Source organism: Panthera tigris, chromosome E1, assembly GCF_018350195.1.
Source record: "Panthera tigris isolate Pti1 chromosome E1, P.tigris_Pti1_mat1.1, whole genome shotgun sequence".
Classification (NCBI taxonomy): domain Eukaryota; kingdom Metazoa; phylum Chordata; class Mammalia; order Carnivora; family Felidae; genus Panthera; species Panthera tigris.
In genome coordinates, this window is record NC_056673.1 from 41,841,602 (window position 1) to 41,979,375 (window position 137,774).

Below are 137,774 nucleotides of genomic sequence, written 5' to 3' on the forward strand. Positions count from 1 at the left end.
ATGGGCAATAACTTGATGTAATGAAGCGAACTAGTCTTTGACTGATGCTAGACCTGGGCTCAATGCTAACTCCAACTCTGTGACTTTGAGTATATCACCTACACTTTCCAAGACCCATCTCTAAAATGGAGAGGACACCTACCTCAGGGTTGTTCTGATGTGTACACGTGGCAGTGTGGGTACTAGCTCATAGTAGGGTGCAACACACACACACAAAATCTCTCTACTTTTGTTTAATTCCAGAGTAAGGTGTTCCCTTGGCTAGGCCACTTGTAGACAAGTCTGGCTTTCCCTCTGTCCCCTGAGAGGAATAAAATCTGATGTGGATATATGGGACATCTTAAATCAGTGTATTCTCTCTAGCTCCAATGCTCCTGCTTTAGCCCAAACTACCATCTTTTGTTGGTTTGACTGCAGCAGGCTTCCAACTGGCCTCCTGGCTTCTCCTTTGGCCTCCTTGTTTATTCTCAGCTCCTCTATGTTTTCATAACTATCGGGTACCCTTCTTTTGAATCCCTGAGCACATTGTTAATTATATATTTGGGATTCTTTGCTAATGACCAGATTAACAATAGATTGTGAGTTTCATTAGGGCAAGGTTTCTGCTCACAGCCTAGTGTAAGATGCATTCAGGAAACATGTGCTAAATAGATACAAGAACAAAGGATGTCGCCACTATGTCTCATTCATAGTACTCAGTGATTATTTGTTGAATAAGTGGGCAAAAGTTCCCGGCCCTCCAGGATTGCCACCACAAAGCCACCCCACTCATCTCTCTGCACCCTCCTACCACCCTGCAACACAAATTCTTCTTCCCATATTGAAGTTAAGACTCTACAAGCACTCCCACTAGACTGTTTAATTCAGGTCTGATTGTTTCCAGTTCCCTGGGGTCGGGAGAGGGGCTTCGTGTCCAAACAGTATTTCTGACAATGTGAATTAAAAATTCCCAATCAGCCAGTGAAAGCTGACAAAACATCTCTCACATTTTTTACAAAGTCACTGGGATAAACAGTGGGTATAACAGAAATGTGATGGAGGGATAGATATATTCATGCAAAAAACAAAAAACAAAACAAAACAAAAAAAAACTAGGGAAGAGGATTGTGTATGTGCATGCTGGGATTGGGGGTGGGGGAAAGGAATCTCCAGGCAAAGGGAATGAGAAAAGGCCTGGATTAAAGGCCATTTTGTCTATCTCTGCCCACGTGCCAGTGACAAACACATGACGTTAAGTTTTCCACAGGCACATAGCATAGAATCAAGTTTTCAATTGTTTTTGTTTTGTTTTGTTTTTCCCAGGCTCCATCCTTGAGGTAAATGTGACAAGATGCACAGCCCTTGGAAAGGAGCTAAGGTGTTGAGGACAACCGGAACGGACTGGGGTGTTGCCCACGGGAGCAGTACCCCTACCCCATCCCACCATCCTCATGACTTTAGCAACAACAGAGGCCAAGGACATGTGTGGGGAGGGGCAGGAGACCAGGATTAACCAAGCTTCCCTTGGTTCCCAGCCCACCCCCAGTTCCCTCTGGTCTTGTCTCCACCTTTTACTGCCCTAGTCCCCAGAGGGTTGTTGAGAAGCACTAAGGGCCAAATCCTTCTTTCTCGGGTTGAGAAAGATGCTGACATTGTGCTAGGTCAGAGAATAGATGAATGGGCGGGTCAGAGGCTCTGGGAGAGGAACACAGCCATTTGTCCCCCTGCCCCCCACTCCTCCCACTCCTGCCTGGGGTGACAACTGAGCTGTAAAGACATCTGAAGAACAACCCTTCCCCATCTCTATCCGCTCTCCCTCCTCCAGCTGCCTCCTCTTCTCTCTGCAGCGCCCCTCCCCCACCTCTCTAGAGGGCTCTCCCACCCCCCAGCTCCTCTGAAGCCCTGCCTGCACTTGCGCTCTGCCACGACCAGAGCCACAGTGGCCAGCATGGTGCCCAGGATACCCAGCGTGGTAGTCGTCTCAGCCAGGCAGAGCCGGGCCTCCGCGCTGTTCAGCACCACCCCTGACTGCCGAGGGCCAGCATGTGTCAGGTTGCCAAGGTCGGCCGCCCATAAAAGTACCACAGGTGGACCAAGCTTCCCAAAGGCCCACTGCAGGTCACAGTCGTGCAACCTGGTTTTTGGCCAGCAGCAGCTGCGTGCCCACCATCCAGATGTCCGCTGTCACCTTGAAACCAAAGTGCTACAGCCAGTCACCTATGAGAGGGGACGCCCAGCACCAACAAGGCCACAAAGGCCTCAGTCTCTAGCTCACTGATGTCATCCCCAGTCAGAGAGAGGACCTCCAGGCCTGGCATGGTGGCCAGGCCCCAGACAGCAGTTCCCAGACTGCAAGAGTCAGTGTAGACAGAAGAGGCCCCCGAGCCTGGCTGTGCCCAGCTTGGTCAGCCAGTCGTGACTCAGGTCCAACTGCTCTAGGTGCCCCAGGCCCCACAGGCTGCAGGGGTCCCGGGTGACAAGCAGGTTGTGAGAGCAGTCCAGGCGGCGTACAAAGCCCAGGCTGGCAAAGAAGTCCAGGGGCAGGCAGGCCAGCTGGTTGTGGCTGAGGCGCAGCCGCTCCAGGAAACCCAGGTGCCCCAGGGCTCCAGCAGCTGGATCCCACAGGACGCTGTGAGAAACAGCAGCACCCAGTCACCACAGGCTCTGGAAGGAGCCTCCTGGCAGGCGACTCAGATCATCGTGGCGCAGCTACGACACCCACTCTGCCAGGGAGCCTGGGACGGAGCCTCAGAGGGTAGAGGCCCCCGCAGTCCACAACACTGCCGGCGGCTGGACGGGTGCGTGGTGCTGGGCATGCTGCCGCCGGATTCCCAAGGAAGGCCGATGCCACCACCGTGGCCATGGCCACTGTGAGGAAGCGGCCACACCAGCCCCAGGCACTCGTGGATGCATCGATCTTCGTGCCTCACTCCTTCACCCAGGACTCTGGGGAAGCGTGGGCATGCTAGGGGGAGAAAAATAAAGGCACCATTCAGGGGTCTCACCGTTTGCCACGTGCCCCAACATGATCTTAAGGACACCTGCCTCCATCTCCCACAAATTTACGTGCTACCGAGGCTTCTGGCAAGAGCCGTCACAGCCTGAGACCCCAGCACCCTGATCCCCCACCCCAGCCACTTCTCATTCCCTTCTCCCTACTAGGATGAAAAGCAATCAGGGAAGATGGCCTTTTGAATCCCCGGCGCCCCTTCTTTACTCCCTCTCCATACCCACCCTCACCCCCACTTATTTCCCACACAGCCCAGGAGCTACTCTGCCTTCTCCTGCCCCTAAACATGCCCTTGGTCACTCAACCAGCTAACATTCGCAGAGTCGTTGTTCTGCAAGAGGACACAGCCTCGCCGAGATCCTGGCCCTATCTGACCACCTAGATGCTGGCCTAATCTGACCACCGAGGTCAGGGCCTCAGGCCATGGAAGTTCAACACACTCACCAGTGTTCCTGGCACCACCACCTGCCGAGTGCAGCCCCAGCCCAGGAATGACAGTGGAGAGATCTCAGCTCTAGTTACCTGCCCTCCTGCCCTCACCCCAGCCCCAAGCAGTAAACAGATAAGCTCTCAGGGTAGCCACAGCTCCGAGCGAGGATTGGGGGCGAAGAGGGGGGGCAGGTTGAGGAAATCTCCAAGGCCTTGTGGCCTTATATGCAGGGGAACAGGACTTTGCCCCGCTTTTCTAAGAACGCCACTCTCATCCCACCGTATGGCCTTCTCCCCGAGCCCCACACCCTGCTCTATCTCTTGTCCAGATGGCAGCTTGGAGGACCTTGGAGGCCTCAAGTCACCACATCACAGGTCCACAAGTCAGGAAAGAGCCAGGCATCTCCTCTTTCATTCTATATATACTATACTGTCTGCCTAAGACATCTGCCACCATCTATAATTCAGCTAGGTCTTGTCTAGACACAAAGGAAGATGTTCTCTCTTGTTCTCACTAGGCCAAAGGTTGAGATACCCGTTCTGGTCTTCGAGGAGCGTCCAGCATCACCTTCTGAAATAGAGAGGGATCTGGGGCCAGGTTGTCTGTACCCAGCTCTTCTGCCTTGCCCTAGGAGGCCAACCAAAAAAGTTATTTTCTAGGTTTCCTAGTGTGTGTGCTCACCACCCCCACCCGGCAAACTCTTAAGAGAATCATAATGGCCATATGGAAGAGCTGGTTACCAAGGGCCTGGCGTCTCATTAAAGGCTTCATTTAATCCTCAACTGAGACATTCATTTTACGAAGGAAACTAATGCTTGGCAAGGATACAGAAGTTGCCAAGTCATACCGCTAATTAGTGGCTGAGGTGCAATCTTCTACAACCTAGACCTGTCTGAATCCAGCCATGCTCCTGACCACTGAACTACAGTGCTCCAAAGACTGGGCCGCTGCCCTGCATGCCAGCCAAACACCCCTCGAAGAAGTTAAGGTCTACAGGTGAATAACACAGACGATCTTCAGAAAGGGAAGAAGAGCTGAGCCACCATCAACTTAGGATATGAATCTGACCCATCGGTTGATCAGATCTGAGCCCCTTTGAATTAATTCAAGAGATCTGGCTCAGAGAAATTATGGTGAAAATTTTGAAAACTGTCACTAATCTTTGAGGGGTGCCTGGCTGGCTCAGTTGGTAGAGTTTGAGCCCCACGTTTGGTGTAGAGATTACATAAATCCTTTTTAAAAAAATTAAAAGGGGATTCTCTCTGTCACTCTCTCGCACTCCCCCCCACCCCCGCTTGCATGTGATGTCTCAATATAATTTTTTTAATGTTTAATTTTTTTTTTTAATCTTTTTAACATTTATTCATTTTTGAGAGACAGAGAGAGACAGAGTACAAGCAGGGGAAGGACAGAGAGAGAGGGAGACATTCCACAGCAGGCTCCAGGCTTTGAGTTGTCAGCACAGAGACCGACATGGGGCTCGAACTCACGAACTGTGAGATCATGACCTGAGCCAAAGTCAGACACTTAACCAACTGAGCCACCCAGGCGCCCCTCAATATAATAAACATTAAAAATTTTTATAATAAGGGTGCCTGGGTGGCTCAGTTGGTTAAGCATCTGATTTCAGTTCAGGTCACGATCTCATGGTGAGTTCGGGCCCCGCATCAGGCTCTGTGCTGACTGCTCAGAACCTGAAGCCTGCTTTGGATTCTGTGTCTCCCTCGCTCTCTGCCCATCCCCGACTCCTGCTCTCTTTCTCTCTCAAAAATAAACATGAAAACAAATTTTAAATAAATTACAATAATCTCTGAGAAAATATTACAGACGGTTGCCAGAGACAAGCTCAGCAAAAGTTCCAATTTTCACAAGTCAGACAAGTGTTAACAATAGTTAAAATTCAGAGCGTGTTGTGTGACCGGTTACCTAAAACATGAGGACACTAGGTGCCCACATGAGTGCACCCAAAATAAGTTCCACTCAGACAACTTTAATTCCTTTTTTGATAGGGTTAACCAGATGACTATTGCAGACAAACATCTGGATCTTATTAAAGTCTCTCATCATATCCCTCGGGATAATGAAAACACAGAAGACAGTTTATACGAATTGGAACTAATACAACCCTGGGATGGATAACTGCTATATTACAGAGTTAAGATTTTTTAAAAACTTTAACAGGTTGGAAAAGCTGGCTGAAAAAAAAAAGCCATTTCACTGGAGAAAACAAGACAGCTCCCAGTCACATCTGTGTGCCCCTTACCCAGGGGCTGCGAGGAAAAGGAAACATCCTGAAGAGCAAGGGCTAGCATGCAGGAGACCTAAGCTCCAGCCACAGTTCTAGAAATGAGCTGCTGCTTAGGACAAAAGGGCAGAGTACCATGTGTTGCGTCTCAAAGCAACTGAGCTCCCCCATCAAGGAAAGTGTCCAAGTAGAAGGGTGCCTGGGGGGCTCAGTCGGTTGAGCGTCCGACTCATGATTTTGGCTCAGGTCATGATCTCACGGTTTGGAAGTTCGAGCCCCACGTCGGGCTCTACGCTAACGGTGCGGAGCCTGCCTGGGATTCTCCCTCCCTCCCTCTCTCTCTCCCCGCCCCTCCCCACTTGTGTGCACACATCTCTCAAAATAAACTTTAAAAAAACGTTAAAAAAAAAAAAAGTGTTCAAGTAGAGACAAGCTGTCAAGGATGCTATGGAGGAGGATATTTCAACTGGACTGTTCCATATGAACTCTAACATCCCTGGCGTCTCTAAGTGCTGAGCTTCTGATACTGCCTGGGCCATCCCTGGCACTGGAAGCATCCTCTATTTGCACAATATTCACACACTGACTTCTGGATTTACACGGCTGCAGATCCTTCCTATAGCCTGGACCTGAGGATGACAGCGGGACGCTTTCAGAAAGCCTAATCTGAACAAAAACCAAAGTGCATCTGATGACAGCCTCCATCTGTAGGGGTGAAGGGTCCCATTACTATAACCACTTCCTTGCAGATATTCTCAGCGGAACGCCCATCTCCCTCCATCGTACAGACCTGATGAACACCCTTGGTTGTACCCAGTACCCACCTAAGTCACTTGACGTGACGAACATGAAGTGACACAATGGGCATCTGGTTAAACCCTAAATGCACGAGTACGGACCTGAGCAATCATGGCATTACCCGTGTTTACTGAACTACTGGACACGTGCTCCTTCACCCTCACCTCCCTGCCAAATCTACGAACCCACCAGCAACTGTATTGTCTTCTCTTGCCTTCTTCATGGTGGGAGAAAGGCACCCTCCTGTCAGAGACCAAAACATCTTCTGTGGCCACGGTTCTCACCTCCCATCTTCGCGGAGTTTGCAATAAGACAGTAACTCCTAAACACCTGGCTCCAGCCCAGTCCTCCCCACTGGACGCCAGGCTTGTCATTCAGCTGCCCATCTGCCAGCTGCTCTTTAGTTTCATGGGCAAGACAAAAATGAGAAAAGACTTGATTTTTCCACGAGCCTCTTCCTCTCCCACCATTCACCATCCACACACAAGCCACTCTCCGTTCCTCTCCCCCTCACCACCTTGGCCTCAAACCATATCCATCAGCAAGCCCTGTCAGTCGTGAAGTCATCTGTCACCACCGCGTCTTACCTAGGTTTCTGCAACAGGCTCTTACTGCGGCGGTCTTTCTGCTTCCCTTTGCCACCTGACACCAGACTAAAGCCTTCAGCAGCTTAAAACCCCCTTAGAGCTCCCCATTGTGCCCAGGAGACTCCAATACCTACAATGGCAAGAAGGCCTTGGATGATCGAGCTCCTGCCAATTCCTCCTTCTTGCTCACTAGGCTTTAGCCAACCTATCTTCTAGCATTTCCTAAACACCCCACGTTCTTATCACCTTCAACTTAGTACTAGCTCTTCCCTCTCTCCAAGTACTCTTGGCTGGCACCTCATTCAGATTTCTACTTAAATGGCAGCTCAGAGACCATCCCAGAATATTCTCTTCAGAGCAGTACACGTACACCCCTATACTAGGCATGAGCAGCTGCTTGAAACTCCGATAGAGACCAGAAAAAAAGGGGCCGGATTAGAAAAAGTAGGGGCCAGCCACTATAGCCCCTCTGCTAAAACTAACTGCTGGAAGGGCACCTGGGTGGCTCGGTCAGTTAAGTGACCCTTGGTTTCAGCTCAGGTCATGGTCCCAGGGTGGTGGGATTGAGCCCTATGTTGGGCTCTGTGCTGAGCATAGAACCTGCTTAACATTCTCTCCCTCTCTCCCTCTCTTCAACTGACATTTGTGCTCTCTAAAATTAAAAAAAAAAAAAAATTAATTAGGGGTGCCTGGGTGGCTCGGTCAGTTAAGCAACCAACTCTTTTTTTTTTTTCTTCAATATATGAAGTTTATTGTCAAATTGGTTTCCATACAACACCCAGTCCTCATCCCAAAAGGTGCCCTCCTCAATACCCATCACCCACCCTCCCCTCCCTCCCACCCCCCATCAACCCTCAGTTTGTTCTCAGTTTTAAACAGTCTCTTATGCTTTGGCTCTCTCCCACTCTAACCTTTTTTTTTTTTTTCCTTCCCCTCCCCCATGGGTTTCTGTTAAGTTTCTCAGGATCCACATAAGAGTGAAACCATATGGTATGTGTCTTTCTCTGTATGGCTTATTTCACTTAGCATCACACTCTCCAGTTCCATCCACGTAAGCAACCAACTCTTAATTTCGGCTCGGGTCACGATATCCTCGTTCGTGAGATCAAGCCCCGCGTCAAGCTCTGCACTGACAGTATGGAGCCTGCTTGGGATACTCTCTCTTCCTCTCTGCCCCTTCCCCACTGGTGCTCCCTGGGTCTCTCTCAAAATAAATAAACTTAAAAAAAACAAAAAAACAAAAAACCAAAACTGTTGAAGTCAGCATCAGAAGGGTTAATTGGGAGAAAGGGAAGAGAAGTTAGTTGAGAGAGAAGTCACTAGAAATATACTTCCCCCTCACCTCTCTTTGCCTGTTTAGGAAGAGATTTAGTTCCACTTTAGACTTTTCAACAAAATTGAGAGTTGCAGGGAAAATGGGACAGGGAGGCCACAACCTGACCAGGGTTGGTCCCAGCTGCCAAAGTTTGCTCTCCATAAACCTGAGGGACAGCCCTGCTGCTTCCACCTCGCTCATCTCCCACGTCCTTTACTGGTCCCTTGTCCTCTTGCCATGCTTGACTTCAGGTGTTCCTCAAATCACGGTCAGTCCTGGATCACTTGTCAACATGACTCAGGCAACTCATCTAGTTATTGAACTGGTAACTTTCAAAGATCTACCTTCAGTCATACAATGGCTGGGTGCTGGGGAATAATACAAAAATGAGTTAGTCACTATTTCTGCCTTGGAGCCTCAAAATCCCATTAGACCACTCAAGAGAAACCTGAACAAGTTACTATAAGTAAGTCATATGTGCCACAGGAGTGCTACAAAACAATTCTAGGAATAACTTTCCACTAATTAAAAAGTCAAGGATGACTTCACAGGTGGCTTTGAAGCAAGGCATTGTAGGGTAAGACAGATGAGATAAGATAGGCTGGGAGTAATCTGAGAGATCACCTAGCCCCATACCTTTCCTATAGAACAATTCCTGAGATGCTAATATTACAGAGCAAGACAACCAACTGTCAAGTTTCTTCTGACATTGTGAAGCACCCCGCACTGTCAGAAACGCAAGGGGCAGGGAGAAAGAAGTGTCTTAGAATCCGGAGGGCATGAGAGACGTTAACAATGGGGGGGGGGGGCTGCTGGAGGGAAAATGTTTGCCTCATCTTCTAGTGTCCATATTATGAGCCACGTAAGGCTCTTAGAATATAAAAGAACAGGGGCGCCTGGGTGGCTCAGTCGGTTAAGCGTCCGACTTCAGCTCAGGTCACCATCTCGCGGTCTGTGAGTTCGAGCCCCGCGTCGGGCCCTGAGCTGATGGCTCAGAGCCTGGAGCCTGCTTCCGATTCTGTGTCTCCCTCTCTCTCTGCCCCTCCCCTGTTCGTGCTCTGTCTCTCTCTGTCTCAAAAATAAATAAACGTTAAAAAAAAAAAAAGAATATAAAAGAACAAACTCGTTTTGAAACTTGATTACCTAGCAGCAGTCTACGACCAGTGGATCAGCCCAACCTGTTAGGCTGTTTTCACCTGTTAAGTACTTGGGGCTGTTATGTCAAACCCCTTAAGTTTACACAGTACATGGTGGTGACTTCGAGGTTCTCAAAGGGGAATTCCCTGGCACGAGCAGACTCCAACAGCGATGAGAAAGCAAATCCATCACGCAGAGCAGACAATGGCCAATCCCAGTTCCCAAACTTGCCCCTGCCACTCTCCCCACTGCTCACCCTGCAACGTGGCAGGTCCTGGCCTTATACATTCTTACCACAGTATCCTATCAACGGACAGCCGAGTCTATCCAGGTGTAGGACTGAAAGCTCTACATCTTTTACTAACTACTAGGTCTTGTGGAAGAACAGATTGCGACACACACATTCTTAGCTTCAAAAACGTCAAGGAGCCTTTACCCTGAATCACTGGCTCCGGGCTGAAGCCCCTGACCTAATACTGAAGTGCCTGAGCAATTTTCAAAGCAGCCAAGAAGCTGCTCAGACTCTTAACAGCACAGACTCAGCATCAACTCACCACAGGAAGGCTACATATGCCCTACAGACAGTTCTACGCAGCAGTAAACTCAAAGGCATGTGGCAGTGGGAGGTCATCAGGTGCTGGGGTGGAGAGGTCCGTGTGCACTGGGGTTGGGGGGGGGCGGAGAATGCCACAAAACCAAGGAGACATTGCAAAACCACCTGTACATGTGCCATCAGAGACACGAGCCCCCCGCACTGTACTCTTCAACAGTTCAGTGTGCTTCCAACCTAGCAGGCAACCTCACCCAGTCCTGTGTTCCACCCTACACCTGGCGAACAAGTGAGCGACGCACAAGCCGTCAGTTTGGAAAGTCACAGAGCAGTGACAGGAGTCCACGAGTGGATAAAAGGCTGGGGTTTTGCTCCAGCTCCACCACGACAGGCAGCAGTCATTTAACCCCGCGGACCCCGCTCTCCTTTTGTAAAATGAGGGCTTTTCAAAATACAATCAAAGGAATTCCCTGGGACTCCAGAGCAGAGATACAGTAAGATCTGTGAGAGACAGAGGGCAGAGCTCTGAGACCCCTTCCCCACTTGCCTGACTGCTTTACGTATTAGCTTCACTTAAAACGCCATCTAAGAAAGACCTGAGGCGAACCTAGGTGGCTCAGTAGGTTAAGTGTCCGAAACCTTGATTTTGGCTGAGATCATGATCTCACGGTTCAGGAGTTCAAGCCCCGTGTTAGACTCTGTGCTGTCAGTGCAGAGCCTGCTTGAGATTCTCTCTCCCTCTCTCTCTGGCCCTCCCTCCTCACTCTCCCTCAAAATAAATAAACTTAAAAAAAAAGTTTTTTTTAATAAAAATCAAGACTTCGACAGCAAAGCTGGAGCCTCTGACAATCACCTAATCCAAACTCAACCCCAGACTCAACCATCCCAGGATCCAGCTAACATTTATATTAACATTTACAGAGCACCTTCTAGGTATCAAGCAGTTGAAGTAGCTTTAACTTCCACACCAATCCTAGGAAATGGGTAGGTGTTCCACACGTACAGTTGGGGAAGCTAAGGCTCAGACTCATTAACTGACTTACCCACAGTCTCAAAGTGAAGAATGGGAGGTGTGGGGATTTGAGCCCAACTATTCATGCGGCTAAAGCCCTTGTTCTTTCTTCTTCACCTCCCTGCCTTTCACTCGACCTTAATTCCACCTCTTGAAGTGCTTCCTACCAGAAACCGTTGCTACCTACTGTCTCCCATTCATAGACTTAAAAGGGAGGAAGTGATGGTGTGGGACATGTGACACGGAGCTTCCTCCCAGCCTTCCAGTTTCCATGATTCACACTACTTTAACGGCATCTCTTAGCATTTCTGGAGCGTACAAGGTCCCTCTCCTTTCTCCCTTTTACCTTCTCCAGAAGCTTATACTTCTGTGCAGACTAAATTGAAGGCCTGGTACTTTAAATCTAGCTCTGGCCAGGGGCGCCTGGGTGGTTGATTCAGTTAAGCATCTGATTCGGCTCAGGTCGTGATCTCACGGCTCGTGAGTTCAAGCCACCCATCGGGCTCTATGCTGACAGTTCAGAGCCTGGAGCCTGCTTTGGATTCTGTGTCCCTCTCTCCTCTGCTCCTCCCCCACTCACGTTCTGTCTCTCTCTCAAAAACAAACATTAAAAAAAATAATCTAGACCTTGCCAATGGCAAGTGGGTATGCAAGTACACGTATCAGTCTTCTCTTTTCTTCCAAACAGCCATAACAAACAGCCTTGCATACGTGCCCACCCCTCTGTGCCCCTACCCCACTCACACACACCTCCCAACCCAGGATCCCTTTCTTAAATTATATACTTTGCACTATATCACCGGGAGAGCTCCAGGAGATGGAAGGAGAGAGAATAAAGAGTAGGAAGCAGAGAATCTAAAGGGAAAGATTACCAAACACTTACTCCCCCCTCACACCGCTCCCCCCTGGGGTCTCTAAAGCACGTACAAACCTGAGACATGAGTGATGGTTAAAAAAATTTGGGTTTTATTGTTTTTGCTAAACAATACTAAAAAAAAAAAAAAAATTCATTTTGAAGGCAGGGCTTGAATTATTTAATTTTGATCCATTTATTTAATTAAAAAAAAAAAAAGGAAGGGGAAAGAGATCATGGCCAAAAAGATAGTAGTTACCCCCCACCCCACCCCCAAAGCTCTAGCCAGTCACATGAGCATCACCCACTTCCCACTCGGTGCCTGACATTCAGCTGGTGGCACACTCTGCCCCCCCGGGCTGCCCTGAAGGCATGGGGGCAACAGGTGCCAGTTTTAGCACTCAGCAGGTTAGTCAAACCAGACAAACTGGTGGGCTAAAGTCCAGAAATTCTCTCCAGGTTTTCTGCCCATTGGCTGAGCACATACAAACTATCATAAGCTTGTAAAATTTCAGGGGGGTGGGGAAGGGCATAAAAGCAGGAGGTTGGTGGGAGCAGAGAAACTACAGGTCACCCAAGCTTTCTCCTGGGCTACTGGCTCTGGATACAGACTCCGAGAGACTGGGAGAGGTGGGCTCCAGGTTTCTTAGGAAGAAAATCATCCTTCGAGGAGGAGCTGAGACGTGCCATGCAAAATAGTTCTTCCTGCAGAGGGCACAGGAGACAGGGCAGCTGACTCTCCCATCTAGGAGACAGGAGTGTGGTGAGGAAGTTCTTCTAGTACCATGAAGTAAGACAAAAGGCAGAGGGAGAATCCTGAGGTTTTGGCCAAACGTGAGACTGGTACACACACACAGTTAAAGACTAAAAAGCCATCAGGAACCCTCACAGCCGAATCCCACCTGCAAACACCGGCTCTAGAAAGTGCTGCAGAAGATTCTTGCTGTGAACCAAGTCAAGTTAGTTGCCTGGCTATAGGTGGTGGGGAGGGGAATACATTTTTATTTTCGAAGGGAGGAGGTGGGAAGAGCGGCCATGATCTAGTAAAAAGAGACCTGCAAGAAGCAGAAAATATTTAGAGAACATTTTAATATATATTTTCATATATATATTTAAAGTTAAGAAAAATAAAACTAATTCAAGCCATGCCCTGTGCAAAAAAAAGAAAAAAAAAAAGAAAAAGAAAACCAAAGACAAATTTAAAGTGAGACCTCTGTCTGCTGCTCTAGTCTCGACTTCAGTGTCACAGTCAACTTGTTACTTTTATTTTGGAAGAGATGTAAAAGTTTCTTTCAATCACTCAGAAGGCAAGTGAAGCCACTTATAAAAACAGAATGGCAGGGACAGACTAGGAAAGTCAAAGGTGAAAGGGCAGAGCAGGAAAGGAATTTTCAAAAATAAAATTAACAAGGTGACTGTTCCAGAAGGGGACTGTGAAAAGGACATGGTGGACCGAAGTCTGTTAGTCAAGTAATGATTCAACTTTTAAATTATTCTCTTGTTCTTTTTTGTTGGGTGTTTTGTTTGTTCAAGTCTAAGATTTGGAAATGCTGACCCTTTGTTAACAAGAGCCAACAGGAAATATAGGATCCCTTCCCTCCCCCGGCCTGCCTCCGCCGAAGCCACCACCATCGCCTCGCTGGCTGGATGCTGGAAGAGTCCTCCGTGTGTGTGGACTCAGGATGACAGGGCAGCCTCCTTCTGTGGTTGCTGGGCTTGTGAACGCTGCAGTATCTTTTGGCTTTCCACGTCTCTAAAATGTTTTTCAACCTGAAAGAGACCAGTTCAGCCTAGGTCAGAACAGGAGATGGGCACCGAGGCCTCCCCAACAGTTCACTCCAGGTCTCCACAGCCTCATGGACTATTCAGGCATCTCTGCCCTTGCTGTCTGCTGGTCTTGCCAGCCAAAGGTAGGCAGGGGCCTCTTGTTTCAACCACATTTGCTGCAGCTTTGGCCAAGACTATCTAGAGGAAAGTGAGTCCGTAAGCTCAAACACAGTATGAAAGGAGATTATTATGCCCCAAACTGCCTCGCCCCTCTTCATCTAAGAGCAGAATGAAAAGCTAATAGGGAATTAGCAGTCTTGGACTTTTTACATCCACGACATTGGTCCCTCAACCCTCAGAGCGTTTTTTTCCTAAATGCTACAACGCAACCTAGATAGTCATGTGACATATGCAGGGTCAGAGACCCAACAGCAACTGACTTCTACCAACCAGCTCCTCCTGAGAGGAACCCAGACTGGGATGAGAGGAACTGCTCAGGTGCAATACCACAGAATGGTCTGGCTAATTCCAAAAAGCCATACCAGGGAGGACACGGGGCTGGCTGCTTGCTTTACTGCATGCTGCCCAGCGGGTTCCATCCCCACAGAAGTGGCCAAACCGTAAGCTCCAGAGCACTGCAGTGCTGGGGGCAGGTGGCTAGGCAGGGCTGCTCTCAGGCTGGTAGGTAGGAGGCAGGGAGCTCAGCACAGTGTCCTGCCCTGATGCTGGGGAGGGGTGAAGGTCAAGGAATCATCCTCTCTCTAAAGGTTCATGGCTCCTTTACTTACTATTTTGCGTACATGGCTCAGTGCACTCCCCTCTTTGCCTTTACAGTTTTCCACTTGATATGGGGGTGTAATAACAACTTCTTCCATGACTACGATGTTTTTTTCTTGCCATTTACAGTCTTTAATGCTGGAAGGAGAAGAGAGCAGGTGAAAGTTGCCTCTTGCGGCATCCCACACCTCCTGCCTGATGAATAAGTAACTCCAGGAAACTGACCCCAAGTTCTCAGCTCACAACGCAGCCAACAACTAGATGCCAGCAGCCTACAGGGAAGAGTAGCCGCGACACATTTCCTGGGCACCAGTGGCTAGGAAAAGCAATGACCTGATGTGTACTTATTCTGAGAAGGGCCCAGAAGAGGCACTCTGAAGCATTAGGGACCTGGAAAACCCGAACAAACTTGGTGGCAGCCTCAGAAGTCCAAACCAAATTGAATTCAAATAAAGAGCTAGGCTCAGGCCACTAGATGCAACTTAAGTAGCAGCCTAGGGCAGGGGGTTGGCAAACTTTTTCTATGAAGAGTCAGACAGCAAATATTTTAGGCTCTGAAGCTCATACAACCTCTGTCACAACTACTGAACTCTGCTGCTGTACTACACAAGCAGCCACAGATAATACAATACATAAACAAAGGAACAGATGTGCCCACTACCTGGAGTTTGCCGGCCTTTGGCCTGGGGGGAAATGGCACCTTTAGAAAGACAGGAAAAGAAATCCCCCCATCTTCCTGTGATCTGTACTCTGCCACCCACCTCCTGAAACAGTAACTGCTCCTCAAACCGGCCCCTCTCAGTTATCAGACAGCTGGGCACTTGCCAGACTGGGAAAACCCATTCCAGTTCACACTCGGGGAAACACAGGGCAGCTGATATTCCTAAGAGTTCCTTCACATACCTGTAAATGTTCAGATACTCATACCATGGCCTCGAACAGCTCTGATGCCAGCTGCCATCTGTGCACCAGACCCAGGTGGTTAAATAGGGTAACAGAAGGCAGCAGGGGGGAGGGGGAGTGTCAAATGTTTCAGTGTTTCGGCAGCTAGGGAAGCTAGCGGAGAGTCAAATGACTTCTGCTGTGACAAAATGTCTTTTAGGAGGTGGTAATAAGGTGGCCTTCTGCTCTCCCTAACTCCCTATGTTTATCCCAGGGTACAATTAGAGACAGACTTGTAACTCCCTTAATAAAACCCCATCAGCTTCTGGAGAAAGGTATGACAAGGTCAAAATAATGAAAGAGAAAGAAGCCCCGTGTTCTAAATTATGGAATACCAGTTCTGAAAGGGACTCGGGATAATCTAATCCCAAACCAAGTTTTACACATGAAGAAACTGAAGCCCCAAAAAACCAACTTGTCCACGATTACACCATTCTCCTGTATGGAAGGGCAACAGACACCCACATCCCTGGACACCAAGGTGCTGCAGACACACTAACCAGCATCTCTGCTGACTTTCGGGAACACAACTACCCACACAGCACAGCCTGGCAGCGCTGCCCCCGGGGACAAGGGACCCCTATGCTCCCCCAACTCACGTCTTGTGTATGGTCTGGAAGAGCTGCTGGCCCTCTAGGGAAACACCAGCGCTGATTGCATAGGCCTGGCTCAGCTTCTCCTCCTTCTCTGTCCGTGCTTTGCTGGCAAGCTAGGGTGGGGGAGAGGAAAGAGACTCAGAAAAGCATTCACCTTCATTCTTCCCAACAGTCAGGACCTGTTGAGGAAAGGAGGCTGGAAGAGACTAGTTTGGTAGATTCGATTCTCTCAGAGTTCAAAAGCGAAACATACACATACATAATATGCCTGAGGGGTTATTGCCACTGCGGCAGACATTCCTTCCATCCAGTACTTACTAAGTGCCTACACATACCAGACATGCACTGTGCTGAACTAGAGGACAGCACTGCCGCCGGGACTGGACAGACTACGAACAGAAACAAAGTTAACTACAGATAGTGCCAAGGAGCTGGGAAGAAAATAAAGCAGGGCAACGTTACACAGCGGGACTGGGAAGTGACCGTCAGATAAAAGGTAATGCATACATCTCTATGAAAGGAGAGAATTAAGACCTTTTATCAGCCACTGCTAGTCTCAGTTTTAGAAATCAACATCTGCAACACCTTCAGAGACCAGAATATGAGGTTCAAAAGACTATCTTTCTGGTACCACACTATCTGTGCTCACATGGGGAGCCAAGACCCAAGTAAACCTAACCCAATACTGTCCACCTTCAACTTGAGCTACCGTCACCCTGCTCTTTAGAAAAAGGAATGGTCTACATTCTACCTTATGTCTTTCCTTAACTGCCCTCTAGTGGAATGCTCACAGACTGATCAAAAGAAATTCTAGTAAAATCTAGTACAGTAGTCACTCCCCACCCACCCCCGGCCCTGATCCAGAGTCAACCTCGGTCTGGAAGCAGATGATCCTCCTCCAGACGTATCATCAGGTCAACAGTAACCCAACGCTACACCACAGCTCCTACATCATTCACCTCACTTCATCTCTTCACGTAGGCATTTTATCACCTCACATCATCACAAGAAGGGTAACTAAGAACAGTACAATGAGGTATTTAGAGAGAGACAACCATATTCACGTAACTGTCAGGACAGCACACTATTATAATTTTTCCATTTTATAGCTATTGTTGTTGATCTTTACTGCGCCTAATTATAAATTAAACTATCATAGGTATGTACGTACAGGAAAAAAGCCAGTAGATACAGGGCTCCGTACTATGCATGGTTTCAGGCAGCCTCCAGGGTCTTGGAATGCACACCCTGCAGGTAAGGGGGGAATACCGCAGTCTACTAAAATCTAGGAAATCCCTCCCAACAGGGGTGGGTTGCCCCGTCAACGCCTACTGCCCCTCTAACACACTTCTAGTCCCCACCCTACACTACTGGTTGCTAGAGACTCCAGAAGGGCAAATTCGCTAGAGCATAAGACACAACAAATATGCTGGACAAGACGGTTAAAATGAAAGGCAGACAATGCATCCGAAAGTCAAACAAATGATTTAGAGATTTTTCAGACCCATGATCGTTAAGGGCTTAGTATACTGATGCTGCAGCTCACCAAACACAGACACACAAACACACACGTGAATACACATAATTTGTCCCCAAATACCAGCTCCTTAAGATAGAGATCATACCTCTTGCACATCCCCAAAGTACCTAGACATTTGGAATTCTTAAACATTTATATTCCGCCTAACAGTGACCCTTCAAACCACAGACCAAATTTAGTTGTACAAGCAAAGTGTCTAATCGCTTGTTAGCAACATGAAGCACTTTATTAAGGTGTGGGTTGGACTATGAAGAAGAGAAAAGGAGACCTTCAACTGGGTCATGGGGAGCCCTGCCTCTGGGCTTCAAAGATCTGAGCGGGGGAGGGGTGTGAGCACCGAAGAGAGAGGTCACGCGCAGGGTCATTTCAGTCTCCCTAGGGCAGAGAGGGAAGAAAGGCCAAAACTACAGCGATTGGAAGCTGGAGATCCTTTCTCACATGGTCCCCGGTACATGGAGAGAGAGAGATAAAGCAGGAGTAAATAAATAATCTTTCAAGCCTGGTCCTGCCAATCTGGCCCCACCAGGCCAGAAGTCTGCAGAGAAATCAATGCACAGGGCTGACAGTATCCCCTGGAGCCTGGGCAATCCCAGCTGCAGCAAGAAAGCACACTCGGTCTCTCTGCAGAAAGAGCTGCCGCCGGTGTGATTTAAGCAGCAACAGGCAAAACTTACTCAATCACCAAGAAAACCCTGATAACAAGGAGGTTCCTTGAGTCTCATTTTTCAAACACCCTGTACACACCTGAAGTCTCCAAAGACAGAAGGTAAAACCAGGGGGTAACAAAAGCTCCCCTGGATTAACCACACTCCTACGGGGCTCCTGGGAAGCACAAGTGACCAAGCAGATGTTTATCTTACCCCATGAACGAGCAGGAGGGTCTCACATTTTGACGTTTTTTTAAAAAAAATGTTTATCCCCGAAAACCAAAAACATCTCCCAGTGTCGGGTCTGACAAAGCTGCATCTATAAAGCTTGTGTTGACTAGACAATACGGATACCAGAGCAAAACATCCTTGTCATCCACCTAGTAGATTAAAAACCTAACATGACCCATTCAGTGGGAGGAACTGGCTCAGGGAAACCAGGCACCTATGCAGAACGGTTAAGAATGGATCGGACAAGTTAAGCTAGAAGAGGAGGTAGAAAGGCTGGGAGCCACTTTTGAATTTTTGCCAGAGGCATAATGAAATACATATAAATCTTAGCCAGAGTGATTCGTTTGGACAGCCTGAGTAATAGCAACACAATGACTAGAGAACAGTGATTTCAAAATACACTTCTAGCCCCCCAAAACACCTCTTCTAAAGGCTCTGCAAGCAAAGGAGAATAAACTGGGTAATTCTCCATTTCAAGTCACAGTGCAAACAGATCCCAAATGCTACATGATATACAAACCTCAGAAAAGTCAACAGAAATCAGAGTAAGCTGTTATTTCAATTTGCCCCAATATCCTCAACTACTCTACCTGGACCTGCAATTGTGCTTTGGGGGGTCTGGATGCACTGCAAACCCTGAATCCTCCAGCTGTCAGTTTATGAACTGTATTTTCACGGCAATCTGAAAAATGCTTAAATCTGACATTCAGCTATACAGATGTGCTTTCACCAGGAACTTGTACAAATGGGGTAAATCTCTCCTACGAAGGATCCAATCGGTTAGGCACAAGGAAGGTTACCCTCACAAAAGGAATCTAGAAGTCTTTCTTCTCTCAAAATTGGAGTTGAGAAGGGAAGAAGATTACTTTGCTCTTTTTAGGCAGGTTCCTTAAAACCCATGAAAAATGTAGATAAGTGTCCCTTTGTAAAGCAAATAACTATCACTCCACCCTCAAGTTAGCAGTTACACAGATGTAAATTTCCCCACATTTTTGTAAAGTAATGCATATGTATAAATGGTCCAGTTATTCCAAGATAGTAAGTTTACAGTTTTTGTCAAACCACTAGAGGGAACCAATGGAAGCTGCCCTCGGTAGAGGTGGAGAGTGTGCCTTCTCAGCTTGGGAAGGTTAGCAGGATCATGATTTTTTAAATTCAATGACCGTCACCACACTACATCTATTTTCAATGCAAACATGCTAGCTGCTGGCCTCTCTTCCAATCAAATCTGAAGCACAAACTGGTTAGAATCTCAGAGAATACTAAAGGGACCACTTTACAAACACTGGGTTCGGGCAAACTGAGAAGCAAAACCCCACAAATATGTGTCACTAACATGCACGTGGCTTAAATGAAATGACTGCACAAGACAACCTGTGCTAACACGCCTCTCCTTTTATTTTGTACGAGACCCGGTGAAAAAGTGATTCCCTGTCTACTAACCAGCACTTCCTCCTGTGGCCATTTTATACATAGCAACTTGACACGGGCTACAGAGAAAAGTACAGGAACTTGACACCGGAGCACATCAATATTAAAAGGCATCCAGTCACGCCTGCTGTTGGGTAACCCTTGAGTGAGTGAACGAATGAACACCAGTGACACACACCTCCTGCACTCAGTGACACGGGGAAAAGGAAGCAGCCACAACAACAAAATCCAAGCACCATGCACTTCATCTTGTTATTCAGTCACCAGCTGGGCCATCTTATTTCCACACACCCAGACCAGGAAAGCACAGGTGCTGTGGGGAACCCAGAGGGATTCCTACTGCAAGTATTTAACAGGCTGTGACAGCTGATACAACAAGGGAAGCAGAGTCCAAAGAGGAACATGCTGGATGTGACCTACTGACTCCGATGAGCCACTCTCAGTTTGTCTTCTCTGTGTATACGGGCTTTCCAACCAGCTGCCCTCACAGAGAGGTTAGGAAGCACCGCAGCTGCTGCCCGCACGGCCTGGTGGAGGCTCAGGGAAGACAGACTGCAGCGACCAAGGACAATTGTCACCAGGAGGGCCCACGCTTGTTTCCGTGGCTTCGACTCTGGGGTGCACTCTTAGAAAGCCCTCCTTCCTAGCTAGCAATAAGCGGGCTCGCAAAAATATTTCTTCCAACTATCAAATCAATATCCCCAAGTCTTCTTGTTCCCTAGCTGAAAGCTCCTGTCTGCTGGTTTCAATAAAATACAGTTCTTTACAAACAGTAAAGAAGAACCATACTTTGCATGGTTGGGAACTCCAAAAATAGAGTATCCCACTTGCCGTTGTGTCCTAGAATACATAATAATGAATCAAAACACTGAATCAAACAGGAACCGCAGAGCCCAAGAGGCCTGGCAGTGAATATTAAAATTCTAAGAACCAACTTGTTGAGAGCTTACTCCGCCCTAAGCGCCAAGCTACACACTTTACGTGTATTCAGCATTTAATCTGCACAACAAGCCTATGAAATAGGGACTAAAATTCCTCCTACTTAATAGATGGAGAAACTAATCACAGCTGTTAAGAAACTTGCCCAAGTCTACCAAGCCACAAGTGGGAGAGTGGATTGGAACCCAGTCTGACTCCAAAGCTTGCACTCTTAACCCTGTCACTATAAACAGTTCCACCTAAGGAAGTCTAAATGACTGCTGAAAATATCAATTTAAATGCAAAAGAAAGTATTTTCAGAAAGGAAAGAAGTTTTTTTCCACAAAGGGAAAATATTTTAAAACTTAGCTGCCACCTTCTCTCTTTGTCAGCGCATTCTGGCATTTCCATCAATGTCCCCAGTGCAGAACACAGCTGTCTGCTTTCTAGTAAAGGGTATCTCTTCTGAAAAGGGCCTCAGTCTCACCCTGAACTTCAAGGACAGCCTTTATTTCTTTTGTTAAAGGTAACTTGCAGGAATGCTTTTCAGAAAACAGACCTTATATAAGAAAGCAGTTCAGACCAATAATGACAGGTATTCCCTGGATCCATCTTTTTTTTTTTTTTTTTTTTTTTTTAAATATTTAAGTAATCTCTACACCCAATGTGGGGCTTGAACTCAAGACCCCAAGATCAAAAGCTGCATGCTCCTCTGACTGAGCAAGCCAGCCAGCCAGATGCCCCACGGACCCATCATTTTCTGACTGGGGTGAGACTAGGGAAGCTAAGTCAAGCAAGTCTCTTGTACTTGCATGTTAAGGTATGTCGAGTGCTTTGAACTACGAGGAAAAACAACGTGCAAACCCAGGGGCCACAGCCCCACCTAAAATCTCCAAGCTTCAACACCATCCTTGTCACCATGATGTAGCTGCTGCACAATACAGACCAGCCTTGAGTCACAGTCCCCTCCATAGGGAAAGCTTTTTCTTTCACTGGGTTAAAACAAAAACTAGTTGTCAGTAAGTCAAGAGTTCGTCAGCTATTTGTAAGTTATGTCACCAAACACAATTCATAGCTACGACAGAAAACTAAACCTCCAGGACACTGAGTAATTTCCTAGTCCTGAGACCCTGAAACCAGTACTGCCATGGAACTTGCACATGGCCCTGTCAGAGAGAAAACTGGCTGGGATATAGGCTGAAATTTGATCTCGACAACCCATCTCTGAGAATGTGCGCTCAAATCAGCCAGCTCACACATGGCAGTGGGGATTAAGGGAGACAGTCTGGGTGAAAGCACTAGGTGTAAAGCACTGTGCAAATATTAGCTGTTAACATCGTTATTATAACATCGTTACTGTTAGCACAGAGAAGGTGGCCCGTGGGTCATTTCAGAAAAATTCATACAATCCAACCTTCCTTTAGCCAATGGGCTCAGTGCTTCCCTTTCTGGTTTCTGTAAGAGCTGCTAGATAGGTTGTAAGTCCTAAAGAAGACATCTTTCAAAATATAACTGAAATAATCTATTGGAAATCCCTTTCCCCTTCACATGCCAAAATGGGTACACTATCTAGTGAGTAAAGAGGTGATCTTATTCATGATAGTGAAAGAGCCATGCACTGCTCTTCCCTGGGCTCTGAAAAGAGAGAAAGCAGAGGAAAATAGAAGAGCCACCCCCTTACGCCTAGATTCCAGCTCAAACCCCTGCCTACCACGCCCCAGCTGCACGAACCTGAGCAAGATGCATAACCTCTCCAGAGCCTCAGTTCGTTCATCTGGGGCCCATCCTGAAGGGTTACTGTTGGGAGTTCAGTAAGCATGGAAAGCACCTAACACCAATACGGCACACAACTCATCCCCTTACTCCCTGAGAACAACCAACCTCCGGGTTAGCTTACTAAAAGAAGTTTCCAAATTGCAGAGATGGACAAAGTGAGCACCTTCCAAATCCGCTGGATTCCATTTAACTCCCTTCCTTTTATCTATATTCTTCAAGACCCTACTCCATTGTTACATCAGAAAAGCCTTCCCTAAAATGTTTACTACTCTATGCCAAGGACTGGCAAACTATAGCCTGTGGGCCAAATTCAGCCCAACACCTGTTTTAGTTATGCTTTATTGGAAAGACCGTGCCCATCTGTTTACATATCATCTATGGCTGCTTTTGCTACAAAGGCAAAGTTGAGTAGTTGTGACAGAATGTACAGCCCACAAACCTAAAACATTTGCTATCTGGCCCTTCCAGGAGAGTCTGCTGCCCCCTGCTCTATGCTCGCACAGCACCTCGCTCACACCCCCACTAACACTGACCCTGCCACATTGTCAGCACTAGTTAAATGCAGCTCTCCCTCACCCTGCCAACAAACAGGAGATTCTTTTTTTTTTTAATTTATTTATTTTGAGAGAGAGCAAGAGAGGAGGAGGGGCAGAGAGAATCCCAAGCAGGCTCCATGCTGTCGGCGCAAAGCCTGACACAGGGCTCAATCTCATGAACTGTGAGATCATAACCTGAGCTGAAATCAAGAGTCAGATGCTTAACTGACTGAGCCACCCAGGCGCCCCCAAACAGGAGATTCTTGTGGGCAAAGGCAGTGTTAATCATCTTGACATTCCCAGCACCTGGAAGGAAGGGGGAGCAAGAGGAAAGGAGGATAAAAGGAACAGAAACCTTGACTATTAGAGATTCATAGAACTAACAGATCCAGGTTCCAGTTAAGTGACTAACACACGGTCACACAAATTACTAACGGCCCAGCTGCAAAAAGAACCCAGTTCTTTAAATTCCCCACATTCTACCACACATACTGCTAGCTTTTGACACAGCGTGCAGATCCTTTCATTTCCCACTTCAGGTGCAATTTGCTTCCCTCTCCAGGGTAGTGTCTGGTATTTACCTAAGCTGGTCTCAAAATTCCAATGCTAGAACTTGACTGCATCACCTTTCCCCCGGCCTTTTCCCCTCAAGCCTGTTCTGTAGCAGGAAGACCAAACCAGTTAGAATGCCCCTTTCTTAAAGCAGAAGAGATACCACCACTGACCCACCAGAAAAATCCTTATTGCCAATCATCTCTGTGTCAAAGAGTGCAGACATGCCTTCAATAACACAACTGTGGCACACCTCCGCTAGTCACTCGAGCACAGCAATTTGTCTTTTCAGGCGGACAGCGATTGTCCCCACACCCTGTAATGTCAAGAAAGCCCCCTTCCAAAGCGAAACCGTAACCTAACGAGGGCTCACAGAGTCCGCTGGCAGCCATGCACCCTAGCTTGAACGGAGTCATGAGCCCTCGCCCGGAGTACCGCATCCTCCACTAGGGGGGTCAGTGTGACCCCAAAGTTTAAATGCCACAGAACGTGACATCCCTCAACAGACTAGTGATCTCGGAAACGGCAGTCAATCGTTCTACCTCTCTGACTCCATCTGACACCCCTCGCTACTTACCGTGTCCCGTCACTCAGCAGTCACCCCCCACCTCTCCCTTCGTGACACTCTCATGAAGAACAGCTGTGTCTGCTCACAGCCAGGTGCAAAACTTACTGGTGGACTCTAACCTAGTACTGGGGCCTTGACAATATATCCTAATCAAGGAGCCAATAGGTTAGACGCGACTCCTAGAGGCTAGAAAAATTTTATCTGACAAAAAAAATCCCGCTTTCTCTAGAAAAGTTCTTTCCCTTCCCATTTACACATACTATGAACACCTTCTACCTCCTACCAATATACACATAACCTAAAATCAGGCCATCTGATTCTACTTGGTGTGAACTCCATACCCCGATACATTAGGGTCACAATATGGTCAAGGACCTGGCTAACAGGATAGGTCCGTGAACGCAGGCCACAATGCAGTAGCTATTAACTACCCCAGGAGTTTACTCACACTGAGAATTAACCCTCACATCACTGGAAAGTCTATGGTTATGCTAAATATTAGCTTTGAACTGGGAGAACTCAAAACAAAAAGAGTCAGGTCTTCCCTCCGTGTGACATCACACCTAAAGGTGAGCACTGAGGTCAGGTTAAAAAAAAAATTTTTTTTAATGTTTATTTATTTTTGAGAGAGAGACAGAGTACAAGCAGGAGAGGGGCAGAGAGAGAGATACACAGAATCGGAAAGTGGGAGAGGGGGGCAGAGAGAGAGAGAGAGAGAGAGAGAGAGAGAGAGAGGGAGGGAGGGAGGGATACACGGAATCAGATGCAGGATCCAGGCACTGAGCTGTCAGCACAGAGCCCAATGCGGGGCTCGAACTCACGAACCCTGAGATCATGACCTGAGCCGAAGTAGGACGCTTATCCAACTGAGCCATCCAAGGTCCCCGAGGTCAGTTTTTTTAAAAAGTCAACTTTGTGACTCTTCCATTTTCTCAGCCTTTCTTTCCAGACCTCCCCACAATCACCACCAATCTCCAAATACCCTTCTTATTCAAAGGCAGCCAACTCACTCTTCATTACCAAGGGCTAATGATAAGCCCTTTCAATCTCTTTCTTCTTTCTGGTTCCATCAGATAACTCACTGCTTGTTAGTAAAGTATAAATGGGTCATAAATGGATAAAAGAAGCTAAAAAATTAGTCAGTGGTCTGGTAAGGGAGGTGGACATCTTACCTGTGGATTTCAATTTTCGATGTTTTGTCACTTTCCCTGCCTCCCCCCACAACATACAACTATCTCAAGAAAGTCTTCTCCGACTCAGCAAAGTGAGAACTTACATCTCATTCAACGCAGACGATTTATCTAAACAAATACATACACACGTGCCTTGGCTGTGTCGGTGAGTTTTTTCCCAGGAATCTCAGAGGCTAAAAAAGCACAGCCTCCTTCGCTGTGTGACTGCTCACTCTAAACTCCAGTACTCAGCCAAGTGTTCACTTAACTATGCCACCTGATAACACTGCTCTGGAAGTTCAAGTTAATTCTGGTCACCAAGAAGACATCTCTTAAAAACACGTTTTAACTACATTACATATTAATGGTATTCAATACAATTTTGATTTTCCCCAGGCCTGGGTTGGCAAGTTTGGATATCTGAATGAATGTCAGACCAAATCCAGGCTAGAATGACATAGTAATGGCATTCATGTTCTTAGCTGCCTTCCCGCTGTCATACTGCCCCTTTTTCCCCATCTTGCCCCCATGCCGTAATTCAAGGAACATCAGTTGGCTACACACAGCTAATGCAAAAGAACAGAACTAACATTTGCCAATTCCAGTCAACGTGACCTAATCCCCATAACAACTCTACGAGATAGACACTAACATTATCCCATTTTTATCGTGAGAAAACTGATGCTCAGTAAGGTTAAGAGGCAAAGTGACTTTTAAAGACTTACCCATGTAGCCCGTTTTTTCTACTAGACCGCACTCTTCCTGACCACACAATGCAGAGGTTCTCTCTACGTAGAAACATTACTTAACATGGGACTTTGCAGTCAAAATATTAGACCCGAGTTCAAATCCCAGCTCCATCACGAGTTGCAGGACACTGAGCTAGTGACTCATTTTCTCTGAGCCCCCAGTTGACTCTTCTCTAAGATGGTGATGGTAGCCACACCGTAAGAACTATTGTTAGAATTAAATGAGATATCTACCAATTGCTAGTTCAGAGAATGGCACATAAAAACATGAGCTCCCACACTACTGGCCATATAACCTAGACAAGTCACTTAAACTAATAAGCCTGTTAAATGAAAAGGAAAAGAATATACTACAAAGATCACATGGTGGTGGTGAGAATGAAATGAGAGGTGTCAAAGCTCTTTGTAATCTGTAAAGCTCTAGAAAAATAAATGTGGTCCCCGACAGAGCTTACCACAACACCTACACGAAACAGATTTCAGGAAATGTTTTATAATGCTACATAAAAGAGACCCTTGTTAATGTTGACATGTCCCAAATCATCTCCTGAGAGCACTACTAATCCATGGGCAATCTTCATCCCCAGGGAACAAGATGCTGAGTCAATGCAAAAGAACTTGTTAAGAAACACCCAACTTCATTCTGCCACAGGGACCCTAGGGTTCTTCTCACCCTAAAGCAGTATTTAAGTTCCTCACGACAGAATAAACTAATAAGCCACATAGTGAGTAATCTGAACCTCACTTATGACTGGCTTTGATGCGCTTTTGTATTTTTGCTGAAACGCTTCTGTCTTAGAACACTTTAACAGTACAATAGTACCGTGGAGTAGGTCGAGTGATACTCATGAACTTCAGCAACCCCACTGTCCTCCTCCAAGCTGCCTCTCACATCCCACATCCCTGTAGACACAGGACTTCTTAGCCTGCAGTACACTGTCAACTGAAAACAAAACGGGCTCATCTCTAAGAACTGCTAGTTCATACCTTCTCTAGTTGGGCTGGAATTAAGTATTTTCTTTTATTGAAGGACCTTCTCTTCCAGTTCCTGCTGGGCCAGAGTAAACAAATATCCATTTTATATCAACAGGATTAAACAGAGGGCTTACTATGTCAGCAACATGAGCCAACATGTGATGGTATCTTCCACTGGAAGTGGTACACACAGGTGGTGCTTCCCCAGACTGTGAGCAGCAAGTTTTCTTCCAGGGATCTCTGAGCACTTTAGTTCTAACATGCTTAAACAACCCTCCATCTTTAGCAAAAAACCCAAGTCCATGCTCTTCCATGGGATGAGCTTTCCATGGCATTCAATCAATAGGTAAACAGCCGCCCAGATTAAGTTTTCAGTAACAGTGCAGCAGGCTCTTCTAATTCTAACTGAATCCAGGGAGGAATCGCAAAGCATCCTCAAACGCTGGGTTTCAGAAAGCCAATATAAGCTTACTCATAAACATCTCTGCAAGTGAAAGAGGGAATAAATGAAATCCAAAGATAGCCCTCCAACCTAATTTTAGTTGACTCCTCTCCCCAGAAAACAAACCCTTTTCAAGACTTGGCAAGCAGGCCACAAAGAAAAGTAAAAATTTCTGATATTCCCCAACCTATGACACAAACACTTTCTTGAAAGAGTGGGTAAACAACTAGTTTACAACAATGCTAATAAGCTAAAACTGAGCAGCAGAAAGCAAAACCCCAAAGATAATCTACAAAAGTAAATAACCAAGAACTATTTCTATTTGAGGTCAAACATAAGAGAGTGACCTTTTAACAGTCCCACCCATAACACTCCAAGCCCTCTCAGATAAATGGTGGCACTTACTGGTCACAAGAGCAGAAACTTATCATGTTTTACATTAGAGAAAATCATCCCTTTCAGATAACCTTTCCTCTACTACTCACTAAAGATTTAGTTATTTAGTGACAGACTTCTCCTACCCTATAAAAACTAACTCAGAGCCTATTTTCAACATATGAGGAATAAACTATTTCACTTGAATCTTTTAAAATCTCTTCAGCCAAAAGAAGACGATGCAAAAAACTCCTACACTCTAGAAGGTACCTAAGCCAGGGTTTCAAAAATCTAGAAGTTTCTTAAGAATGGAAATATTTTTTTATGTTTATTTATTCATTTTTAAGGAGAGAGAGAGAGAGAGAGAGAGAGAAAGAGAGAGAGACAATTCCAAGCAAGCTCCACACTATCAGTGCAGAGCCCAACGCAGGGCTCGAACCCACGAACCGAGAGATCATGACCTGAGCCAAAATCAGGAGTCGGACACTTAACTGACTGAGCCACCCAGGCACCCAAGACTGGGATGTTCTATATGCAATAGCCTTTAATGCGGAACCCAAGACCTTTCTGAATCTGTCCTCAGCCATCACTAAAAAAACGAGTGGCATTTCTCTGGAACCTGGAAAGGGAGCTCCCAATCTGAGGTAAGTATATTCTGCCAGCCTCAGTTACCCTCTATTGTTTCAGCTGCCTGAGTGTTTCCTTGCTTTGCTGAATTGTAGCCAACACACCACATTCCCAAGAGAGGTAAGAGAATATACATTATTACAAGACTCCTCTAGAGGGAAAAACTTCCACCATACGAATTCAAGAGACTAAAGGAAAGGCAGCTGCTATTAAAATCAAAGGTCTAACTTATTTATTCAAAGAATATTAAGCACCTATCCTGTGCAAGGCTCTGTATATTCAGCCATGAGCAAAACAGGTATGGTTCCCATCCTCACAGAACAAAGTTTGATGAGATAAAAAAGTAAACAAATGACACACAATTATAATTATACAAAGACTACGAACAGGTAACCTTAAAGTTCCAATTTGCCCAGGATACACTGATCTATGCTTGTCTCAGTGTAAAACAAAAGCACTCTGCTTTCCTTTCAAAAATGTCCCAAGTTGGACTATAAATGCTATGTCACCTGAACTCTGGAAGAGAAGGTACTGTAAAGAGAATGGGGGCAAATTCCTTTAGCCTCTGTGATCAGAGAAGACTTCTCAGAAGAGGTGCCATTTAACTAAGTCCTGAAGGATGAGGCTCCAGACACTCTGGAAGAAAGAGCATTCCAAATACAAGGATAGCAAAGACTACAAGGCATGGAGTGGTATTATTATTACGATACGTGAACTTTGGCTGATAGAAGTGAAGAGTCAAAAAAAGTGATTTGAGGGCTCCCAGATATCAGTACGTACATCCAAGATTAAAATATCCTAAGCCTCTAATTTTATCAGACCTCAAAATTCAAACATAAAGACAAAAATGAAGCTTGAAGGCAGTAGTCTTCAATTTTTTGTATGTCCTGAATTGAGAATCTCCAAAATACTCCATGTGTTCACCCAAAACCACATACACACATACACACAATTTCAGGAGGTTCACAGGCAACGCCCCTACCCAACCCCACAAACACCAAAAGTTCGCACATGGACTCCAGGTTTAAAAAAAAAACAAAAAAAAAAACCCTCTTTCACAAAGGACAAAAGCAAGCTTGCAACTTTATTTCTTTATTTGGGCATTAAAAGGTTTCTTAAAAATTTTTAAGGCATGCAGGAATAAAGAGAAAACTTAAATTGGTGTTTCTTCAAAAAGGTTATCAGAACAAACCGTTAAGTCAGTGAAAACGTGAAAAACAATGGACAACGTATGTACCACCAGGGGTCAATGAGTCTCAATTTTTCCCACCATTTTAAAGAGCCAGAACTGCCCTCAAGTCCTTACCTTACTAACATTGAGTGAAGCTAGGGGAGGAGGGGTTTCTGTTCGGTCATTAATTATTTCCACTTCTGAAACATACTGTAAGTTTATGAGCAAGATGTCTGCATGGTTGGGCTTTCCACTGGAAGAGGGACATTCTGGTGAGAAAATAAAGTTAAGGAAAATAGGGGCATGGAGAACACAACTCACACAAGGCTGGTGTAGAAGGTATGTCACGAGCAAGAGGGGGGCAGGGGAGCCTCGCAAGAATCACAGCTCTCCTCAGGAAATCTCTGCCTGTCACCTTCCACCCGCTCAAAACCCCAGAACCAAAAGATCTCAAGCTTTTCAAAGCCAAGTATTATCTAAAATTGGAAGCCTCAAAAAGGGTTTCTGTCACCTCTCTACTGGTCGTATGGAGGCATAATGCTGTGTTAATGCTGTATATATAGTTTTTCTTGAACCTAAGGAATCACACAGGAGAGGCAGTGCTTTCTGTTCCTGGTATAATAGTTCTTATATCTAGATACTGCTCTTTCCACTTTTTTAGATTTCAGATTTCCCATTCTGCAGAAGAGAAAACTACAGCACTGGGAATGAGGGTCACTCAAGGTGACCCAGCCAGTTAACGCATTTGTTTATATATCCATTCATTCATTCACTCACCCATCCTCCAACTATTTATCAAGAGCATATCACATGCCAATTAAAAGTAATTCCTCATTCCAAAACCCTTCCACTAATGTAAAAGGTCTCACAGGGTCTAGGTCTGAGTTTTTATATTTTACAAAAAAAAAAAAAAAAAAAAAGATGTTCAGAGGACATCTTCCTAAACTGGAAATCTACAACTAGTGGTTAAATAAATTAAAATACTTGCCACTCAAATGCAGCACTCAGTAGGAAACTTCCTTTTGAAAGATGCCATAAAGGATTACGCCTCAAAAAAAAAAAAAAAAAAAATCCAAATAAACCCACCTGTGGCTCAAAAAGAAGGGGAAAGGGTGGCACATTTATTACAACCAGGAAGTATTTTGTTTCCAAGACTGAGTTTCCTGGAGTAACTCAGAAATCATTTCCACCCCCAAAGAAGCAGGCCTTCTCTTCCATTCTGTTTAACACCGCCACTTCCAAAAGGGGAGGCAACTACTATGGAAAAGTCAGGACTCCATGTGCTGGGCTGAGCAAGAGAAGATTAACTTACTCTTTCACCTGTAACCCACACAACCCCACATAAGCCCCTAAAAAACGTGGTCTTCTCTCTGGACCAGGTTTCCAGTGCAAACATCCTCAAAACAGCAATCTTCAAATGACTGAGGAACCTAATTCAGTACTCCCCGCCCCCAACAGCACCACGCATACACACGCACCAGCAAAACAAGCCCCTATCCCCATTTCAAATACAAACTGTCCTGCAGTTACTCTCCCCCAAAGCAGGCAAGGCCCATTTGGTCACCACCCCACCGCCCTTCCTTGGACTAAATCCCACCAGGAGACACCCCCTCGTAAACTCCATAGCCTTGCCCCACTAGCAGATCCTTACTCTACACACCCCCTCCCCACATGATTCTACCCGCCCCCCTTCCATCCGGGCTCCAATCCACCAGCCCCCTCCCACGACCACCCTCTCTCCTGATGACTGTGTCCCCTCTCATAGCGTTTCCCCCCAAAAAGCATCCGCGTGTCAAGCCCCCCTCCACCCACTGACCCTCGCTCGGGGCCCAGCTCCCACAAGGGGTGGGAGACAGGGTCCCCAGAGCGGACCGAGGGATACACGAAGAGGGGGAGGGGAGCTCAGGGCCGTGCGCATGCGCTCCGGGCGCCGCGGTAGCCGGTCGCCCCTAGGCCCGGAGAGGGCCCCAGCCGCCGCCGTCGTCCCCCACCCCCCCACCACCGCACATACACGCCGGCCCGGCCTCGGGCTCCGCGCAGCGAAGGATACTTAAAGCCAGCATTTTGGACTGGTAGTCGAAGGCTACCACCTCGCCCTGCAGCCGCTGCTCCTGGCACGTCCGGCACGACACCTGGCTCCCAACGCTGAAGTACTCGCCCGGAGGAGCCGCCATCTTGGGAGAGCAGCCGCGGCCGGCGGCGGCGGCGGCAGCAGCGGGCGAAAGCCGGGCCCCCAGTGAGCGCCGCGACGCGACGCACGAGGCGTGCTGACGTCACACGCCAGGGCGTGGCCTGGCGCTGGGTGGGGCGGGAGCCTAGGTGGAAAAGGAAAGAAGAGGAAATAAAGGAGAATCTGAGTGTTTGTGCAAGTGCGCCCGCTTGGTAAAGTGCTTGCAGAGTCCATTTTAGAAGTTAAAGGTAAATAACCTACGTTGAATGAGAAGGGGAAGGTGGAGGGAGCTGCAGTCTCCATTATGTGCCCACGTTGACACAAGAGTTTAATGAATGAACTCTGTATTTTACATATGACGAATCCCAGACCCGGGGGATTTAAGGAAATTTGCTCAGAATGATTATACCCAGTCACAAAGTGGCAGTGGAAAGAACACTGGCTATAGGATTAGCTAAACTGGGATTGGGATCCCAGGTCTGCCACTTATTAAATTCTATGACCTTGAGAAAATTACTAAACCTGACCCCGTATCTTTATTTCTTCTGTATTATCACTTACTGATGATCCAACGATCTTTTGAGGTAGGAATCAACATCTTCCTTTTACAGATGAAGAAACTGAAGTCTTAGACTAAACTTGGCCAGGGTCGCACAACCAAAAAGAATTCGGTCTACCTGTTCCCCAAGATGGTTCTATTTGATGCTCTACTGTATTAGATAATACCTTCTAGAGTAGTTAGGTTAAGTGAGATAATGTGTACAAATGAATGGCATGTAGTAGGTCTTTAATAAATGATCCTCCATGATCACCCATCACCCTTGGAACTCAAGATGCTTCCCCATCTCCCTTCTTGCCCTCTCTAGAAAGCCACGCAAAGGGCAGGAATTACAAAGATGGCCTTGGGGCAGGAGTTTTGCCCCTCCCCCTACTAGTGTCCATTCTGATCTATGACAGTTTTAACACATAAGGTGTATTTCCCAGCCCTGTCATCACCAGATTCCATCCCTAACCCACCTACCTGCCTACATCCCACCCCCACCACCCCCATAGAAATTCTGGAGCCTCATGTATGAGTAACAATAGGTTGAACTTTCTCTAGGTGGAGGCAAAGACCAGCCCTGGCACTGCTTGAACACAGTTCAAAAGTGTTTCCTTGCCCTTCAAGAGACATCAACTTCCTGATGTTGGGCATATATTAGTCCAATCATTTAATAGGAATAAATATACTGATGCCTTTTAGTTGTGGTATTTCAGAGAACTTTCAACTCTGACCCCAAGTCACATGTAACTGCCGCTCCACTTTTTATATGGCATTGTGATTATAGTTTTCATATATATGACTGCCAGGTACTGTTAGGAAAAGCTTCCTGGAGAAAGTGAAAAAATCTGAGACCTGAAGGACACTCAAGATCTCTAAAAGGAGACAGAGCCTGTGGATTTCAAGGAACATAAAGTAGCTCAGAAATATTATGAAATGGAGTGGTGGGGGTAGGCTGGTAAAGGTTGTCTGGCTAGAACCTGAGCAAACTTTCAAAGACCTAGAAAATGTAGGCTTTCTCCTTGGGGCAAATGAAAAACAGCAAGGGAGTGAAGTAACGTTTATATCCAGCTTCCATTCCCCACACCTTTTTAATTAGTGAAATTAATTTCTCCCCCAAGAAGAACCATATGTACATTCTCATTTTCATTCACCCAGCAGAAAACTCTCCAAGAACAAAGTTGCTTGAGGTGGGAAGGAACTGGGGAGCCACTCAACAGTCTCCTCCCACCCCAACTCTGCCTCTAGGCAGGACCTCGCCTAGAATAGGTGAGGATTCTATTTCGTGTGTGTTCCTAGAGAGGATTATTCCAGATTTTGCCGTGGGTGTGTGCCCTTCCTCTTCCCATGCCAACCCAGCTACTACCTCATGGTTTACCTGCCCAGCGGGGTTTTGGAAGGCAAGGAGGGAGGTAAGGCAAGCTTAGAAGTGGAAGTGAGACTTGGACTGCTTGCTATGTGTAAGAATTCGCAAGCGTTTAGGTTAGACGCCTCAGAATCAAGAGGCTTATCTGTCAGCTTCCAAATCAATAGCGGACGAATTCGGGCGGGAGATTCTTGGGCTGGGGGAGAAAGGCAAGGGCCGATTAGCGGTGTCCGAAAATGTAGAGCCCCGCTTCAGCGCCGACCAGAGATGCCTGGCTCCTCGGAGGAGTCTCCGTAGCGCTCTCTCCAAGAAATCTCAGAATATCTTTGGAGGGCAGCGATACTGGAGAAAAGCGGTCTGGTCTGGAAGGAATCCTGACCTTGGAGATTACATATCCATCTTCGCAGCAGCAAAGCAAGAACCCTGGGCACGTCGCCCACCCGCAGGTTAGTCCTTCCCTTGACCCGGAACAGCAGCGGGAGCCGACTCTGCGCCCAATGCCCACGTGCCGGCAACAGCAGCCACGTGGGGCTTTGCGGAAACGCCTTCGCAAAGATTTGTCCCCTCCGCTGCCCAGTAGAAAGGAAGACCCGGGTGGAACACTAGAGGAAACGGTACCGGCTAGAGGCCGGGCTCGCGCGAGTCAGGGACTACCGGGGGAGGGGGGGGACGGGGGAGGGGCGGGGCTTGTGCCGGTCGCTGGCAGGGGGCGGGGCCTAGGGCTCCGAAAGGTGGGCTTTTGGACGGCAGCGGGGAGAGCAGCATCCTCGTCTCCGAGGCGTCTCCGAGGCGTCTCCGACACTCCTCGGCTTCCACCATAGAGCAAACCCCCGCCCGGCCGGTCCCTCGGTCGCCATGGAGTCCACGCTGGGCGCGGGCATCGCAATGGCCGAGGCGCTGCAGAACCAGCTGCCTTGGCTGGAAAACGTGTGGCTCTGGGTCACCTTTCTGGGCGATCCCAAGAGCCTCTTTCTGTTCTACTTCCCCGCGGCCTACTACGCCTCCCGCCGCGTGGGCATCGCAGTGCTCTGGATCAGCCTCATCACCGAGTGGCTCAACCTCGTCTTCAAGTGGTGAGACACCGAAGCCCTCGGCGTCCTGGTCCCCCACCCCCAACGGCCCTGAGTCCTGGGCAAGCCCTGATCTCCCTCAGCAGGTGCCTCAAAGGCTCGGACCTCCCCCACCACCCCGCCCCACTGAACCCATGGCCTTAAGATCTCTTCACCCCTACCCCCGGGTCCCTGACTTTTTCCTTTGAGCATCTTCATGCATTTTGGACTCAGACCTAAGAGTCCCCATCTTACTCATGAGACCAGTGTTTCTCAAACAGGCCTGATGGGAGAAATCACCTAAGGGGTGCAATGCAATATTTAAAACGCAAATACCTCATCCCACCGCAGACATACTGACTTAGAAATTTAAGGGAAGGGGTTGGGAATCTGTATTTTAAGAAGCATCTGTGGTGACTTAAGTAGCAAAAGGTCCTGCTTGTCAGCTCACTCTTTCATTCATCTATTCATTCATTTGACATAGTTGTTAAGAAGCATGCTTTGTGCCAGGCTTTACACTAGCAGCTAAGGACAGAGGGCTCAAAATTTAAGGTATGTTTCCCCAGACCCTGACCAGCAGCATAGGAAGCACTTTGAAAACTTGCTAGAAATGCAAGATCTCAGGCCCCGGGCCAGAGCTTCTGAATCAGAATCTGCATTTTAACAGGGACCTCAAGTGATTGCAGTGCATAGTAAGACTTGAAAAGCACTGCCTTCCAGGGAACACTTTTCTTCCTTCTCTCCTTCATTCACTGGTAGACTTCACACAGACTTAGAAGCCAGGAATCCCAGGCAAGTGGGTGGGGCCCCCAGGCCTTATCTCTTTGTGCCACCTGGTCTCTCTCGGGTGCAGCGGGGAGCTGTGCCTCCCCTCACCTCAACCTCTGCTGCCTGGGGGAGGGAAGGGAGTTCATAGGAGACACTTGAATGGGCTGGAATGACTTTGCTGAAAAACAAAATAGGAATTACCTTCCCTCCCACTCTTCCCTGCAAAGGCTTCATTCCTCCTGAAAATGGAAAAACAGCTGTCTACTCATTTCCTTCTTGCCTAACTGCCCTTTGCTTTGTGCTCTCTCCCCGTTCAGAGTCCGTATAAGCCTCCCCCTCTACTGTTCCCGACAGGACAGACCACTCCCTTGGGTAGACATTCTCAATGCCCGCCCCCCCCCCCCCCCCAACAAGTGACAAAGCTCCTATTCATTTCCTAAGTGTGTTTTGAGCACCTGGCGTGCGAACCTAGTGGTGAGGAGAGGCAGGTGCCTTTTGTCTCCCTCCCCAGCAGCATCTTTCTGCTCTCCTGCCTTTCCTCTTTCTGGCCACAGCAGCCTCGCCTCTTCAGGATGTGGTTTCCCAGGGTCCAGTGAAGTCACCAGCCAGGGGACTTTGAGCTTTTTGTCCTCTTTATTCTTTCTCAGCCTCCTCTGTCCATTTCCCACTTCCGTTCTCAAACAAGAGAGTCTCACCCAAGGAGTTCACATGTTAGGTAATTCAGACTGGAGTTTGGGAACTGGAGAGAGGAAGATTCAGGAGGGTCAGTGGGGAGTCTGGGAGCAACAGAAAGTCAAGTCCTGGGCTCTCTAGGAATGGGAAGAGCAGAGCTGGCCCTGCAGTGGGAGGAGTAAGAGCGGGACTAGTGAGCATTTCAGAGCATTTCAGAGCGTGCATGTGCATACACACACACACACACACACACACACACACACACACACGATCTCTTTCCTCCTTATCACTTCTTTAAAAATAGCATGTGTTCTTCTGTTCCAAGGTGAAAACTCATGGCAAGGTAATGCACAGACTTGGACTCCCCTCCCGACTCCACCCTGCAGGCCCTCCAGAGTACTCCCGGGGATCCTTCTGCTCCCGCCTGTTCCCCTGGCTGCGTGCGCATATAATGTCATGTTCTGTCTGTTCTCTTCTAGGCTTCTGTTTGGAGACAGGCCCTTTTGGTGGGTCCATGAGTCTGGCTACTACAGCCAGGCCCCAGCCCAGGTCCACCAGTTCCCTGCTTCTTGTGAAACTGGTCCAGGTAGGAAGCCCCAGATCTCCCTGTCCCAGTGTGGTTAGGGTTCAGTGAGTGTTTCAGGGTACTTTTCAGCCAGGGTGGCCTAACCAGAGGCCCAGCCTCTCAGTTACTGACCCAGAGAGCTAAGAAACCCCAGGAAGACTGATCTGAATTCCAGAGGAGGGCACCCAGGCTAGAGTGCCAGCTGCCCACCTTGTTTAGAGTAGATCTGAGAGACAAAGCAGAAGCCTGAGAGCGGTGGCCTCAGGCAGGGGTGAAGAAGGCTTCAGGGCAGAGAGAGCCGTGGACCAATGCAGGGGGTGGGCAACGGGGTTCAGCTATTGCCAGGGGCTCCTGGGTTCCACCCTCATCCTCTCACCTCAATCTTCTGGATCCTCTGGCAGGCAGCCCTTCTGGACATTGCATGATCACGGGAGCAGCGCTCTGGCCCATAATGACGGCCATCTCTTCCCAGATGGCCACTCGGGCCCACAGGTACACGTTGGCATTGCCTACCAATGAGGACAGGGGTGATGGTGCCCTGGACCCAAAGAACGCAGCAGCAGGGCATCCTGGGAGCTGGAGTTCTGGGGACCCTGGGGGCATTTGGTCAAACCATGAAGTGCTTGGGTGCTGAGGGAAGCCAAGCTGTGTGTGGACACCCCCTGAACCGTTTGCTTTTCTTCTTTGTAGCCGCTGGGTGAGGGTGATACCTAGTCTGGCTTACTGCACCTTCCTACTGGCGGTCGGCCTGTCCCGGGTCTTCCTCTTAGCACATTTCCCCCACCAGGTGCTGGCTGGCCTAATAACTGGTGAGCAACTGGGGCAACATGGTGGGCCTACGGGGTGCCACTGGCAGTGGGAGGACCCGTATAGGATCCTCCCATCGTATAGCTGACCCCAAGGCCCTTTTATACCTGTCTATTCTGCCAAGCTGCCCTTCAGCTCAGGGGGCTCATATCCCCCAAACTCCCTGAAGCTGCTGTCACCTTACTTCCCTAGGTGCTGCGCTGGGCTGGCTGATGGCCCCCCGGGTACCCATGGAGCGGGAGCTAAGCTTCTATGGATTGACCTCACTGGCCCTCTTGCTGGGTGCCAGCCTCATCTACTGGACCCTTTTTACACTGGGCCTGGATCTTTCTTGGTAAGTCCTGCTTTGAAGTTTGGGCAGGCCGGAGCCCGTTTTGCCTCACCCGTACCCAGCCCGGTGGGTCCCTGGTTTGTCGTAGCCAAAAAGGAACATGTGACCTGTTCACACAGACTCTCCTGGGGTCACAGCACAACATGGGGGTAGACTCCAAAGGGGCTGAGAGCCATTGGCCCTCTAGGTTCCAGAGGGGGGAGGTCTCTCCTGCAAAGACCCCCTCCTCCCCACAGGTCCATCAGTCTGGCCTCCAAGTGGTGTGAGCGGCCTGAGTGGGTGCACTTGGATAGCCGGCCCTTTGCCTCCCTGAGCCGTGACTCAGGGGCCGCCCTGGGTCTGGGCATTGCCCTGCACTCTCCCTGCTATGCCCAGGTACGGCGAGCATACCTGGGACATGGCCAGAAGATAGTCTGTCTTGTGCTGGCCGTGGGGCTGCTGGGCCCCCTGGACTGGCTGGGCTACCCACCTCAGATCAGCCTTTTCTATATCTTCAATTTCCTCAAGTACACCCTCTGGCCATGCCTCGTCCTGGCCCTTGTGCCCTGGGTGGTGCACACGTTCAGTGCCCAGGAAATACCACCCATCCGCTCTTCCTGACTTCAAGTGCCTCCTATTGCCACTTGCCCCGCCCCCCCCAAAGCCAACACTCCGTGATCTGTGACCTCCCTCCCCCACTCCAGGAGGCAGCCCCATCCCCTTCCGGCTCCCACAGGCCCCGGTCGTCCTCAGTCTCCCACTTCTCCAGCATCTGGTCTTCACCCCAAAGGGCCTTCTTTCTCCCAAAAATGCCGGTCCTTTTGCCTTCCCCTGAGTCCCCGGAGAGCTAAGGCAACATCAAGACCAGTGGGGTCCTGTAACACTGTGAGGGGTTCACAGAGGCCCCAATAAAAGCCCTTGAATACATCTGGATTTCTTTTTTGCCTATGCGCACATTTCCGTTGAACTTGCCTGTGTGTGTGCAAGTGAGACCCTTGCCAGGCCACCTGTTGTACACTCCCCCTCCCCCTACAACGCTTGTTTCCAGAGACCCTCAGCCTGGGCCCAGCATCATCGGCTAGGCCACAAGAGAGGTCCCATGAGATGCTATGGCTACATTCAGTGACACCTTGTCTTTAATCTACAGGACAGAGACTCCACTCCCTCCCACCCCAGCCTCCTGTTTCCTAAATTGGCCAGTCCAGGGGCTGGAGAAAAGAAGAGCCGTTTTTTTTGGCCAGGGTGGGGAATGGGAACCTCTACTCCATTTGGAAGCCCAGAGAAGAGAGACATCAGCCCCAGAAGGCACTGCCAGAAACAAGTTTATTTACATAAGACACACAGTTTAACAGATTACAAAATACTTAACTGAAATCCATATCCAGGGAGACAAAGCAAGGAGTGGGTTTACATGAGAACCAGACCAGCCATGGGAGAGAGAGAAGGGCCTGGAGCTGGGGCTCGGCATGGAGAGGCCTGGTACACTGGGCCTAGCCCCATCCACATCCCCCAGGAGGATCTAGAATACACTAACAACACACAGGACACAAGCACGCAACGAACCAGTGGTGGTGGGGCTCCTGCCCCTCCCCTGGCTCCCTCAACCCTACTCAGGCCCCCATTAGGATAATATGTAAACAGACGGTGGGCGGGGGGGGGCCCTCGGGATGGGGCAGAAAAGAAGCGTATGTGGTGTTGACAAGAGGACCGAGGAAGACGCAGCCCCCTAGGAGCCACTTCCCATCTTTGGTTTCCTACAGGCTGGACGGCATTCCCTAGGCCTTGCGGGCCCCCAGCCCCTCCTGGTCTTAGCTCCCTTGGGCTAGTGGCCAGGAGAGGCAGCCCAGGAGGAAGGGAAGCTACAGGTGAGGGCAGACTCCTGGGTTCTGGCCCTGCCCCCTTCTAGAAACCCCACTCTCACCATCCCCAGGCTTCAACGTAAAAGGCCCCAAAAGGGAGGTGGGCCAGTGACCACTGGATAGCTGGGGAAATCTGGTCCTGAACAGCAAGGGGGCTCTCACCAGCCTGGAGGCTCCACCACCCCCGGCCCTTGCAGGGACCACCTCCCCGTCCCCAGGCTGTGCCAGCAGAGGGGCAGGGAAGCCCACAGAGTAAGGCTGAGAGCAAGCCTGGTTCTAAGACTCCTCCTGGTCCCTCCGAACCCAGGAGTCCAGCCCCATCCCTCCCCACACACTTTGACCCTCTCCAACCCCTGGGAAGGGCAAAGAGGTCCTGAGGAGTATGAGGCCAGACAGCCCTGCCCACAGACCACAGGCCCACATCCTAGGGCACAAGTCTTCCCCCGGTGCTGAGGCCAGGAGAAAGGAGGAGGAGAAGGGGTCTATGCAGAGATGGTGAGGACAACAAAGAGGGAAAAGGGTGGGGAATCGCGGGGTGGGAGCCCACCTCCCCTCCACTCTGTATCTTAGACTGTAGAGCAACCTTCTGGATCTTCCCCTGAGGTTGGAGAGGGGAGGAGGGTGAAATTAAGGCATTTCCCCCAGTTAGCTGAAGCCAAGGCACCAAACTTACTGTTCCCTCCTCACTTAGTGAGACTCCAAAACTAGAAGGTACTATCTGGGCCCCACACCCACTTTAAGCCGGCCCAGTCTCCAAGGTGGAAAAGGACAGAATGCAGAGAAGCGGGTACGGGACACAGCATGGAGGTGAGGCTGGAAAGGGTACCCCCGTACCTTTCAGGGGGAGGAAACTTCTAGAGTGGAGACGTGGGTCTTGCTGGGGGGAGTTGGGCAGGAGGCCTGAGGCGGCTTAGAGGAGCAGGGGGGGGCGAGGCTGAGAGACCCACACAGCACACGTTGTTGAATGTGTGACTTTTTGTTTTTAATAGAAAAAATAAACAAAATCACAATGATGAAGCCCAGAGGGACGGGGGCCAGGGTGTCACAGGGCAGGCTCCTGTTCCATGGGCTCCTCTGCCGGCCTGTGGGAACAAGCACAGGGAGGGGCATTGAGGTGGGGGCACCGGCTTGGGTGAGGGCAGAGGTCAGGAGGAACCTTACCTGGGGCTGTGCTCCCGGGCTGCAGCAGCCTGGGCCTGCTCGGCCCCCACCGACAGCAAGGCCATGGCGCTCACAGTCTCAGCCTCCTCCGTCTCCCCTGCCTGGGCCTCCCGCAGGGAACGGCCTAGACCAGCAGCGAACCTCTGTACGCAGCTCCAGTGTTTGCCTGTGGACGAGGGGTAGACGGGGATCAGGGAGGACAGAAAGCATACTACATCCCCAGCCCTGGCAAACCCACAAGCTTCTGCCCCTTTGGCAAGCCGAGGTCTGAGCCTCTCTGCCTTGTCCCCACGCACTCTGGATCTCGATGACTTTCTCTAGCGTGGCCACTGCGTTGATGTTGGGCTTTTGTTGCAAGACTGCCTCGTCCAAGGGCTGCAGCTGGCAGGGGAAAGAAGAGAAGGCATACGGCTTATGGTGGGGAGTGGGTGGCGGTGCCTGGCCCTCTGAGCACCCCATTCAGCCCCAACCATCTCCCGTGACAAGGGTAAACAGCAGAAAGGAACCCTGAGGAACCCAGGAGGAACCCTGAGTCAGAAAGCCCTCCCTAGCCACCGGGTGTCTTTGGAACCCAGGAAAACCTTCCCAAGGGCGCTCAGTGCTGCTTAATCAGGAAAGGGGCCCTCCCTTACTGGCCTCTCCCTGGGCCCTCACCCCCTGGCTTACTAGTCCACTTCCCCCAGTGCCTCCCTGCATCCCTTACCTCCACGCTGAGCAGAGCTGAGACACAGGCCTCAGAGGCATCACAGATGGCGGTCAAGTCGTGGCCTCCCTCCAGGGCCAGCACCACCCGGCCCCCTGCCAGCGTCATCAGCTGCCTGGTTAAGTGGCCAAAACCTTTAGGGATGGGCGAAGTGAGGAAACCAAAATGGTTTGGGAAAAAAAAAAATTCAAAAGAAGATAAGAAAGGAGAGAAAAAGCAACGTGAGAGGAGGAACAAACAGCACAAAATAAAATAGTAGACTTAAACCCAGATATATATCCGTGATAAAATTCAATGTCAACGGACTAAATGCTCCGTTAAAGGCAAAAGAGAACAGGGGAGCCTGACTGGCTCAGTCGGTGGAGCATGTGGCTCTTGATCTCAGGGTCGTGAGTTTGAGACCCACATTGGGTGTAGAGATTGCTTAAATAAATAAAACTTTTTAAAAATCTTAATAAATAAAGACAAAACAGAACGAGTGGGCTAAAAGAAATTCCAATTATGTCATGAGGAGCACCACCGAAACATAGGGATCAACAAGTCCCACCCCTATGGCTCTGGGAGGAGATCTACCCTCTGCTACCCCACACCCACATGCCTGCCCGCCACCCCAAGGCCAAGGTTGGCAGAGGGAGTGGGAAGCCCCTCCAAGATGATTCCACGTCTTGGACCTGCCCCTCCGCTTTCCTCCTCCCCACCTCCGCAATGCCAGTCTATTCCTGCTCCATGCCCTCCCTCAATCCCCCAGCAGCTCACATCTGGCGGTGACAGAGTAGCCACCCAGTGGAGACAGGTGTCCCTCAACAGCATCAAACCCGGCAGAGACCAGGACCACGTCAGGTGAGAACTCGTGGGCAATGGGCATCACCACTGTCCTGCAAAGGGAGGGCCCAAGCTGACCCTGGCAGGTGGCTAGGCCAGGCCTCCCCTCACTCTGTGCCCCCCCCCCCCGAGACAAGACCCCTCACCCACACCAACCTGAGTGCCTTCTGCCCCTCCCATGGCAGGGCCCAGGGGGCTCCCACCCTGCCCTTGGCCCTTCTCAGTGCCCACCTGAAGGCCGTTAGGTACTCCACATCTCCGATGGGGGGATCCACACCTCCCGTCCATGCCACGTTCACATTGTACCCCACACCTGGCCCTCCGCCAACCTGGCAGCGTGGTGGGGAGGGGTTATTCTCACTGCCTGGGGATCCCAGACATCGGCCCCGCCCTCAGCCCTGAGTCCAGCCCTTACTCCACTCACTGCTGCTCTTGGTGGAGGGACAGTTGGCCTGCGTGGTCCTCCCGCTAGAAGCCCGGACTCCCTGGATATCAGCACCACCACAGGCCTCCCTGGCTCCCTGCTAGGTCCCATTCTGCTACCTCCCCAAGGGGCCCCATATTTGATTGAACCCAGGAACTGTACCTCTTCAGGAGCCCCAGAGCCTGGAAAGAAGTTCCCGTTGTCATAGCGATGCAGGGAGATGTAGAGCACAGACGGGTCATTGTAAAACGCTTGTTGGGTGCCATTGCCGTGGTGAATGTCCTAGACGGCAGAGGTGGGAGCGTCAGAAAAAAGGTCCAGTCTCGAGCCCAATGGTCAAAATTCCACTTGCCCCCCACCTCCACCCTATGGTGAACTCTGGGGGTGCAAGGCAGCGTGTTCTGTCCGCAACAGTATCGCCCTACACTTCTCTACCCAGGGTCTGTGGGCCAGAACATGGCACGGTACAGAAGAGATACAAAGCCGTGGGACGAATACGGCGGGTCGCCCTGCACCATTGTCCTCAACAGCGTGGAGGAAAACCTTAAGGCTAGTAAGGAACCGAAAGCAGATACACTCCGAAGGACCCAACTTACGTGAGTTTTTAAGCCAAAGTGGGGCTTCAAAGAGTCCTCCTCTTTGATGAGCACTGCTCCTGGCTACTTCCCAGTTATGGGGAGTGGCGGGTGCCTTTCCCTCTGCCGTGAGAGGCGGGGTTTGAGAAGTGGCGCCCAGGAGCAAGAGCAGAAGTGCTGGGGCCAAAAGGTCTCATCCGAAGCACAGTGCCAACATCCCAAACTCTGTGACTTTGGTCGGCTATTTCACCCAACAGCTCAGTGTCTCTCCATTTATAGAAATGCACATCCTGACTCCTACCACTCGAGACGAACCACGAGCAGTACCGTGTGTCCTGGCACACAGCCAACCCCAGTCAAGAGTACCTCTAGCAACGGTGGCAACAGTCTACACTGTTCACGGTAGAAAATCTTGGTTGCTTGAGGCTACAAGGTCGGGGCCAAGGTGGACTGGGGCTCAGGCCACTTTTGAGTCTCTCTTAGCAAGGAGGGAGGCCCATGGGAATGGGAGGGCTGGGCTGATGCTCCAGCAGGAAGATACAAGGTAAGTCATCAGGCCCAGCAGCAGTGTGGGCACCTAAGGAATAGGTGGCAGTGTTGGGGGGGGGGGTGCCTTCCTGAAGGCTGACCCTGGTCCCACCAGCCCCCTGCCTACCCAGTCCACGATGAGAACCTTGCCCACGTTCAGCTTCTGCTGTAGGAGTTTGGCTGTGATGGCTACAGAGTTGAAGAAGCAGAATCCCCTGGTGGGTGGGGGGGAGAAAAGGATGGGGGAGGTCAGCTTTAGCAGACTGTTTGCTGCATGAGCAAAAGATACACATCAGCTCAGCTGAGAGGGAGAGGGGAAGGGAGGAGGGCAGCGGGTCTAGGGCAGGGCGGGCGTGGCACTCACATGGCTGTGGATTCCTCTGCGTGGTGTCCTGGGGGCCGGATGATGGCAAATCCATTCTGAAGAGGTGCAGACAGGGGGACGGGGACGACAGATAGACAGGCAAGGTGGCCACAGAAGGGGTGGACGCAGAGGAGAGAAACACAAACCAGGCAGGGAAGAGAACACAGGTCAAAAACATGTATCCCACACACTAAGAACACAGCCGCAGGCCACGTGGGCAAGTAGACACCACCTCTGATCTCAAGAGACCCACGAGAGCATCAGATGTTAGTGCCTCTTTGCCAGTCCCTCTTTACCACTCACCCCCCCGGCTGGCCCGGGAGCCATCACCTCCCCCCCACTCTGGCACCTGAGAGTTAAGGTTGCCTGCTTGCTCAGGGGAAAGCCAAGGCTGCCCCCGTCCTCTACCCCTGAGGATGCAGGACCAGGCCACGTGATGCCGAGGCCCCAGGCACACACTCACCTTGAGCTCTCCTGCTGCCACCTTGAAAGCCAGCTCTACCAGGCAGCCCACTGCCATGCGCACGGCACTGGAGGAGTGCATCTCGTTCCACACAGTGTCACTGTCCACCTGCGGGGGCAGGAGAGCAGGCTTCAGCGTGCCCCCTGCAGGGGGAGGGCAAGAATGGGGGTGGGCACCTGGACAGTGGGCCAGCGGCCATGGTGGGCGGGGAAGGGGGGTGGGGGGCAAGAGCTGGGAGTGCCGCCCATCCATCCCTACTGGCAGGTGCCCTACTCACCCCAATGCCCCCACAAGGCAGCATGGCATACATCTTCTGGCTGATGGGGCCTGCAAGGAAGAGGGACAAAGCTACTCTGGAAGTTGCCTCAAGTGCCAAGGCTACAGGCTGGGGCCTCCAGAGGGCAGTGAGCTCCAGCACCAAAAAAAGAAGGCCAGACCCAAGCACAGGACAGGCCTCTGCACCCCACGCCAGCTGGGAGAGGTCTGTCCCCTGTCCTCGGGCGGGAACACCTTACCTCTGGGGCAGACGGCGGGGAAAAAGGGGCATGGATCGATTAGGGAGACGAGCAAAGCCCTCCCCCATCACTAAGCCTGACCTGTCACCCTCCACCCTCCTGCAATGCCACCCACACGGTGGTCTATGTGAATGGCGCCCCCTGGAGGTGTGCAATGTGGCGGCTGTGCCACCTCGGCCAAGGGTATGATCTGTGCCCACTGGGACCCACTTGCCTACGCCGACAGCTCCCTATCCCCCAGGGCAGCGCACACAGCCTGCCCCATGCCTGCTGGCTCACCAAGCAGCTTCTTGCTGTCAAGCTTCTGTCGGTTGAGGGGGCTGGTCCCATAGAGCAGGGTGTGGTATTCGGAGTGCACCGTCTGGATCTCGTCCAGTGTGGCTTTGCGACCCCGGATCCGCTGTACGGGGAGCGCAGAAGAGGCCAGTGAGGGGATGCACTGAAGGCCCAGCTCTCCCTGATGCCCAGACCCTCTCTCTGTCCTACCGCCCGGGACACATGAAGCTGCTTTCCGGCCTTAAGAGATCCAAAGGATTTTGAGAGAGTACAGTAAGACCTTGCTTTGGGAACATACTTTGTTCCGGAAACATGCTTATAATCCAAAGCACTTGTATATCAAAGCGAATTTCAAGAACCATTGGCTCAGTGGTGATCATGTGACGTTCGGCGTCCCGTACCACTCGTATTGCAAGACATCGCTTGTTTATCAAGTTCAAATTGATTAGAGGCGTCTTGTGGAACACTCGCAGAACAAGTTCCTCACAATCCCAGGTTTTACTGTATGCCCTGGCCCCCCACGTACCCCAGTCCGGGACCACCCCCGCTCGGCAAAATGCGCTATGAGGGATGGAACCGAGAGGTGGCTGAAGGGACTGACCCTGAGGTCAGGGGCTGAAAGAAAAATGAAGAAGACACAGAGAGAGGCCTCATGGACACAGAGACACAAAGGCCTGGGCTGGGTTTGGGCGGCGGGGGGGGGGGCAGGGAGCTGGAAGAAGGAGAGGCTCCCTCACCTCACACTTGCTAAGCAGGCCTGTCTCCTGCAGCCGAGACCAGATGCTCTGGATCCGGCCGGCATGCTCAGGGTGCACGTGTGTGTTCCCGCACATGCACTGATGCTTCAGCATGAACGTGTCGTAGACCACACCTGGACCGGAGACATACCCGTCAGCCAGCACCGCTCTGGGCCACGGCAGCCTGGCCACTGCCATCCCCGGCAGAGCTCACCAAGCTCTCCCCAGTCAGCCCTGGCCCCAGTACCTCCCCACGGCCACCCCGGCCCCACCCCAGCCGCCTTCCCACACACCGGCCCCTCTCCTCTCCTCCCGCGGTTCCTTTCTCCCATTACCGCCCGTCAAAAGCCCCCCCTGCTCCTCAAGCCTCAACCAGCCTGCCCCTGAATGTTTATGTATTTATTTGGAGAGAAGAGAGACAGAGGGAGAGAATCCCAAGCAGGCTCTGCGCGGTCAGCGCACAGTCTGATGCGAGGCTGGATCTCAGGTGAGATCATAGACCTGAGCTGAAATCAAGAGTCAGACGCTTAACTGACTGAGCCACCCAGGCGCCCCCCCCCCCCCACCCCCGCCACTGGTTTTGATTTCTGCACATCATGCTCTCAACACTCTACTCCCTTCAGGGCACATCCACCTTTCCCCCTTCTGTCACAGCCCGTGTGCCGTTCCCCCAGCCCCCCACACCCCACTGGTGAGGCAGGGCCATCCCCAGGCAACTGTGCCCCCTCAGAGCCCAGCATAGGGCAGCTTCGTGTGGGAAAGCTTTCTGGAATGGACTGAGGCCTCACTTTTGACCCCACAGGGAGGAGGACAGGAAGCTAGAAGGGCAGGGACCAACTGAGACAGTGAGCTCTCTTCACCCAGGGCCCCAAGGGCTTATGCGGCCATGGTGCAAAAAACAGGTGGTCCCTCAGCGGGTCGCACGAGGCTAGACACGATGCACAGGCACCCTGGCACACGGTGGAAGGACAGCTGGCGGGGGTGGGGCTCACCTGTGGTGAAGAGGTGCTTGGTGGGCTGGTCTGGGGGGCTCTTCATGCCCCCAGGGGCAGCAGGTGAGGACTGGGTACGGCCCAGGGCCTGGTGGGGTACAGTGGCCAGGCTGAGGGGTGCCTGATACACCTGAAGGGGCTGCAGCTGCTGGGCATCTGAGAACACCTGGGCAGGAGGAGAGTGGGAGGGAGCGTGAGACGCAAGTGAGGGCAAATGTCCCGGGCCCCCCAAAGGGGCCCCTGTTCCAGTCCTTCTCTTCCAAACCTCCCCCTTCCCCCATCTCCTCCCACCAGGGACAGGAGGCACTCCAGCCTTCACCATCTCCACCTCCCAGGAGATAGGGGGGTGGGGGGAAGGGATGAGTCACGCCAGAGTAGCATTGAGGTAAGAGGCTGGGAGGGACGGGGGCGTGGGAGGGGGCAGGATGAGTCAGGCCCGGAGGGCTCGGCTGTGTCCGCAATGAATGGAGTGCGTTCTAGGTGCAGGGGGACTGTAGTAACAGCGGGGGTGTGTGTGTACACACGCGCATGCTCGCAGAGACCAATGCGCAACCGGCCCTACGCAAGCAGAAACGCAGATACACAGGCCATGTGCGCGCGCGCGCGTGCACACGCGCGCACACACACACACACACACACACACACACACACACAAGCAGCCTGTGGCAAGGGCAGACACAGACACAGGGAGGGGCTGGCAGACTGGGGCACAGATGGCTCTGAGACCAACACAAGCAGCGCCCCCTTCCATAGCCCCTTGTCTCTTTCCCACTCTGCTTTGGCTCTCTTCAGAAAGCCTGGGAAGCGCAGACCAGGGAGAGGGAAAGGCAAAGATGGGAAGGGGCTGCAGGGGACAGAGGGGTGGCGATCAAGGGCCGGGGTGGAGGGAGCACCTTCTTGTAACCAGCACTGGACTCCTCCGAGTCGGGCCCCTCCTCGGTGCCGCTCTCGCCCTCCTCGTCCTTGACCTGGATGCAGTCCTCCTCCTCCTCTTCCTCCTCCTCCTCCTCCTCCTCCTCTTCCTCCTCCTCCAGGTCTTCCTGCGTACTCTCACTCTCCGTGGAGCCTTCCCGGGGGATGGTCAGGGCCCCCTCCCCAAGCAAGGCCTCCTGCTGCTCAGTCAGCTCCTCCTCTGTCTCCTCGGGGTGGGTGGTGGGCTGCCGTGGCAGCTCCCCAGTCTTGGTGAGGATCTGGGAGCAGAGCAAAGGGACACGCCGGCTGGAAGGGGGAGCGACCGTGCGGCCCGTGGCCCAGGAGGGTCCGTCCTCCCCTTGCCTCTCCCTGGTAGCCGCCCTGCCCGTACAGAGCTTCCGCGTGAGGCAAGGTGGCAACTCGGAGCAGATACGGCGTGGGGAGTGGCCCCGGGCGTCAGCCCCCGCTCCCTGCCTGCCGGCCCGGTGCCGTCCGGTGTCCTGCCCCCAGCACAGCCCTGGCCATTCGCCTCCCCCAGCTCACCTTGCCCAGCTGCAGCTGCTGTTGCTTCTGTTTCTCCAGGAACTGCTGGTGCTGCTGCTGCATGACCAGCTGCTGCAGGGCCTGGGGGCTCTGGGGTAGCGGGGAGGACTGAGTGCGGCTCAAGGGCCGGTGCCGCGGGAGCTTGCCCACTGTCCGCATGCTGGTGGCCACACGTTCACCTGTCACCAGCGGGGACTGCCCGTGGAGTGGCACTGTGCAGTGGGGAAAGGCGAGTAACCATCACTGTCGGGGCTCCGGGCTGCCCCCCCTCTACCCCGAGGCTCTCCCCCTCCTGGAACACCACCACCGACATGATCAGGAGAAACCTTGGAGGGGCCTGGGGCACCCTGCCCCCAAACCTGAGCCCCCTTCTTCCTCCTCCCCACAATGCAACAGTTTTGTAGCTCAGACCCACTGCCTCCTGCAAGCCATCCTGGACTCACCACTCTCTCTCTTTGATTCCCTTATGACTACACATACGGTCTTAGGCCCTCAGTATGGCTGAACAAGGACTAGCTTTCCCCAACGGCAACGAGACCCCCCTGATCATAGACAAGGATCCCATCAGGTGGGGAAGTCTGGGGGCCAGGATCACTTGTCTTTTTTTTTTTTTAATTTTTTTTTCAACGTTTATTTATTTTTGAGACAGAGAGAGACAGAGCATGAACAGGAGAGGGGCAGAGACAGAGGGAGACACAGAATCTGAAACAGGCTGCAGGCTCTGAGCAGTCGGCACAGAGCCCAACACGGGGCTCGAACTCACGGGCCGCGGGATCATGACCCGAGCCGAAGTCCCGAAGTCGGACGCTTAACCGACCAAGCCACCCAGGCACCCCAAGGATCACTTGTCTTTTAAGCAGAACCTCTTCTCCACCAGCTGCTTATGGTCTGACTGCCCAAAGCTGTGCCATCCAATCCCACAGTTGCAGCCACATGTGACTCCTGAGCACTTAAAATGTGGCCTGAGTTGAGATGTGCTCTAAACATGAAATACACACTGGATTTCCAAGACAGTATGAAGCACAAAGTAAATGGTCTCATCGGTAACCCTTTATATTGATTATATGTTGACATGATAATATTCCAGACCTAGCGAATTAAACGTATATCAAAGTTGGGGCACCCAGCTGGTTCAGTCGGAGGAGCGTGAGACTCTTGATCTCAGGGTTGTTAGTTCAAGCCCTTCGCTGGGTGTGCACAATAACTAAATAAATAAAATCTTAAAAATATGTATGTGTACGTGTGTATATATTAAAGTTAATTTCACCTGTTTCCTTTCACGATTTTTTTAAAGCTTTTATTTTTGGGGTGCCTGGGTGGCTCAGTCGGTTGAGGGTCTAACTCTTGATGTCAGCTCAGGTCATGATCCCAGGGTCATGGGATCAAGCCCCATGTCAGGCTCTACACTAAGCATGAAGCCTGCTTAAAGATATTCTCTCTCTCTCTCTCTCTCTCTCTCTCTCTCTCTCTTTCCCCCTCTGCCCCACTTGTGTGCTCTCTAAAATAAAAAATAAATGAAAAATAAAAATAAAAAGATTCTGGGGCACCTGGATGGCTCAGTTGGTTAAGTGTCCAACTCCTGATCTCGGCTCAGGTCACGATGTCACGGTTCGGGAGATCAAGCCCTTCACTAGGCTCGGCACTGACAACATGGAGCCTGCTTGGGATTCTCTCTCCCCCTCTCTCTCCTTCTCCCTCCCTTGCTCACGAGCTCACGTGCACACCTGTGCATGTGTGCGTGCTCTCTCCCTCTCTCTCTCTCTCTCAAAATAAACTTTAAAACAATGAAATGAAATGAAATGAAATTCAAATTAAAAAAAGATTTTAAGTAAGCTCTACACCCAACACGGGACTCAGACTTACAATCCCGAGATCAAGAGTCACATGCTCTGCTGATCGAGCCAGCCAGGCGCCCCTCTTTTTATATATATTTTTAACGCGGTTCTAGAAAACTTTAAGTTGCATATGCGGCTTGTGTTGTATTTCTACTGGACGGCACTGCTCTGGAACCTGAGCACATCGCAGCAATCGATGTCGTCGAGAACAGCACCTGGAGGGCTGGAGGTGCTCGATAATGTCCGAGCAACGCGATACAGAAGAAATCAACGATGCCATGGAGGGGAGCTGTGGTAGAGCTGAAGAGTGTCCCCGGCTACTCCCTGGTGGTTGCCTCGCGCCCTCGGAGGAGGAGCCTGACACCCACTCCCTCGCACAGCTGCCGCCCCCACTCACCAGCGATGAGGGTGCTTTGCTGCCGAGCCTGCTCCAGCAGCAGCACGTGCTGCAGCAGGGAGGCATGCCCGTGGGGGCTGGTGTCACCCTCCAGCGCCACGCCCAGCAGGCAGCCGGGGATGGAGGATGTGCTCATGAACTTGCCCGTCAGCGCGCCACCCTGCCGCAGGGACTGGAGGGCCTGCCTCTCGGCCTCCTGCTGCGTTGACAGCTTCGGGGAGGCCTGGGGGAGGGAAAGAGAGACGGAAATGAAGGAGAGGCACGTACCATGCCCAGTCCCGCCAACTTTGGATCGGCATCCCTCACCCACCCACCTCCCACCGCCCAACTCTGAGGAAGGCCATCTGATCTCCTTCGGGGCCTTGTGAGGACAAAAACCCCAGCTGGGGGCACCCAGGACCACAAACCCAGACACCAGAGGGAGGATGGGGCGTGTGCCTCACACTTACCGTGAGGTGCGAGTTGGTGACAGTGACTGTGGCCTGCAGCCCTAGGGAGATGTTGGGCAGAGAGGGAGACGTGTAGAGGCTGAACTGGTTGGGGGAGCTGTCCAGAGGGAGGGCCCGGTGCTGGGGGAGCATCTAGGGAGCAGTCGGGAGAGACAGGCATGAGAGCAGGCAAAGGGGGGGCCACCTGGGGCCGAGGGCTCTGAATGGTGCCTCGCTCCCCGCTCCCCACACCAAGCCCCACCTGGGCAGTACTGAGAGATCATAGTCCTTCAGAGGCCCATGGGACAAATCCCACTTAGAGGCAACAGGTCCCTCTAGCCTGTCCACATGGGCGGAGAGGTCCCTGCCGGGTACTCTCAGCAAGACAGACAGGAAGGAGCTGCCTTCCTTCTTCCAAGGGAAACAGAGCAGCTCTGGCCCGCCCGCCCAGCCCTCAGCAGGCCTGTACCTCAGTGGGGATGTTGGGGACTGAGCCAGTAAAGCCATTCTCAGCAATGGTGCTGTGGGAGCTGTTGGGAGAGCTGGGGCCGGAGCCTGGTGCGCTGTTACACACGGACGACACTATGGGAGAACTGGCTGTCACCTGGGCTTGCTCAGAGCCACCCCCCACTCCCAGGACCTCAGAACAGGAACAAAAGAGGAGGCCTTACCTCCAGGCCCAGCACCAGTGATCTCAACAGCTCTCTTCTTAAAGGTACTAATGACTGTCCCATCCTTGCGACGCAGGAGGGGACTGCTTCTCCGCTCAGCCACCTTCTGCTTTAGCCTCGAACGCACTTTCAAGTTGGGTTCAGAGGCTAGGGAGAAGGTAGGCAGGGCTCAGATACAGCTACACGGATGCGCACACGCCTGCAGCCTGGCCCCTTCACACTCCCACCCCTACCTCCAAGGAGCCATACTCTGGGAGGCCAGGTTGGGCACTGCTCACCTGTTTTGCGGAGGGGGAAGTCATCGCGGCTGTCATAGGGCCCAAGCAAAGGCAGTTTGTAGGAGGGAGGCGTCCCAGGGGGGCCACTCTGGGGAGGGGAACTCTGGTCCAAAGAAGCATGGTGGGCTCCCCTGGGGGGTGTGGGGTGGGGATGGAAACAGACCTAGATTATTACCCAGCCGGCTGGGCCTGCCACCTAGTGGCAGTCACATTTAGGAAATACCCACTGCATAAAGGGACAGGAAGTGAATCTGGGGAGGGGAACAAGGAGGGAAGCCAGGGGTGGCAATCTCGTCTCCTGAGAGAGATCGCAGGGCCTGTATCTGGCTTCCGGCCAGGAGCCCCCTGCCATCCTGCAACTGGGCAGCCCCTGATTGGGGGGGGGGGGGGGGGACGCACCTCTGTGACCCATGCCCGCCCAGGGCCATTACCAGCATTTGGGATGCTGTGGGAGGGAATGGTTGAGGCCGCCTGGTGTGGGCTCCTTTGACTTCGACAAGAGGAATTCCTGGAGCCTCAGCTTCACCTCAGTGCTGGCGATGGCACCTGCAGGACAGGGCGCCGCTGACCTGGGTGCTCAGGGCCAGGAGCCCACAGCTTGGGGGCGGGGGCGGGGGGGGCGCGGCAGGAGCGGGAGGCCCCAGGCCTTACTCTCTTTGCTCTTCTCCTTGTTTCGCAGGATGAGCAGCTGCTGCTCCAGCCGCTGCTTCTCCAGCTCTTCCTGCCGCTGCTGCTCCCGCTGCCGCTGCTGCTCCAGCTCCTGCTGCCTCTTGGCCGCCAGCATCTCCTGCTGCTGCTGCAGAGGCACAGGGAGGGGGGCAGGGGGAAGGAGGGATGGGGTGAGCCAGGTCCGGGCGGGGGTCGGAGGTCTGGGCAGCCCCCCCGCGCCCCCCTCGCTCACCTTGAGGTGCTTCTGCAGCTGGACCTCATGCTGCCGCGTCAGGTGGTCGTGCTGTTTCTGGAACTCGGCGAACAGGAGCTGCTTCTGCAGCTGCTGCTGCTGCTTGAGCGCCAGGAGCTCCTGCTGCAGCTGCTGCTCCCTCAGTGAGGGGTCCACAGGGCCCGCCAGGGCACCCCGCAGCTCCGCGGGGCTGGGGCTGCCTCCACCCCCGCCCCCCATGGAGCTGGGCATGGCTCCCGGCGGCACCGGCTTCACCTCCACTGCAGGGAGAAGAGACAGGCGTCAGCGAGCCCGATCCTACCGCTACTAGGCCGTGGTAGCCATGCTGGGGGCCCAGAAAGCTCCCCGGCAGGCCCACTAGACCCAAGAGAATAGATGGCAGGCGGGGTGGGGGGGTGGAGGCAGTCAGAGCCCTCTGCTCCACAGAATCAGTGTTCTTCCTTAATTGAGGTCCAAGCCATGAACTTCAGTAAGAAAATACGCAAAAGCGTGAAGCACGGCACCGGGAAGATTGTGAGTGCTCGACGCGTAATAAATTGTCTTGTTAACACCACTGGGCATCTTACACGAGTTACCTTCCTAACGAGAAAGCCGGGCTTTAGAAAGGTGCAAGTACAGGGACACCTGGGTGGCTCAGCCGGTTAGGTTAAGCGCCTGACCCTTGATTTCAGCTCAGATCGTGATCCCGCCGTTTGTGAGATCAAGCCCCGACTCGGGCTCCACGCTGAGTGTGGAACCTGCTTGGGATTCTCCCTCTGTCTCTGTCTCCCCACCCCCCAAAATAAATAAATAAAGTTAAAAAGAGAAAGAAAATAGGTTGTTGTGTTTTTAAAAGTTTTTTTAATATTTATTTAGTTTTGAGAGAGAGAGAGAGACAGAGAGACACAGAGCATGAGCAGGGAAGGGTCAGAGAGAGAGGGAGACACAGAATCCGAAGCAGGCTCCAGGCTCGGAGCTGTCAGCACAGAGCCTGACGTGGGGCTCGAACTCACAAACTGTGAAATCGTGACCTGAGCCTAAGCTGGCCGCTCAACCAACTGAGCCACCTGGGCGCCCCGAAAGAAAAGAAGGTTTAAGTACATGACCAAACACACACAGCCAGGTGATCAAAGAACCAGAATGTGAATCCAAACCCTATGCTTTTAACCACTATCCTTCCCATGCCGCCACCCCACCTCTCAGCATCACACATTCCCTGCCAAGAAACCTAAAGAAACTGAAGCACAGAGGCTGGTTCTAGAACTGATGGGGCTGGCAGCCAGGGCCCTTGGGAAACCCAGGAGAAGCCTGTGGGGACCCTCAGGACACCCGTACCCTTTCCCCTTTTCTCTGCCCCACACCCAGCTAGGGAAGATGGGGCCCAAGGGAGAGGCTGTAAGAATGGGGGGGGGGGTTGGAGCAGGAGGACTCAGGGAAAGGGGGTGCAGGGCTGCACCAAACCAGGGACAGGAGGGGGCTGGGAGTCAGACTCTGCTTCCTTTGCTGGATTATCTCCTTTCAACAGTTTTATTGTAATTACCCTGAAAATGCCGCTATATATAGAGTGAGCCAAACAGCAGCTGTGCCTGGGGGGAGGGGGAATGAGAGAATGGGCGGGCAGGAGCAGGGAGGAGGTGGGAGGAGGAGACAGGAAAGGAAAGGGAATCAGACAGGAAGAAGGGTAATGGCAAGGGGGGCGGAGGCTGGAGCTCAGGCAGAGATCTCAGAACTCTGGTCTCAGGGAGAACCCGCTGGGGAGCGGAAAGGGGTGGAGCGGTCTGCTGGGTCCCAAGACTTCGGGTCCAGGCCCCCATGCGGGCAATGGGCTGAGGGGGCCCCAGGGAGAGGCAAATGTTCCAATGGGCTTATGGGAAGCATGGGTCTCGACCTCTTGATCCCTGTACACTGTCCTCTGGTCACTGAATGTCACTCCCCACCACTGCCCCGTGGTTGCCAGGGCAACTGGGCAAACACCACACCAGCAGGGAGCCCCAAGCCCAACCCACACTCCACAGAGCCTCCAGCAGGAAGGGGAAGGCAGGCTACCCACTGCCTAGGAAGGAGGAAGTGAGAGAGGCAGGGCCGACCCACCTTGTTTCTTTTCCATTTCATTCTCCAAAGAAAGCCCTCACTTTTCTCACTCCAGCCCAGGGACGCCACAGGGAGCTGGGAAGACCTTCCTGTGGCAAGGAAGGGCCTGGAGATGGAAGGACCCCAACATCTTGGTGGCTACCAGTGTCTCCTCCCCTCGTAAGCAGGGGTCTGCCCAGGCCCCCATCATCGATCCTCATCGGGAGTGGAGAGGGAGCTGGGAGAGGACTAAGGGCTGAGCTAAGAGAGGCTTCTAGACCCTGTGCAACTCATGGGCCTGGATCTCTCCAGGGAACCCATACTGAATGAGTGTCACCCAGGCAGGGGCAAAGCCTGCTGAAGGCTAAGGCCCCGCTACCACCCTTATGCCTGAATATGGCCCCTGGGACCCAGTGGAGGTGGGGATGGGACGGTAAAGCCTGAGCAGAGTATCTCGGTCCCCACCAGCCCCTTCTCCGCCCAGCACTGCTAGGCACATTCCTCTGCGGTTTGCCCGCCAGCCACACTGACGACTCTGTGGCCACGAGGCCAGAGCCACATGTGCAGGAGTGGCCAGATGTGGCCAGGAGGGTGGGGTTCCATACACAGACACACACACACTCGCTCACTTTCCCTCCCAACCCACGTCCTGCCCCAGCACCGGGAGGAAGCGCCCTCGGAAAGGCCCTGCAAAGGGCTTTTCTGGAGGTGGCCGACCCCACCCAGGGTGCAAAGCAGGGTGACAGCAAGGAACCAGCAGCCAGCCTCAGGTCTCCCCAGTGCTAGAAGTGCTCAACAAAGCCCCAAGCCGGCTGGAGAGTTATCTATTCCTCAGTGAGGCTGGCTTGGCCCGTGGCACTCTGACCACTCAGCCAAGAGGAGGACAGGCTTCAACCTGCTGCTCCCGCCGGTGCTGGGGCTGCTGGGGCTGCAGGAGCCGGATGCCTGCCAGCCTGCCTGCCCAGGGAAGGGCAGGGGTCCAAGCACTCCTGGCTCCCAGCAGATAACCCTGCTAGGGATGGAACTACAGCCAGCAGTGCTGGCTTCCCTTGCAGGAGCCCTGCAGAGAGGGCACGGGCTCAGGCAAGGGGAATCTCCCACCAGGGCTCCCACGCAGCCGCCGCCACAGCAGAGATGCTAGGCCCCAATGCAGTGGGAGCCACAGCCCCATTGGTATGCAGGTGGCAGGACGGCCAACGGGCTCCGGGAACAGCCTTGTTCCCATGCAAGCAGGAAGCACAGCCAACTAGAGAATGTTAACCTGCAGGCCTTGGGAGGGCCTCGACAAAATGCAGCACCCCAGGGCTCTGCCGGGTCATAACCTGGCTCCATCTATGATGGAAGGGGTGACGGCTGGGCAGCTGGAGTCAGGGAAAGGATGTGGGGGAGGCACAGAACCTCCTGGATGAAGTCTGCTGGGCACAAAACCTAGAGCCCGGCTGGCCTTGCACCCCCTAGAGGATTTGTGCCCTCTGCCAGCTTGGCATGAGCGGAGCAGGTGGCAGTGGCTGCCATTAGAACCAAGCACCTGGCAGGAGAAATGGGTGTGTCAAGATAGGAGAAGGCTCTCGACCGCCTCCTGGTGGACCAAGAAAGTGGGAGGACGTTGGAAAGGGAAGAAAGGGGGGTGGGGTGGAATTTTCCCTAAGAGGAAAGGCTGGGAACTCTGGCTAGCAAAGAGCCCCCTGAAAGGCCAGGAGAGGGATCAGTTGGGAGGGCAAGGCCCTGGGTCCTTCCCCCAGCCCCCATGCCTCCTTCTGACAGAGAGCTGTAGAGGACAGAGTGGAAGCCAGACAGCCCACACAGTAATCTCTCCTACAGAGGGAAGCTAGAAGGGTCCAGGTCTACCCTGCTCCATACTCTACTCCTGAAGGACTCTGCCCCCTCTGCCTGGGAGTGGTGGCCTTAGTAAAAAGTGGCAATACCATCCTGTCCTCGGCCTTCTGCAAGACTGACTCACACTGCCTCCGTGGAGAAGCCCCGGCACAGGTAGGTGAGTGGGCAGGGCTGCGTATTTCTAGCCATCAGAGTGGCCCCACGCATACCGGGCGCTGGCTCAGAAGGGGCCACCCTGCCTAGCTCCCAGGCACACCTGGGCAGTGGCGAAATCTTAACGATGACACTTCTCTCCCATCCATCCGGGCCTCCCGCCTCTCCGTGAACCCCAGCAGCCCAGTCGGGGCTCCCACGGCAGATGGTTCGGGCGGCGCAAGCAGAGATAGCCTGGCTCCTCAGGGGGAGATAGTACAGGTGCTGACGGGACAACTTCTGGGACGGCCACCAGCACAGCCTTAGACCAAAAGGAGTGTCCGGACAAAGAGGGACAGAGCGGGCAGGAGCTCTGGGACAGGAGGAGCAGGTTTTCGCGGTACTTTGGGAACAAGGGTTCAAAACGAAAAACAAATCTGGTTGCTCCAGGGCACGGCCAAGCTGTCCTCCTGCTCTAAGCATACTGCAAGCCATGCCCCAGCTCCAAGCCCTCAAATGGAGAAATCACCAACTCCAGAATACCTGTCACCCAAACCCTGGCAGCGGATAGATGGCACCTTTCATTCCCCCTGGAGAAGATGTAGATGGAAGGGGCCAGCACAGCGAGTGGACCCGTCCAACAGACCTAAAAAGCTTAACGCTGGGTTCTAAAAAGACCCTGCTCCCAGGAGCCACCAGCCACAGAAGGCTAGGGGGGAAGGAAGGGACCCAGGGTACACAGAGTGTGAGAGAGGGGTGAGCTGAGCGGTTTGGGACAAACAGGACCAAAAAAAAAAAAAAAAAAAAAGAATGAGGCCTCTGCAGATACGCCCTGGATCTAAGGAGCTACCCTATCAAAAGAGGGGAAGGGGGGAAAAAGGCCTTTGAGATCATTGTTTCGGCCCCCTCTTTTGCACAAACCTCTTAGGCCTCTGTGTAGAAGATTCCACCGGCTAAGTAGCAGGGAATCACACCCTCTGAACACTAACCTAAACAGCCTGGCTCCAATGCAGGGCATCCCGGGCCCTCCACACCCTCCAGCCTGGATAACTGGCCCCACTGGAGAGCAACGCGTGGGCGGCACCTTCCACCAGCACCCCGTACCCTCAAGAGCTCCCTCTCCACGCGGGGCAGTCAGCAGCTTCCTTAAATGGCCAACGACCTCGTTCTGTCCCTCCGGAGAATGGGAAAAGGGGTTTGTCCTTTCCTCGGCCTTTGGGAAGGAGGCAGGGAACAGCCTTTCACACTCCTCCCCGTGATGCCGATGACTCCTCCCCACCAAGGACGGTTTCCCAGGATCTATTTCTGTGCTCTTACGTGACTAGTGAGGCCAATTTAGGCTCAACAGGTTCTACCACAATTCAGACGGTATTTCCACATGTGCGAGCTGGGGAAGACTCTCACCTAGCAATCGTCACAGCTCCTCACGTAACGCAAGCAGACACATCACATAATGGTTAAGAGCCAGGGCTCTGGAGCAAGAGAATGCCAGGGTTCAAGTCAGGCTCCGCCACTTCCCAGGGCAAGGCACCGAGCACCTTCTCTGTGCTCCGTGCGGGCATCTGTGAAATGGGAGTAAGACTAGTACCTTCCCCCCAGAGCGCTTAGGCTCAGGGGAGGACACGCCGGGGAGCTTGGCGCTGTGCCCGGGAAGATCTCAGGAGATGCTAGTCAGGGCTGTTACTAATGGCTCCTGGTATCTGTTTCTATCCTCGACCCCTCTGGCAGTCTAGGTGAAGATTTCGGGACCACTTCTCAGAATGTTTCTAAAGTGCATGATACAAAATACTTAGCACTACGCCAAGCTCAGACCCCCGCCAGAGCGAGGCCTCAGCTCTCTCATTTCAGACTGCTGCAAGGTCACTCTGTGGTCCTGTCCCGATCAAAGCCCTGCCTGTGGGGCACAACATGAACTGGACCAGCCAGCGGCGAGAGATCCCAGAGCCAGAGAAGGAATCCTGGGAACGGCCTCCTCCCAACCACAGCACATCCAGGCTGTTTCTGCTGCTTTGCTACCTCCAAGAAGGGCCGCTCTGTCCTCTGCGGCTCAGCCCACGGCCGTGGCATCCCTCTGGTCCCTCAAAAGCATTGCTTAGCCCAGAGGAGCAAAGGTTTCGATCCCTGCTCTGGGGGTCCCGACTCCAAGCAGTCAGAAAGCCTTCTCTGGTATCTAACCTCACTCCACTGCAGGCTCCAACTGTCTCCCCAGTACCATCCCACATCTTCCTGGGCCCCTCTTCTGGAAAGGCAGAAGCAACGTGCAATTGACTTCAGAGACTCTCAGAATATCAGTGCAGGATGGGCTCGCAGATCAGCAACTCAACTTCCCAAAGTGACAGAGGACAGTGAGGCCACAGATCAAAGAGATCTGTCCAACATCATCTGGAAGGGAGGCAGGGGAGCTAAGGCTTAGCTCAGGTCTTCTGGCTCTCCATCTGCCTCCCACTAAAAAAGAAGAAAAAACAAACAAACAAACAAACAAACAAACAAACAAACAAACAGGAGAAACCTTGAGGGCTGCTCCTGCATTTAATGAGAGATGGGGCAAGGAGCCAAACTTTGCATTAAGGATGCAGGGATCTAGACGGGGCACCCCGTTGGCCTCCAGAACACCAGAGTCCAGGAGCACCAGTGAGAAGGGGGCTGAGTGGTTGGAACCCCCAGAAATCCTGAGGCAGACCGGGCCTCTGATGGACCTTAAGCCTAGGGGGTGCAGAGAGTCCTGGTGCAAGGCACGAGCATCTCTCACTGGTGGAGAGAGAGTTACTCGCTCATCTCAGACGGCTATCTGGAAGAGAAACAGACTCACTTCTCCCAGCCCCACCATTTCCAGGAAACACTGGGGCACCAAGCGAGAAGCAGTTAAAAGGCGCATTAATCGCAAAGCCTGCAGCTGTCGCTGGGACTGCTCACTCCACACCTGGGGTGGACAGCAGGGGCCCCAGGGCAGGGGCTCTGCCTCCACTCCCCCCCCCCCCCCGCCCGCCGCAAGTACAACGCAGCCCTGAGCATCCAGCGGGGTGCCCTGCCCACCTGGCCACTTGCCATAATCCTCCACCCCAGCTGGGGTTCACACACCTGCTGCCCAGCGTCTCAAGACATCCCCCCTCCGCAGACCGCCAGGCTGCCGGGGGCTGTGTTTGACTCTGACCGGGGCCACAGCCTTCCTCCCGGTGCGGTCAACCCTTCTCCGAGGAGTCCCAGAGCCCACTGAGGCCTTCCCGGGGATGCTGGTGACAACCACAGGCAGGCTGCCGGGCCCCACGACCCCGTCCACATGATTCCTGTCCACACAGCCCTTATTCCAAGCGTAGGCCGGGTCTACACACATCAGAACCATTTGACATGCGTCCCAAATCCTGGTTCCTGGGTTGCCCTACAGAATCCAAACCCTTCAGTGGGGGAGGGCAGGGGCGAAGCCTTGGAGCTCTGCATTTTAATATATTCCCTTGGTATTTTGGATACGACTGAAAGTTGGAGAACTACTTTTTCTCACCGTGTCCCTGGTCCGGCTGCACTCATTTCTGCTGCCAACCTGACAGCTGTTACAGCTGTGTGTGTGGACACAGTTAATCTGATTTCCTGTCTGGCAGCTGTGCAGCAGGGAAGGGACAGCTGAGGGTCTCAAAAACAAGAAGAGGTGATGAAGTCGGAGGGGCTGGCGGGGGGGGGGGGGGGGGGGGGGGGGGGGGGGGGGGGGAGGGGAGGCTGTCTGAATGCGATGGAGTGTTCAACTTTGTTCCTGAGCCCGCTTCTCTCCTGAAATCCCTGCAGGGAGGGGGAGAGCTGACCAAGTGGCTCCCCACTACTCATAGAGAACAAAGTCTCCTCTCAGAAACCTCAGCAGTCCCCCCAAAGCCAGACTGGTCTCTACTCTCCAGGAGCACAAACTGGAGAGGCACAAAGGCAGGTTGTGGATACACGCTGTGTATACAAAGAGCAACCAACTTAAAGGGGCAAGTTGGGGCTGAAATCTAGCCCACGCTCCAATTGCTAAGCCACGTGGCCTGGCGTGAAGATGTATCCACCTGGAAGAAGGGCCCCCTCTAAAAAAGGTGCACAAAGGAACGCTTGTGTGGGTTGGCCGCAGCCCTTCACAGAGACCTGAATCTGAATCCCAGCTGTCACTTACTCTGCGACCTTGGGCGAGTTCCTTAACCTCTCTGATCTTTCTCAATCGTACAACATGGCTAATAATATCTTCCTAAAAGAGACGAGGTAAGGAAAGCACCTGATACTCTTGTCACTTAGTGCATTATAATATTAGTTCCCTTCCCACCTGAGCCTCGCCCTTCCTACCTTCCCCGCACCCCTACACCTACACACCCACACACCCAGCCAAGCTGGGAATGGCCTGAAGAACGTGCAGGCCACAGGGGAATCCAGAGCCCACAGAAGGGTGACGGGGGATCCCCCAGAACCGCATCTTTGGGAATCCCACACAGGGGTGAAAGCTCCGAGGCTCCCCAAGCTGCAACCAGGCCTGAGTGAGGGGAGTGCCCACTGTGGGCTGAGCTGTTGTAGAGGGGCCAGGCAGAGACCGCACCCGTCAAGGAAGACCTCTGATGGCACCATTGGCAGCTGCAATCTGTGCCCCTCATCAAGCAGCAACAGCAAAGAGTGCCCTGCATCCCCCGGGAGCACCCCCTGCCAAGGCTCTGGCTCTCCCATGGGGGCAACTCACCGTATCTGTCTACTCACCCAGAGGGCCAAGCCCCAGAATAGAACCCAGGAATCCTGACATCAGCTCTGGACGCCAGCCCTTCAAGCAACATTCATTCACCCATGTGCCAGGCACTGTGCTAAGTGACGGGGAACAAGACAGCCCACGGAGCGAAGGATAGCCCTAAAATAGGGTTCCCAAGATTTGCCACTGGAGTAGGCAGAGTCCAGGGTAGACAGCCACCCCGGAAAGTCCTCTTCCCCAATCCCTCGGGCTGGGGAGGCCTGGCGACACACACTGCCCAAGAAGCGTCCCTGGACACCTGCTTTTTTAGCCACAGGCTTTTGCATCCTGTCTGGAGACTGATCAAGAGATGGGGAGAGGAGGCGGGAGGGGGTGGGGGTGGGGGAACACCAGGCTGCCTGGGCCCTCATGGCCGTGTTTATCCGGGGTGGATTTTTTTTAACCCAAAGGTTAAAGCGTTTCTATTTGAAACATCTATTTACATTCCAGAGTCCAAAAAAAAAAAAACAAGGCAGCCGAGCTCCAGGCCTATATCTGTCCCCAGCCGCGTCACAGACACAGCATCAGAGCTGCGCAGGGGGAACATTCTTAGCCCTCTCCCCGAGCCGCTGAGGTGACTCACACCTCCCTCCTGCCAGCATGGACCACACCACCGATCAGAAGGCTAGGCAGTGCGCGTGTGGCGGGGGCACAGGGATCTAGAGAGAGATGCTGGCAGGGGGTGGGGGGGTCTATGCAAGGACAGGAGGCTCAGGGAAGGGATAAGAGTAGCAGGGTTCCAGCCCGCAAGGATTCTGAGGTCTAACTTGAAAGAAGGTAAGAGAACATGCTGAGGAGGAAACTTCAGGCCAACCGCCAGCTGCTGCTGGGAAGCAAGGGACAGCGGGGAGAAGGGCAGGATGGGTGGACCGATATGGCATCTGCCTGCAAGCAATGCTCTACACAGTCAGTCCTCTGCTCTCCAAGAGACCAGCTCGACTCCCAGGGGCTTCAGGCCGGGTCTTCAGTTAGAGCCGCCGGCTCAACCAGACCAGGGTTAGAGCGCTCCTGTGTTTATACTCCCTCCCAGTGTAGGTCCTCTGCACAGCCAGCCCCCAGGGTCATGCCCCCAACACAGGGGCCTGCGTGGGCACCCTGCAGGGTCGGTTCCCAGGGTTATGCCCCTTCCCTAGGAAACACTGCGGGCATCACTGCCCAGGCAGATGGCAGGCCTTATCCCAAAGATTTTCCAAAACTTCCCAAAACATTCATCCTCTCACGTATCCTAGTTCAGCTGCAACCTCATCCTTGGACAGCTTAGAGCCAAATCACAGGTACCCACGGAGGCACACAGCTCCCACCTTCCAATTCAAAGCCTGGGACCCACACCCACTATCCAAAGGCAAAGACTCCTGATACATATGCACACAGACACCCACACCCAAGCACCAAGGCACTGCCAGGAGGGGCCAAGCGGGCATGGGGCCAGCAGGCCCCTCCCTAGAAGAAGCATCTTGTGGTGCCGGCCTGGTGGGAAGGCTGTGCCAGAAAGGCCTCATGCTGCCAACAGGTTCCTGAGAGGGAGGGAGGGAGTGGCCCAGCTCTGGGGGACCCCACCCCCGGCAAGAGCCAAAAATGTCCCTGCTGATAAAGTGGCAGTCTTAGGGGGTCCTCAAGCCCATAAGAATCAGAGTGACACGCCTTCGCCGCCATGAGATGGGATAAAATCAAGGCCAGACGGAAGGAGAGATGGGGAGCTAAGGAAGTCAAGACCCCCGACACCCCAAAGCTGCCAGCCTCTACCCAACCCTACCACAACTGCCTCGCGTCTGGGGAACTCCTGACTGGGGACTTGCAGAAGTCACTGCCCCCAAGAACTCAGTCACAGGAGCTGGGGTGGCCTTTACTCTTGTGAACACTCAGCTATGGCTCATGCCCCTGTCCAGACCTGGGGAGCAGGCCGCTGGGAGGCAGGTCACTGACCCACTTCCTCCCCTCTGACCACAGTGCCAACTAGGCCAGGATCCTCCAGTACTCCACAGCCCCCAGCAGCTTACGCCGACCCTGCCACCCTGCCGGAGGCCAAAGAGACTCCAGAATGCAGCAGAGTGCAGCTGGAGGGCATGGCGGGAAGGCAGGTTTGGGCCAGGGAGGGCAGGGGAGTCGACTTCAGTGAGCACGGCTCCCCTGACCACACATTCTCAACAAAGCCCTCCAAAAACATCTAAGCAGGACCCCATCGGGGCGATGCTCGGAGCCAGGTGCTCAGCCCCAGGGACAAGGATGCCCAATGGCAGAGGGCAGGCGGGGACAGCAAAGCACTTACCTGCCACAGGGATGCCGTGTAGAGGGGTCCGAGGCAGGATTTCCAAGGATGGTTCCCGGCCTGACATCCCATCTGCTGAGAAACAGGATTCCGTCTCATAGATGGTCTGCAGCATCTCCACGAGCCCCTGAGCCTTGGGCACCAGCAGCATGCCAGGGAGGGGGCCGCCAGAGGCGGGAGGCAGCCAGGGGGAAGGTGGTCGGGCGGGGCCCTCACTGCTCAGGGGCTCCCCTAGGCCACTGCTGCTGGGACCCGTGCTGTGGGGAGGTGCCTCATCCGGCCCGGGCACTCCTGGCGGCAGGAGGAGCCAGGAGGCTCTGGAGCTACAGGCCCGGTTCTCCTCTAGAGGGGCATGGGACCACTGGCCTTTCCCCAGCTCCCAGGAGCCGGGGTATGGCTGGGCGCTCAGGGGACAGGAAGGGGAGCTCAGCAGGCAGGCGGGCTCTCTGTGTTCCCTCCCAGCCCTGGGTGACAGCTCTGGGCCTGGCTCCCTGCTCCTCCTTCCCGAATGAGCCGCCGGCAGCTGGCAGGAGACTGAAATAGCAGTTGGGGGAGGGCCCTGTCTATAAATAGGTGGAGCATGCTCAGGGAGCCGCCGGCCGGCTGCCAGGAGCCCGGGCCTGGCGGAGGCCCCATGGGGGGGGGGGGGGAGGCGCGTTCCACCCCAGGAGGAAGCGCCAGGCAGGGGGATGGGAACAGGGGAGGGCCTGCACTCAGGGCCAAGGCCACAGAAGCGGATGGCCAGAGGCTGAGCTGGAGAAGGGCACAGGCCAGAGGACCCATGTGTTCAGGAGCCGCTCTGGCACTATTCTTGGCAGGCGAGGGGCTGGAGACCAAAAAGCCAGATTCCATCTCTATGTTCCCTCTCGCCATCAGAGCAGGTAAAGAAACCAGAAGGGTCTGGGAGAGGGTGGCAGACAGGGCCACCTGGCCTAACCTCACATCTTCCCTGGAGTCCTTCTAACAGCCAGATGGGAGTTGATTTAACTTCCGCCCTCCCTCGGAGCTGGAAGGTGCCTCCCCACCCCCTCAACCAGCAGGGAGACCCCTGAGCAGCAGCTAAATGGCAGCTCCCTCCTACCCACTAGGGGTGTCGCCTCCATGGGCTGCTCCACTTCCTTCCAGGGGGCAGGGAGAGTTCCTCGATAGGCCTTGCCGCATCCATGGAAGGGAGCGGGTGGGGGGGGCGGGGCGGGGGGCGGGGGCACCTGCCCACTCTGGGCACACGGAGCTCCTCCCTGGCTATGTACCAGGTGCGATGCTAACGGCAGCACATACATCACCTCGTTTACTCTGCACGATGACCTCAGGAGATAGGTGCAGATGGGGAAACTGAGGCAGAGATGAAGTCACTCACTCTAGGTCATACAGCTGCTTAAATGGTAAGGCCGGGATGTCTGAGGCTCCAGTCTGAGTGCTAACCACCACAGCCCACTGCCTCCTACACAAAGGAACACATGAAGCTGCCCCAGGGTTTCCATTCACAGGTACGATGACCCCCAGTACCCAGGGAGGAAGACACGTGAGGACAGAGCCCCTCTAAGAAGACTCCAGAGGCTGCCAGGATCCAGCCCTTCATGACCGGCTCCAGGCCTGGCACGGCAGCCCATGCTCCTGGGGCCTTACTGGGACCTAGGGCTAGTGCACACGAGGACCTGTGACACCCGCCTACCCTGCTCACTGCTGGCTCGTCCCTTCTCCTCGGGTTATACCTCCCACTGGTACAGAGATCCCACTTGGCCCCCTGACCTCACTGGAGCCTTTTAATAGCCTGGTTATTCCTGGGTCTCGGTCCCCCTCCCCCTTCCTGATGTCACGGTTGCTATTTTGGAGCCCCCTCCTGGCCCCTCCTTGCCCCCAACTCCAGGCACGGAGCCAGGGACACCTGTCCTCTCCCTGGACTGGATGACCTCACCCTCCTGTCAGGAGCCCTGAAGGAGCTGGCCAACCAAGGACATGGTAGCCGTGGCTCCTGCAGCCCGATACTCTAGCCAGCTTCTGCCAAGCAGGGATGACAGCAGAGGGGCCTCCTGCCCTCAGGTGGGGGACCATATAGACAGGGAGGTGGCAGAAATGGGCTTTCCCAGGCGCTAGACGAGCTGATCTTACACAATAAGACAGACACTGGGGTGGAGGGCGGGAAACAGGACCCGAACAAAGATCTGGAGCTTCAGCTTCTCTGCCGAGGCAGACTCTAAAAAAATGGTGATGCGGCAGTGCTCCCCGCAGGGGTTTGGCGTTGGCAGACATCTCAGGGTGGGTCTGGGGACCTCATTCACCACCTCCTGCCCCAACCTCATCCTGGCCAACCAGACTCTCTAAAGAGGAAGGGAAGCAAAGACCCAAAGTCCCCTCAGTGAGGGGATGGGCAGGAGACTCAAGGCAGCCCAGAGAGCCAGGGGCAGGAGCCCCTCCCAGCTCAGGACTCCACCCACCCACGCTGGGAGCAACCAGAAGGGCTGGCTAGCCCTGTCCTGGCTCTCTCTGCCTGCCCCAGGCACGGGAGAATATGGTCGGGGAGCCCTGTTCTGGAGGAAAGGAGGTCCTCAAAAGCAGAGCCCCCAGAACCTGGAGCAGCCAGAAACATAAGGAAAGAGAACTCCTTGCATGGGAAAGATAGGAGCACCCAGGAGACTGGGCAACCAGAGGTGGCCACAGCCTGGGGCTCGGGGCAGTTCCCAGCACTGTTAGGACTTCCTGTAACAGCACGAAGTGGGAAGCAAAGCGTCAGACAACCAGACAATCCTCAACGCACTTCCCAGAATCCTCCAGGGGAGCTGGAGACGAGGCCTGGGGTGAGAACAAGTGGCTTTTCTCCTTCTGAGATTCAGGTGATGCGATAAGGTCTTCCTCGTGTCCAACCCTCAATGTTTCCCACTCTATAGCCCCTCTCCTCGTGGTTCATTTCCCTGTCTCCAGGCATCCAGCCCCCCCATGTGTCATCCCACAAACCTCACAGAGCACCCACCAAGCCTAGGGTGCGTGAACGCCATTGGCAGCTGGCACCATCCCCTCCAGACCACAATGATCTCATTCCCTCCCTCAGAGGCCGGCCTCAGGCCTCCTAACCTTCCAAATCTAGAGGAGGGGAAGAGGCCATTGCTGGCTCCTTGAGTTCCTCCAGGCTCCCATTTCCTGGGCACAAAAGGTTGGGGTAGCGCCCTGACCTAAGAGAAGAAAGCAAATCTTACTCGTGCACAGTGAAAACCCGAGGGCTGGCTCAGGAGCACCCTGGATCGAGGGAGGGTACCAGGTGCCCTGCGGCCCTGGGGACATCAGGCCTGCCTGCCCTCCAGCTTTCTCTTGCCCTTTGAGCCCCCATCATGCTGGAGCCCGTCAGCCCCATGGCACCAGACAGAGCTGCCGTGTGCCAGGTTCCACGCTAGGTGCTGGCTGAAGCCTCCCATTTGAAACCAAGTCCCGGAAAAACGTGAACACCTACTTTGGCAGCTTTCACATCCCCTCAGGGTTGACCCTGCCATCCCATCTGAGCCTTCAATCCCTTTCGACTCATGAAGCAGGGAAGAGGAGGGCGGAGCAGATCCCAATCTACAGTAAGCACAGGTGTGCCAGGGGGCATCTAAGTAGAGAGTCCACTTCCCAGACCCCAGGCCCACGCCCATACTGACCCACTTTCTCCTTCTCGGGGCTGGGTGCCTGCCTCCCCTGATGGGGGGGGGGGGGGCGTCAGAGGCAGAGCCTGGGCCCAAGGCTGGGAGGCAGGACGCCGAGGTTCCTGGCTCCACCCCACACCCATGCCCCAGTTTCTCTGGTCACCCGGAGGGGGCAGCTGCCTTCCCTCCCTCCTTCCTGGGAAAGGGAAGGAGAGAAAGTGTGGAGTGTGTTGGGAGGTGCTGGCCAGGCAGGTGTTGTCATGAAGCTTGTCTCCCCTCCCACGCTGGGGATAAGGAACCTGGCCGCCTCCTCCTGGGGCCCTGCCGCCATCCAGACTGGCTCCCACGGCGGGCCTCACTCTTGCCCTCCCTTCTGGGCAACAGCACAGAGGACGGGGCAGGGACCAGCGCAGGCCTCGGTCCCAGGTCCGAGGTGCCAGGGCATCTCCTCCAACCTGGCCTGTTTGAGCCCAGACAGGCGGCAGGTTCTGTCAGTCCTTCAACCCCACTGAGGGGAGCAGAAACGACCAGTTCCAGAAAAATAAAGAAAGCCTCGATCCTTGAGCCCCCTTTGGCTCGAAGAGAAGCCAGACACCAGGGAGTGGCCTCCTCAGGGAAGCAGGCGGCCCCATCAATGGCCTCTGCCTGTACTCCCAAGATGGCAAAAGAGGCAAATCAGGTCAAATGCTGGCATTCAGCCCAGCCCAGAGGTAAGTCAATCAGCTCCTACCCCCGGGGGAGGAGGGGTGAGCCCCAGAAGCAAACTGCTCCCTCTGCCTGCCGCCCCTCACCCAGGAGACTCTCTCCCACTAACTCGTTTGTTAGGAGGGCAGGGATGGACCATCTTCTATTTTCCTTCTGTGTCCCCTCCATAGGCTGAGCTCAGGGTTGGGCACGCTGGGGATACTCAGCAAGCACTGGCCAAATAGGAAAGCTCCCACCCTGAGAGAGTGGAGGGAACCAAGGAACAGTGCTGTTCTGTGCCCTAAGGAGAGAGGAGGGAGTCTTCGGGGATTCAGGAGAGGGAGAGGGGTGCTCAGGGGCCAGGGCACCCAGGTCCCGGGCACTACCCGTTCTCATCATTCCTACCTCTGTCCCCAGCCCCAGGGCCCCACGCTCTTTCTGGGGCTCCCTTCAGAGTGTCCACGGGCCAAGTGGACACCCACCCGCCCAGCTACAGTTTCATTTTACTTCTGCGGAGCCAAAGGCACGTGCTTTCCAGGCCCGTGCGAGGCACAGGCACCAGGAGCCCCAGCCCAGATACCACTCTGAGCCCTGGGAACAGGAGACGCGGGGGCCCCTCAAAAAGGAAGAGCTGTGTGGAGGCCAGCCATCCCCCCCCCCCCCCCCCCCCGCCCCAGAGCAGCTCTGCCTCCGCAAGGAGAGGCAGCCCCGGAGCCCCAGGAAAACTGGACGGGAAGAGCCTCCGGGCGACGATCCCCAGCTCTGAGGCCTCTCCACAGTCCTGAAATGTGGTTCCCAGTCTCTTGGCCCCCTCCTCCTCTAACTCCTTCCCAAACATGAGAAGACAGCATCTCCCCCTGCTGGGGGGATCTGGAAAACCAGCCAGGAGGTGAGGCCAGCTCTCCAGGCCCCAGAGGCCCCTCCTGGCCAGGCTCAGCAGCCACTCCCAGGCTGCCTGCCTCCCGCGCTGGTGGACACCTCCATCTACCACCACACTCCTACCAGCTCTGGCAGAACCAGCTGCCAGGGGAACCTGGGCCACCAGCATCTGGCAAGGCAACCTAGTGACCGCATCTAGCCAAGGGTGATGTTTTTTAGCCTTTCGCCGTAAGGGAATAAAATCCCAAAGCCGGGAAATGTCCTTCCCAAGCCACAGCCAGATGCCTCCGGGCAGTTTCTGTTCCCTTGACCAAGGGTTTGACCCAGGCTCAGTGTGACTGCAGGTGGCGCCTAGATAGGTCAGCACAGTAGCTCAGAGGAAAGGAGCAGCTGGGCCCTGCTGCTGGGCACAAGCGACCAGGGCACAAGCGACCATGCCGCAGCAGGGCCCAGCTGAGGTGGGCCCGGGACTGCAGAGAACCCACCAGGCCTCTCCCTTCCCTTGGCCAGCCCCGCCTCAGAGGAGGAAGCAGGAAGTCAGAGCCTCCCCCAGCACGGGAGTCACCCAGACCTCTCCACTCTAACTCCCGCCACAGCCCCCAAAGGTTGAATGAAGGCAAAGACAGAGACTAGAGGCTCCAAAGGGGAAACAAAAACCCTGCAGGAGGGGGCTCAGCAGGCAAAGCTGATGTGGGGAGTCTTAGGAGTACAGCCCTCACCAGCCGGGGCCCTACTCTGCCAGCGGCCCATGCCCTGAGTATGTCATGCCGGAAAGGGGAAGGGGCACAACCTTGACCAAAACAAACGGCGCAAAGCCAAACAATCCCCCCAGCTGCCAGCTTCCCTGAGTCTACAGAACCCCCAGGACCCTGGTCAGGACCTCTGCCACAGAGCGCCAGCACTGGGTCCCCACAACAGAAAGCATCAGGTCCAGGGCGCCTGGGTGGCTCAGCTGGTTAAGCATCCAACTTCGGCTCAGGTCATGATCTCACGGTTTGTGAGTTCGAGTCCCGCATCAGGGTCTGTGCAGACAGCTCAGAGCCTGGAGCCTGCTTCTGATTCTGTCTCCCTCTCTCTCTGCCCCTCCCCCACTTGTACTATGTCTCTCTCTCAAAAATAAACATTAAAAAAACCATCTTTTTAGGGGTGCCTGGGTGGCTCAGTAGGTTGAGCACCCAACCTTGGCTCAGGTCATGATCTCACGATTCATGGGTTCAAGCCCCTCATCGGGCTCTGTGCTGAGAGCTCAGAGCCTAGAGGCTCCTTTGGACTCTGTGTCTCCCTCTCTCTCTCTGCCTCTTCCCCGCTTGTGTGCGCTCACACTCTCTCTCTCTCTCTCTCTCTCTCTCTCTCTCTCAGAAACAAATAAACAAAATAAACATAATTTTAAAAAAAATTTTTTAAGAAAGCATCAGGTCCAGCAAATCCATGATCAGCAATGAGATGGGAGAAGCCTTGGATCCTGATGCTGCTTCCATCCTGCAAATGGGTTTTCATCTCTAGGCCCTAGTTCTCTTGCCTCTACAAGATGGGGAAATATCCCTCTACCCCTACGGAAAAAGATGTGGGGGACAGGCTGGGCTGGGGTGGGGGGGCGGGTAAAATGGAACATGATAGACTCTGACCCTCTAAGACTGTGCCGAAGGAGACAGCCAGGGAAAGAAGGTAGTTATTACTCTGACCACACTGACCCATGACCCTCCTGTGAAACTCCTGAGGGTCCAGCTCGGGCCACTTGGACACATCCTCATGGGCATACACCCAGACCCACCCATCCATAAATCTGCCTGGAGACTCACCCATAGACTATTTCTGGCAGTACTAGGCAGCCTCCTAGGAGCAAAGGGGACTAGGAAATTGCAGGGCCAAAGACCCCAAATTAGGAACCCACCATGTCCAGGGCCCAAGAAGAGAGGGGGTACCCAGACTCAAAGGAGAAAGCCAAGACTCCTCTACCAACACATCACTGCACCCCTCCATCCCGGTACCACACATCCCAGCAAAGGCTAAGGCCAAAGGCCCTGCGAACCTCCACTAAGAAAAAAAACATGGAACACAGGGAAACTCTCCACCAGGAGGAGAAACACCACCACAAAAAAGGAAGCTGCATTCGGCTGCTGTAGGAAATCTTCCAGTATCATCCTCAGATGGCCCAGAGACATTCAGAGATACATGTCCCCTTCTCAGTCCTGCCTGTCTTGGCAAACAGGGCAGGGCAGAAGGGGGACTGGAGGCTCCCTAGTTGAGAAGGTAAGCATGGGGACAGAGTTGGACCCATGTCCTCCCAGGGCCAGGCTGTACTGTCAGCTCATCAATTTCCAGCTCCACCCCATGGTCAATAACTTCAGGTTTGCCTTGGTCTTTTTCTCCAAAGGTTTCTCCATTCCTGACCCCCCCTTGTTCCTTTACAGCTCAGACCCCAAAGGTCAGCTGGCCTTGGCTGGAAACTCACACAAGCTCATTTAGCCAAAACCACCCCAGGGTGCCCTTCTCTGGCCTCCCAGCTCTTACCCGACTCGGTGGGAGAGTTCATGCCGGCTCTGGGCCCACAGGAAGCTGGCGTTGGGGGCTGGGACGGGAGGGGGTGGAGCTGCGGTGATGTCAAGAGAGACAGACGAAAACAGACAGACGGACGGGACAGGAGCCCGGGGCAGCTGTGCCTCTAATGCCCATCAGAGGCCATCCTTCGGGGCGAGGCAGTCAGGCACTCAGAACGGCATCCCTAGGGAGAGACGGAGCAGGGTTAGAGGCCCCCAACTCAGGAATGAGAGTTGAAGGAGACCTCAGGGCTTGTGAGTTTACACCTGGGGAAGAGAAGGAGGGACATCTGCCCCAGGGACCCAGAGGAAATCAGCAAAAACAGCCAGACCCTCGCTTCTTCTCTAACTGGTGAGGCTGCCAGCACTCGAGGAAAGGGAAATGGCTACAGAAGCCACGCCCAAACTCCTTTTCAGGTGACAGTGTCCACTACCAGGTGCGGAGACCTTACAGACTCGTTCGCTCGGGTCCCTGATGTGGGACTGGGCGTACACGAAAGGAAAAAAGTGCAGGGAGGCTTTGAACCGTCTACGGCAGTGGGGCGAGGCAGGCTGATCTGGAGTCTCTGGCAAAAGTTACGGGAGAAACTGGTACCCCAGCCCCAGAAGCCTCGTGTCACCCGACTCTGGAATCGTGAAGGGTTTCTGTCTTGGTCTCCCCCATTCAACAACAGGTCCAGGAAAGAGGGTAGCCGCCTCTTCTACCCATAACCCATGCTGTTTCCAGGGATTTGGAAAAGCAGACACACGCACCCCACATCTAGCACTCCCCGGACTAGGGTCCAGGGCCCAAACCCAGGGCTTTCTGTGCAAGGAGGTCTGAAGACCAACCTGTTCTCTGCCTGCCAAGCAATGAGTCAGCCAGGCTGAGACCACCCAGAATAAGGGACACCTTCTTTCCAGTTTGTACCAAGGCACCAAAGACCCCAATAACAGGTATGCCCAGACCAATACAATAATGGAGGATAGCCCAGTATTACAGGACCGTGAGTTTTCCAACCTGGCCTCACTCCTTCAGCAACTCGCCCCCCTCCCCTCCAGCCCCACAGGTACTCTTCAAGCCTCAGACGCTACACAGGCACCCACCGGGGCCCATCCCTAAACAGCCCATGATCCACCCCAGACATGATCTCATTCATCTGATCCAAATGAAGGCAGGTCTTCCAATACCCAGTGAAAACTAGGTAGCTGAGTGATCCAGTGAGGCTGAAAGGAGGTATATGTTTAAGCCCTCACCTGGTTCCCCAGCCAGGGACAAGCAACCAGCTCTCCCCCCTGGACAGCCCCACCTCCTGGCAGGATTAATTCTCAGTAAGCCCTGCACTGTCATCAAGGATTCCAGGAGTGGGGTCCATTTGGAGCCAGCAGCCAGGGAGTCAGGCATGGCCCGGACACAGGAAACACACACACACACACACACACACACACACACACACACACACACACACAGAAGACCTCAAGTCTTCCTAAGCCTGCTGTCCCCTGCTTTCATCCACAAGGTTTGCACTCTATAGCTGGGGAAAGGTGCACTCAGATGGGGAGTTAGGATGAGGCAGAGTAAAGGGGTTGAATTGTTCCCAGCAGGCACAGATGTGGGGCAAGGACAAAAGAGGCTGCACAGGGCTCAGGCCAAGCTCAGGAATGTAGCAGGTGGGGCTGTTGGTGCCCTGGCCGGGCCCGCGTGGGCAGGCAGCTCAGCCCGTGCCCACCCCAGGGCTGGCGCCCAGTCCTGTTCACACCCTTTCCCGTGGGCTGGGGAACACACGTTAAGAAATTCCCACGATTCCCAGCAGCCCGAGTGGCCCAGCCCATCTCGGCACCTCCATAGCAGGGCACACTCAGAAGGGGCAGGACCTCAACGGTACAAAACCTAAGTTAAGATCAACTTTGAGTCCCCCCCCCCCCGCCCCCGCCCCCATCCTTCTGTCAAGCCTCCTGAGTGAACAGGGGCCTCCCTGGGAAACAAAGCAGAGTTCACTGCCTGATCCGGACAGGCAAAGATTCTTGTCTGGGGTGGGGCATGAAAGGGAAAAAGGACAGGGGAATGGTTAAAACCTGGCTCTTTGGTCCTTCCTCTACTGCAAAAACTCCACTGTTGGCTATAGTTATACGAGGGTCTCGGTGGGCAGTGAGGGACTGACAGAGGTGTCACTTCTGGGTAACAGAACACTTTGATGCCTGACCAGTGAGCAGCCTGGCTTCCGTGACATCATCAGCAGGCAGACCCCCAGAGCCCAGTCTCCAACCCATCAACTCTCTCTTGTAGTGAGACCTCTGTCCCTGGACCTCTGTCCAGGATCCAAACCCACCTCCCACCTCCAGCCAGGATGGCAGGGCGTGGAATGAAGGAAACCAGCCCCGCCTCACCCCACAAGCTCATGGCTAGACCAGGGGAGGTAGGGCAAAGACTCCCCCACCCCATTCATGAGTAATAAAAACTCTGGCAGAGGGTGGGAGGAGAAGGGCAGACAAATAAGGGAGGCATGGAACAATGTAATGACCCCAAGGCCACAAGTTCACAGGGCTGCCCTGCAGGGATCTGTCCCTCAAACAACTCCCTCAGAATTCCTGGGGAATTCCTTCTCCCAGGTCCTGAGCACTGCAGCCTGGGGTCCCCTCCCCAGGTCACAGACAGTTGGGTGGAGCTGTCTGAACCAAACCCTGTGAACCTGAGATTACCCAGAATCTGAGATCAGTTGCAAAGACCTCATCAGAAAGCTGCAAGCCCAGACATCCCATCCCACGGGCACAAAAGACCTATGATCTTGACCCCTGCTGACTGTGGCCCTGGCAGATCACTTTCCCCAGCCTCCAAGAGCTCCCTCCACCTTGTGCCTCCCCCAAGCTGGGCCACCAGAAGCCCAGGATTATCAGAGCCAGGAGGGGTGGCTGACTTGGATCTCTAGGCCCCAAACTAAGGGAAGGGGGAGAGAACAGGAAAGGAAAAAAGGCACCAGGCTGACAAATTCATTTTTGCAATCGGCCCATTTCTGTTTGTCTGCTCAGACGCAGCTCCAGGCATCTGCACAAGCCAGATGGAGGAGGCTGCTATTTCTAGAAAAAAAAGGGGGGGGGGGAATGAGAGGGGAGGGAGGGAGGAGGTGGAGGCAGAGGGCAGAAGACCGGGTCTGTTTGCCCTAAAACCTCAGGCAGACCGATACCCCCCTCCCCAGCACTACCAGACAGGGTCCTCATTCAAGAAAGGGCTGAGGCGGGGGCTGGGGTGAGGTGGGGTAGGGGAGAAGAAAGGCAGAGAAAGTTTAATTAGCCAAAGTCGACTACAATAGGCCCCCTCATGGGCTGCATCAGGTTTTCATTCATGAGCAAGCGACAGTGCTCCAAAAATGCCAAGAACCGCCCCCCCTCGCAGTCTCTCCCCCACCCCCCCCAACAGGAGTGCGTCCTCTAGCAGGCTGGCTGAGCCTGATGCCGTGTTCCAGACATCCCTCCTCAAAGGGATGTGAGTAGGAAGAATTAATTATTAAAGAGCAGCTGGTATTTCGGCACCGACTGCACTCCCCCCAGCTCCTATAGCTGATCCCCCTCCCCCTTAGGCAGAAACACAAACTACACCACCCCCCATCCCCAGGCCCCATTTCTAAACACATAGCTAAGATGCCACCCCTAGGGAAAGGAAAGCAAACCTTTGTCTCTGCTGCTACTTGGAGTGGGTGGGGCATGTGATACCGCTGCCCCCCACCTCCATTACTAGGTCCAGCTACTGGGGAGGATATACTGGGGAGGAAGGGAAGGCTGGCACAGAGTTAACCTGTCCTCCAGCCTTGCCCCCCAAGTAACTTACACCTGATCTCTGTCTCTCTGGCCCCTGACATGCATATACAGGACAGAGTGGGGATACTGGGGGCCCACCCCTCTAACTCAGAAAGACCTCCGCCTGCCTTATCAAGACAGAGTCCACATTTAAGTCCAAGGGGAGACAGAGCAAAGAGACGATTCAAAAGGGGCAGGGGGCAAACCAAGATGTCCCAAGCTTTGTGTTTTAGGAAGGAGAGAAGACTGGAAGGAAGAAGCAGGCAGCCCCCAACATGGCTCACCCACCAGCCCCAGCCCAGCCCAGCCCAGCCCAGCCCAGCATCTCAACAGCCAGCACAGACTCCGGGGCCCTCGCACCTGAACTCGGACTGAGGATCCTTTCTGCCTAAGTCCTCGGAACCTGAAGAGGCCCGGGGCAAGACCCAGTCTCCAGCTCCAGTCCTGCAGGGCAGTCTGGCCAGGAGTCCCTCTGGCCAAGCCTCCTGGATCTCCCATCCCCTGCCTCCTTTTGTTCCTCAGATCTGGCATCATCCTCCCTTCTCAGGTGAACCCATTCATCACCATCATCACCCCAAATTGCCAAAACTAATTCCAGGCCCCAGAAGCACAGGGATCACTGTCAGGATGGTGGGTCTCTTGAGCACCCCCCCCCAAAAGTAACTGCAGCTACTCTTCCTCTTTGGGGACACACCTCATCTCAGAAGGCCAACAGTGGAGGTATCAGATGGTCACCTCTTCCCCCAAATGAGGCACCCCCACCTTCCCCTCTTCTCCCCCCAACAACCAGACTCCCAAATCAATTCCTTATCACCCAGCCAGTTCTCATCTTCCCCAGGGCCCCAGAGAAGGGTGGGGTAGGGAGGCAGCCTCCCTCAAGTTAAAAGGCAAGAGCAGACCCTGCCTCTATGAGATACAGATCCAGGATTAAAAACGGGGGGCATCCACCCCAGACAGGAAGGAGGGTAGCTTTCATCTCTCTCTGGCCCCAGGGTGTCAGACGGTGGAGAGGGTGGGAACAAACGCAATAACGCCTCACGGGGGAGGGGGTGAGAATAATGGGAGAGAGAAGTAAGGTGGGCCCACAGGCCCCTCCTCACGCACGGAAGTCAAGGACACAAAATCAAGGATGCGTTCTTAGGTCTGGGTGGAAGCGCTGCGGGGTGGGCAGCGCCCCTCGCCTCAGAGTACCAAGAAAGGAGTGTCCAGCGTAGAGGGGTCTGCATAGAATCCGGGTGCAGGGCTCAAATCGCTCTGCAACGCAACATGCGCCGCCTGGGAAGGGGCAAATCAGGAAGCCCCGGCTGGTCTCCGGGCCATTTGGGGGTGCGGGTCGCGGGGAGGCGGGCCCCTCCCTCACCTGCAGGGAACGCGCCCCTGCACGGGAGTGGCGGGGAGGGGCGCGCGCAATAACCCCGAGGCCCGGCTCCCGGGCTGGCGATGCTCCCGGGGGGCGCCGCCGGGCACCGGGAGCCGGGAGGAAGGAAGGGGGGCGCGGAGCCCGGCGCGCGCGCGGGGAGCCCGCGGGCAGCGACGGCAGGAGGAGGGGGCGCCGCCTCGCGTCGCGGGCACCCGGGGGAGATGGGATCCGGGGTGGTTCGGCGGGCTCACCCCCTGCGGCTCGAGCTCCGGCTTCGCGGGCGGCGGCGGCAGCAGCGGCGGCGGCAGCAGCGGCAGCGCCTCCTCGACGGCTCCTCCATCTTTGCGGCGGCTCCTCCGGCTCCGCTCGCCGCCGCCACCAACAACAACATTCGGAGACGTCACTCCCGTCACGTGACCCGACCCAGAGCTAAAAATAGACCCAGACCCCCCCCCCCCCCAACACCCTAGCTTCAGCCACCACCAACTCCTCCCCTCCCTCTCGGCCCTCCCCGCCGGGCGGGGCCAGCAGCGCCACCGGGATAGGTTCTTAAAGGGCCGACACCCAGCAAAGGGTTGGGCTGGGGAGGGGGTGGAAGGCAAGGGATCCGAGCCCTGCGAGAAGGGGTGGAAGGAGCGCTGCAGGGGACCCGGTCTGACTCCTGGGCCCCGGCCTTTGGGACGCTCGACTTTCCTCCCTGCGCTCCCTCGACTTCCTTTTCAAACCGTGGATGGTGCAATCGTTGCCTGCCTAAGCTTCTCCCTGACCCGTCCTCCCGCGGTGGGGGAGGGCAACTGGAGATGGGTTCCTAGCGACTGGGAGAGCCGCCGAGACCCCACCTAGGGGGCTAGGCTGGAGGCGGAGGGCTGGCACAGGTCCCGAATCCGCCAGATCCCACCGCCCACACTGCATCCTTGCCAGGGAAAGGAGAAACTGAGAAAGGGCAGAGTATGGCTGTAACAGTTCAAGGCCTTCAAAAGGAAGACTTCCGGTTCCCGACTTTGATGCCCTGCTCCTCTACAACTCCCCTTAGGACACTCTATGAATATGTGTAATTAAACCTAGACAGTTTGTCAATGACCGGTAATTTCACTAACAAAAGTTTTTTCTGAGGAAATGGGAATTGCGTTCAAAAATATGTACAGAGGTAAGAAGGTTCTTTATAATAATGTGAAAAGTTGGAAACAACCTAACTAGTCATCAGTAGGGAACTGGCATACACCCACTAAGCAGCATACTATCCAGCCATTAAAAATTATGCACGTCTATGTTGACCTGAAAGATGCACACGATACACACTGTTCTCTTGAAAATGATTGATCCGGGGATGCCTGGGTGGCTCAGTGAGTTGGGCGTCTGACTTCGGCTCGGGTCATGATCTCCTGGTTTGTGAGTTCGACCCCCCCCCCCCCCCCCCCCCCGTGGGGCTCTGTGCTGACAGCTCTGGCCTGGAGCCTGCTTCGGATTCTGTGTCTTCTCCTCTCTCTGCCCCTCCCCTGCTCATGCTCTGTCTCTCTGTCTCTCAATAATAAATAAACGTTAAAAATTTTTTAAAAAGAAAAAAAAAAGAAAATCATTGATCCAGCATTACAGAACTGTTTCATTATTGTACACGACAAACTAGATCCATATGTCTGAATACGTATGCGTATAAAAAAGCCTAAAATAATATATACCTTAAATATTTACCTTTGCTTTCTTCATCTTTTTCTGTATAGCTGAAGTTTTTCTGTATATCTGATTTGCTTAATCAGAAAAAGTAAATGACCGAAATAAATGTTTCTGTAATGAATGATAAAGGTTCTTCCTACAAAGTGTCTCGGGAATCGGTCCACTCTGACCCATCTCTAACCCCACCCCTTGGTCTAAAACAAATCATACCTCACCTGAAATACTAGCTGCCTCCATGACAGGTCCATTCCCTGCCTCCATCCCAGTGTTCTTCCAAAGCCAGGGTGACCCCTTCAGAACACACATCTAATAGAGGGAGGGCTTAAAACCTTTCCATTTTTGTCACTGAAATCTGTATCTGGCCCAGAAAAGTGGTTTCCAAACTTTGGGGTACCTACAAATTACCTTTTTCAGTGGGGATGGGACCACAAATATTATAAGTACCCCAGGGGATTTTGCTGCAGCCAGCCCTTTCTTCATACTTGGAGAAAAAAGCAAACAGCCTAGAAGCTTCTACATGATCTGGTCCCTACCCACCTCACCTTTCTTCCTTTAGCTGGCTTTCTCTTATGTTCTTGAACTGTGTGCCCCTTGCTCCTCAGGGCCTTTGCATACGCTTTTTTTTTTTTTTTTTTTTTTTTTTTTTTTAAATTTGTGGAATGCTCCACTCCCTTCTTCTCTTTGCCTGGCTAACTCTTACTCATCCATAGAACTCAATAAAATATCACTTCCTGAAAGTGGCCTTCTTTGGTTCTTAAGCTAAATTAATTCCCCTTGTTCTATATGCTTTAACTGACCCTGATAGCAACTTGCAAATATGCACCTATTTATGGCATTATTGGTTCAGTGTCCGTGTCTTCCCCTAAACTGTAAGTTTCTTGAGTGCAGAAACCCTACATTTCCTCTCAGCACAGTGCCTGGAACAACAACAAAAAGACTTAATGAATATTTGTTGAGTGAAATGAATGAGTATTAAAAGATTAAGCTGGGGTGGCTGGGTGCTCAGTCAGCTAAGCCATCAGATTCTTGATCTCTGCTCAGGTCACGATCTCACGGTTCATGAGACTGAGCCCCACATGGAGCTCTGCACTGACAGCTTGGAGCCTGCTTGGGATTCTCTCCCTCCCTCTCCAAGTAAATAAACATAAAAAAAATTGGGGCACCGGGGTGGCTCAGTCCATTAAGTGTTGGACTTCAGCTCAGGGCATGATCTTGCACTCTGTGAGTTCGAGCCCCACATCAGGCTCTGTGCTGACAGCTCAGAGCACAAAGCCTGCTTCAGATTCTGTGTCTCCCCCTCTCACTCCCCTCCCCCACTCGATCTCTCAATCAATAAATGTTACAAAAATTAAAAAAAAAAAATTAAGCCAAAGGAAGCACATTCTGACTAGACAATGGACTCTAGGCAGAAAGACCAACCCCCCCCCCCCCGACCCAGGTCATCCCCTGTCGCTCCAAGACAGGGATCCTCTTGCCTCCACCCCATAAAGATGGTGCCACCCAATTACTGTTACTCTTGATCAACCTTATGTTGTCTCTAGGGCGGTTGGGTTGGGTTGGATTGGGTTGGGATTTTGCTTTCCCAGTGCATGTTTTGCCTACCCAAAAAGAGTATAAGCCACTTGAGAAAGGAGATAAGATCATATTTCTCTGTGCTTTCCCAGTACCTAGCACTGCACCCTGCACATAGCAGGTACTCAGTCAAGGCCTCGGGATACTGAAGACTCTAGAATTTCTTCTCTCAAGATCTCAGAACACGGGGAAAGAATCTCCCCATGTGGGATCATAGATGTCAATAACTGTCACAGAGCACCTTGGCTAGGCCCTTCCCATTCCAGAGACGAGGGGACTGAGGCGCAGCAAAGCTGAGCTGACTCGCCCAACGTCACAGAGTTCCCGCAGGCAAGAACTGGGATTCAAACTCAGGTCCGTCTGTCTCCCAAATACAAGGGACAAGGCCCGAAGGGGCTGGGCTCCCAGCACTGTAGGTGTCTCCTCCAGATGCCCCTGAGATTATCACCTCGGTTCCCCAGGGGCCAAATGCCCCAGGGGTTATAAGAATTCACCACGAGGAGCCCTCAGATTTCCCCTTCTCAGGTAAGCAGGGGTTAAATAATCCTGCACTCACTCTACATTATGTTTTTGAGTACCTGTGGTAGGTGCTGGGGATACAGAAATGAATCTGCCTTTAAGGAACTTAGAGTTCCTCACAGAAAATAAAACTGTCTTTTGTTATGAGTCCCTAGAGTAGGCCCTTGCTAAGACCATTCACCATGGAAACAGGGATCAGGGGTCTGTCTCAAATGCTGCCTCAGTTTCCCAATGTAGAATGAGCCTGCAGATAGAACCTAGTAGATGATTAGGGAACTTCTGTCCCTGGGATCCAATAGTGAATTTGGCCCCTTGGTAGGAAGGAAATCAATCTTGGAGGAGAGCTGGACATTTAACCTATTAGCCTGACAGGTTGGCAGCGCTACTGGACTTTAAGAAGAAGCATCAGGGGCACCTGGGTGGCTCAGTCGGTTGAGCGGCCGACTTCGGCTCAGGTCACGATCTTGCACTCTGTGAGTTCGAGCCCCGCGTCGGGCTCTGTGCTGACAGCCTGGAGCCTGTTTCGGATTCTGTGTCTCCCTCTCTCTGACCCTCCCCCGTTTATGCTCTGTCTCTCTCTGTCTCAAAAATAAATAAACGTTAAAAAAATTAAAAAAAAAAAAAAAGAAGAAGCATCAGGGGAGAAGAATAAGGATGGCGAACAACGTTGCTAAGGGCTATGGGAGTTGCAACTCCCATTTGGAATCATGAGAAACGCCCTGGCCAGTACCTGGACCAGGAGACAGAACAAGCTTCCTCCGTGATCAGTGGACACTCCTGAACTGATAGCACCCGCTGCTGCCACACCCCTCTGGCTCACCCAGGCCTAGGCCCTCCAAAGTTAGCATAGCCTAGGGGCACCTGGTCGGCTGCTCAGTCAGTAAAGCAGATGACTTTTGATCTCAGGGTTGTGAGTTCAAGCCCCATGTTGGGTGTTGGGATTACTTAAAAATAAATTTAAAAAAAACTAATACAAATTTAAAAAGATAAGGTTAGCATTCCTGGGGAACAGACAGGGCACCCTTACTTCCAAACTCTCACCCAGAATTTCTTATGCAGTAGAAATCCTCAGATCCACAGACAGGATTCCAGAGGCTCTGGTCAATTCCAGTCTATGGTGGAGGAGCGCTTAAGTGGTCTTGCTGGCCTCCAAAGAGTGCCTGGGGTGGAAATAGTCCAATTGTGCCTAAATATAGCCTCCGGCAGAAAATAATATAGAACAAGGGAAAAGTGAGCTGATAAGCCCAAGCAATAGATATTTACTAGATATTTATCAAAGGAAATGTACATTCTTTAAGTCTTTTGTCAATTACCAAGGGTGATTTGTACATAAGGCACCTTGTTTCTATTCCATCCAGCAAGAACTTATTGAGCATATTGAAAGGTTATGAGGCTAACACAGTGCAAGGTACTGTGGGGACTGCACAAAAAAATAAGAAAACAGGACAGGAAGTGAGACAATCTGGGTCCTACGATCAGCTCTATCCCGGTGTGTTGTTGGATGAGTCATTTTCCCTCTGGACCTTCGTGTCCTTATCTGGGAAACAGGACTTGGACTTCTGTTCTCTAAGGTCTCTTTCAGTTCTGACATTCTGTGAATTCCAAATTAGATGTGATGGCAGATGTGACCACATCCAGCATAAAGCTGGACTTCAAAGTTTGGGCTGGACCTTCATTCCCTGAGATGCTTTAAGTCCTGCCCTTGGGCTGTTTACAATGTGTTCTAGGGGCAGAAGAGTTTATTTCAGGGCAAACAATTCATGTGCCCTGAGGCACAAAGCAAAGGCGTCACTGAGGACTGAGTTGTGCAGAATATAATGAAAACTGCCCGCAGGATGCCTGAGTTTGGCTCAGGTCTCTCTATGTGACCCTGAATAAGTCCCTTCCTCTCTCTGGGCCTCTGCTTGTGTATCTGTAGGATTAGAAGGTTGGACTGGATTCCCTTCCTTCCAGCTAGAGACTTTTCTGGATGGTCCAACAAGGTGAAGTTGAGAAGGAAGGATGGAAAAGGAGTTCCTTCTTCCTGCCCTTCCTTCCTCTCCCCTAGGGCCCTCTTCTCTGGGCTTAGGGCTGAAGGGAACTGCTTTCAGGCCAGCATCCAGGAAGAGTCATCTTGACTGAGATGTTTTGGGGGAAGAGTGACAGGTGCCTGGCAAGCTGCCATTCCTCTGCCAGTTTCCTCATCGGTAAAATGGTATGATTGGATGGCTAACTTCCGAGGATTTTTCCAGCTCTGCGAGCCAACAATTCTACAGTTGTAGCTCACAAAAACAAAACCAAAACCAAGAAGGCCTAGCTGGAGGTGAGAGCCTCAGCCATTCACTTGAGTGTTACCTGGCCCTCAACACTTTCTGTCCCTTCCTACGCCACCCAGCTCCTGCCTTCCTGGACCAGAGATCAGGAGCAGGTCCCTGTCTCTATACTCAGTAATGACCAAGCCTGGGGAAAGCCAGCCAGCATCATGGCTCATAGATTAAGTTATGAATTTGTTGTTGTTGTTTTTTAAGCTTATTTATTTATTGTGAGAGAGACAAAGACAGCGTGAGTGGGTGAGGGGCAGAGAGAGAGCGAGAGAGGGAGAATCCCAAGCAGACTCAGCATGGTCAGCACGCAGAGGCTGACGTGGGACTCAAACTCACAAAACCACAAGATCATGACCTGAGCCGAAATCAAGAGTCAGACACTTAGCTGACTGAGCCACTCAGGCCCCATGAATTTGCTTAAAATAGACTGTTCTGGGGGCGCGTGGGTGGCTCAGTCAATCGTCCAACTTCAGCTCAGGTCATGATCTAGTGGTTCATGAGTTCAAGCCTGGCATTGGGCTCTCTCCTGTCAGCACAGAGTCCACTTCAGATCCTGTGTCTCCCCTTTCTGCCGCTAACCCCTCTCAAAAATGAATAAACGTTAAAAAAAAAATAGACTGCTCTGGGCGCAGCTACCACAATTTGTCATGGTGCATTCACACACACACACACACACACACACACAAAGAGAACGAGCAGAGGGGCACCTGGGTGGCTCAGTGGGTTAAGCGTTTGACTCTTGATCTCTGCTCAGGTCATGATCTCATGGTTTGTGAGATCAAGTTCTGTGTGGGGCTCTGTGCTCACAGCACAGAGCCTGCTTCGGATTCTCTCTCTGCCTCTCTCTGTCTCTCTGTCTCTCTCTCAAAATAAATAAACTTAAAAAGAGTGGGGGGGGCAGAGAGAGCAGCTTCTCTGCCAGACCTCTGGTCACATCTACCAAGAGCCTCCCACAGCAGCCAGGTAGGTACCTGCTAAGGGACAGCAGGTGACCGGAAGGCCTAGCACAGAAGACAATGCTTCTTAGCCCAGGTCCCCCCAGGAGCCTGGAGCGGTTCACACAGAACCTTCTTACCCCTCTAACAGCAAGAAGAGTAGGAGGTCCAGGGGGATGGCTGAAAAGGAAGGCTATCCTCTCCCCCACATCACTGCTGGGACCTGGAGATGAGGCCCGGGATTTCCTGGACTATACAGGGCTCCTCTCTGCCTGCTCAAGAGTCGAGGCCACATGAACACAAGACTGGAAGTGACAGCTGTGGTCAGTCACATCCCACATGTCCGCAGGTTCCTCCAGAAGCTCTTCTCTGGGCAGAGCATGGGTGTTTGGGAGGGAACAGAGAATGCAAATGTGCCTGCCCTCTCAGAACTTTATGATCCTTTGGAAACAACAGAGCCCCAGAAAACAAGATGGAGCAGTGGGGAAGGAGGGAGTCCGGGAGACACAGGTCAGGTTGGCCTAGAAGCTCACGCACATCATCTGCTCTCTCTGAGCCTCAGTTTCCCCTCTGTGATTGGAGGTTTGGACCCTCTGATTCTGGAAGGCCCTCTTGGCCCAAAGGTCATAAAACAAAAGAGAACAAGACATGGACTTACATGCTATGTGGAGGGGCAAGGACTATCACCACTCAAAACCCGGCCTAATTGCCTTCCCTCCAGCAAACAGTCTTCAGGTGACATACGTTTCGCCCCCCCTTTTTGTAAACATTTGTCGAGCGACTTCCTTTTTGAAGGGCCTTGTCTCCTATGTTCTCGTTCTCACAACTCTACAAGGCCGATATTATGAACTCCATCTTGTAGACAAGGAGAGGAGGACCAGGGAGGTTGAGCAACCAGTATGTGGCAGGCCAGGGCACAACCCAGGCTCTCTGGGCACAGCCCCAGGTGAGGTCTCCCCAGCTTTGAGGGGGTCTTCCCCAAACGGGCAGAGACAGCTCTGTCATCTTTCTCCAGGAAACTCCTTGAGGACCCAGGACCTCCGCAGGAAATCCTTGATTCGTATGTCTGGAAGGCACATTCCATCATCCTTAAGCAGCAGGGTCTCTGGCACGTCCATCCTGCCTGGCAGACAGAGCAGCAGACAACAGACTTTCCCTGTACCATTCGGTGTCATCCTCTGACCCATAGGTGGGTGTGATTGTTATTAGCTCACTTTTAAGATGAGGTTCAGGAGGGGCGCCTGAGTGGCTAAGTTGGTTGAGCATCCGACTCTTGGTTTCGGTGCAGGGCATGATCCCAAGGCTCCTGGGATCAAGCCCCGCATCGGGCTCCATGCTGAGCGTGGAGCCCGCTTAAGAGTCTCTCTCACTCTCACCTGCTCTCTATCTAAAAAAAAAAAAAAAAAAAAGATGAAGTTCAAGAGACTTAACAAACCTGCCAAAAGCCACAAACCCAGTAAGTGAAGATGCCTCCCTGGCCCAGACCCCTGTCTCCACACTCAGCAACGGCCATGCCTGGGGAAAGCTAGCGTCATGGCTCCTATGACAAGCTAGGCATTTGTTTAAAAACAAAGACTATTCTGGGGCGCCTGGGTAGCTCAGTTGGTTAAACGTCTGGGTCTTGATCTTGGCTCAGGTCATCTCACTCAGGTCATGATCACTCAGGTCATGATCTCACTTGATCTTGGCTCAGGTCATGTGTGATCTGACAGTAGGGAGCCTGCTTGGCCTGCACGGACAGTGCTGGGATTATGTCTCTCCCTCTCTCTGCCCCTCCCTCGCTTGCTCGTGCTCTCTCTCTAAAAATAAATAAATAAACTTAAAAAAATAAAATAAAGTAAAAACAAAGGCTATTCTGGGTGCAGCTATTGCCCAGGTTTGTGGAACCCAGAGCTTGCTTGTTTTAACCATTGGATTCCACCCCAAAGACGGAGTATAAAGACCCAGTTGGCCACTTCCTAGCCATGAACTTGGAAACGTACTTAAAACTCTTCGAATCTGTTTTAGACGGACAACATCCTCCTCACTGCGTTGTTGGGGCCTGACACCCAGTACTTGTGTGAAAGGCTGGCCGGCTAGGCTCCAGGTAAGCCCCTCCTCCCCCTGCAACCTCGGTGTTACCACTCCAGGGTTCTGAGGTGGTTGATAGGCTACTGGCCACTCCCATTCCCTGGGCAAAGTACTCACCTTCCTCACCGGAAATGACTCCTTCCCCACCCTCTCTCACCTTGCTGTTTCTGGCTCCTGAGCTCCCCATTTCACACTCCCAGGCTTTATAGAATTGCCCTGGGGATGGGTGGGGGTGCAAGCCCAGATATCCACCCCCAAGTCTGTTTCCCTGCTCCAGGAAACCTGCAGGAGCAAGGACTCCAGGCGAGGGTAGCCAGAATTAGCAAATAAAAATACATACAGGATGCCCAGTTATATTTGAATTTCAGATAAAGAAAGAATAATTTTGTATACTTATTATATTAAGTTCATAACTTTTTAACTTATTTATTTTTATACTTATATTAAAAGATTATTCCTTATCTGAAATTCAAATTTAAGTGGGTGTCCTTTATTTTATCTGGCATCCACGCCCCAGATCCCCTTGGAAGACTGACCTTAACGGCAGACAGCCCAGGAAATGGCTTTTATCAGGAGTTTTTAAGCACTTTTAAGTACAATTTGCATAACATAACAGTTACCCATGTTCGGTGTACAAGTCAATATTTGTTAGTAAATTTACCACGTTGTACAACCATCACAAAAATCCAGCTTTAAAACATTGTCATCACCCCAATAAGTACCCACTTACAATTAATTCCCATGACTGTGCCCACAAATTGCTTTTTTAAACATTTAATAAATCGTTTTTCCTCCTGTATAAAGCCACAAATTCTTTTTTTTTTTTTTTTTAAGTTTTTAAAATTTATTTTGGGAGAGACAGAGTGTGAGCAGGGGAGGGCCAGAGAGAGAGGCAGAAAGAGAGAATCCCAAGCAGGCTTCTCACTGTCAGCACAGAGCTGAAATCAAGGGTCCCACGCTTCACCAACAGAGCCACCCAAGCGCCCTTCAATTATTATTTTCCTAGGATAAATTCTTAGAAGTGGAGTTGTTTTGTCAAAGGGTCTACACATTTTTAAGGCTTTGGATAGTATTTTCCGACCCAGTAAGTGACACTACCATGGGACCCGTTGTCCAAGTCAGAAGCCTCAGGTAGGGGGTTCAGTACAAGAGAAGACGACTGATGGCTGAAGGCTGACGTGGGAGTGGCGGTGTATAGGTGATAGGGGGAACGGGGGGGGGGTGCAGAGGAGAGAAGCTACCAGGCATTGAAGACTGTCAGGTACTGGGGATACTGGGGAGACACCATGTAGGACTTCCTTGGAAACCAGAGGAATACTCTTGCCCCCCCTTCCCCCCACCAGCCACAGGTGCTCGAGGCAGCACACTTCGGGAACTCCTTCCCTGCCACCCCCTGTTCCTCTGGAAGCTCCTCCAAGCAAGCTGGATGCCAGCTCTCCAAGATCCAGCCAGCTGCAGCCTGCCCAGAGTCCTGCCCACCCCCACAGCTCTGAGTGGGTCAGTCTGGCTTCCAAAGGCGGACCCTGGCACCCCACCAGGGGTCCAGCCTCCTTTCCCCTCCCCCTCCCCCAACTTTGGAGGAAGACCAACTGGGAGAGGCTAGAGCAGGTGGGTGTCGGATTGGGGGCGTAGATCTTGAGATGACTCATAAGGCCACCCGCCACCCGACGGGAGAAAGGGGCTGGGGGATGAATGGATTGCAAACCAGAGGGAGGGGCTGAGGAGATGAGCTTTGGTGACTTGATTCGCCCGCGTCAGTTTCTTCAACATCTGCAGTGCGTGGGGTTGAGCGATCCCACTGGGGGGTTGTAGGGGGTAGGGCTGGGAGGCTGGCTGACGTTTGCTTCCCGCCTGCTGGGTCGGCCGAGCAGTTCATGAATGACTCACCTCATTGTCAGGCTGATTCACTGCTCTCCTGGGGACTTGGAGGGCGGGGGGAGGCTGCAGCAGCCCCCTCTGTACGACTCAGACTGTCGCACACACACGCACACGGGCGCGCACACGCGCGCGCGCGCGGGGGCGGGGCTCCAGCGGGTCCACTTACCTGCGGGGGTCAGTGCCCCATAGATGGGTTTCTGGGATAAGACGGAGGGGGTTGCACACCACTTGGTCTGTGGAGAACAAGTCTTGAGGTTTCTGTCTAGTCTACCCATGGCTATTTACATTCAAATTAATTAAAATTAAATACAAAAAACTTCAGTTCCTCAGTTTCACTAGCCACATTCCAAGTGCTCAAAGCCTCAGGTTACTAGTGGCTACTCCATCGCACAGAGTGGATAGAAAACACCTCCATCAACACAGAATGGTCTATCAGTAGCGCTGGTCTGCACAACCTTCACGCACACAAAGCCACACAAACAGATCAGCCCTCCCCCAGCCCAGACGCTCAGCACCCCCACCCACTATGCAGCACGCAACAGTCATTTCATTCCATACACACGCTCACACAGCACCCAACTGCCAACGTGGCCACGCGAGACTCACAATGTCCATACCAAGGAAAATCTAAACACAAACACACAAACGCACACATCAGCACACCGATTCACATACAACTGTTGGCACAATAAAAATACAAGTTAGGGGAAAATGCATTTGCAAACATGCTGAAATAGATACAAACTCAAACCATGTGGTTCTCATAACAAATCTCAGCACATGTTTGCCAACTCAAGTAGGGGGGAAGGGAACCCACATTGTTGAGTCCCTGCCAACGTGCCAGGCATGGAGTTAGCCATTTCAATGCGTTAATTCAGTTAATCTCACAGCAACTTTGCAAGGAAGGTATATTGTCCCATTTCTATAGATGAGGCAGCTAAGTTTCAGAGAAGAAAAGTAACTTAACGCAAACCGTCACACAGCCAGTTAGCAACAGGGTCAAATACAAACCAAGATTTGTTTAACTTCTTGGTCAATGCAGCATGCTGTCTCCAAACACACATGCACTGGCATTGGTGCACGTGCACACACACACACGTGCACACACACACACACACACACACACACACACACTCAAGGTGCGTCCTCCTTTGTACCTAAGAAGGTGAGTCTCCTCATCCAGCAACTGCAGGATTTGGGGAAGTAAGCAGATTCATTTATACTCCCTCTTGACAAATGGCATTAAGTCATTCAACAAACGCTTGCTAAGTGTCTTCGGTGTTCAAGTCCTATTCCAAGTACCAGTTCACAAAAGGAACGCCACAGTTGTCACCCTGAAGGAGTTTGAAATCCAGCAGAGAGGTGTGAGGGAAGCCTAAAGACAATACAAGGTATATAAGAGACCCAAGTCATAATGGAAGTAGGCCAAAATTGCAGGGGACCAAAGAGAAGGTAAGCTCTCTTACCTTCTGGGTAAGATCTCCTGGGGCAGTAAGGAAGGCTTCTTAGAGGAGGCAGCCTGTGAGCCAGGGCATGAAGAACGAGTGGGGTGGAGAAGGATTGGTATTGATTAGGAGATTGGTTGAGAGATGAGCTAGGGCAGGGAGGCACACACCAGGCCATTGCAGGCCCTGGGGATTTTATATGTCATCCCTCAGCAACTGAGAGGACTGAAATTTTTTTATGATGGAAACTAGTATCCCGTTGGCATGTTAGAAAGAATGGACAGAGGGAAGAGAGCTTGGACTAGGGAGACCATGCAGGAAGCTACCACCATAGCTCAGGTGGGAGTTTGTAAGGCCTGATGTACATACAGTTGGAAGGCATCTGGACAAGGTGAGGGATAGATGGGGATGGGGGAGTTGGGGTGTATCCTAGTCCCAAGAAAGAGCAAGGCAACAGGTTTCTGACCCCTGAAAATGTGATCAAAGCCATGGCTTCTCGCTCAGAACAGGGCATATAGGCATAGGTGCACAGTTTTTGTGCATAATTAAAATTATAGGGGGCTTATATTCCCTGAAGCCCCAGGTTAAGAACCCCGTTCCTTGGAATTCTAACAGGCAGAACGACATAGTGGTTAAACCTGTGTGGAATCAGACTGCCTGCCTCCTCATCTCAGCTCCACCACCTATTAACTATAGGAACTTGGGCAAGACATTGACCTTTTCCTCCTCTGTAAGGCAGAAGTAGTCCTAGCACCTATGTCGAGGCTTGTTACGATGATCAAGTGAGCCAATACATGGAAAGTTCCAGAACAGTGCTCAGGAATTACCGGCTGTTATAACGGGTTACATCAGAGTGCTATTAAGACCCTCTCACTACACTCACTCCTTTTTGTACCCCACTTCATAGCTGGGGGGCTGGTGTCTTCTCGTGTGGCCCTCTAGCCCAAGTCCGGGCAGCCCACTTTGCCCTTTCCCGGAACCCACCCCTTCCTTTTTGGCCTGAGTCTCCATTATCCTCAAGGCTGGTTCTTAGAGTGAACACTAACCTCTCTTCTAGGAGGAGGGAGAAAAGGATTGAGGTCCCATCACCATGGAGACCCAATCCTTGCTTTTCCCTTAAGATGACATTTGATTTGCGGGAAGGGAGACCCTTCAGTACGGGGGTCCTTCGCAACTGTAAAATCGCAGATCACCTCCTGTGTCCTGCCATCTTCTCTCTAAAATGTCGCAGGTCCACATTTTCCCTTTGCTCCAACCACCTATCCCCAACTCCATCCAGGTTCTAACAAGAGGTGGGGCAGTAGATGGCCAAGTTCATTTAACTTAGAAAAGTGATGGAGGAGAAAATAGGATTTCCCATCAGAAGATCCACCACTAAGTGACTGTGTGACCCTCAGGGGGTCTCTTATCCCCTGGACCTCAGTTTCCTAACCTGTAAAATAATACTGGCCCCTCACTCTTCACGGGATCTTTGTGGAGACAAAATGAGCTCGTGATTAATACTGGAAGCCTCAAACTCCAGTGTGGATAGGAATTGCTATTAGTCCTCTTGGCCTTTTGGGGTCTGTGATCCCCCTTCAGCTGGAGCTGACAGAGCCCGGATGCCTGAGGGGCCCTGAGACTGGGTCTCCAGGATCATCCATAGCTGAGCAGGAAGAGCTGTGCCCAGGATTCCAGTAAGGAGAGGAGGTCCCAGGTCAGACGAAGCACAGAGGCTATGAAGGAATTCCCAGCTTGGATGAGAGGAGTCCAGCTTTTCACCTCCCATTGCCATTTTGGCTTCCATTCTGACATGTGATGGGTAAACTGGTCCACATGAAGCTAGGACGGCTGTCCAGAGGTGAGGCCAGTCCAGGCCACCCTAGAGAAGATCCAAGGCTGGCTCAGATCAGATCACATCATTAAGAACTTGAATCAGCTACCTTCCTCCTGCCTTTTGAGTCCTCAAAACTATGCAGCTCTAGGGGCACCTGGGTAGCACTGTTGGTTAAGCCTCAGACTCTTTTTTTTTTTTTTAATTTTTTTTTTAAACATTTATTTATTTTTGAGACAGAGAGAGGCAGAGCATGAACAGGGGAGGGGCAGAGAGAGAGGGAGACACAGAATCTGAAACAGGCTCCAGGTTTCGAGCTGTCAGCACAGAGCCCGATGCGGGGCTCAAACTCACGGACCGTGAGATCATGACCTGAGCCGAAGTCGGACGCTTAACTGACCGAGCCACCCAGGCGCCCCTTGCCTCAGACTCTTGATCTCAGCTCAGGTCTTGATCTCAGGGTCATGAGTTCGGGCCCCATGTTGGGCTCCAAGCTGGGTGGGAAGCCTACTTATAAATAAATAAATAAATAAATAAATAAATAAATAAATAAATGACTATGCGGCTCTCATGTCACTCCCTATAGTGACAAGCAAGAAGGAAAACAGGAGGACTGAGGACTGGCTCAGTGATAAGAGCTAACTAGCTATGCCAGCTCACTGGGACCCTGTGCATCTCTCTGCACAACTATCCTAGACTATTTTTTGACCTATATCTCCTTGACTTGTGAACTTGAGGGACAAGGACTCTTCTTAACGTCTCTATCCCCAGTGTTAAGCATTGTGCCAGATACACGGTAGTCATTGTGTCATTCATTCAATAATTCTATTGAGCGTTGTGCTAAGTGCTGGAGATACAAAGTTGAACAAGCCAAAGTCCCTGCCCCCATGGAACTCATATTTTTTGCTTGTTTGTTGTTTGATTGGTTTGTTTTGGTTTTGGTACTGAAACCCGGGAGCTCATATTTTAGTGAGGAAGACACACAATAAAGATGTAAACCATGGGCGGAGGGATGTTACCTGAGAGACCAGTGACAGGGAAGATCTGAGATCTAAGCTGAAATATGAAGGATAAAAGAGCAAGACCAAGAACATCTTTGCTTAATACCTACGTGTTGCAAGGATGGATGGACAGATGAATGGATAGACAGACCAATGGGGCGGATTCTGATGTGAATGAGACTCACGCTCTAGTGCCAGGTCCCTGGTGTGCTTAACTCTAGAGAGGAGGGTGTGGGCGGCACTGGGGACCCAGGATTCCCAGCCTGCTCTCCCAGAACTCCTGTTGAAGCCGCCGACCTGACCCGAGGGGCCGCTGGGGGGCGACCGAGAGCCCGTTCATTTCCCTTTAAGGCCGAGGCGGAAGACTGACGGAGGAAGGGCCTTTGTGTCGGCGGGATAGAAATAGGCCAGCCCCTTTAAGAGGGCGGAGACTCGGGAGTCGCGGCCACTTCGAAAGTGGCCTCGGGCGCTGGTGCTCGGCTTCCCGGGTTTGTCGGCCCCCGCCAGGGTCGCTGAGTAGCCTTTCTCCGACCTCGCCTCAGAGACCGTGCGGCCCGGACTCCGACGCTCCCACCGCAACCAAGACCGAGGCCCCGGCGACCCCTCGAGTCGGGGGCTTCCCGGCCACCCCCCCTCGCCGGAGCCCGCCGGCCGTCGCCATGGTAATGCCGCGCCCGAGGCCGCAGAACTGCCTTCCGGCTTCCAGCCCTTCTCTCGTGCTAGCTGCAAGGCCGGCTAGGGTTTGGGTCAGAGCTTGGTGGCTTCGGGAGACCTAGGTTCTAGTCAGTGCTTGCCCGGAGACCCTTGGGAAGGTCCTCGCCACACACCTCCCTCCCTCTGGGCCTCAGTTTCTCTCCTGTTGCCTTCCATCTCTTCTTGGAGAACTCCTGGTCATCCTCCCCGGTGGGCTCAAACGTCACGCCTCCGGAGCCCCCACCCCCTCCACCTAACCCGGACACTCTGATCCTTGGACGCTTGGGGGTGGGGGTGCCTAACTGTAGCTCTTGCTCTTTTGGCAACCGGGGTTTAGGCACAGCCCGCTGCTCTTGAGTTTGACGCCAGTCTAAGAGCTGGCCATAGTAGCCCTGCTGCCTAGAAAGAAGGAACCGTGGACTGGGACATCCTACCCTCCTGGGACGCTGGCTTCGGGGCATGGGATTAGATAGAAGGAAACCACTGGTTTGGCTTTCAGAAACAAGGCCACTAGCACTGCTGGGCATGCTTGGATTTATGGTGGCCTCTCTCTTGTTTGACATGGGTTCCCCAGGCCGGGTCTTTGGGATGTTGCAAAATCCTTAGGCCCATGTGCACGGCGCGGAGTCCAAAGAATGACCCAGGTTCCCTCTGGCAGCCTTCCTGTTGCCTCCTCCCCCCTCTCCCAGGGCTAATGCAGCTGGATCTGCGTGGATTATTTTACAAGAAGGGATTCTAAATCATCCAAGCCTTTAAGTAAATCCCATCTCTCCCCTCCTCATCCCTTATTCCTCCCTCAGCACTAGCAAAAAAATAAAAATAAAAAACAGTACACCTGGTGGTCGTGTTAGAATTGGAAAGAAGCGTAGTGAGGACAGAATGTACTTGCAAGCAGAATTTCTCCTCCAACCTCAATTGCTTTGTTTTCCTCTCAGGCATGCAGTTTGCAGAAGCTGTTTACTGTGGAAGAGGAGTTTGAAGATGAGGTAAGGAAGTGTTGGTGATCAGAGATAGCAGAGGAGGTCTTGAGTTGTAAACACCCAGACTCAGAACATTTCGAAGCAGCCTGCCCCAGCCTCCTTTCTTTTGACATGTATAGCTTTTCTGTGTGTGAGAGGCTGAGAAAACATGAGACATGTAAACAGCCTACTTAACCGTTTTAGAAACACAAAGCCAGAGACGTGAGGTGCCTAAATGGTAAGGGCCCTGGTCTGGAAGCGATATTATGTGGATGATGCGATTCACCTTTACGATGACATACTTGAGGTGGGAAAGAAAGTTTATGGAGAGCCAGAGACAACACAGTGACTGGATGACGGGAGGCCTGAGGTCAGTCGCCAAGTGGCTATGTGAGCCAGGGAAAATTACTTCATTCTCTGGCCTTCTGTTTTCTACAGTATGAGAGAGATTCTTTTGCTCCAAAGGCTCTTCCCTTCCCTCTTTCTCAGAAGATGAGGGATTAGACTGGATCGGAAGCCAGCACATTAGAATCACCCCTGCTGAGGCCCTAACACATACCAATTAAACCAGGACTTCTAGGGATGGGCCCAGGCAGGGCTATTTCTAATCTGGGGGTATAGTCAGAGATCACTGAACAAGCTAGCCATCCCCACAGCTCTCTTCCTGCTCAGATCCAATGGATATAGTTTCATCTGGGAGGCCCAAAATTGCTACCTGAAATCCTTTTCAGAAAGAGGTAGGATTGAAGTGAGTAAAACCCAAATAGGTAAATTAACCTGCTTAAGAATACAGCACCAACAATCCGGGTGAGGTCCTCGCCTCCTGATTCCAGTCTACATATATGGAAACTATCAAGCTGCATTTATAGAGTAGAATTGCTTTACTTTATCGGCGACAAGCCATTCCAGCCTATTTTTTGTCTCCCAGCTCTGTGCTTTAAAAATCATGTTTAAGGGGGCGCCTGGGTGGCTCGGTCGGTTAGGCGTCTGACTTCGGCTCAGGTCATGATCTCACGGTCCGTGAGTTCAAGCCCCGTGTCAGGCTCTGTGCTGACAGCTTAGAGCCTGGAGCCTGTTTCAGATTCTGTGTCTCCCTCTCTCTCTGCCCCTCCCCTGTTCATGCTCTGTCTCAAAAATAAACGTTAAAAAAAAAAAAAATTAAAAAGAAAAATAAAAATCATGTTTAGGAATGGGGCACTCAGTCAGTTAAGCATCTGACTCCAGCTCAGGTCATGATCTTACATGGTTCGTGGGTTCAAGCCCCACATCAGGCTCTGTGCTGACAGCTCAGAGCCTGGAGCCTGCTTCAGATTCTGTGTCTCTCTCTCTCTGCCCCTCCCCTGCTCATGCTCTGCCTCTCTCTCTCAAAAATAAACATTAAAAAAAATTTTTTTAATCATGTTTAGTAAATAACATAAAAATCACATTTAGAATTTGTCCAGATGCCCAGTTTGTACCTAGTATGGTGATGAATGCTGCACCGGGGCCCCACAGTCCTTTTCACAGTTCTTTTGAGGCTTTTGGAACCTGAGGTTTGAAAGGGAAAACAGAACTTCCTCAGATCCCTTAAAAATCAGTCTCTGGGGGCGCCTGGGTGGCTCAGTCGGTTAAGCGTCCGACTTCAGCTCAGGTCATGATCTCACGGTCTGTGAGTTCGAGCCCCGCGTCAGGCTCTGTGCTGACAGCTCAGAGCCTGGAGCCTGTTTCAGATTCTGTGTCTCCCTGTCTCTCTGCCCCTCCCCTGTTCATGCTCTGTCTCTCTCTGTCTCAAAAATAAATAAACATTAAAAAAAAAAAAAAAACATTAAAAAAAAAAATCAGTCTCTGGCTTTGCTCATTCACAGAAGCCCTAAGACATAGTGACAGGGGCACATAGGAGTTCTAATCCTGATTCTGTGAAGGTACTTAACTTCTTTGAGTCTCCATTTCTGAATCCATAAAACAGGAATAATAATATCTATTAGGGCCATTGTGAAAATTCATTGCGAGAATTCTGGTAAAATGTTTACATGGTCCCTGGCACCCGGCATGGTTTCAGATTGTTACATGTTTTTGTTATCACTTGGGGACTTTAATTCGGTTTTTAAAAAAATTCAAAATTGCCAGCTTTGTCAAGGAGATGTGTCCTTGTCCTTGTCTTTCAGCTTTGTAGATGTGTATTTACAGGCTGCAAAAGTGGCTAAGTGCCCCACTTGGTTCTTACCAGGTGATGGTAAGACGGCTGGGCCAGCAATGGGATTAAGGATGAAGGTCTCAGGACACCTGGGTGGCTCAGTCAGTTGAGCGACTGACTTCGGTTCAGGTCTCATGACTCACGGTCCATGAGTTCGAGCCCACATCAGGCTCCGTGCTGACAGCTCAGAGCCTGGAGCCTGCTTCTGATTCTGGTTCTGTGTCTCCCTCCCTCTCCACCCCTCTCCCACTCATGCTCTGTCTCTCTCTGCCTCAGAAATAAATAAACATTAAAAAAAGTTTTTTTAAAAAAAGAATGAAGGTCTGTGGGGTGCCTGGCCAGCTCAGTGGGTAGAGCACGTTGACTCTTGATCTTGGGGTCGTGAGTTCAAGTCCTACATTGGGCATAGAGATTACTTTTAAAAAAAAAAAAAAGAAGAGTGAAGGACTCTGACAGTTCAAGTTTCTGTTCCATGGCCAGTCCGTTTCCCCCTTCCCAAGGCAGATGACATCATGTCTAAGAGTGAGCTCTTTTCTTTTTTTTAATGTTTATTTATTTATTTTGAGAGAGAGAGAGACAGAGCCTGAGGGTGGGGTGGGACAGAGGGAGAGACACAGAATCCAAAGTGGGTTCCAGGCTCAGAGCTGTCAGCACAGAGCCCGACGCGGGGCTCAAACTCACAGACGCGAGATCATGACCTCAGCCAGAGTCGGAAACTCAGCCGACTGAGCCACCCAGGCACCCCTATGAGTGAGCTCTTTAGGAGAAAAGGGATCTGTCAACCTCCAGGATCATCAGGATTTTATTGCTGCTGTAATTCTAATATTGTTATTATTGCTAAATCCCATGATAGTCCTGCTAGAGTATGCTACACCCCCGATAATACACAAAGCCAGAAAAAACCTTTCTCTGGCCCAGACACTCCAATGCAGCAGCACGGGTTGGGGGTGGAGGGGACCTTCCTGTCAGTTAAATCAGCAGTTCTAACTCAAAAACACCCTCAGAACAGGTCTGTTGCTCTCGAAGGTGTCAATCTCACCTTGCTTCCCAACTGGAATCCATACTTAATTTAACTTGCCTGAAAAGCTATATTTAACTTCTGCCTATTTTGCTGGATCCAAGGCCTCTGGCTTAGTGAAGGCTGTGTGTGTGTGTGTGTGTGTGTGTGTGTGTGTGTGTGTGTGTGTGTGGTGGAGGAGGGGGGAGGAGTGCGTTGAGAACAGGCAGCATGACCAGCTGGATAGACCCCTGTTGCACAGGCTGGACACCAGAAAGCTTGTTTTCTTGAGATGGGTGTGTGGCCTTGGGTGATTGGATTCCTTTGTGCCCTGGTATGTTTGCTTCTCCTGCCACTCCCCTGACTGCCACCGCTTCCCTGTCCCCCGAGAGAAGCTACCTGAAGACTTAGCCTTAGAATGTTTGTTTCTTGGGGCACCTGGGTGGCTCAGTCGGTTAAGCGGCCGACTTCAGCTCAGGTCATGATTTCTCGGTCTGTGAGTTCGAGCCCCGCGTCGGGCTCTGTGCTGACAGCTCAGAGCCTGGAGCCTGTTTCAGATTCTGTGTCTCCCCCTCTTTGACCCTCCCCCATACATGCTCTGTCTGTCTCAAAATAAATAAACGTTATAAAAAAATTTTTTTTTAAAGAATGTTTCTTTCATTCCTTATTTCCTTTTTTTTTTTTAAAGATTTTATTTTTAACTAATCTCTATACCCAACGTGGGCTCAAACTTACAACCCTGAGATCTAGAGTCCCATGCTCCACCGACTGAGCTAGCCAGGCATCCCACCACCTCCAGGCTTCTACCAGAAACATTCTGGGGCACCTGGCTGGCTCAGTGGGTGGAACATGAGACTTTTTTTTTTTTTTTTTTTAACATTTATTTATTTTTGAAGGAGAGAGAGACAGAGCATGAGCAGGGGAGGGGCAGAGAGAGAGAGGAAGACCTAGAATCTAAAGCAGGCTCCAGGCTCTGAGCTGTCAGCACAGAGCCTGACATGGGGCTCAAACTCACAACCTGTGAGATCATGACCTGGGCTGAAGTCAGATGCTTAACCGACTGAGCCACGAGGCGCCCCTGTGGAGCATGGGACTCGATCTCTAGGTTGTAAATTCGAGCCCCACGTTGGATATAGATACTACTTAGAAATAAAATCTTTAAAAAAAAAAAAAAAAGTCTGGAGGTGGGCTCATAGACAAGGTCAAAGATGGTGAGAGACTCCACCGTTGCCTTTCATGGCTTGGTTTCTCACTTGCATATATCTGTGCTTATATACACGCCACATACATGAAACAGTAAGAGCAAGAGTGTTCCTTTGGGGCACCTGGGTGGCTCAGTCGGTTGAGTGTCCAGCTCATATTTTTGGCTCAGTTTCACAGTTCCTGAGTTCAAGCCCTGTGTTGGGCTCTGTGCTGACAGCACGGAGCCTGCTTGGGATTCTCTGGTCTCCCTCTCTGTCTGCCCCACCCCCCACTTGTATGTGTGGGTGTGCGCGCGCGCTCTCTCTCTCTCTCTCTCTCTCTCTCTCTCTCTCTCTCAAAAATAAATAAATAAACGTTAAAAAAAAGAGAGACAGAGTGTGTTTCTTGATTTCCAGATGCCAAGACCCACTATCTCTGCTTCTTTGTAGGATTTTTTATCTGCTGTGGAGGATGCAGAGAACGAGTTTGCTGGCTCACGGCCTTTGAATGCTGGATGCCTGAGACCTGTCTCTTCTAGGCCACAGGAGACCGTGCCGGCACAGTCTTCTGGGCAGCTGCTGTCATGCCCCACTGCTCCTTCAGAGGCTTTGGGCCCGTCAGCCCTGGGACTCCGCCTACCTACCTCCAGCATGCCCAGGGCCATCAGGGACCCACCTTCCATAGGAACAGCCCCCCTAAGGCCTGTCTCGACTTCTAGCAACTGGACTGGCCATCAGAGACGAGTGACCCTGCCAGAAGTGCTCAAAGAGCCAGCGAGACCCCAGACATCAGCCTCCCGCCCCCTGCTCACCTTTGAGAGCCAACAGCAGGTGATTAGTGGCTTTGAGGGGCCTGAACAAGATGAATTTGATAAGGTCCTGGCAAGCATGGAGCTGGAGGGGCCTGGCGTGGAGCCGGAACTTGGAATCAGCAGTGAGGCCACGGGAATCCCGCCCACCTGGCAGCAGGAGGACTTAGCTTTGGCTAAAAAGGCTCGCGTAGCTGAGCTGAGCAGGTCTTGCCAAAAGGGGCCCACGCCTGCCTCCCACATAACGAGTGTCATGTCAGCCGACAATGAGCCCCCAGCACCTGGGGTCCACTGTAGGACTGCACAGCCCCACCTGAGACCCGGTGCCGTGAGCAACCTTCCTACCCCAACTGCCTCAACAGTTCCTGCTCAGCAACCCCACTCGGAAGCCTGCCCTCAGGGGCCTGTTCTTCGAGCGGCACAGCCTCTCCGAGCTGCTGGCCGGCCTGTTCAGAGCAGCCCGCAAAGTCCTTTCCCTGGTCAGTCATTCCAACGTCCAAATGCCTGCTTACGTGGCAAATCTCACCTTCCTGGACCACGAACTCCCAACTCGATCTGTTCTACTCCCTCGAGGACTATCTCTGCGTTATTTCCTCGGAGCCCCTTACAACCCCGAGCTCCAGCGGCTTCCGTCAAGTGTCCTGCCGGCACCCCAAAGAGCCCCCATTCCTCCCTGGTTCCCCAAGCAGTTCTCCAGCCACCCATAGTCACCAACCACCTGGTGCAGCTGGTCACTGCTGCCAACCGGACACCCCAGCGACCCGCCCGCACCAAAACCCGCCGCTTCCCTGGCCCCGCAGGGATCCTGCCCCACCAGGTGAGTGACGGCTTCTCGTTGGCAGAAGGGGTCCAGGACATTGCGGGGACAAGGGGGAGAATCTGGTCCCAGAATATCTTCACTCCTGGGGGAGGGAGGGAAGGAGAAAGTGCAGAGAGAGGGCTGTTTTGTTTTTTTTTAGTGTTTATTTTATTTGAGAGAGAGGGAGACACAGAATCCGAAGCAGGATCCTGGCTCGGATCTGTCAGCACAGAGCCTGACGCGGGCCTCGAATCCACAAACCGCGAGATTATGACCTGATCCGAAGTCGGGTATTTAACCAACTGAGCCACGCAGGCACCCCAGAGAGGGGGGCTTTCCAAGTGGTAGAAGAAGTCAAAAAAAGTGGGAAGAAAGAAATCAAGTGCTTGAAAAACCACAGGCGAGAGAGGTGCTTTGGCTCTGAGAACCTCACAACCTTTATTCTTCTGTTGAGCACCTCCTGTTTGCTAGCACTAAGGCAAGGCAGATTCATTCACGTCTGTTTCCTAAGGACTTGTATGTGTTGGTCAGTTCGCTTGGAACTGGGAATGCAGAGGTTAAAACAGAAGTAGTTCCAGCGCAGTGGAAGAAGCAGACGCGAACGAGCGATTAGGCATAAAATGCATAGTAACGAGCGATTAGGCATAAAATGCATAGTGTGAGTAGAGGTCATTCCCTAGGTGCAGGGGAGACACTGGACTCCTTATGCTTACCGAGTGGGCTTTGGAGGGAGGGCTAGGACGTTAACAGGTGTGTGTAGGAAGGCTGTGCTCCGGGAGGCATGTCAGCGGTGGCAACACCGGGAAGAACGTGTGCGAAGGCACAGCGGCGTAAGAGCAAGATGCCATCAGAGGCGCAGAGCACAGCTCGCTGTGGCTGGTGTGCGGGGTCGGCGTGGGGAAGCCGGGCTGTGCTGAGAGTTTGAATTTCAGCGGTGGTGGAGGGACAGTATCCGTCAAACCATCTTGGATCAGATCCCAGATAACGGGATTCTGCGGGTCTGGTCTGGTGGTGATTGGTGTGCTCCTTTTCTCACGTTTTAGGGCGGTTCAGATAATTTCTACCTGTTCCTTGCTCTTCGCTGGCACTTTAAGGGAAATCCAAGGAGGCCATCTACCTTCCTCCTGGGCTAGATCTCTGCAGCGAAGGGTTCGGTCCCTGAGAAGGGATGTGGGGAAAGCTGCCCCTTTGCCTAGCCCAGGCCTCTCTATCCGGGTCATTGCCTCCTTCAGGAAGCCCTGGGTTTTGTTCCTGGGCCAGCTCCAGCTCCCTCACATTCCCAAAACAGTCCCCAAAGCATCTTTTTTTGAGCTGCCAACGAGTCTCAGGCTCCTGAGACTTCGTTAGGAGAGACGTAATATGTGTTAATTGTCCCTGATAGTTTCCTGAACTCATTATGTAACCCAGACAAGAAGCTGCAATTTGTAAATAACAGCTGCTGAGCTCGCTCTCGCCTTCTTCTCTCTCCCCTTGCAGCACAGTGGGAAAAATCTGGAGGAGATCATGGTTTCCACACCCCAGACTCCGACTCATGGTGCCCTGGCTAAATTCCGGGCCGAGGTAACTGGTTCCCTGCGGATGTTCACTTCCTGGGCATCACTTAAGAGTGAGGGACATCCCTGCACGTTTTAGGAGTTGAGAAGCAGAGTCTATGCTGCCAGGCCTCCCCGCGGTGACGCACCAAAGGGCACGTGGCAAAGGCCCTTTGGGGAAGTGGCGATTCTCCTGGCACAAAGTGAAGCCCGTCCTGATGCTGACCGAGGCCAGGGGTCCGGTCTTCCCTACTCCTCTAAGAAAGAAAGGCCCCTTGGGGCGCCTGGGTGGCGCAGTCGGTTAAGCGTCCGACTTCAGCCAGGTCACGATCTCATTGTCCGTGAGTTTGAGCCCCGCGTCGGGCTCTGGGCTGATGGCTCGGAGCCTGGAGCCTGTTTCCGATTCTGTGTCTCCCTCTCTCTCTGCCCCTCCCCCGTTCATGCTCTGTCTCTCTCTGTCCCAAAAAATAAATTAAAAAAATAAAATAAAATAAAATAAAAAGTTGAAAAAAAAGAAAGAAAGGCCCAGCTAACTCCCGTCTTTCCTCAGGGGAGGGGAGCGTAATAGGTATTAGGATATTGTATCTCAGGAACCCCTCCTCTCAGGTTTCTGAGAATTGAGTGGGGAACGATCTGCCTTCATCTTGCCTCCAGTAGATTCCTTTTTGGTGGGGGAGACCCATCTTTCCTCCTCACTGGGATTCTCGTTGACCTACTCTGCCCTCACACCCACTTTTGCTTTTAATTCTCTAGCAGTTTTTCTCTTTGCTGTAGTTCCACAGATCTATCAGTCCGCTTCAGGTCCAAAGCAGCAAATACTCCTCTGGGTTCAAAGCATTTTTTTTTTCTTTTTAACGTTTATTTTTCAGAGAGGACACAGAGTGCGGGCAGGGGAGGGTAAAGAGAGAGGGAGACACAGAATCTGAAGCAGGCTCCAGGCTCCGAGCTGTCGGCGCAGAGCCCAACCCGGGGCTCGAACCCATGAACCACGAGATCATGACCTGAGCCGAAGCCAGACGCTTAACCGACTGAGCCACCCAGGCGTTTTTTTAATATGAGCATTTTTTAATATAAGAAGGTTAATAGTTAAGCCAGAGGCATCCCAAATAAAATATGACTGTTTCGAAATGACTTAAGGCACTGTGAAAGCCTATCAATGTAAGTGGGGGCTCCCTGGCCCTAAGACTTTTCAAGGCTGTTACACAAGAGACAAGCATGGATAGACCATCATTTGCTTCAGGACAACTAAAGTCAGGAACTGATTTAAAATTTAAAAAAAATTTTTGAGAGAGAGGGTGCAAGTGAGTGAGGGACAAAGAGAGAGAGAGAGAGGATCCCAGGAGGGGCAGAGGGAGAGAGAGAAAGAGGGGTGAGAGAGAGAGTGGGGCTCACCCGAAGCGGGGCTTGTGCTCACCCAATGTGGGACTCGAACTCATGAACCGTGAGATCACGAGCTGAGTCGAAGTCAGATGCTTAACGACTGAGCCACCCAGGTGCCCTAAGATGAAATAAAATAAACAAGGAGCTCCTTTGCTATTGCTGTTAAATGAAAGATGTGCTGTGCAACCAGATCTCACGTACCATTCTGAGACCTAGGGGATAAACAAAAGCAGAGACTGTGGCTACCGTGTTGCAGGGAATGTGCCCTTCCCTCCCACCCCTCCATCCTGTCTCGGTCAAGGTCTGTAGCAAGGTGGGTCCATTAACACAGGCTCCCCCTCTGCTCTGTGGTGCCAGATTGTTACTAGTTCCCAGGCGTCGGTGGAGGAGGATTTTGGGCGAGGGCCCTGGCTGGCCATGAAATCTGCTCTGGGCCTGGAGGAGAGAGACCCCACCTGCTTTCTCTGTACCTATAGCATCGTCATGGTGCTGCGGAAGGTAAGGGTCCTGGGTGCTGAGATGTGCAAGAAAGACCGTTTTTACCCTTCCTACCAACCTGCTGTCCTACTCCACCTTAGGAAAGGGGCTGCCCGTTTGCTCCCTCTTACCCCAGGCCTGTCTCTGAGCAGCAGCACGGGGTCCCTTTTGGTTGTATCATCTTCCGCTCACCTAGCATTTCACTAGCATCGACAGTATCAGGCACAGGTGGAAGCAGAAAGTGGGTTATGGCTATGTCTCTGCACATCCAGGCCCTGGATGAGGCGGGGGTAAGCACACGGTTACCCTTCGAGCTCCCTAGAGGTCAAGGGTCATATGCAGACACATTCTCGTGGCCTGCTGTGATGTAGCTCTCTATAAATACATATATGCTGGAGAAAGGAAGCAGGGGGCAGAAAGGACCTGCCAGCTTCGGGTCTGCTAGAGAGAGACAGGATGGGTCCTTCAGACGGCCCTTTTGCCCCCCCACAAAAAGAGCATCACCGCACCTGTACTCTCCTCCCCTCCTCCTCCCCTCCGGTTGCCCTGGTGCACTTGGGAACCTTACAGGTGGGATGTGGCTTGCTCAGCAAATGCCTCTCCTTGTAACCAGGCAGCCCTGAGGCAGCTTCCCAGGAACAAGGTCCCCAACATGGCAGTGATGATCAAGTCCCTGAGTCGGAGCACGATGGACGCCAGTGTGGTTTTCAAGGACCCCACGGGTGAGAAGTTAGGTCCTGGGGGTGTCTGATGAGTGGCCTTCGTGGAGTTCAGGAGATGAGGAGGAGTCACCCTCTTCATTTGCAGATGGGAAAATTGAGGCAGTGAGCAGCCCACTTCCCAGCCAGGGCCCAAACCAGTCACTGCGCTGTCCTTGACCCAGACTGATGGGCCGCGCGGTATTTTCAGGAGAGATGCAGGGCACGGTGCACAGGTTGCTGCTCGAGGCCCGGCAGAGTGAGCTGAAGCCTGGCTCAGTGCTGCTGCTGAAGCAGGTATGGGGGGCTCCAAATGGGGACCTCCTCTCCAACCCTCCCAACCCTGGAAAAGGCCCCTGAGTTGTCCGTCTGGCTCCCTTCCCTCCCCAGTCCCCAGGCCAGGAATGGTTGGGCTGGTGCTAGACCCCGCCTCCTATTCTGTGGGGCGAATGGGGATGGGGTGGGGGGTTGTGTTGTGTGGGGAGGAGGGTGTGGTATGTGCTTCTACAGGGCGGGGGCAGGAGCGGTTTGGGTGAGCCTGGTGCAGAAGCCAGAGAGGGAGAGGCAGGTGGGGACCAGGTGGCATGGGACAGCATCTTAGCGCCCCGTCAGGGCACTGACCTTCCCCTTCCTCGACCCCAGGTTGGAGTGTTTTCTCCTTCGCTCCGAAATCACTACCTCAACGTGACGCCCAACAACCTGGTCCATATTTACGGTCCAGATTCTGGGGATGGGAACTTCCTCAAGCCATCTCTGCCCTTCCCCAAGGTAAGAGGAGCGGGATGGAACGGGGCCCGGGAGATCCGCTTTCTGCCTGTATATTCTGGTGTCTTCCCCTCCTTCACCCTGGGGAGCAGAGGTGTGAAGGGGGCAGTTGCCCTGAGGTGAAGAGATGCCTCTGGGGACAGGGTCATCTCCTTCTGTTCCTGGTCCAGCCGCCTGCCAGATGGCACAGTAACAGGACCTAGAGCAGCTGGCTTCTTGGGGATCGTGATCTGATGGCAGGCTTGAGCACTGGAGAGGATAGGAGTCACTTGAGAACTAAGCAAGTTGTGCGTCCCCCAGAGGGTGTGGCCCTCAGTAAGTGACGGAGGCTCAGATCTGCTGCAGGTGGCAGAGAACAGTGAGCTACATACAGACTGTCGGGTGAGCCGGCACTTAGTCTGCATCTTCCCTCCTGGCCCCCACCTACGCTAGGTGAGGCGGCACCCACACAGAAGCCAGGTGGGGACACCCCCCTTGGGAACTAAAGGAGCCCGGGGTTCCAGGCAGCTCCACTCCAGGCTAAGAGTGCAGAGCCTGGCCTTGACTTGGCACACAGTGTCCCCTCTGTGGCCACTTCCACGCTTCCCGGGATCCTGGGTTGTTATCATGGCCCAGCCTGGAGGTCAGGAGACCTGGGTCATGTCCCCACTCTGCTGGTAATTTGTAACGTGACCTTGGGCAAGTCCCGTCCCTGCCCCTGCTGTTGCTTCATCTCTGAAATGAACGGGTTAGACCTGATGACTTCTGTTCACGCTCCACCCTTGGCTCTAATGGCCTACTTCCATTTCTCTTATCTTTCCCCTTAACCTTCCACATTTTCTCAAAATCACCCTGCTTCCAAAAGATCATCTTTCTTTTTCTTTTAAGTTTCAAGATATCCATACCCCTTGACAAAAATCAAAATGGTACAGAGAATAAAGCAAAGCTTGTAACTTACTCTTCTCTGCTGCCATCCCCTAGGGCTAACCATAGTTAACAGTTTAATTACTAATTTTCACTACCTGCTCATATATCAGCTAGTGTGGGGATTATTAAAAGCTTTTTAATCCCAGGCTAACTCCTCAGCATATTTTTGAATGGCTTCTTCACTCTCTGCTCCAACTATATATAGATTTCCTAAAGCACCAGATGCCAACAAAATTAGGAAAGAAGAGTGCCCAAAAATCGTTTTGTTTTTTTAATTACCTGCTGTTTTGGGTGTTGGGTATTTTTATCTCCCTCCCCTGGGTGACTGGCCCCTGCCACACTCCTCTGTATTGTCTTTCCTGAACCCCCACCTATTCCATTGAGGTCGTCTGGGTGGATGTGGAATTGTCCAGAGGGGTATCCAGGACACAGGCTTTGGTAACCAGGCCGTCTGTTCCCAGGACCCAGGGAGCTTCCCTGGCAGCCTCCACCATGAGACTGCGAAGTCTGGAAGAGGCCTCAGAACAGCGCACGATGCAGAAGCAGGGGCATCCCCTGAGGAAGAACTCCCAGAAGCAGGTAAGGCAGTCAGCTCCCCAGGAGCAAAAGAGGTTCTCCTTCTATTTCCTCTTGAATAGCACAGCCAGAAGAACCTGGCTGCATCTTTCTCCTCCTCCTGTGAATCTTTGGGTCTTACACAACCTTACAGAAATCGGATGTGGTGTCTTTTCTGGCCAGGCTGCAAGGCCCCGAACTAACTACCGGTGTGATAGGGGCCACATGAAGCAGATACAGCGTGAGCCACAGGTCTCCCCCATTTCCAGGCCGTGTGCTTTTAGCCACAAGGAGGAGATGAACCGGCACCGTCCTTCTGCCACAGCTTGAGTCTTCTGTGGGCTGATGGCCAGACCCCAGAGGCAGATTTCCGTATCCTGACCAAGCTCAGAGGCCCTGCAGGCGGTGCTGAGGACTCACACGTCCGTGTGGGACCAGGACCCAGACCCGAGAGGCCCAAATACTGGGTTAGGGTACAGCCAGCTTGTTCCTCGGGGGGCAGCATCCCCCAGATGAAGCTAGCACAATCCAAGTCTGCGCCTTAGCTTTTCGATTCCATAAATTCAACCCTGTCTGGCCTCACAGTTCATTGAGATTATGGGTAAGTGTCTCGCGTTAGGGGCGCCTGACTAGCTCAGTCGGAACAGTGTACGATTCTTGATCTCAGGGTTGTGAGTTCAAGCCCCACACCGGGTGTAGAGGTTACTTAAATAAATAAATAAATCTTTAAGTGTCTCACATGAACCAATTTCGCATTAGACCAACAGATAAACCACAGAGCCCATTTACTTATAGCCTATGAGAAAGTACTCCTTATGCTGGAATCTTCTCTGCAATGTCCTTGTAAGTAAGCTTGCTGACAAGCCAAACCATCCTCAGAAGGTCACCGGTGGTCAGGGAGTGAGACTGAGGAGACTTGCCTGTACGATATTGTGGCTGGTGTCACGTCTCCACTGTAGGGACAGACATGCCGAGCGGACAACTACTCGTGGTGGCTGGATAGGGCCTGGAGACGCCAATACTCGTTCTTACTCTGATTCCCAGTTTCCTAGGCCCTCACTGATTGCTCATTCCCCTTCATTAAATATAGAGTTTCCCCGAACCGTCCTAATGTAGCTAGTGAGGGGCACCTTTTTTTGTTGCAAATTTCAGTCCCACTTCCCCGAGTACAGGGCTGGTCACCTTAATCAAATTCTGAATGCCCCCAAACAGGCTTCTATCCTTCCAGCAGCCATGTTTATCACGTGGCCAGACCAGACTCACCTCTGCAGGGGTAGTTTCCAGCCCGACTTACTCCGAGGGCGGCCTGATCCCGTCCGTGGCGCGGGAGTTTTCTAGCTGGAAGCCGTGGCTCTGGCATGGGATGGAGCTTGAGTAGGCTCACCACGGGCAGGCCGTTTGACCTCTTTGAACTCGGTTCTCTCAAATAAAGTGGGGATTCTAACAGGAAGCACCATGAACTGCCCCATGAAGTATACTGTGAGGACTGGAAGGAAGGGGTGAGTACGGCGGGTGCGGCCCCGCACCCGGTACAGCACACGCTCGGTATGTGTTAGCTGCTGTGTCAGCAGTAACAGTACCAAGCTCCATTTCCAAGTTCTCAGACACAAGCACCCGTCTGAGAACTACAGTCAGGGCTAGTTACTTTCATTCCAAACGCCCCTGAATGCCCTTTGGGGAAGGGGATGATGTTGTCTCACGCTCTTGAGGTGAGAAACCAGATTAGGGAATGCCGTGATTCTGAACACCTCAAATGGCTTTCCCCGCCTTTTTTCTCCCTCTGGCCAATGAGAGGGTAGCACTAGAGAACGTCTGTCTGCTCAAGCACTCTGGATGGAAAGAGAGGAACCACTGAGGCCCAGGCAAAGCGTCTTTCTTGACAGAACGGCCCAGGCATTTTGTCCGTACCCCTTGTGTGTGTGTGTGTGTGTGTGTGTGTGTGTGTGTGTGTGTGTGTGGGAAGCAGAGGGAAGGTGGGAGTCAGGCCGGCCTTGGGCCCATTAGTGTGGTCACCACTGCCCAACTGTGTGGCCTGGTCCAGGCCTCCCTGAAGGGCAGGAGCTTTGGACCTGAGTCACGTGGAACCCTAACGCTGACACTAAGTCTGCCTACCCTCTCCATCTCCCCTGCAGATGACCTAGATGGACTCCTGAGTGAGCTCCCTGAGGACTTTTTCTGTGGGACCGGCAGTTGGGACTGCCCCGAGGCAAGGCACCCACCGTGAGCAGGCAGCCTCTCAGCACCCGAGCGAGGCCCCGGTTGTGTCTGATCGGGTCCCCGGGAGAGAGGAGGCCTGGCACGACTGGGGAATAAACACAGCTGAGGACTTTTATGGCCGCCCCCACCCTGGATGCTTTCCCTGGGAACGCCCTTGTCCCTCGGACTCTCCGCTGCTGTCACTCATACCGGAACTCAGCCCAGGGGTGGCTCTTCTGCTCCTCTGTCCTCCAAGCCCTTGGGTGCATCCGTTCCTTCTGCCATCAGGGAAGGTGTGGCACTCTCCTGCCTCACCTTGACTTTGGGGGCCCCTGAGCTCCTTACTCCCTATCCCCTGAACACCTGAGGAGCCACACCACAGCAGTGGCGGCCGTCCCTCCGGTCGGGGAAGGAACACACTCAGACTTCCCTCTGCTTTGTCTCTTGAGGCCTGTGGCTGCCCAGCTCACCCGTGCCCAAGGTTCCCAGGTGTGGGGGGCAGGGGTGTGGCTGTGGTGTCTTGTTCTGAAATAAAGCAGCTGCCTGTTCCGCCCGCCTCCCTCTCCCCTCCACCCTCGCTGCTCCTGGTCCTGTCTGTCCTGCCAGCGGGGCTTTGGCCAGGGCGGAGCCAGGCCGCTCATTTTCCTTCTCTCTCTGTCTCTCTCTGTCTCTTTCTTCATAAACTTTTCTTCTGGACAGTTTGAGATTTACAGAATTATCGCAAAGATAATACAGGGAGTTCCTGTGTATCCCACACCCAGTTTCCCTGTCGGCATCTTACGTTAGCATGGACACTTCTTACAACCAAAGAACCGGTATCCGTACATTATGATTATTAACTGGACTTCGTGCTTGCTTCAGATTTACAGTTTCCCTGCTGTCCTTTTTCTGGTCCAGGACCCCACATTCCATTCAGTTGTCCTGTCTCCTCAGGCTCCTCCTGGCTCTGGCAGACTCTCCTTGTTTTTTATGAGTTTGACAGCTTGGAAGAGTATGGGTCCAGCATATTCCAGGAGGCCCCCTATTGGAATTTGTCTCATTAAAAAAAAAAAAAAAAAAAAAAAAAAAAAAAAAAAAAGATGAGACTAGGGCTACGTGTCTTGTGGAGGAAGACCACAGAAGTAAGACCACACATCAAGGGTTGATGTTGACCTTGACCACCTGGCTGAAGGAGGCGTTTGTCAGGGTTCTCCATTGTAAATTTTCTTCTCTCTTTTCATACTGTCCTCTTTGGCAGAAAGTCACTAGGTGTTGCCCATGCTGAGGAATGAGGAGTCCTGTTCTACCCTCTCCAAGGGCAGAATGTCTGTATAGATTTTTGGGGATTCTCCCTCATTTCTTATTCAGTCCTACATTTATATCAGTGTGGGCTCATGGGTATTTGTTTTATGTGTCGGGTCATAACCCAACGCTACTTTATCGTGTTTTCCAACAGTTCCTTGTCCTGTAGCTTTGCTGTGCTACCTTTCAGACCAGAGTTGGACAAGGGGCATGTGTACAAGGTGTGATTATACCAAGTTGTCAACATTGTTTTCCTCTCTGGAATGAAGGGAAGAAAGGAATTATCCCCCAGCTCATGGTTGAGGGGGTGTGGGTTAAAGACCCTAGTCTGACTGCCAGCCTCCCCTGTGTCGGCCTCAGCCTTCCCTAAGCTGCTGTGCGTGAGGCCTCCAGTGGGTCTGGTGCCGCTCTGGGGGAAGGCGCTAATCTCTTTCTTCCCGAAGAAAGGCTGATCCCCTGGCTCCCTGTCTCAAGGCTGAAGTGAGCGAGTGCTTTAAGAACGCCATGTTCAGCTGGCTTCTGGTTGCCGTGGGGCCCTGCTCTGAAAGGCTTTTGTGTTCCAAGCCCAGGAGCAAGAAGGGGCTAATTTGCTAGCAACCTTCCTACCTGAACAGATCCTGCACTTCTCCCTCTTCTAGCCACTGCGAATTCCCCAGCCCTGCTGACGCAGCTCAGATCTGGGACACGGCCCACCTGTGCTGGGGGGTCATCCGGTACCTAAAACCGCTCCGTGCCCCTTGGCCTGCAATACCACTCCCCACTCAGTCCCCTTGAGCCCCGCTCTCTACCACTCAGTCCTGACCGGCATCCTGGAATCTTGTGTCCTTCCTTACCCTACAGGCTCAGCTCCCAGAGGGCAGGGTGGGTATCCAGTCACCTGGCACTGTTCCCACCACTCGAACTGGGCTCCCTGGGGGTTTGTGTGGGGGTTGGAGTAAAAGCCTCCATTTTCTGCCCTCAGGAAGCTAAGGCTAAAGACAGGAGACAACACACGGTATCTCTGAGGACTGGGTTGTAGTCAGAGCACCTTCAGGCCTGCGTGACAGACAAGAAGGCTGCGGAGGGGCTGAGGAGGTCAACACAGCCCTTCACCCTACACATCATGACCACTGTGTGCCTCAGAAGGACGGGGACACCCACCCCAGCTTGGCCCCTCTTGGCCCCTCTTGGCCCCACCCGGCCCATCGGCTCCCAACCCTGGGAACCCAGCTGTGGGTGCTGAGCTAGGCCGTTGGCGGGGCAATTAAAACACCAAATGGGTTCCAACAGGGTTAATCACAGCCGCATTTATAGAGGCGCCTTTCTCTGAGGATCTCCAAAGACCTCGCTGCGCATGATGTCATTCCTCCTCTGGGATCCCCCACCCTGGAATACCACCAAGAAGCTGGGGCCAGAGTGGGTGAACAGCAGGGTAAGGGCAGTGCCGGAAACAGCCCAGGCTGCTGCCACCCACTTGGGCAGGCAGATGAGTGTTCGGGCTGGCAGAGAACAAGGGCCCTCAGTCAATGCACTACACATAAGGGGCCAGCCTGCTGCCAGCCAAGCGCTTCTAAACACCACATCCAGACCTATTGTGTGCCAGGCCCTTGCTGGGCCGCAGAGACCCAGCTGAATAAATCCTGGCCCTGCCCTGGCCCAGCATGGCTGACTTCTGTCCACGGGACACTGGGCTAGGTCCTTCGCAAAGTCCGTGTGAAGTCCTCCTGGAGCGCGGGGCAGGGGAGTGGCAGGGAAGGGTGAGGAGCCTCAATGAGGATGCTTCGGGCCCGAGGAACTGGGCTTCACTTTGGAGAGGGCAGCTGTTGGAAGCCAGCAGACACCGTCAAGCTAGGAAATGAACCATTTTAGATCCCTCCACTTGGGTGGCAGAGCAGAGGGATTGTGGCCAGAGAAAGGAACAGCAGGAGGCTGGGCCCGTCTGAGTTAAGGGCACTGAGATGGTGACTGACAGTGCGAGAAGCAGCGCTGGGACTTTGTGTGAGGGATCAGGGGGAGGAAGTAGTCGGAGGTAAGGGAGCAGGGGCTGCTGCGGTGCCAGGGAGGGGAGGAGGTGCTGCGGGCCGAGGAGCCAGGAGAGCCCGCAGCGCTGGGGCAGATGGACCGGGGCGCCGTGGGGCTTGGCTGGCCCTGAGGGGCCGAGGGGCCTCCTGCCAGCACACTGGGAGAGGTCGGGGATTGGGACAGCCGAGGCTGGGGCATCCCTTGTACCCTCCCCTTCCCCCCGGCTTGGCCGCAGCACCAGCCAGTGCTATTTCACGGCCTCGTTCCTCCCCCTAGAGGCTCCTGGAAGGACAGCTGCTTTCTCTTGGTGAATGAGTTTGTGGTTTGTAGGTGTCTTTGGTCCTAGTGCCCAGTTGCCAGGTGGACCCCTTGCCTGGCAGGCAGGTGAACCCTTTCAGGTGCCGGGGGATGGGGGGGGGCGGGGACACAAAATTCATTGCAGGCAGTTTCTAGAGATCATGCTGGCCTGCTGGGAAGGTGGGGAGAGGCTCTCACCACTGTCCGCCCTCATGTGGCCACAGCAGCTGGAGCCAAAGTGCACCATCTATGCAGTCTGGCCACCTGGGGTCCTAGTCCTGGCTCCGCTCCAAGCGGTGACCTTGGAGCCAGTAATTTCCCCTTGTTAATTTCCCCTTAAGTTCCTCATCGTTAAAACCGACATAAAACCACCCACCTCAGAGGTGCTCAAGTGTGATCAGTGGCTTGATTGTATAATTTATTGTCAAAACCAAGCTTTTTACCTCCGTGAGCCAGGAAGTATGGCCCTTGGAGTGAAGATGGGTGTAAAAGTTGGGGTGCCTGGGTGGCTCACTTGGCTAAACATCCATTTCTTAATTTCGGTTCAGGTCATGACTTCATGGTTCGTGGGTTTGAGCTCTGAATCAGGCTCTGCGCTGACAGCGAGGCACCTGCTTGAGATTCTCTGTCTCTCCCCCCCCCCCGCCCCTGCTCCTCCCTGCTTGCACATTCTCTCTCAAAATAAATAAATAAACATCAAAAAAAAGAAGATGAACGTAAAAGTAATGTAATTACTTGCAAAGCCCTGTGCATATGTGTGCAGAGTTATCCTTACCACGGCAGACGCTGGAAGACCTGGCTGCATCCTGTCTCCACCTGCCCGTATCTCCTGGGCTGGGCTCCGCCCTCCAGCCACATCTGAGAGGCGGGGGCACTCAGGCTCTTCCTCCCTGTCCTCCCTGTCTCCCAGATTGACTGTTTCACTCCCCTCGGCCCTTGCCAACCCAAGATGCTCTCTCCAGAGAAGTAGGGGATGCTGACCATGAAGTTCCGTCCCGGATGGCCTCAGCTGAGGGCTACTGCCCCATTGGGAGGCTGTCAGCCGGGGCAGGCGTTGGCCCAACACCTTCTCTGCACCAGGATCACGACTCTGGGCAAACGGTGTTTACTAAACCAGGGAAGGACCTATTTATAGCCTCAGCTGCTCTTCTTGCTGGGTCACGAGTGAGGGGCAGGGTGGCTGCTCAGAGCGAGGGAGGCAGTCGGCCGAGGGAACCGGGCTGTGCCCAGCTGCCACTGCCCAGACCCCTGGGCCCCTCCGCATGGCAGAGGAGACCTTCCCCTTCACCTCCTCCACGCTGCGCGCGCTCCGCCTGCAGCGGGAGTGGCTGGAGTGGGAGGACCGGCGGCGGGCTGCGGCCCAGCAGTGCCGAAGCCAAAGGTGCCCGCCCAGCACCCGGGCCCGACTCACCAGGCCACGCCGCTGCTGCCGAGACCCGGCCGTGCACAATGCTCTGTTCTCCGGTGACCTGCCACAGGTCCAAGCCCTGTTCCAAGATGAAGACGCTGCCAACATGATTGTGGAGACTGTGAGCAACCAGCTGGCCTGGTCAGCTGAACAGGGTAGGGAGCACCCAGTGGGGCAGAAGATGAGGGAGGGTAAGGGGGTGGGGGTGGGGGTGGGGAAGAGGACAGCCTTGGCCCCGCCGCCTCCCTCCCGACCACAGCCTTGACCATTCCTTCCTACAGCCCATTCTAGCTCCCTCCTAAGCAGAGATGAAGCGTAGTTAGTGGTTTGTATGTCTTTTCAGAGTTAAAGTTATATTAACATATCAATTACATGGGAACAGTTATTCTAATGCAATTTTTTCTCTGAATACATACACACACACACACACACACACACACACATATTTAAGGGTTTTTTTTAAGTTTTTTTATTTTGAGAGAGAGAGAGAGAGTCATGTAAACACGATCGCAAGCAGGGGAGGGGCAGAGAGAGAGGGAAGGAGAGAATCCCAAGCAGGTGAGGCAGGGTTCAATCTCACAAACGTGGGATCGTGACCTGAGCCGAAAGCAGGAGTTGGACGCTTAACCGACTGAGCCACCCAGGCACGCCTAAGATTTTATTTTTAAGGATTTCTGCTCAGGTCATGATCTCATGGTTTGTGAGTTTGAGCCCCGTGTCTGGCTTTGTGCTCACAGAGCTGAGCCTGCTTGGGATTCTCCATTTCCCCCTCTCTCTGCCCCCCCATCCCCGTGCATGCGCGCACATGCACCCACTCACTCTCTCTCTCTCTCTCTCTCTCTCTAAAATGAATAAACACTTTAAGATTTTTTAAATAAAATAAGTAAGATTTTATTTTTAAGTGATCTGTACACCCTATGTGGGGCTCAAACTCACAACCCCAAGATCAAGAGTCACGCACTTCACTAACTGAGCCAGCCAGGCGCCTCCACATAATATTTTAAATAGATGCATAAATTATATTGTATGAGTGTGCCATGATTTATATAACCAGCCCCCAAATAGACTGGGTAGATAGGGTTCCCTTTTTAGAAAATTATTTTAAATAGCAATATGATGAACATCTTTGTGTACTTGCCAGAGAATTTCCTTAGGTGCTATTCTGACCCGTGGGTTTGTCCGTGTAAACCAAATACCTCAATTGAGATCGCCCTGCTCTTAAGACCGACAGAGATTGCCTCAAATCCCACACATGGATCTGGGGGCTCAAAATCCTCGGAGAGCTTATGTTCTCACAGTCACTGCCAGCGTCAGGCTCCTGCTTGGCCTTAACTGTTAGAGATGTGACCCGACCCGGGGTATCCTGGTCTCATCCTGCAGCATATCTATCCCCAAATGGAAGTCGGCCTTAATTTCAATCCTAATAAAAAACAAAGCATGCTTTACCCCAAATTTGGCAAACCCAGGAATCTCCTTCACCGTAATGCAAACAACTTACAGTTGGATATTAGGCATCTGCGTCCTAAGCCCTTGGGGGTGCCTGGTTGGCTCAGTCGGTTGAGCATGTCTGACTCTTGATTTCAGCTCAGGTCATGATCTCACCTAGGATCAAGCGTCGAGTCAGGTTCCACACTGAGCGTAGAGCCTGCTTGGGATTCTCTCTGTCTCTGTCTCTCCCTCTTTCTCTCTGCCCCCTTCCCCCACTCTCGTGTGTGTGCTCTCTCTCTCTCTCAAATAAAAATTTAAAAATTTAAGTAAAATAAAATAAAAGGCTGTCCCAATTTATATTGAGTGAGCCCCTCCCCATAGGTACAGCCCTGCACAGCGTTCGTGCTCAGCCAAGGGTGCAGAGGGAAGGCCAGGGTCAATTGCATGCCACAACCTGCCCTGCGGATATCACATACCCCGCCCCCAACACTGCCTCCTCTCCCCAGGGTTCTGGGTGCTGACGCCTAAGACGAAGCAGACGGCACCCCTCACCATCGCTGCTGCCCGAGGCTACACTGACTGTGCTCGCCACCTGATCCGGCAGGGAGCTGAGCTGGACGCCCGGGTCGGAGGCCGGGCAGCCTTGCATGAGGCCTGTGCCCGGGCCCAGTCTGACTGTGTGCAGCTGCTGCTGACCTTCGGTGCCAAGGCCAACGTGTTGTCCGAGGAGGGCACGACCCCCTTGCACCTCTGCACAGTCCCTGAGTCCTTGCAGTAGGTGCCCAGGGGAGGGGTGTGTGTGTGTGTGTGTGTGTGTGTCCAGCTCACATAGCCGGAAGAAGGGGAAACACCTCACATACACATGTCCTCACAACAACCTGGGAGACAGGTGTCATCCTATGGGTGAGAAAACTGAGGCTCAAAAAGTTTTAGTAACTTGTCCATCATGTGAGCTAAGCCCAGGGGGCAGAAGCCTTGTTGCTTTTTTGGAAAACCTATCCCAACCACAGTCTCTTAGCCTCTATGCATCCTCTGTAGCCAAATTCCTACCTGTTTTAAGGCAGGCATCAAGAAAGATGTAGCCCAGTGTTTCCCAACCTTAGTACAAGCCCTGGCCACACACACACCTCCTCCTCCCAAATTTTAAGATCGACAAGTTTTTCCAGGGGTCGAGGGTTGTGCCAAATGGGTGAAGGGGAGGGGGAGATACAGGTCTCCAGTTACGGAATGGATAAGGCAGGGGAATAAAAGGCACAGCATAAGGAACATTGTTATAGCGATGTAACAGGACAGACAGTAGCTACACTTGTGAACATAGAATAATGTATAAACTTGTCAAATCACTAAGTTGTACACTTGAAATTAATGTAACATTGTGTGTCAACTATACTAAAAAAAACAAAACAAAAAAAAACTTAAAAAAAAAAGATTAACAGGGTTTTGGCCCCCCCCTACATGACAGTATTCGTACTTTTCCAAATCAGGTCCCCAGCCAGGGCTGGCAGTGGTAGGGAGTCAAGGGCTTCTGGGAGACACTCCACAGCCCACATGCTGGGGACCTCTCCCCAGCTGGATCTAGATCAGCAATGGACCCAAGTGATTCTAAGTTTCCATTCCTTTCTTGAATTCTTACCAGCACACAGTGCACTTTCCAACCGACTTTATCCTTTTAAGTGAAACTTACCGAAACCCTCCTGAGTGAGCTCTCCAGTGTTATTTATTTATTTTTCATTAAATTTTTTTTTAAATCTTTATTCATTTTTTTTTTTTGAGAGACAGAGCGCAAGCGGGGGAGGGGCAGAGAGAGAGGGAGACCCAGAATCCAAAGCAGGCTCCAGGCTCCGAGCTGTCAGCACAGAGCCCAACGTGGGGCTCCAATGCCCCAACCACGAGATCATGACCTGAGCCGAAGTCAGATGCTTTACCAACACTGAGCCACTCAGGCACCCCTCTTCAGTGTTACTTAAGTGTAGTATTTAGAGACAAAAATTAGCCCATGATTAGAACTGACCGAGGAAATAAAGTTTACGGATGACTGGGCTGCTACTCCATTCTTGGCCACGGAGCATGGAGCCTCCTGCATCTGTGAACTGAGGGGGGTGGTGCTGGAATACTGGCCATTTGGGGGAGGGACACTGACACCTGGTCATCAGGGTTTTGCTGGGGATGCCGGATCTGCTCCTGGGCTTCCAGTGGCTCCCATTCTGGCTTTTTAATTATAAATTGCTGTTAGTTTAATTGCATCATTAATGGAGTTTGTTTCGTGTTTGTTTTACCCCGTGGTGGTTAATGATGTATGTTTGCCTCAACAATGTTCTGGCCTATAATTTTTCCAGGGACTGGAAGACCGTGAAACATGTGCTCCCTAAAATCTGGGTTTTGTTGTTTTCTCTAGGGGAAAGGGGAGCGGGTGGGTCTTCAGGTGCCTTCCTCTGCTTGAGTGGATATCACTGGTCCAGAAGGGTGGTCTTCCAGGTCGGAGGCATGAAGAAAATATTAGGACTTCTATTTCTTTTTCTTTCTGTCTCATACTCTAATTTTCTATGCGTAACATTCATCACGGACACGGTAGTGGGTTTTCAAAACATTTTGTGCTATCAAAATGTTAGGAGACCGCTGGCAAGGGGATCAGAACCAGGCCCTGGGCGGGGGGGGGGGGGGGGGGGTCCCAATCCGCTTGGGGAGTCAGGTTTCAGAAACAAAAATTAGCACATGATTAGAATTTACCGAGGAAATAGATTCTGGGAGGAACTGTCTGAAGCAGTGAGTACTAATTCTGACGCTGCCTCTAACTTGCTGTGGGTCCTTGGCCGTGCTGAGCCCTTTCTTGGCTGAGGTTTTACCTGAAACCTGGAGATGTTCCTGGTGACATCGATAGGCCTTGAAGCTCTGCCGTCTGTTCTGGGGCTTCTGTGAGTCTGACGGTGCACACCACGCTGGCTTCCAGCCTCTAGGCGAGCGGGATGGGAAGCAAGGGGGAAGGGGATGACCGCAGGCCAGGCCTTGGTCCCTCAGCATTGGCCTCTGGGCCTTGCGCCTTGCCCCCAGGTGCGCCAAGCTGCTGCTGGAAGCCGGTGCGACTGTGAACTTGGCGGCGCAGGACAGCGCGATGACACCCCTGCACGTGGCGGCGGCTCGCGGCCTGGAGGAGCACGTGGCCCTCTACCTGGAGCACGGCGCCAACGTGCACCTGCGCACCAGCCAGGGCGAGACGGCCCTGAACGCGGCGTGCGCGGGGGCCGAGGGCCCAGGGAGCTGCCGACGTCACCAGGCGGCAGCGCGCCGGCTTCTGGCGGCCGGGGCAGATGCCCGCGCCGCCGGGCGCAAGCGCCACACGCCGCTGCACAACGCCTGTGCCAATGGCTGCGGGGGCCTGGCCGAGCTGCTGCTGCGCCACGGGGCCTGCGCTGGAGTGCCCAACGGGGCGGGCCACACGCCCATGGACTGCGCGCTGCAGGCCGTCCAGGACGCCCCCAACTGGGAGCCCGAGGTCCTCTTCTCAGCGCTGCTTGACTACGGGGCCGAGCCTGTGCGCCCTGAGGTGTGCAGGGAGGGCCTGTGCAAGGAGGCCCGAGTTGGGTGGGGAGCTCACAGCTGGAATCCCCCCCCCGCCCCCGGGAAGAGGGGGACCGAGAGACCGAGAGCCCGGCTCTGTGGTCGTCTGTCCCCACCTTGGAAAGGACCACTGAGGGCTATAGGGGAGCGTGTCTAAGGAGAAGAGAGCTCCCAAGGAGACTGGTTGGGGCCAACAGGTTGCAGCCCACTTGAAGGTGGGGTAAACCGAGGCATGGGAAAGAGTGGGGAGAGACTCAGACTTTAGCCTCCCAAATTTGGGTGTGAATGGGGCTTCGGCTTCGGCTGGGCTCGGGTCTGCCCTTGGCTGGGAGAGCCATGGTGACCCTAAGACCCTCTTTTGATTCCTAGATGCTGAAACACTGTGCCAACTTCCCTCGGGCCCTGGAAGTCCTGCTTAATGCCTACCCTTATGTCCCATCCTGTGATACCTGGGTGGAGGCAGTGCTCCCAGAGCTGTGGCAGGTAAGCATGTCCACCCCAGGGGCACAGCTCCTTCCTGGGCTCTGGGGGAGATGGAGAGGAAGGATGAGCCCCAGGCCTTATCCGTCCGGGATGGGCTTCCCAGGGCCCCCCTCCCCCTGGCACCTCAGAACAACCTCTAATCCCACACACCTCTCCTGCCTTTGTCACTTGTGCCAGCATGGGCATTTATCATCGGGCTGTGTTGGCATCTTTGGAGTTGGGCGTGGGTGCAGTCATGGCTGAGACCCTGCCCTACAGCGCGGCCCCATCTCCCGTGACCCCTGCCGAGCCTCTGGGCTCTGAATCTGAGTCTTTCAAGATGCACCAAACACCTGGGGCGGGGGGTGCATGTTGCAAATGCCCCCGGGGCCCCCAGCTCTAGGTCATCCTGAGAGGTCAGAGTCAAGGGTACTGGGCCATCTGATCCCGTTCCACTCCTGGCCTAGGAGCACGAAGCCTTCTACACCTCGGCCCTGTGCATGGTGAACCAGCCCAGGCGGTTGCAGCACCTGGCCCGGCTGGCTGTGCGGGCCCAGTTGGGTGGCCGCTGCCGCCAGGCCGTCGCCAGCCTCCCACTGCCCCCGGTCCTCAGGGACTACCTGATGCTGCGTGCTGAGGGGCGTATCCAGTGAGCGCCCCGCCAGCTCATCCCTCCGGCGGCTTCCCGAGCTGCTTGCTGACCTCCAACCCCACCCAGGCTTCCGCTGTCCGATGGGAAGGTCTGCACACTCCGCCTTCACCCACCTCCATCTCCTTTGCTTACGTGGATGCCCCCCCCATCCACCCGGCCCCTGGGCGAGGAGGGGGGATCCTTGTTGTTCCCCCCATCCCCTGCCACCCGTGTACTTGTCTGGCCTCATCAAGAGTCACAGACTGCCTGTACCTGCACTGCCTCTGCCCGAACTGCCTTTGTTGCTTGAAGGGAAGACCTCGCTGCCTGGTCTTGAGACCCATGCCCGGCAAGGATGCCGGAACTCCCTTTGGGAATCACAACTCTGATCATGCCCTTCAGCGGCTCCTCACTACCTGCAGGCTAAAATCCAAATTCAGTAAGATTGATACATCTTCCACCGCTGCCTCCGCCAAGCTCTCTGGTCCTCTGACCCTCCCCCCCTTCTCCCTCTGAGGTTCCTGTGACCCAGCCTTAGCAAACTTAGCAGCTGGTTGCTGGATAAGAGCCACCCTGCTTCGCTTCCAGGCACCTGTATGCGCTGTTCCCTCTGCCTGGTGTACCCTTCCCGCATTTTTTTGGCCTGGTCGAAGCTGAGGACAAAGTAGCACTATCAGCCCAATAGCACGATCTCCTCAGAGCCCTCTTTGGATTGCACTTTTAAAAATAAGAGCCTGTGTCTGCATCGGCTTGGCTGAGCCCGGGACTGCATTCCTGGAACAGGCATTTCAGCAAATGGTTGTTGAGGAAGGAATAAAGGCGTGATGCCTGGGACCTGTTTACGGTCGTGCCCCCCTGTGCCCCCACCGGTGATGCATGGTGTCTTAAACAATGGTCACTACACTTGTGGTCTCTAAGGGCCTGTGACAGGAGGACAAGCCAGCAGCTGTCCCTCTTCTCACTTCCTCCTCCGGCCCCAGAGTCTAAAGTACCATCATTCATCTTTAAGAGGAACCTTTTGAGCCAAAGCAGTTTTTATGAATGCAAATAAATGACTTGTGCCCAGAATCAAAGCGTGGATGTGTGAGGTTGAAATGTGGCTGAGATATGGGGCACCTGGGTGGCTCAGTCGGTTGAGCGTCCGACTTCGGCTCAGGTCATGGTCTCACGGCTCAAGGGTTCGAGGGTTCGAGGCTTTGAACCCCACATCGGGCTCTGTGCTGACAGCGCGGAGCCTGGAGCCTGATGCAGATTCTGTCTCCTTCTCTCTCTGCCCCTTCCCCGCTCACGCTCTGTCTCTCAAAAGTAAACATTAAAAAATTAAAAAAAGAAATGTGGCTGAGGTCCCCCTCACTCCATTTCTTTCACCCCACCTTTGTGCTCTTCCGTGGTTCCCAAGTTTTCTGCACGGAGCACCTGTTACTCTTGTGATAGGAAAAAGGGTATAAGAACAACAGAAGGCCCCTGCCAGACCCTGAGCCTGTCGTACCCACCGCAGGAGAGTCCTTTTGCTGAGGGACCTGGGCTGTCCCCTGCCATTACTACCTGGAGTCACACGGTAGAGATGGGTCAGGAGTCCTGGGGGCCGCCTCCTGCCGCTGTCGCCCGGCCCACACTCCTCCGTGGAGAGTTGCATCTGAGGATCTTCCCTTCCCCCAACACGAGGACGGTTTTGTACCTTGGCATGCAGAGAGGCAACCTCTCCTTTCTGGAAGAAAGTTTTGCTTTAATTTCGCAGACCCAAAGAGAAGAAAGGGAAATCCTCTCTAGTCCTGGGCCCAAGCCGGGAGCCTCGATCTCAGGGAAGGATGCTGAGGGGTCCACCCCTTAACAGTAGGCAGACCCCAGTGAGCTCCGCCTCTTCTGTTCTACTTATAGCCGTGACAAAATACCCACTTAATAAAACCCCCAAAGAGATATGAGATTATGTATGTTATTTGGGGGTAGGAGAAGATCTTCCAGGGTGAAAGCATACAAGATTAATAGATTGGATACAGAAAAAAAAATTTTATTTGGTTATAAAACCAGCAGATCATAAGCACAAGTAAACGACAAAATAATGGGGGGGGCCCGGGTGGCTCAATCGGCTGAGCGTCTGACTCTTGATTTCGGCTCAGGTCCCGATCTCACAGTTCATGTGTTCGAGCCCCCACTGGTAGCATGGAGCCTGCTTGGGAGTCTCTCTCTTCCTCTCTCTCTGCCCCTCCCCCCTCAAAATAAATAAACTTTTTTAAAAAAGACAAAATATTGGGGGGAAAATCTGCAACTAAAAGATTTCACTTCCTTCATCTGTGAGGATAGGAACAGTATCTGGGTTTTTTGTTTGTTTTTAATGTTTATTTATTTTTGAGAGAGAGACAGAGCGGGGGAAGGGCAGAGAGAGAGACAGACAGTATCCAAAGCTCTGAGCTGTCAGCACAGAGCCCGACGTGGGGCCCGAACCCACAAACTTCAAGATCATGACCTGAGCCAAAGTTGGACGATTAACTGACTGAGCCCCCGGGCACCCCAGGAACAGTATCTGGTTTATTCACCACTGGTGACTGGGTGCCTGTGCAGGGCTTTGCGGAGAGTGGACCCTCCGATATCTGTCGAATCCATGAATGGCGATGCTCAACCTCGCCAGCAATCAGGAAAATGCAAACTGAAACAATAATAAGATATTATTCACCCACCAGGTTGAGGGAATTAATTGGTAAAGACTGATAACACACAGTGCCCAGGAAGATGGAACTTTTTGCTCATCCTGTTGGTGGGAAGGGAAATTGCCTTTTTGGTGGGCGATTTAGCAGCACCCTTAAACACTGCTTCCCAGTTACACAAAAGGCTGGCACACATGGGAACGTTCGCCCCAGCACTGCCTGCAAGGAGGACACAACGAAGCGGGAAATAGTGAACAAATCCATACTCTGGCGTACGACGCGGCCCTTACAAAGGGTAGTGCCTCCAGCAGGAAAGAACTGGGGAGGGCTTCCACGTGACCAGCACAAGGTATTACCTTGGAAAGATTTTCAAGGCCGTTGTTGAAGAGAAAAAAATAGGTTGGAATGCGATACGTCCAGCAAACAAACAAAACCAGACCCCACGATCGCAGATGAAGAGAGAAAGGCCCAGAGGCAGGTGCCCAAAAATTCTCCTCTGGGAGGGGAGAAGGACTGTGACAGTGGGGCATTTCACGGTCTGTATTTAAGGGGCGCCTGGGTGGCTCAGTCAGTTAAGCGTCCCACTTCCGCTCAGGTCATGATCTCGTGGTTTGTGGGTTCGGGGCCCACATCGGGCTCTGTGCTGACAGCTCAGAGCCTGGAGCCTGCTTTGGATTCTGTGTCTCCCTCTCTCTCTGACCCTTCCCCACTCATGCTCTGTCTCTCTCTGTCTCAAAAATAAACATTAAACAACAACAACAACAACAACAACAACACACATTTATTATCTTATGGTTCCTATGGGTTAGAAGTCCAGACATGGACTTCTATTCATTCTCTCTATTCTATTTTCTATTCTCTCTCTCTCTCAAAAATAAACATTAAAAAGGAAAGAAAAAATATATGGTCCATATTTTAAATTTTTAAAAAAAATTCAATCCCACCATGTGTTTGTTGTTGTTGTTGTTGAAGTAGGCTCCATGCCTAGTGTGGGACTTGAACTCACAACCCTGAGATCAAGAGTCTCATGCTGTATGACTGAGCCAGCCAGGCACCCTGCCACTATGTGGGTTTTTTAAGTTTTTTTTTTTTTTTCATATTTGAATTTTTTACAAACAGGTACCCGTGGATTCTTGTGAAATTAAAAGTTTTTTAAGGGAAGAAAACACAAAAGGCCTAAACAATTAATTTACAAAGTGATTGAAGAAATACGAAAAATGGAAAACTCTCTAGTAAGCCAATGAAGGAAATCAAAGGAACAGACACGCCTCTCTCTATCAGATTGGCAAACATGGATGAATGACACAGAGTGCTTGGGGAAGGAGCAGTTTTAGTAAAACAGACTTACCGTACACATTCCAATCCAGGTGCCCCGGAAAGCCCCTTTCAAAACACTCTTAACTGTTTCTTGTCCTTTTCTCTCCACATCCATAAAATGCATCCTTTGCTAGACTCAACCTCCCCGGTTTCTTTTTTCTCTTTAAAAAAATGTTTAGAGGCACCTAGGTGGCTCGGTGGGTTAAGCGTCTGACTTCAGCTCAGGTCATGATCTCGTTGTTTGAGAGTTCGAGCCCCGCATCGGGCTCTACTGTCAGCGCAGAGCCTGCTTCAGATCTTCTGTTCCCTTCTCTCTCTGCCCCTCCCCTACTTGGTCTCTCCCCTCCCCTCTCAAAAATAAATAAACATAAAAAATGTCTACTTCTGGGGGCGCCTGGGTGGCTCAGTCGGTTAAGCATCCGTGTTGGGCTCTCAGGGCTCTGCACAAGGAGCACAGAGCCTACTCGAGATTCTCTCTCTTTCCTTCTTTCTCTGCCCCTCCCCTGCTTGCTCTCTCTCTCTCTCTCTCTCTCTCTCAAATATAAATAATCTTTAAAAATTTTTTTGTATTCTTGAAGTATGGTTGACATACAATGTTACATTAGTTTCGCATATACAACATAGTGATTCTACAATTCTGTACATTATGCCCAACCTCCACTTTTATCAACCCTTCATCCCAGCAGCTGAGCATTCCAAGTCCACCTCACCCCTAGCCAATCCTTCTTCCTTTTCTGTTCCATCCATTTTCTTCCCTGCCACGGCCATCTTAGGACTTCACCTTTGGCCAGCAGAGAAGAGAACTCTCTCAAATTCCCCATCTCTTCCCTCCAGCTTCTCCGAATCCAACCATCATTCATTGAATATATCTTGACCAAGTAACTCCTGTAGGCAGGTACCGGAATCGATTGGGGGGATAGTGGAGTAAAAATAAATAAATAAATAATAAATAAATAAATAAATAAGACACGAAAATAAATAAATAAATAAATAAGACACGAAAACCGCAGCTCCTCCCTTTAAGGAATTTGGTAAAACCAAAAAATTAAAAATGACAATACAGTATGATAAGCGTCCTGGCAGCAGTCGGTCCATGCAGCTTACGAAACCCGAGAGTGTTTGTGCCTAGTCCCCAGATGGATTAGTCAGATAGCTGGGGCAGTCAAAAAGCCGGATTTCCAGCCTCCTCTGCAGGGCAGCCCTGGCCACTGGCTCCGCCCTCCTGGGCTTCAGAGGTCACTGCTCAGTCAAGTATTCCCTTCTCAGATAGCCTTGATTTTCACTTCCCCCTTTCCCTCTGCTCTCTCCTCCTTGTAGGATCTTGTATCAGGATTCTCAGAACCTCCCCCCATTAATCCCCGTTCTCTCTAGCCTCCACCCTGTTTTGGGGGAAGGAAACAGCAGTGGGTGCCACTCACGCTGCTACAGGAATGGAAATAGGTACAACCTGCTAGAGGGCATGTATCAAAAACCTTGATAATGTGAACACCCTTCGATCCAGCAATTCCATTTTTAGGAATTTATCCTAGGGAAAAAAATCATGGATGTGTACAAAAATCTGTCATCAAAGACACACAAAAATTTTTATTGAGACTCGGTTAAGCGTCCAACTTTGGCCCAGGTCATGATCTCACGGCTTGTGGATTCAAGCCCTGCGTTGGTCTCTGTGCTGACAGCTCGGAGCCTGGAGCCTGCTTTGGATTCTCTGTCTCTGTCTCTGTCTCTCTCTGCCCTCCCCCGCTCATGCTCTCTCTCTCTCTCTCTCTCAAAAACAAATAAACATTAAAAAAAGATTACGGTGCAACATGGAAGATAATACTGTTGAACAGCTATTTAAAGCTACGCTATGATGCTATAAAAATATTCAGTGACATAGGAGACGCTTCATGGTATACAATTAATGAAAAAAGGGAGGGACCAAATACTGACAATAAGATCACACTGACAGAGAGAGAGAGAGAGAGAGAGAGAGAGAAAGAGAGAGACAGCTCGAGCACAGGCACTGGATGACTTCAGCTGTAGCACAAATGGCCTCATTATTTATTCTCTGTGAGCCTCAGTTCCCAAACCTATAAAATGTGTATAATAAGAGCTACTTGATTGGGCTCCATAAGATAATGTATATGAAGTACTTAGCACAGTACCTGGCACATAATAAACTCTCAAAAGCGCTAATAGTGGGTCAGCTCATTGGCTTATTCGTTCCCTCAAGTATTTATTGAGAGCCCTTGAACTTGCTACTCTCTCTGTTTGGAACTTTGCTTGATAAATCTCTATTCACTCTTCAAAACTCCGTGTAGCTATATTATGATGCCCTGCCCCCTCCAGCATTCTTCAAAATAAAAACACTAAATTTTAACCCCCCAAAATACACATATGCAGGCATTAAAACAATACCTTACCTTTCAGGGGCACCTGGGTGGCTCAGCCGGTTAAGTGACCGACTTCTGCTCAGGTCATGATCTCACGGTTCATGCGTTCGAGCCCTGTGACAGGCTCTGGGATGACCGCTCAGAAACTGGAGACTGTTTATGATCCTGTGTCTCCCTCTCTCTCTTTTTGCCCCTCCCCCACTTGTGCTCTCCCTGTCTTTCAAAAATAAATAAACATAAAAAAAAAAAATCCCTTGCTGGGGCCCTGGGTGGCTCTGTCGGTTAAGCGTCCGACTTCGGCTTAGGTCACGATCTAGCGGTTTGTGGGTTCGAGCCCTGCGTCGGGCTCTGTGCTGACAGCTCAGAGCCTGGAGCCTGCTTCGGATTCTGTGTCTCCTTCTCTCTCTGCCCCTCCCCAACTTGTGCTCTGTCTCTCTATGTCTCTCAAAAAATAAATAAATGTAAAAAAAAAAATTTTTTTTTAAATACCTTGCATTTCACAAACGTACTGTTGATCAAAAGAGGCCAGACAAAAGAATTGAAAGCAGGGACTCAAATAGATAACTCGTACATCAATGTGCGTAGCAGCACTATTCACAATAGCCACAAGGTGGAAACAACATAAATGTCCATTAACAGATTAACGGATGAAGAAAATGCGCTATATACATACGATGAAATATTATTCAGCCTGAAAAAGGAATGACATTTTGGTAGAGTCTACAACATGGATGAGCCCTGAAAACATGGTTAAGTGAAATACGCCGGATACAAAAAAGACAAATATTGTACGATTCCACTTATATGAGATACCTGGAATAGGAAAATTCACAGGAAGTATAATAGAGGTGGGAAGGAGGCATGGGTATAGGAAATGGATAGTGGTGATGTGTGCATGACATTATGAATGTCCTTAATGCCACTGACTTAGCCACTTAAAATGGTTACAGTGGGGGCGTCTGGCTGGCTCAGGTGGTAAAGCATGTGACTCTTGATCTTGATCGCGGTCGTGAGTTTGAGCCTCAGGTTGGGTGTAGAGATTACTTACATAAATAAAATAGGGGCACCTAGATGGCTCAGTCAGTTGAGCATCCGACTCTTGGTTGCAGCTCAGGTCATGATCCCAGGGTTGTGGGATTGAGCCCCGCATCAGGCTCCATGCTGAGTGTGGAGCCTGCTTAAGATTCTCTCTCCTTCTGCCCCTCTCCCTCACTTGCGCATGCTCTCTCTCTAAAACATAAATCAACCAGTAAGTAAATAAATCAATTATATGGTCAAAACGGTAAATTTATGTGTATTTCACAATAAGACTTGGGGGAAAAAAGCTAGATGGTTTGATTCCATTTATACAAAGTACAAAACCAGAGAAAACTAATCTATGGTGACAGAAGTCAGTGGCTGGAAAAGGACATGAAGAGGGGTTATGGGGTCATTTGCTATGTTTTGATCTGAGTGTGGGTTCCACTGGTATTCAATTGGTGAAAACCACCAGCTCTTCACTTATAAGTTTACCCCTGTCTGCCTTTTTTATACTTCATTCAATAGTTCACCAGAAAACGACAAAAATCCTAACATGTCTTTTGGAAAAAAAATTTTTTTAAAAATAATCTCTATGTCCAATGTGGGGCTCAAACTCACACCCCCAACTGAGCCAGCCAGGCACCCCCGAAAGAATTTTATTTTTGAGAGAGAGAGAGAGAGAGAGAGAGAGAGAGAGAGAGAGAGAGGCAGAGTGTGAGCGAGGGAGGGGCAGAGAGAGAAGGAGACAGAATTCGAAGCAGGCTCCAGGCTCTGAGTCGTCAGCGCAGAGCCGGATGAGGGGTTCGAACTCACGGACTGCGAGATCATGACCTGAGCCGAAGTTCGACGCCCAACGGACTGAGCCACCCAGGCGCCCCATGAAAGAATTTTAATTGCAAAAATCCGGATAAGTTCTTGGGAGATGAACCTTTTTCCCCCTGTCTTTTTCTGTGCTCCTTTTCTTGCGCCTTAAGCCTGCGCTGAATCTGTGCCTTCTTTGAAATGCTTTCTCGCCTTATTCACCAAGGTCCCACGCTACCTGGGGCCACATTCTTGGAGCAGCCGGCCGGTGACTAAATTGCCTCCTGTCTGTCTCTGGACTAGCCTGAGTTGAACTTTTGGAGGTCAGTCCTCACTGATCCCGCTAACCAGGAACTCAGTGCACAGGACAGAGCAGTATTAAATCCAATCAGCCCGGGAGGCTGGGAACAAGACCGGAAGAACAGGCTGCGACAAGGGAAGCGCCGCTCACGTTCTGCCCAGCTGTGCCAGCCCGCCTCAGTTTTCCAGACGCGAAGCCACGCCCTCCCCCAAGCACCTCCCCCAATCCCATCTGGCCCCGCCCCCCACCCATGGGCTCCTTAGGCCCCTCCCAGTGAGTGTGGCCCCGCCCCGGGAGGGCGACAATCCCGCCAACAGTGACTCCGCCCCTCCTTCCGCTGAGAAACCTGTCCCTTTTATTTAAAGAATACATTTACGTCAGCCCGCCTTACGTAGATTTACGTCATCAGTGCAAAGCGCGGAGGCGGGACTTCCTTCTCTGGTTCAAACAGCTTCCGGGAGAAGCCGGAAGAAACCGGACCCTGGACAGAATCGGGGATAGCCAGCCCCTCCCCCGGCCCCTACGGAAAGGTGAGTCCATGGGCCTTCCTGGCGAAGTCAAAACACTTGGTCTGGCCCTCTCTGGTGAGGATCTCCTTCCCTATCCAGGCACCGTACTGGTCCAATCCCCCTTTAATTTCCCATGACTCCCCGCGTACTCAAGCCCCGCCCCCAGGCCCTCAGCCCCGCCCCGAAGTTTGAGGGGTGTGGATGGTTTGTGACCCCCTCTTCCGACTCTACCCCTTACGGGCTGGGAGAACTGAGCTTGCTGGCCAGGGACCGGGCAGCCTTTCGGCTCAGGTGGGCCCACGGACTTCTCTCCGGCGCCGCGGGAATAGGACCGCCCAACGCGGAGCCTGCGCCTCAGAAAACGCAGGGTCGGGACCCCTCCTCACCGCGCCGTCAGTGTCGCTCACAGGCTGAGGAGAGAGCAGAGGCCTCTGAGGCCGGAGACCTGGGGTCCTGCCTGGCCCCTGCCCCCGAAAGTTCCCTGTGTCTGTGCCAGTCGTTTTCGCTTCTCTTCGCCGCAGTTTCCTTTTCTGTAAATCAGGGTTGGTGACATTAACCTTCTTACCATCAGGGGCTAGTCTGGGGAGCGAGAAGTAACTGCTACCATTTATTTATTGAACCGTTGCCATGTGCCAGACCCTGTGCTAGGTATCTTGCTTCGATGATTTCCCGTCACCGTCAAAACAACCTTATGAGGTAGGTGCTATTTTTAACCCCATTTTACTGATGAGAAAGCTGAGGCTCTGAGAAAGTTGTCCGAGGTTACAGAGCTAGTAAGAGGCAAGAGCAGGATTGTAATTAGTGTTCTGTTTTTGTTTTCACTCCAGGGCCCATGTTCTAAATAAGGATGTGGAAGCTATTCAGATGTTGACATGTCACGCACATATTCTTTGAGCAGTTTCTATGGCATCATGCTAGGCACTAGGGTACAGAGAAAAATACTTGTCATCCAGAAGTCTAGTAGGGAGAGATGGACAAGTAGATGAGTGTAATGAAATGTTATAGGTATCGTGAGAATAGTTTATTAATGATGATCATCCGATCGGATTTGCCCGGGGCAGCTGTGAAAACAGCACACTCTCCAAGGGAAAGAGTAGGTCCTCTAAGGAGCAAAAGAAAGGCTTTCCTGCCTTTCTAAGGAACTACCAAGGGAGAAACTACACGGTACGAGAAGAGAGACACAGGTATGGATTGTGAGAGCTATTTTGGAATCTCTTCCAAGTCATTTCCACCTAGGTAGTGGTTTTGCAGTCGTGAGCCTACGATGACCCAGAAGGGTGGTGTTTCTGGTGTCCGTCCTCCTTCGCTCCCTAGGGCTCGCCGGAAGTGTTTCAGAGGCGGGAGACACAGTGCCTGCTGCATAATGTCTGCTGATGGGCCCTACACAGTTGTCCCTTTGGGGTGGTCTGTGACTCTGCTTCTGGTGAAAAAATGTTTTTTTGGTTCTTGACACCTGCACCTGAATAGGTGACCACGAACGAGGTAGGGTTCAAATGAGACAATCTGGCAAGAGTGGCCGCACTGTGTTTCCAGAAGGCCCTAGAATGAAATATTTCAGGCTCTTTGGTCTCTCTGAAGCCTCCTTGGAGGCTTCTCGGGGCGGGGGGGGGGGGGCATAGTTGCTGGACCAAGTGATAGAAATCCTAGAGAAACTCAGGGCTCAAAGAGGCAAATGTTTTTGCCCGCCTACCAAAAAAGCAACGACGAGTTGCAGCAGCAGCAGCAACAAAGTCATGAGGTTTTCCTGATGATCCATGCTCTCGGGAGGTTGAAATGTGAGAGAGGGAAGGTGTGGATCCCGAAAGCTAGTGTTTCACATTGGAGACAAAAGGGAAGTCCTTAGCTTTAGGTTGGGGGTCCGGAGGTAGGAAGGTTTGTTCCCCCTTCTATGGGGAGCCGAACTCCCCATTTTCTTTCAGGGCTGGCTCAGTTAAACGTAAACAAACTAGGGACCTGGCTGCAACCCCACATACCCTGCTTATGCTATCCCCCTTTGTTCCTGCAGTGTCGACCCAGTCAGCAGCCAGGCCATGGAGCTCTCTGATGTCACCCTCATTGAGGGTGTGGGTAATGAGGTGACTGTGGTGGCAGGTGTGGTGGTGCTGATTCTAGCCTTGGTCCTAGCTTGGCTCTCTACCTACGTAGCAGACAGCGGTAGCAACCAGCTCCTGGGCACCATTGTGTCAGCTGGCGACACATCCGTCCTCCACCTGGGACACGTGGACCATCTAGTAGCGGGCCAAGGCACCCCAGAGCCCACTGAACTTCCCCATCCATCAGAGGGTAATGACGAGAAGGCTGAAGAGGCTGGCGAAGGTGGGGGAGACCCCACAGGGGAGCCTGGAGCCGGGGGTGGCGTTGAGCCGAGCCTTGAGCATCTGCTTGACATCCAAGGCCTGACCAAAAGACAAGCGGGCCCAGAAAGCAGCAGTCCAGAGGCCCCCCTGAGACCTGAGGATGGCAGCTGCCTCCCCCCCAGCCCTGGCCTCATCAATGTGCGGCTCAAATTCCTCAATGACACCGAGGAGCTGGCTGTGGCCAGGCCGGAGGATACTGTGGGTGCCCTGAAGAGGTGAGTGGCCTGGAGAGCGGGAGGCTTCTCGTAGCCCGTGCCCTCAGCCCTTGGTCACCTGGGAGGAGGCTGGTGTCCACATGGGAGCAGCAGGGATGGGTCAGGTCCATCCAGCCCCCGCTAGGATTGTGGAGGATACTTCTTAGAAACTCACCCTTTGGTTTTTCCCCTCGTTGCCCTGCTCTGTCAGTCCAGGCCTGTTTGCCTTCTCATTCCTCGCCTTCTGTGTTTCCTTCTGCCTCTTTCATCCTTACAGTAAATACTTCCCTGGACAAGAGAGCCAGATGAAACTGATCTACCAGGGCCGTCTGCTGCAGGACCCAGCCCGCACACTGCGTTCTCTGAACATTACCGACAACTGTGTGATTCACTGCCACCGCTCCCCCCCAGGGTCAGCTGTTCCAGGCCCCTCAGCATCCTTGGCCCCCTCTTCGGCCACTGAACCCCCCAGCCTTGGCGTCAGTGTGGGCAGCCTCATGGTGCCCGTGTTTGTGGTGCTGTTGGGTGTGGTCTGGTACTTCCGTATCAATTACCGCCAGTTCTTCACAGCACCTGCCACCGTCTCCCTGGTGGGGGTCACCGTCTTTTTCAGCTTCCTAGTATTTGGGATGTATGGACGATAAGGATATAGGGCGAAAATGAAAGGCATGGTCTTCCTTCTTTATGGCCTCCCCCCTTTCCTGGCCAGAGCTGGGCCCAAGGGCTTGGGAGGGAGGGGTGGAAAGGATGTGGTGGGTCCTCCTCCTTAGGACATAGGAGGCAGGTACGGGGCCTCCCCTTCACGTCCACGAGGGTACAGACGTCCCCTCTGTGCAAGCACAACTCAGGTAGAAAACGAGGACGTCCTCTTCTTTCACTTTTAGGGTCCAGAAATTCAGAGCTGAGCTGGCGGTCTAGCTCAGTGGGCAGCCGGGGCTCGGAGGATTCCCTCCCAGCTGTGGCCCTAGCTCTTTCCATTGTCTTGCATGTCTGCTCCTCAGTACCCAGGGCTGCCTGCCAGGGCAGCTCAGCATGGCCCCAGCATACTTCTGTAGGGAGCCTGGAGTATTTTTCTGTTTCTTAAGGGAATATCCATCTTTTGAGACTAAAGTCACACAGCAGGAATGAAGGTTGTGTCCGCTTCCCCTGTAGGCACCTAGCCGCCTCTACCTTCTCCCTCCACCCCTGTAGCAGGAATAGGGTGTTCTCTGTGTTCTGGATAGTTTCCAGTGTTCTCCCCTTTTTCAAAGCACTTTGCTTGTATTTTTTTTTTTTTTTTAATAGTCCTTTATAGAGCTCAGTCAGGAAGGGGAGTGCGGCACAAAGCCAAGCCCCCAGCATTGGGAGAGGCCAAGCCACAGCTGCTGCTACCCTAGGCCTAAGGCTGTAAGCAAGAGACAGCTCTGGCCCTCAGCCAGTGTCCTACCCTGCCCAGCTCCAAGGACGAGCTCTGGGTATGGAGCCCTGGGCCCCAGGCCCTTGCCTCTGGGGCTCATGGATGGAGGGTCAGTGTCTGTGACTAAATAAAGTTACGTTTTGTGGCTGTGGAGCCTCCTTCTGTGACCTTAAGAGAATGGCTTTGCTCTGTCCCCACCAACATGGTAATGAGGGTGGATAGGCTGGGCTACCAATGGGAAATGCAGTTTATTTACACCAGCAGCCATGGGGGCGGGGGGAAATACACAGCGTTTACAAAGTTAGCTACCTGTACAGGATGGATTACATATGCAAAAATAAAAATCTCAAGACCACAGGACAGCGTGAGCCCCACCCCCCTCCCCCAATGACCCCAGCATGCGGTTATGCCAGGCGGGTGGCCCCTGGGCATGCGGGGGGGAGTGATGCATGGAAGGAAAAGCCACCGGCCATGGAAATTAGTACAGAACCCCCCCCCACACACACTCAGACACATGATAGGATACAGGGTGGACGACACCTAGCCGGGGTGGGAAGGATGGGAATTGAAACCCACACAGCCTGCTGTTAGAGGGGAGTGGGGAGCTCCTAGCCCCTGTTCAACTACATGGTAGGGGGGGCACACTCTCCCCGGAAGGAAAAGGGTTTGCTCCCTCAGGGTCCCTGCTGGACCAAGCCCATCTCTTACCCAGCTTGGGCAGGGGGCTCTGCCCTGAGGGCGGGCCAAGGAACAATGGGGAAGTGGATGTGGACAAACCAGTTCCCAAACTACTTCCCACTTCTCCCTCCTCCAACCAGAAGGGGGAAAGGGAGAGGCCAGAGGGGAAAGGGTATGGTAGGGCCTGAGCTGCAGCTGCCTCTCAGAAGGGAGAATGGCCTGTGGCCTTCCTCCCTTCACCTTCAACCCACTCCCAAGACTTCATTTGGAAGCAGGCTGGAGGCTGGCTGAAATCCTCCTTCCCCTCTGGCTTCCCCTTAGAGGGAGAAGGCTACAGAGGGTCAAGAACAGAGGAGCCCAGGCCCTAGGATTTATTCTAACTCCTGCCAAAATTTGTTTGGCTTTTTAAAAAATAATCACAATTCGTGGGTTAAAAACCAATTTGTAACCAGGCGTCAGCCACAATCAGAACCACCCGGGGGGGGGGGGGGGGGGGGGGGATTGGGGTTCCAGACAGGGTACTGCAGCCCTAGCTCTTGTTGTTCCCTTAACCCTCTAGGGTCCCTAACCCAAATCAGTCCAACCAGTCCTGGGTACTAGCTACCCAAATGTGGGATGGCTCCTCCTGGGAAGAGGGCAGGGGACACATCCAGCAAATGCCAGAGAACACAGCTCAGGGTCAACTCCGTGCCGTGTCATCAGTCAGCTCTGCTCCCAGCCCAGACTGCAGTCCTCCAGCTCGGCTCCTGGGAGTGATGGCGCCCACATGGAGGCAGGATGGTGTAGCTCTTCAGGATGTAGACCAGGCAGGTGGCCGCGCTGGCAGGGTAGTCCCACCGGAGGGCATGACACCCCTTCCCCCTCCACTGACGACCCAGAGCACGGAGACTAGCCTCTTCCCACCCCACTCCTAGCAGGGGGGGAGAGGTAAAAGGTCAGGATTTTCCTCAGAGCCCCAAACCACAAGTACAGAATAAATAACTTAAAAGCGGCTAAGGAAGGGGGAACAGGGCAGGCTTCGGAGGCAGGAGCATTGAGAGAGGAACTGAAGCTGGTCAAGGTGAAAGAGGGGGGTAGCAAGCAGCAGTCGGGAACTTGGGCTGCCCTGCTAGGGCAGTGGGGCAGGGGAGGCAGGAGGAACATGGGGCCACCCCAGGAGGGTGAGGCTGGGCCCCTTCCTGGGGCAGGGAATGAGGTAAGAAAACATTTCAAATAAAGCAGCACCGTTCCCTCTCACCTTGGGGCCCCACTCCTCACCAGCCCTGGGTCAGGGAGGAAAGGTAGGGGGGAGTCATTTTGATACACAGCTCCCTCTTCCTACCCTCCCCTTGCCCGTTCCGTGAAGCTGTAGAGGCTGGAGGCCCTTTCCTGGCACCCAACAACAAAAGGACAGCTCCTGCTGCCAAGGAGGCCCATGGGGACTGAGGGGAAAGGGCTGCCCCTGTGAGGGGCAGGGAAGGCGGTGGCAGTTCTGGACACCCACCTCAGCAGGCAGCTTGCTGTGCCTGCCTACCCCTGGGATTGGGGGCATTTGATAGGATTCTGCACACAGACAGGACACGCCCAGCCCTGCCCCTCAGCTCCAAGCACCGGACCCATTCACATTGCTGAGGGCAGCTGGGGGAGGCCCCCTCCAGGCTCAGCTTCCAGCCCACAGCCTCCCGGGTAGCCGCGATGCTCCTCGGCAGGGCTGAGTCCAGTTCCTGGGGTGGGGGGCAGGCAGTGCCCTGGCACAGTGCCCAGGTCAGGCCCCTGGCCTAGCTGGACATCCAGTAACTCACAGAATAAATAGGAAAACCGCCTCCCCACCAAACTTATGTCCAAGGCATAATATGTCCAGGTCTGAGTCCTGCATGCCAAGGGGTCGTGCTCCATCGCAGAGGACCCTGACACCCCCCAGGGGCGCATAACTGGATCCTCTGCTTGCCTGGCCCACCAAGCTTCCCAAGCCCAAACCCCCAGCAGCCGTCCATTTGCCAGGCTTCGCCACCTGGGTGGGGGTTGGGAGAGAGGGCTCTGCTCAGCCAAAGGCTATCCCTTGCACCCAAGTCAGTTGATGTCATCGTAGATGCTGGGCGTTGGGGGTGCCGGTGGCTTTGGCTTCTTCTTCTTGTTGGAGCCTAGGCTGGAGGCAGTCCCTACCAGGCTCAGATGGGATTTCTTTTTCTTGGTTTTCCGTGACTCTGAGCTGTTGGTACCTGAAAAGAAAGAGGCACGCGGGATGAGGACTGGGCTGTGTCAGGAGAACGCAGGTGTCCCCACATCCTCGGCTTCGGGCAGAGAGACCAGGGGGCCCAGATGTATCACCTACCTAGACCCCATCCCTGATTCTCACTCGTCTTGGAGGAGCCCGAATCAGAGGGTGAGAGATCAGAGGAGCCGTCCCACTGAAGCCGGCTGATCAGGGCCTGGCTGTCAGTCATGTCAAAGCTGTCGTTATCCAGGGAACTCTCGACCTCTGGAAGGACGCTGGAAAGAGAAGGGGCCAAAGAAGGGCTTGAGGGATACCAATCATGATCTTAATCTTTCACAACCCACCACCCTTCTCGGGGGGTCACTTACGCTGAGGGTCCGAGGAAGTAAATCCGCACGGCTCGCCGCTGCTCATCTGTGTGCTGGGGGCAGCGCAGGGACCTGGCAAGGACAGAATTAATCAGACCCTCCTGACAAGGCAGGAAGAAGGGTAGGAGGAACTCAGGTGAAGCCCCTTCCCTCAACAGAGGAGGGACAAACAGACAGACAGGGGAGGGATACACAGGGTGCCCCCAGATTGTGGCCTAAGGCCTGACCATTAGAGGAGGGAGGGGAGGAGTGGGGGCCCCATTGCTGAAGTCCAAGGGTACTCCCACCCCATGCCCAGGATGCGTGTGCAGGAGGCCCCTGGGCGCCTTTTCTAGGTTCTGAGCTCACCTTGTGCACATCTTCTTGGTGTGTTCAGAGATCACCCCACATTGCTGGAAGAGGAACAGAAGCTGAAAGGAGGGGCGGAGGGGAGCCCACTCCAGACACTAGATACTCTCTTCTGTACAAACTCTAGATTGCACGAGCAGAAACGGCCCCGGGGTGTCCAGAACAGACAGTCCCAGACCACCACTGGCCAGGAGACCTAATTCCAGAGAGAGTGAGCTATATGGCCCTGCCTGCTGTCACCAGCCTCCTCCAGGGACGTGACCACCGCCTGTGGCTCCAGCCCACTCCCAAGGGCCTTCCCTTCCCTGGTCTCTCACCGTGGTGAGCAGGCTACGCAGCTCCTCCGGCCCCAGGGTCTCGTAGCTGATCCCAGTTGAGTTGTTATACTGGGCGAGAACCAAAGGTACAGGTCAGAGAAGGGGCAGCCCAAGAGGGAGGGGGGAGGGGAGGACAGGGAACCCATCCCTCTCATCCTTTTCTACATGGGACTGCCCAGCAGTTCTCCAGTGATTCTTCCCACCCCACCTGCTCATCGGGGAGGGGCTGGGACCCAGCGAGAACGTCAACATGCCAAGACCTAAATACCCCATCTAGTGCTTGGGGCCATCAGCATCCTGACCCCACCTGCCCAAATCCCACCCAACTCCCAACAAGAAAAACGGGAGAGAACCTAAGAGGGGCAGCATGTACTCACCTTAAAAGGATCCGAATTGCTAAGTTCCCCTGAAGAAGAAAAAAGAAGGGGAAGGGTGTTTGATGCAGAGGTACAGACAGAGAACCCTGAAAATAACCAGAGAGGAAGTGGGGGTGACAGAAGGATCACAGGCCCTCCCTCGACACCCCTGTCCCCTAAGCTCCCCACCTCCACCCTCCGGCAATGAGTCCCAGAAGACACAGCTAGAATCGCTCCCATTGTTCAAGACCCACTTACCATTTTTGTGTTTTAAAGACTTGGATCTTCGAGGGGAATTGGGGTTCTGGAATGGGAGATACCATAGCTTTGGGGAAAGGGTAACGATAAGGGGGAGCCGAGAACCCAGGGAAGGAAAAAAGATTTGACAAAGAAACATCCTCAAATTCCTACTCTTCCTCCCCAGTAAGAGGCCCATCTACCCATATTCCCTCCTCCCCCATTCCCCCAGGGCCTCCGCTGCCCTCCTGCCCACCACAGACACCCTCATCCCGAAACCCAGAGAGGCACCCGATGACCTCAGACTTGAGTCAAGAGACCCGAGGACTCCCTGCCCAAAAGGGAGGGTGTCTGTCCTTCGCCCAAATTTCCCTCATGCTTGCCCCCGCTCTCACCTTGTCTGATTTCCTCTTCTTGGCTGTGTAGGACAAAAGGACAAAGCACAGGGTCACTTTAAGTTCTCAATTTAAGGACCTCTACGGAAAAGGACAAAGCTGCATTCTCTCCTCCTCATTCAAGATAACTTGTGACCCAACTCCCACTTGCCACCTCACCCCAATGCCCCCCAAGTTCCCCCAGATCCCCAAACACCTTTCTTCTCTGAGCCGTACGACCAGTCGTTGTCATTGATGTCGTCATTATCCTCTTGGTCACTCTCCGACTTGTTCATATTGTTGCTGTTGGCAATCCTGCCGACGGGAGGGGAGAGAACGGGTCAAGGCGGCCACCTCTCTGCCCCCAACTTCACGGGTACAGTGCAGCGTCGGAGGCCAAGCACGAGCC

At 52.7% G+C, this 137,774-nt stretch overlaps 7 protein-coding genes across 19 annotated transcripts in view; 4 read left to right on the forward strand and 3 right to left on the reverse strand.

Moving 5' to 3' along the window:
- Positions 1–13,159: 13,159 nt before the first annotated feature.
- On the reverse strand, positions 13,160–31,964 carry LSM12 (LSM12 homolog). 2 transcript variants are annotated; one of them, XM_042966403.1, is made up of 5 exons: positions 31,759–31,963; positions 29,844–29,977; positions 16,002–16,111; positions 14,472–14,598; positions 13,160–13,686 (listed from the first exon to the last, which is right to left on the reverse strand). In XM_042966403.1, the coding sequence occupies exons 1-5, from the start codon at positions 31,880–31,882 to the stop codon at positions 13,594–13,596; spliced, it is 588 nt and encodes a 195-aa protein (XP_042822337.1). In that variant the 5' UTR covers positions 31,883–31,963; the 3' UTR covers positions 13,160–13,593. The 2 variants fall into 2 exon arrangements, with proteins under 2 accessions (XP_042822337.1, XP_042822338.1); XM_042966404.1 differs by lacking the exon at positions 29,844–29,977 and having other exon boundaries at positions 31,799–31,964.
- Positions 31,965–34,472: 2,508 nt separating this feature from the next.
- G6PC3 (glucose-6-phosphatase catalytic subunit 3) lies at positions 34,473–38,883 on the forward strand. The gene is made up of 6 exons (XM_015542759.2): positions 34,473–34,858; positions 36,754–36,860; positions 37,241–37,331; positions 37,530–37,648; positions 37,839–37,980; positions 38,214–38,883. Exons 1-6 carry the CDS (start codon positions 34,641–34,643, stop codon positions 38,575–38,577), a joined length of 1,041 nt encoding a protein of 346 aa, XP_015398245.2. The 5' UTR covers positions 34,473–34,640; the 3' UTR covers positions 38,578–38,883.
- A 399-nt stretch (positions 38,884–39,282) lies between these two features.
- Positions 39,283–77,582, reverse strand: HDAC5 (histone deacetylase 5). 4 transcript variants are annotated; one of them, XM_042965658.1, is made up of 27 exons: positions 77,446–77,582; positions 72,038–72,248; positions 64,350–64,421; positions 53,341–53,600; positions 53,091–53,235; positions 52,871–52,985; positions 52,440–52,570; positions 52,162–52,308; positions 51,960–52,072; positions 51,512–51,643; positions 51,063–51,285; positions 48,831–49,042; positions 48,269–48,565; positions 47,376–47,541; positions 46,384–46,517; positions 45,650–45,770; positions 45,133–45,182; positions 44,856–44,963; positions 44,393–44,448; positions 44,156–44,243; positions 43,088–43,207; positions 42,733–42,830; positions 42,436–42,554; positions 41,680–41,813; positions 41,273–41,357; positions 40,977–41,142; positions 39,283–40,897 (listed from the first exon to the last, which is right to left on the reverse strand). In XM_042965658.1, the coding sequence occupies exons 2-27, from the start codon at positions 72,057–72,059 to the stop codon at positions 40,858–40,860; spliced, it is 3,354 nt and encodes a 1,117-aa protein (XP_042821592.1). In that variant the 5' UTR covers positions 72,060–72,248; positions 77,446–77,582; the 3' UTR covers positions 39,283–40,857. The 4 variants fall into 4 exon arrangements, with proteins under 4 accessions (XP_042821592.1, XP_042821591.1, XP_042821594.1 ...); XM_042965657.1 differs by having other exon boundaries at positions 64,350–64,424; XM_042965660.1 differs by lacking the exon at positions 64,350–64,421.
- A 15,256-nt stretch (positions 77,583–92,838) lies between these two features.
- Positions 92,839–109,172, forward strand: HROB (homologous recombination factor with OB-fold). The gene is made up of 10 exons (XM_007093798.3): positions 92,839–93,063; positions 94,030–94,080; positions 98,855–100,030; positions 101,489–101,572; positions 103,282–103,422; positions 104,015–104,123; positions 104,311–104,396; positions 104,742–104,867; positions 106,232–106,349; positions 108,458–109,172. Exons 1-10 carry the CDS (start codon positions 93,061–93,063, stop codon positions 108,547–108,549), a joined length of 1,986 nt encoding a protein of 661 aa, XP_007093860.1. The 5' UTR covers positions 92,839–93,060; the 3' UTR covers positions 108,550–109,172.
- A 3,951-nt stretch (positions 109,173–113,123) lies between these two features.
- Positions 113,124–120,640, forward strand: ASB16 (ankyrin repeat and SOCS box containing 16). Its single transcript, XM_042966409.1, has 5 exons — positions 113,124–113,663; positions 115,443–115,710; positions 117,985–118,477; positions 118,861–118,974; positions 119,421–120,640. The coding sequence occupies exons 1-5, from the start codon at positions 113,363–113,365 to the stop codon at positions 119,604–119,606; spliced, it is 1,362 nt and encodes a 453-aa protein (XP_042822343.1). The 5' UTR covers positions 113,124–113,362; the 3' UTR covers positions 119,607–120,640.
- Positions 120,641–128,489: 7,849 nt separating this feature from the next.
- Positions 128,490–132,640, forward strand: TMUB2 (transmembrane and ubiquitin like domain containing 2). 4 transcript variants are annotated; one of them, XM_007093803.3, is made up of 4 exons: positions 128,490–128,567; positions 129,118–129,242; positions 130,552–131,118; positions 131,375–132,640. In XM_007093803.3, the coding sequence occupies exons 2-4, from the start codon at positions 129,208–129,210 to the stop codon at positions 131,739–131,741; spliced, it is 969 nt and encodes a 322-aa protein (XP_007093865.1). In that variant the 5' UTR covers positions 128,490–128,567; positions 129,118–129,207; the 3' UTR covers positions 131,742–132,640. The 4 variants fall into 4 exon arrangements, with proteins under 4 accessions (XP_007093865.1, XP_015398233.1, XP_042822071.1 ...); XM_015542747.2 differs by lacking the exon at positions 128,490–128,567 and adding an exon at positions 129,861–130,028 and having other exon boundaries at positions 128,588–129,242; XM_042966137.1 differs by lacking the exon at positions 128,490–128,567 and having other exon boundaries at positions 128,588–129,242.
- Positions 132,641–132,722: 82 nt separating this feature from the next.
- Positions 132,723–137,774, reverse strand: part of ATXN7L3 (ataxin 7 like 3) — a 7,615-nt gene continuing 2,563 nt past the window's right edge. For 3 of the 6 annotated variants that reach the window (XM_042966135.1, XM_042966136.1, XM_015542743.2), the window contains 9 exons: positions 137,583–137,680; positions 137,387–137,409; positions 137,013–137,079; positions 136,776–136,861; positions 136,399–136,467; positions 136,082–136,125; positions 135,734–135,805; positions 135,483–135,640; positions 132,723–135,369 (listed from right to left, as the gene is read on the reverse strand). In XM_042966135.1, the coding sequence (XP_042822069.1) occupies positions 135,221–135,369; positions 135,483–135,640; positions 135,734–135,805; positions 136,082–136,125; positions 136,399–136,467; positions 136,776–136,861; positions 137,013–137,079; positions 137,387–137,409; positions 137,583–137,680 (766 nt within the window). In that variant the 3' untranslated portion in view covers positions 132,723–135,220. The remainder of the gene's footprint in view (positions 135,370–135,482; positions 135,641–135,733; positions 135,806–136,081; positions 136,126–136,398; positions 136,468–136,775; positions 136,862–137,012; positions 137,080–137,386; positions 137,410–137,582; positions 137,681–137,774) is intronic. The other 3 variants (XM_015542745.2, XM_007093800.3, XM_007093801.3) reach the window with 3 other exon arrangements.

Bases quoted from the DNA above. Each gene is read 5' to 3' on its own strand.
- LSM12 (XM_042966403.1), bottom strand. From the start codon at position 31,882: ATGGCGGCTCCTCCGGGCGAGTACTTCAGCGTTGGGAGCCAGGTGTCG. The intron at 16,112-29,843 runs GTAAGGACTTGA...CCCCCACCCTAG, and splicing joins CTTCACTCAATGTTAGTAAG to CTTGCCAGCAAAGCACGGAC. The intron at 14,599-16,001 runs GTGAGTTGGGGG...TTCTCCTTCCAG, and splicing joins TTCCAGACCATACACAAGAC to CATTAAAGACTGTAAATGGC.
- G6PC3 (XM_015542759.2), top strand. From the start codon at position 34,641: ATGGAGTCCACGCTGGGCGCGGGCATCGCAATGGCCGAGGCGCTGCAG. The intron at 34,859-36,753 runs GTGAGACACCGA...GTTCTCTTCTAG, and splicing joins CTCAACCTCGTCTTCAAGTG to GCTTCTGTTTGGAGACAGGC. The intron at 36,861-37,240 runs GTAGGAAGCCCC...ATCCTCTGGCAG, and splicing joins TTCTTGTGAAACTGGTCCAG to GCAGCCCTTCTGGACATTGC.
- HDAC5 (XM_042965657.1), bottom strand. From the start codon at position 72,059: ATGAACTCTCCCACCGAGTCGG. The intron at 42,555-42,732 runs GTGGGCACTGAG...CTCCCTTTGCAG, and splicing joins GAGTACCTAACGGCCTTCAG to GACAGTGGTGATGCCCATTG. The intron at 41,358-41,679 runs GTAAGGGATGCA...TTCCCCTGCCAG, and splicing joins CAGCTCTGCTCAGCGTGGAG to CTGCAGCCCTTGGACGAGGC.
- HROB (XM_007093798.3), top strand. The intron at 104,124-104,310 runs GTGAGAAGTTAG...CGGTATTTTCAG, and splicing joins GGTTTTCAAGGACCCCACGG to GAGAGATGCAGGGCACGGTG. The intron at 106,350-108,457 runs GTAAGGCAGTCA...TCTCCCCTGCAG, and splicing joins GGAAGAACTCCCAGAAGCAG to ATGACCTAGATGGACTCCTG.
- ASB16 (XM_042966409.1), top strand. From the start codon at position 113,363: ATGGCAGAGGAGACCTTCCCCTTCACCTCCTCCACGCTGCGCGCGCTC. The intron at 113,664-115,442 runs GTAGGGAGCACC...TCCTCTCCCCAG, and splicing joins GGCCTGGTCAGCTGAACAGG to GGTTCTGGGTGCTGACGCCT. The intron at 118,975-119,420 runs GTAAGCATGTCC...CTCCTGGCCTAG, and splicing joins TGCTCCCAGAGCTGTGGCAG to GAGCACGAAGCCTTCTACAC.
- TMUB2 (XM_007093803.3), top strand. From the start codon at position 129,208: ATGATTTCCCGTCACCGTCAAAACAACCTTATGAG. The intron at 129,243-130,551 runs GTAGGTGCTATT...TTGTTCCTGCAG, and splicing joins CGTCAAAACAACCTTATGAG to TGTCGACCCAGTCAGCAGCC. The intron at 131,119-131,374 runs GTGAGTGGCCTG...TCATCCTTACAG, and splicing joins ACTGTGGGTGCCCTGAAGAG to TAAATACTTCCCTGGACAAG.